The 143,750-nt window shown below is 35.9% G+C and overlaps 8 protein-coding genes, 4 long non-coding RNA genes and 10 other non-coding genes across 68 annotated transcripts; 4 read left to right on the top strand and 18 right to left on the bottom strand.

Moving 5' to 3' along the window:
- Positions 1-11,188: 11,188 nt before the first annotated feature.
- Positions 11,189-16,609, bottom strand: LOC119982584. The gene is made up of 5 exons (XR_005464426.1): positions 16,339-16,609; positions 13,752-13,955; positions 12,040-12,250; positions 11,853-11,931; positions 11,189-11,524 (listed from the first exon to the last, which is right to left on the bottom strand). It is a non-coding gene; the product is annotated as an uncharacterized LOC119982584 (long non-coding RNA).
- Positions 16,610-19,956: 3,347 nt separating this feature from the next.
- LOC119982585 lies at positions 19,957-25,350 on the bottom strand. Its single transcript, XR_005464427.1, has 5 exons — positions 25,070-25,350; positions 22,450-22,696; positions 20,762-20,972; positions 20,575-20,653; positions 19,957-20,244 (listed from the first exon to the last, which is right to left on the bottom strand). It is a non-coding gene; the product is annotated as an uncharacterized LOC119982585 (long non-coding RNA).
- Positions 25,351-29,412: 4,062 nt separating this feature from the next.
- LOC119982582 lies at positions 29,413-32,940 on the top strand. Of its 5 annotated transcripts, none has more exons than XM_038826050.1 (4): positions 29,413-29,987; positions 30,095-30,150; positions 30,435-31,402; positions 31,492-32,940. In XM_038826050.1, exons 3-4 carry the CDS (start codon positions 31,213-31,215, stop codon positions 32,451-32,453), a joined length of 1,152 nt encoding a protein of 383 aa, XP_038681978.1. In that variant the 5' UTR covers positions 29,413-29,987; positions 30,095-30,150; positions 30,435-31,212; the 3' UTR covers positions 32,454-32,940. The 5 variants fall into 5 exon arrangements, with proteins under 5 accessions (XP_038681978.1, XP_038681979.1, XP_038681981.1 ...); XM_038826051.1 differs by having other exon boundaries at positions 30,685-31,402; XM_038826053.1 differs by having other exon boundaries at positions 30,685-30,929.
- A 1,480-nt stretch (positions 32,941-34,420) lies between these two features.
- LOC119981904 lies at positions 34,421-37,003 on the bottom strand. The gene is made up of 3 exons (XM_038825043.1): positions 36,063-37,003; positions 34,763-35,974; positions 34,421-34,657 (listed from the first exon to the last, which is right to left on the bottom strand). Exons 1-3 carry the CDS (start codon positions 36,855-36,857, stop codon positions 34,559-34,561), a joined length of 2,106 nt encoding a protein of 701 aa, XP_038680971.1. The 5' UTR covers positions 36,858-37,003; the 3' UTR covers positions 34,421-34,558.
- A 1,735-nt stretch (positions 37,004-38,738) lies between these two features.
- Positions 38,739-44,152, bottom strand: LOC119982586. The gene is made up of 5 exons (XR_005464428.1): positions 43,878-44,152; positions 41,297-41,500; positions 39,606-39,816; positions 39,418-39,496; positions 38,739-39,097 (listed from the first exon to the last, which is right to left on the bottom strand). It is a non-coding gene; the product is annotated as an uncharacterized LOC119982586 (long non-coding RNA).
- A 9,993-nt stretch (positions 44,153-54,145) lies between these two features.
- On the bottom strand, positions 54,146-54,795 carry LOC119983003. The gene is made up of 2 exons (XR_005464536.1): positions 54,461-54,795; positions 54,146-54,386 (listed from the first exon to the last, which is right to left on the bottom strand). It is a non-coding gene; the product is annotated as an uncharacterized LOC119983003 (long non-coding RNA).
- Positions 54,796-61,302: 6,507 nt separating this feature from the next.
- Positions 61,303-72,380, top strand: LOC119982797. 36 transcript variants are annotated; one of them, XR_005464479.1, is made up of 16 exons: positions 61,309-63,561; positions 65,535-65,633; positions 65,756-65,811; positions 66,672-66,713; positions 67,382-67,424; positions 67,935-67,983; positions 68,473-68,558; positions 69,440-69,498; positions 69,623-69,730; positions 69,847-70,069; positions 70,220-70,630; positions 70,733-70,977; positions 71,092-71,123; positions 71,296-71,413; positions 71,548-71,599; positions 72,017-72,380. XR_005464479.1 is itself a non-coding variant. In XM_038826366.1 (9 exons), the coding sequence occupies exons 5-9, from the start codon at positions 69,954-69,956 to the stop codon at positions 72,078-72,080; spliced, it is 528 nt and encodes a 175-aa protein (XP_038682294.1). In that variant the 5' UTR covers positions 67,382-67,424; positions 67,935-67,983; positions 69,440-69,498; positions 69,623-69,730; positions 69,847-69,953; the 3' UTR covers positions 72,081-72,380. The 36 variants fall into 36 exon arrangements, 1 of the variants encoding a protein (XP_038682294.1); XR_005464481.1 differs by having other exon boundaries at positions 65,552-65,633; XR_005464490.1 differs by having other exon boundaries at positions 61,309-61,950.
- Positions 65,361-65,432, bottom strand: TRNAP-CGG. Its single transcript has one exon. It is a non-coding gene; the product is annotated as a tRNA-Pro (tRNA).
- On the bottom strand, positions 66,936-67,008 carry TRNAP-AGG. The gene has a single exon. It is a non-coding gene; the product is annotated as a tRNA-Pro (tRNA).
- TRNAP-UGG lies at positions 69,637-69,708 on the bottom strand. The gene has a single exon. It is a non-coding gene; the product is annotated as a tRNA-Pro (tRNA).
- TRNAP-UGG lies at positions 69,976-70,047 on the bottom strand. The gene has a single exon. It is a non-coding gene; the product is annotated as a tRNA-Pro (tRNA).
- TRNAP-UGG lies at positions 70,369-70,440 on the bottom strand. The gene has a single exon. It is a non-coding gene; the product is annotated as a tRNA-Pro (tRNA).
- On the bottom strand, positions 70,879-70,950 carry TRNAP-UGG. The gene has a single exon. It is a non-coding gene; the product is annotated as a tRNA-Pro (tRNA).
- TRNAP-UGG lies at positions 71,314-71,385 on the bottom strand. The gene has a single exon. It is a non-coding gene; the product is annotated as a tRNA-Pro (tRNA).
- TRNAP-UGG lies at positions 71,708-71,779 on the bottom strand. Its single transcript has one exon. It is a non-coding gene; the product is annotated as a tRNA-Pro (tRNA).
- A 4,588-nt stretch (positions 72,381-76,968) lies between the features above and the next one.
- Positions 76,969-77,040, bottom strand: TRNAP-UGG. Its single transcript has one exon. It is a non-coding gene; the product is annotated as a tRNA-Pro (tRNA).
- A 48-nt stretch (positions 77,041-77,088) lies between these two features.
- On the bottom strand, positions 77,089-77,161 carry TRNAP-UGG. The gene has a single exon. It is a non-coding gene; the product is annotated as a tRNA-Pro (tRNA).
- Positions 77,162-77,746: 585 nt separating this feature from the next.
- Positions 77,747-95,337, bottom strand: LOC119982500 (myosin-10). Of its 3 annotated transcripts, XM_038825924.1 has the most exons (19): positions 95,212-95,337; positions 94,861-94,923; positions 92,212-92,305; positions 91,810-91,918; positions 91,694-91,732; positions 91,030-91,113; positions 90,880-90,941; positions 89,442-89,544; positions 87,181-87,321; positions 85,667-85,735; positions 85,505-85,561; positions 85,178-85,438; positions 82,359-82,442; positions 82,169-82,279; positions 79,526-79,596; positions 79,001-79,216; positions 78,743-78,836; positions 78,327-78,455; positions 77,747-78,232 (listed from the first exon to the last, which is right to left on the bottom strand). In XM_038825924.1, exons 2-19 carry the CDS (start codon positions 94,919-94,921, stop codon positions 78,188-78,190), a joined length of 1,830 nt encoding a protein of 609 aa, XP_038681852.1. In that variant the 5' UTR covers positions 94,922-94,923; positions 95,212-95,337; the 3' UTR covers positions 77,747-78,187. The 3 variants fall into 3 exon arrangements, with proteins under 3 accessions (XP_038681852.1, XP_038681850.1, XP_038681851.1); XM_038825922.1 differs by having other exon boundaries at positions 77,747-78,455; XM_038825923.1 differs by having other exon boundaries at positions 77,747-78,455; positions 91,810-91,913; positions 95,212-95,296.
- A 1,370-nt stretch (positions 95,338-96,707) lies between these two features.
- LOC119981782 (telomere repeat-binding factor 1-like) lies at positions 96,708-104,258 on the bottom strand. 2 transcript variants are annotated; one of them, XM_038824912.1, is made up of 7 exons: positions 104,088-104,258; positions 103,225-103,447; positions 102,923-103,143; positions 102,152-102,236; positions 99,525-99,608; positions 97,930-98,277; positions 96,708-97,134 (listed from the first exon to the last, which is right to left on the bottom strand). In XM_038824912.1, exons 2-7 carry the CDS (start codon positions 103,429-103,431, stop codon positions 97,120-97,122), a joined length of 960 nt encoding a protein of 319 aa, XP_038680840.1. In that variant the 5' UTR covers positions 103,432-103,447; positions 104,088-104,258; the 3' UTR covers positions 96,708-97,119. The 2 variants fall into 2 exon arrangements, with proteins under 2 accessions (XP_038680840.1, XP_038680841.1); XM_038824913.1 differs by having other exon boundaries at positions 103,225-103,420; positions 104,088-104,257.
- Positions 104,259-112,860: 8,602 nt separating this feature from the next.
- Positions 112,861-115,650, bottom strand: LOC119982847 (cysteine-rich and transmembrane domain-containing protein WIH2-like). Its single transcript, XM_038826429.1, has 3 exons — positions 115,486-115,650; positions 115,148-115,319; positions 112,861-113,182 (listed from the first exon to the last, which is right to left on the bottom strand). The coding sequence occupies exons 1-3, from the start codon at positions 115,535-115,537 to the stop codon at positions 113,137-113,139; spliced, it is 270 nt and encodes an 89-aa protein (XP_038682357.1). The 5' UTR covers positions 115,538-115,650; the 3' UTR covers positions 112,861-113,136.
- A 14,669-nt stretch (positions 115,651-130,319) lies between these two features.
- On the top strand, positions 130,320-136,774 carry LOC119982252 (nucleobase-ascorbate transporter 4). Of its 2 annotated transcripts, XM_038825540.1 has the most exons (14): positions 130,320-130,545; positions 130,974-131,071; positions 131,166-131,342; positions 131,622-131,722; positions 131,808-131,883; positions 132,559-132,618; positions 132,965-133,149; positions 134,188-134,284; positions 134,481-134,567; positions 134,658-134,716; positions 134,957-135,048; positions 135,216-135,293; positions 135,981-136,141; positions 136,260-136,774. In XM_038825540.1, exons 1-14 carry the CDS (start codon positions 130,443-130,445, stop codon positions 136,476-136,478), a joined length of 1,593 nt encoding a protein of 530 aa, XP_038681468.1. In that variant the 5' UTR covers positions 130,320-130,442; the 3' UTR covers positions 136,479-136,774. The 2 variants fall into 2 exon arrangements, with proteins under 2 accessions (XP_038681468.1, XP_038681469.1); XM_038825541.1 differs by lacking the exon at positions 135,981-136,141 and having other exon boundaries at positions 136,260-136,396.
- A 1,183-nt stretch (positions 136,775-137,957) lies between these two features.
- LOC119982021 (cyclin-D4-1-like) lies at positions 137,958-139,896 on the top strand. 4 transcript variants are annotated; one of them, XM_038825174.1, is made up of 5 exons: positions 137,958-138,623; positions 138,707-138,793; positions 138,880-139,189; positions 139,281-139,399; positions 139,497-139,896. In XM_038825174.1, the coding sequence occupies exons 1-5, from the start codon at positions 138,381-138,383 to the stop codon at positions 139,722-139,724; spliced, it is 987 nt and encodes a 328-aa protein (XP_038681102.1). In that variant the 5' UTR covers positions 137,958-138,380; the 3' UTR covers positions 139,725-139,896. The 4 variants fall into 4 exon arrangements, with proteins under 4 accessions (XP_038681102.1, XP_038681100.1, XP_038681103.1 ...); XM_038825172.1 differs by having other exon boundaries at positions 137,971-138,623; positions 138,877-139,189; positions 139,497-139,880; XM_038825175.1 differs by having other exon boundaries at positions 137,971-138,623; positions 139,281-139,396; positions 139,497-139,880.
- Positions 139,897-143,750: the final 3,854 nt, after the last annotated feature.

Genomic DNA, 143,750 nt, shown 5'->3' on the forward strand with positions numbered 1-143,750 from the left:
ATATTGTTGTAGAAGAGAAGCCCAGTTGAAGTAACTGCCCAGGTGCAGTTGTGCTGAGAGTGGTCCATGAAAAGATGAAAAAGTTGTGGCAGTTACCACAAGGTAGTCCAGGTGGCAGTACATGAGAGAAATGAGGAAAATTGTTGTGAGAATATGGCAGTAACTTCCAACGTACAGAACATGGAGTAAATCAGGGATAACTGCAGTAGGATCATGGTTTATGGAAAAGATTTTCATGCAAGACAGGAGGTATAAAAGATGGTAGACAGACAGGCGGAAGACACACACACAACCAGTCAAACAGACAACAAAACTCAAGTCCAAAGGCATCCTAGCATTCTAGCATTTCAATTCCATTTCCAAACTCGTGTCAATTTCAAGCAAATATTATGTCATTCATTCCAAATTCTCTTGTGTTTATTTCTTGTCAAGTTTCAATACCAACCATCGTTGTGTAAATTGTTCTTGGTGTCTATGTATTTTTCTTCATTCTAATCTCAACAAAGCGCACTTCAGTGGAGTTGGGGAACCTAGAGCTATTGAGGTCCCAAGATAGTTCGTTCAATTATCTAGATAGAAGTCTTATTTACATTCGGTGCATTTTATTTCATTAGTGTATGAAACTATAAGCCTTGACACACCTGCAAATCATCATCACCTTGGGCAACATTTTGGTGACAACAACCTTTTTTGGCACACCCGTGGGACCGGAGAAGAAAAATCTCAAAACTACCATGGCACCGCGTACTCGCTTGTCAGGAAAAGAACCAATCACTGGGGAAAATCCGCAGGAGGAAAACCTACTGACTGAGATGGAGGAGGCTGGCAATGATGGTAGCACTGAACAAAGGTAGGAGCTCATTGAACTAAAGCGCACTTCAGTGGAGTTGGGGAACCTAGAGCTATTGAGGTCCCAAGATAGTTCGTTCAATTATCTAGATAGAAGTCTTATTTACATTCGATGCATTTTATTTCATTAGTGTAGGAAACTATAAGCCTTGACACACCTACAAATCATCATCACCTTGGGCAATATTTTGGTGACAACAACCTTTTTTGGCACACCCGTGGGACCGGAGAAGAAAAATCTCAAAACTACCATGGCACCGCGTACTCGCTTGTTAGGAAAAGAACCAATCACTGGGGAAAATCCGCAGGAGGAAAACCTACTGACTGAGATGGAAGAAGCTGCCAATGATGGTAGCACTGAACAAAAGCAGGAGCTCATTGAACGACCAGCGGGCCTATCTGATGAAGCCGCCATTTTGTTTGAACATTTGGTCAAAACCATCAAAAATCTGGAGTTGCGTTCTAACCAAACAATTGAAGATGCCATGAAACAGGTGGAGCGAAAGTTGGAGCAGAAGTTTGAAGATATGACTATGGGGGGCAATTCCCATCACAGAAAGGAGCAAACTACCAGGCGGATGGTGGTTACAGCAAGTACACTCCTCCTCCAATGCGTTCTCCATCTGGTAATGGTCAGAATTTCAGACCTGTTGCATATGGAAATACTAATCCTATGAACAATCCAACTACCTATGCAACCACTAAACCCGATGGACCAGGAGGCAACGTCACTGCAGGAATGGGTGCTATTCGTAGGGTTCAACCTATTATTCCACCACAAACACCACCTATTGATCTGGAGACTCTTAGACAGTTAGTTCAAGATTTATATGGCCATGGCCTTAGACAGGTTGGTCGACCAGAGTATCACAAACCATATCCAGCTGTTGTGGATAGGGAGAATCCTTATCCAAGAGGATTTAGAGTACCTGATTTCACTTTATTCTCTGGAGAAGAAGGACTGTCCACCGTGGAGCATATTGGTCGTTTCACTGTGCAATGTGGTGAATTGGCAAACTATGACAACTTTGACAACCTTCGTCTCAGATTATTTCCAAACTCTTTGACAGGAGCTGCTTTTACTTGGTATTCTACATTACCAAGAAATTCCATCAACACATGGTGGGAGATGGAACGGTCATTTCACACTCAGTTCTTTAGAGCTGAACCAGAGGTGTATGTGGCTGAGCTATCCAGATTGGTGCCGAAGGCAGGAGAAACCATCAATGCTTATATTGCTCGTTTTAAAAGGCTGAGGAATAGATGCCGCATCTATCTGCCTGAGTCAGAATTTATCAAAATGGCCCAGCGAGGATTGGACATTAAATTGCGTCAAAAATTCCAAGGTATGGAATTTTATGACTTTTATGAAATGGCAGCAAAGGTAGCAGAATATGAAGAATTGTTGAAAGAAGAAAGTAGGAGAAAGAAATCTTCTATGGGAACTTATTACCAGGAGATGGAGATGGCTGCTGCGGAGGTGACTTCAGAAAAGAAAGTGTGGGTTTGTCCCACATTATCCAAACCAAAAGCAACTGAGCCAGTAAAGAAGCAGTCCATGGGTGGTAACATCAATTATACTTTTGATGTGACCAAAACGGAGGAGATTTTTTATTTTTTATGGCAGGAAAAGTTTGTTACATTTCCAGCTGGACACAAAATACCATCTCAGGAGGATATGAAAGGGAAAGAGTATTGCAAATACCATGACCTGTGGTCTCATACCACCAACAACTGCTGGACTCTGAAGAACATGATTCAGGAGAAAATAAACAAGGGTGTCTTACGATTCCCTGATAAGGAGTCGATGCTGGTAGATGAAGATCTATTTCCTCCGGTGGCAACCACAATGCATGCAATTGATGTAGATCTTCGTGCCTGGAGCTTAAAAGGAAACTGAAGGAGAAATCTCAGGTATGGGAACCAAAAGCTCATAATTCTCAAAATTCTCGGGTCCACAAGGAGAAGAAGGGATGGAAACCGCGATATGTGCAACCACCAGCTAGCACCATTACCAACTGATGGCAGTTGGTGAAACATAAGAAGTTTCCAGCACCTCTAACCAGAACTCAGTTGAGGAGGAAGCAGAGGCAGTATGCTGCCTATATGAGGAGTCACTACAAACCTCCAGTGATTCAACGTAGGAGCTGGACATGGGTACGCAAAGAGAAGAAGCAAGAGGATAACCATCAAGTGAAAAAGGATCAACCACCTGCAAAGGAATTCATGATGGGAGCAATTCAGGTACCATATGAATGTTCTATTACTACTTTAGTTTTGCCAGCTGCTTGGCAGGCTAAGAAGCACATAAAAGAAAATTAAATGCCAAAGTTTGACCGGCTAGGGAAAGGTGATCAACCTTTCAGCTCAGTGAAGGTGCAGATAGTGGATGAAGAGACCCCCAAAAGGGTTATCTTGGAGAAACCTTCAATCCAAATGTCACAGCACATCAAGCCACTGTATGTTAGAGCACAGACAAATGGCAGGCCAATTGATAGAGTTTTGGTGGACAACGGTTCTGCAGTCGATACCATTCCACGATCAATGCTCAAGCTGCTGGGTAAGAAAGAAGATGATTTAATTCCAACTGACGTGACTATGGCAGGTTTTACAGGTGAAGTTACTAAGACAGTTGGTATACTACCAGTTGAGCTGACTATCGGGCAAAAATCTTCCATGACTGCCTTCTTTGTCATTGACAGTCAGGCCAAATATCAAGCTTTATTGGGAAGAGATTGGATTCATTCCAATTGGTGCATTCCATCTTCACTACATCAGCTCTTGGTGTGCTGGAGAGGAAATGATGTAGAAATCATTTGGGCAGACAACCAACCATTCAAGACTACATCAAACCAGGTGGAAGCTCGCTATTACCATGCCCAATGTGGACCAATCCAGTTCGAAACCAAGAAAGAAGAGATGCAGAAAATTGTAAGACAATTGTTGCAACCAACGGCCATTGTTCCTTATAGGCCGAGGAGGTCAGAACCAATCATTGAAGAAGTTCCATGATGTGGTCGAAGGATGAAGAGAGGATAGTGGCGGCCGCAATAAATAAGATTGTAGTACAAGCTGCCATTGACAGAATTGTAACAGAAGAAATTAGTGAAAAAGAGATGATAGTAGAAGATGATGGCTGTTTAGCCACTAATAATAAAGAGGAGTTGAATTGAAATGATTTGCAAATAGCACCGGCCAAATTAGATGATTTGAAGGCCAAAACCCAAGATCCTTTGGAAGAAGTGAACTTGGGAGGGCAAGAAGAGTCTAGAGTCACTTACATAAGTTCTACCTTGGATCCAGCTATCAAGGTAAAACTAATAGCTTTACTTCACGAGTTCCGTGATTGTTTTGCTTGGGATTACCAGGAAATGCCAAGATTGAATAGAAAGGTGGTAGAACACAGACTGCCTATCAAGCCAGGATACAAACCATACTAGCAACCATCTAGAACAATGTCTTCAGAGGTGGAGCTGGGTGTCAAAGAAGAAATACAAAAGTTGGTTAAGGCCGGCTTTATACGGCCAACCAGGTATGTTGAATGGTTATCCAATATTGTACTGGTAGTTAAGAAAAATGGCAAAATTCGTATTTGTATAGATTTTCGTGATTTAAATACTGCTACACCTAAAGATGTGTATGTTATGCCAATTGCTGACATGCTGATAGATAGTGTGTCTCAACACGAGTTACTATCTATGATGGATGGTTACTCTGGATACAACCAGATATTTATTGCAGAAGAAGATGTTTCAAAAACGGCATTTAGATGTCCAGGAGCATTGGGTACTTATGAATGGGTAATGATGCCCTTTGGCCTAAAAAATGCCGGAGCCACCTATCAACGAGCAATGAATGCTATCTTTCATGACATGATAGGCAGGAAACTGGAAGTTTATATTGATGATATTATTGTCAAGTCAGTCAAGACCAATGACCATGTGGCCGATCTCAGACTTGCATTTGAAAGGATGAGACAGTACCAACTAAAGCTCAATCCTTTGAAATGCACATTTGGAGTTAAAGCTAGAAACTTCCTGGGTCTTTTGGTTCACTAGAGAGGCATGGAGATTGACCAAAACAAAGCTAAAGTCATATGCCAAGCTCAACTACCGAAGAACAAACAACAACTCCAAAGCTTCCTTGGTCAGGTAAATTACCTTAGAAGATTTATTTCTAATCTTGCAGGTAAGACCAAGGTATTCTCAGAATTATTGAAGTTAAAGAAGGAGGAGGCATTCAGATGGGAGTCAAAACATGAAGAGGCCTTTCAAACCATCAAGGCCTACCTAAGCAAACCTCCAGTCCTCATGCCACCTACCAGGCATAAACCATTGAAGTTGTATATATCAGCTACTGACGATTCCATTGGGTGCCTACTAGCCCAGGATGATGATGTTGGAAGAGAAAGAGCAGTCTACTAGCTGAGCAAATTGCTGACAGATACTGAAGGACGATATTCTGTGGTGGAGAAGCTCTGCCTTGCATTATATTTTGCATGTACCAAGTTGAGGCACCACTTGCTTCAAACTAAGGTGTACGTGATCTCAAAGATGGATTTGATCAAGCACATGCTAACCAAGCCATTGCTAACAGGAAGGATAGGTCGATGGTCATTGGCCTTGACAGAATTCAACCTCAAATTGAGACCACACTAGGCAGTCAAAGGGCAAGCACTTGCTGATTTCCTTGTTCACCACCCATGTCTGGAAATTCCTGAGACCTTACAAGGCATGATAAATGCGCACACTACACCAACTTTTGAAGATGAAGGTGAATGGGTGTTAAAATTCGATGGGTCTAGCACTAAGATGGCTGCTGGAGCTGGGGTAGTCATTCAATCCCCAAGAGGTACAAAAACCACCTTAGCTTCTGGTTTAATACTCCCAGAAAGTTTGATACAACAAATCATCACGGTGGAAAGACGATCTCATCCATCCATTAGAGAATGAGGCATGGCAGTTGAATGCCTAGCTCTTGACAATCAGATGGAAGATTGGAGGAGAGATATCATTAACCATTTGACATATCCCAATGATCCAGCATCCAGAAAGGTCAAAGTGATGGCACAAAGCCATGTAATAATCGAGGGGGAACTCTTCAGAAAAGGATCTGATGGTTTGTTATTTCGCTGCCCTAGTTTTGTTGAAAGAATGAAAATAACGCAACAGGTACATGAAGGTATCTGTGGTGCACATCAAGTCGGTCCAACGATGAGATGGTTGATTAGGAGGCACGACTATTATTGGCCTACCATCTTGAAAGATTGTATTAAATATGTAAAAGTCTGTCAACAATGCCAGAAGTTTGGCAACATTCAAAAAGAATCATCGGTGGATATGCAGTCTATCATTAAACCATGGCCATTCAGAGGGTGGGCGCTTGATATCATTGGAAAGATCTTTCCTGCCTCATCTAAAGGCCATCATTTTATCCTCGTGGCTACTAATTATTTTACAAAATGGGTAGAGGCAATACTCCTGAAGAAGGTCGAACAAGCAGAGGTGGTAGATTTCATCAAAGAACACCTTATTTTCAGATTTGGCATTCCAGAAACCATCACAACTGACCAAGGGACAATGTTCACTGGAGGGGAGGTCAAAGCATTTCTAGAATATTATGGAGTCAAGTTGCTCACATCTACCCCATACTATGCTCAGGCTAATGGGCAGGCAGAGACTTCAAATAAGGTAATCATTTTCTCTTGTAGAAAACTATCGAGGATAATCCTAGAGCATGTGGCACAAGATACTACCAGAGACTTTATAGGCCTACCGCATATCCAAGAGAACAAACACTGCAACTAGCCTTTTTGCTCTCACTTATGGGCATGATGCAGTACTACCTATGGAGCTGGTAGTTCCATCTTTGAGGATCATGAAGCAACATGGTCTATCTGCTAAAGAATATTCAGAAACTATGAATATGGAGCTGGAACAGTTGGATGAAAGCAGGATGGAGGCTTTGAACAGGATGATAGTCCAAAAGAAGAAGATAGCAAAGGCATACAACAAGAAAGTGAAGAAGAAAGTGTTCCATGAAGGCCAAATGGTGTGGAAGGTGATCCTACCACCAAGAATCAAGGACAGAGCGCTAGGCAAATGGTCTCCAAATTGGGAAAGACCCTTCAAGGTGCACAGAATACTAAAAGGCAATGCATACTGGTTAGCAGACCTAGATGGTCAGCCACATAAGAGATTCATTAATGGTAAATACTTAAAGCCATATTTCCCAAGCATTTGGGAATCCACATCTGTAATGGTATAAAGAATGTAAAAGCATGCTATTTAGCGCAGCCATGAGTTGGCCTGGTGGCCGCATATTATGAATAAAAATAGTAGATGGCCACAAGCCACATAAAAGAAATTGCAAATAAATAATTACCAATTATAAAAGAAAATATCCGAAATTAAGGCCAAATAATGGCCAAAGTCAAGTACTAGAAGCCAATACAGATGGCAATAAAATAAACCAACCAAGGCCAAACAATGGCCAAAATCCAACAATTAAATTAGCATATGCTTTAAGGCCAACCAGGTATTCTGATGAGCTTGAAGACGAGCTTGAGTTAGCTGCAAATCTGAAGACCAAGCTTGAGCATCAGGTAGTCGTGACTTGATGGAAGAACCTAGAGTATTGAGGCTCTGTTGAGCCTCTTGGAATTTTTCATGCACCTGGCTTCTTGCATCATATTGCTGCAAAATCTTATCTTTCAAACCTTGGATTTTGAGCTCCAAAGCTTCAATTTCTTCTTGAGCAGCAATAATATCCTTCTGAATCCCAAGGTCTTCAGCAGTAGGCTTTTAGAATTGGCAAGTAAAATTTCGTAAGCAGCTCGGTCTTTGGATAAACCTTCCAACTTACTAGATAAAGTCTGTTCCAGAGTAGTCTTGATGAAAAGCAGTGGGTAGATGATGCAAATCATGTTCCAAATGTATGAGCCTGCTTTTACTCTCTGGAGCTATCTGAGGATCTACCTGCAAAGTCTTCACATGCTTCAAAGCTTCCTTACCATCTGCTTCTTGAACATCTGGAAGGTTTGCCTCAAAAAGCTGGACCAATCTATTGGTTGCATGTTGCAATTCTTCCTCAGTTGGCACTTTACTAGCAAGAGGAGGTGGAGTCAGGAAGGAGAAATCCAGACCTGCTAATGGATTTACCACATTGGTTGGAATGATGGAGGTAAGTACTTTGAATGATGTCGCTGCCTGCATAAAGTACTGTCATAAGTATCAAAGAATTATTCGTGGTGGTAAAGTAAAGAAAGTGAAAGTGAAAGACATCAACCTGAGAAGAGAGAGGAGTAACCGAGCCAGAAGGTTGGTTAGAAATTTTGGGGGTGATAATTGGCTCATCTGATGAGGGAACTCCTACATAGCTGGTGGAAATCTTTTCACTCTCATCTCCAGAAGCTTCACTATCATCATCTCCTGAAATAGTAACAGGCTCTGAACTGGATTGTGTGGTCTTCTTGATTCTAGTAGAAGATCGTTGAGATCTTCTCACAGCCACCACCTTCTTATGAGTTTTTGGCTTCTTCTTGAGAGAAATTGGCTCATTCTTAATGTTCAATTTTCTAGAAGAAATTGGAATAGCAGGAATAGCTGCATAGCATATTGCCAGATCAGAATTTCATAGACAGACAAGCAAATGAAAAGGAGGTCAAGAAACATACCAGGTGTAACATCTGCAATGTCTGCCTCAGATTCAGTATTGGGAGGAGGTAGTGGATCAAGTGGAAGCAGACTTGTGTAATATCTTTCCCTCTAGGATAGATAGTCAGAAGTACTACCAGGACTGAATGGTGGTAGTAGTTGGAACACAAATCTCCTCAAAGCGTTATTACTGGCAACCACCTGGTTTTAAATCCTTTCTCTGGACTGAACACTGGTCCTTTCTTCTCCAGGAGGGTTGTAATGGAAAAGGCGGTTAAGAGGCACATTTTGGGTATAACCCAACTGCCTAGCATAGAGTTGAGGATTGTAGGCCTCAAAGCCACAAGTAGGGTTCATAGGGTTGTCAATATTGGCACCTTCATGGAGATACCTGGGTGTAACAAGACTGGCCCAGAAATCACGAAGGAGATGGTCCATTACCATAGATATGGTAACTTTTGAAGACAACAATGACATCAAAGGACCACCAGGCAAAGTATCAGTAAACAAGAAATATTCAGAATCAGGTCGATCTAAAGGCAAGGATAAGAAGAAATTGAAGATTTCTACAAAAAATCTATCACTAGTGCAAGCTAAAACAAACTGCCCATAGGAAGTGAATTTGGTAGGTAGTTGATAGCCATGAGAACGTAGAGCAGGGAAGTAAGTGAACAGCCAAGGCTGAAGAATCTAAAGGCTGCCAGAAAAATGATGGTAAAAGGGTTTCTCAAAAGTGAGCAAAAGACAGTGATAAATACGGCCTAGCCAAATACTACCTAAAGCTACATTCTGACCTTCAGCTAGGGCACATGCAAGGGGAATATAATCTTTGGCAGGTTGATTTGCAAAGGTACCAAAGACATACCTGCATAGTAGACACCACAAGAACAGAGCATGCTCTTTGAAGGTAGGTTCCCCAAGATGTTTTGTGGAACTCAAACCCTAGTAGGAAAAAGTTTTCTTTTCCTCCATTACTCCTACCTCGGCGATCCTGACAGAAGAAAAAAGGCAGGGAGCATCTGGACCTGTGAGGGGCAATCCGGTTAGGGCATACATATCCCTCAGGGTGATGGTCATATGGCCACCGGGAAAGACAAAAGAATTTGTCGAACGAGACCAGAAACAGCAGGCCGCTGAAATAAAAAATTGGTCGAAAGGAATTGGCTCAAGGGTCATGTCAATAAGCCGATCAAGTCCCTGCTTCATCCATTGTACACCGAAGGTAGTTCGAAGTCGATTGATCCAGTCTCTCCATCCCAGAGGAGGTTTGGGCCAGGAACGATGTCGTTCCAGTAGAGGTAACTCTTTTGCATGATTGGCAAGGAGTTCTTCACGAGAAGGTGATGAAAAGCTTGTCAGTTTTTCGGGGGAAAGGTGGGAATTAATAGGAGCAGTATTTGGAAGGAAAGAAGCCATTGTTTAGAGAAGAAGAAAGGAGAAAGCTAGGGATTTCTCAAACAAATCAGGAGGTAAAGAGGCGTGCAGGAGTAAGGGATTAAGAAGCATCAGCTCAAATTAAATGAGGTAAGAAAATAGTTCAAAATTTTAAATAGAGTTTATTTGATAGTAATTGATATTTGAGAGGGATTTGAAGAAAGGCCGAAAAATCAGCTCGAAATCCAACTTTGAACAGTTGAAATTCAAGCTGGGGGGGGGGCAATTGTTAGCACCAAAAAATATCTTGGGCCTAATAAGCCTAGTCCATGTACAAGGCCCAAGGTATAGCCCATACGGTCCATCACCAAGGCACAACCCATAAACCCATATTGTTGTAGAAGAGAAGCCCAGTTGATTTGGGGGCCTTGGAATAAGGGGAAATACCGCTGGCCTATTGGGCTCTCTTGGAGGTGGCCCTACAAGTGGATTTTTGGGGAGAGGGAATGAAAACAAAGAGAGGAGCGGGAATTTTTTTTGACAATAGCTAGAAACAAAATATGTACAATATATTTTCTTTAATGTTTTTGTCCTTGTCCATGTTGGTATGCTGAGTAATCAAGCCAACTCAGCGCCACCTAGATCTGGGATTCTTTGGCACATATTCCTTTGGGATATTTAACATTTTCGGGGATAATTTGGAGACAAATTGCAACAATTTTCCTTTTTTAACCCTCACTTTATATTGGAGTGACAATAATACCCTCATTCTCTCTCCGCCTTTTTACCCCACATTTTTAGTTTGGATTAGTTAATAATTCAATTCTTTAATAATTCTTAAAATAAAAATTATTAAAAATTATTTGAAAAGTAATTGCTGATATTAATATTTTTATTTTAATTAATTTTTTATTTAATAAATTTTTTACTATTTATTGCAACTATTTTAACACAACTTATGTCACTAATAAAATACAATCAAACACCTACCAACATTTCAAAAACCATATCTACTACGATTTATTATCTACCATATATGCTACAATATATGTAACTGTCAAAATTATGCGCCAAACAAACCCTATATATGCTTATATGGAATCCACTCTAGCTGAAGCAGTGAGGGCTCTTCATGCAATTAGAATGCCTAGTGAATTGGGATGACGACATATAATATTAGGAGATTCAACGATTATTGTAAAAGCAATCCAAGGAGGGGACGTGCATCTGTCGTTATGCAGTTCAGTGGTGCTGGAAATTAAAATAATGATCTTGCTAACTATGTACGTATGAAAATAAATTGGGTGGTATATCTGGGAGAATTTACCATGTTAACAGAATGATAATCTATACTGTAAAATTAATAATAAACAAGATAAGCACACACTGTGCACATAACTTGTCTATTAACATATTTTTATTACATACAAATAACTAATATTGTGGAGAAAAAAATGGAGGTTTAAGCTATAATCTCCTAATGGACTCAAAGCAAGACTCAGCAGCTCCGATACTGCAACCATAAAGCTGAAAGAAACATCGAAAGCTGCCTCGACTCGAATAGCAATTCTTGTGGACCCCGAAGAGTTGAAACATGTTGCCATACCCAATGGAGCAGCACACACAAGATAGCCATATGCCTCACGCTGTGACCATATATATTCACATATATGTCAGTACCAGAACATCCGATTATTGGTATAAGTAGAGTTACATATATACATAAAAAAGAGAACTGTTGGAGAAGACACCCACTCAGAGAGTCGCACATCGAAAAACTGGGAGTGTTGTGAAGGGTTTATACTTTATAATGCAATGGGTAGACTTAGCTATGGTTTTTGAGAAAAATGGGCTCCCATCCTTGGGGTATTCCAAGTTTCCAACAGTCGTAAAATTGGGAATTTAAAACACATTGCTAATGAAAAAGCAATTATACTTAAATAATCATATCTTAAAGAGAAGGTAAGTTCATACCAATATTTAGGTATATTAAATTCCTGCTTCACAGTACTGCATTATCTTTGGTGGATTACTAATCTGATGATTATGAGCTCTGCAATAAAACAAAATTTAGAACAAAACAATAAATATTAGAACAAAACAAGGACATCAATACCTAGTTATCGCGAATACAAATACTGGCCACTAAAATTTAGCTTACCCGACACGTTTGTGTTTTAACCCAATTCTCTTCATGGCTTGCTGTTCTGCTTCACTAAGCAAGAATACACGGCCACTCACGTTCGTTGCGACAATCGTAGTAGCATTTATGCGCTGGCCTTGGCCCATAATGGTTGTCAAATAAAGTGTCGCATCTGGTAGTACTGCTGCCTTGGAAGTTCTGTTTCTCCCCCTCGCTTGTTATTGAGTTACTGAAACAACATGCACAAGAAAATTAAAAGTGCCTACTAGACAATGCTAAGCCATTAATATTATTAAATAATGAAGAAAACATAGATCAATATGTTACGAATAAAAAACTAATTAATATAACATAAATATAATTATAAGAGATTATTAATCATCATATTCCCTACATGAAACTCACAGGTGAGTATAGTAAAGCAAACAAGAATTTAAGAGCTTTAATGAAAGGTATAAATCAACAACCAAGATCTCAAAGCTTTAATGAAAGTATAAATCAACAACCAGAGGGACATCATCTTGACTCAGAGAAGGCTTTTGCCTAGAGAAGAAATACTTTCACAATAGGAAGACATCTCAAATTTAACAATTATATAGTAAATTCTAATTAAATCCTGCTTCATTAAATCATTATAGCTCCACCAGTTTTCATTTGATGAATTAGACGAGCCAGACAACACGCAACATGCCTTATAAAGAATAGTAATCATGAACCATGAATTTGTTCTAGTGTTATTAATGGCATGCTAATGTTCAAGAATGGAAATTCAATCAAGGGGAATATTGATAGGCCAGCTGAAAGGGAAATCCCGAGCTGTTAAAAGTGTGATTGTCTTTGCATCGTAACCCCAGGAGCCCCTTGTGGAGCTTTCCTCGAAAAGGTAGCTCTAAATAAGCCCACGAAAAGCAGAACATACCAGAGCAGCCTGTCTTTGGGAATCAGCAACCCCAAGCACTTTTCCAGGGACAGAACTTTGGCCAGAGAAATGGTAATCTCCGATCAAGGAAATAACCTACCAAGCATCCTTCCCAGTAATCTTTCCCTGCTTTCTTCAAGAATTCTTTCCAAAATTTCACTAACTTGTTAAAACTTGGTCCAAAGTCCAAAAGGAAAATAAAAGGAAAAATCCCTTTCAATTCTCTTTTTTTGAAAGAGAAAAATTTATTACTGGCACCAAGGGGTGCAACCCAAACAGTCATTACAAAGAAGAGAAAGACAGACTAGCAAAAAAATTGGAACTAAGCCCACTTGACCATTGCTTAAACGCAATTAGCCATCCATCCAAAAAAGCTAATATTGAACAATCCTTCTCCTGGAAAACCCTAGAGTTTTGTTCCTTCCAGATTAACCAACAAGTAGCCTGGAGGATCAGCACCAAAATTTTTTGCCTAGGTTTGTCACGAATCAGGAAATGCGAAGCCTCCAATTCAGAGTTTAGATTCTTAGAAGACACCCAAATGACACCCATCAAGTTCCAGATTGCGCCTCAAACCCTTCCAATTCTCATCCGCATCGAAGAAGAAGTAAATTAATTGAACGAAACTCCCAGCAAGAGACAATTTCATATGAACAATAACAAATGACATTGACGAAATGAGATAATATAGTAACGTTCACAGATATCAAAATTATTCCTCATCATTATCTTAAATTGGTCTAGACTCGTGAATTTATAATCTATACTAACAATGATATAAAATTCCATTAAAAGGCTACAATGGAAATACCTCAAGTAAAGGAGAAAGGGAGAACGACAGCATGTGCTGATGTACACCATTCAGGGCTCTTTCTGCAAGGAAGACAAGCCAATGCACCACAGCTTCTATTCGTCTACGGCAGATGATCTTATCACTTAATATTGATATGCCATCCACCGCATTCATTGATGCGGGTCATTGAGGCTGCAATAACGCTGCTGAATCGGGCCAATTCTGTACCAAATCATACAAAGAATGTCAACTACTAATATTTGACTCTCTGGATCGCAAATATTTTAAAGGGTTTGAGTTTGCAATGCCATTTCTATATAAGTTAATAATATAAAAATGCTTCCAGAAACATATGAACATAATTTTATCTAACTGAAATTTTTAGAAAAATAGGCATATACTGATTGGTAAATGGTTCTATTATTCAACAAGGTTTTATGTTTCAATAACCACATCTCCTACTTGAAGATGCTTCTTTTTGAATCTAAAAAAAAAAAAAAAACCGATGATGGAAGTATGATAATGCTATCCCAATTGGGAAATCACTCTCTTTTGGATGTTGTTGCAAATTGTAATATATTCCTAAAGTGTTCCCTTGATATCTGAGCATCAATTTGCACTAATAATAGAGATATGCATCAAATCTGCTTCGGACGCACTGTGAACACAATATGGTTTTTTTTTTCCTTAAAATATGAAGAGCATTTTGGATAGCATGAATATCCCAATTTGGCAAGTGAACGAGCAAGTCTATCACTAAACAATGGTTTCCACCTATCTTGGATTTTTACAAATCAAAGGTGGATGGGTATTATTCCAACCCTAGTTTCCTTCGTTTAGATATTGTGCTCTCTCTCTAAGTCCAAGTTCTTTTATTATAGTATTTATTTCTCTTATTCTTCAACAAATTCAGATGGCCTTGAAACATAGCGTCTTTATGCTAGAGACTAGCTTAAAACAGATTCCCAAGTATTGTTACTTCGGCATCATACTTGTCAAATGCAAGGAGGCAGACCTAAGATTCAAAGTACTTCTATCATCCGAGACGCAAGGACTTGAGACTTCTATTTCTCGCGGCACAAGGAGGCAAGCGCCCGAAAGATACAAGGCACAATATTAATAAAATATATGATAAATCAAATAATTGTTAAAATAGTATGCAATAATATACATTATTTAACACACAATAATAAATAAAGAAATAAATATATCACATGAATCACATCACATTATCAAAGTACCAATTATCAAGCGTGACAAAAATGATAAAACTGATCCCACAAGTGCATAAAACAAAATAGCATAACAGCATAAAACTAACAAAATAAGAAAACATAACAGCATGACATATTTAAGTTCAGAAAGTGAAACTTTATGGAAACAGTTGGTCTCTATCACATGATAGATAGGGCTGCGATTCTCAGTAGCGATCCGGATCTTCCTCTTTCAATGTATTTGAGTTTACATTGTTCTTTAGCTCAGGTTCCTTCATCTTGACTTATTTATTTTCAGGGCTTCAAATTCCAAAAGAAACCCAACATTAAAACTCTTTAGCCAAGTTGAAATTGAGACTTAGAATGCTGGCTGGGTGAGGTGAGAGCCCATCGCCTCACCTCAGATGCGCCTTTGACAGGTATGATCGCCATTAAAAAATAGCAAAACCAACTTGTGAGTATGAAGCTCTTCGTCTACTATTCTTTATTTTGGTGACTGTTGAACTTTTATATTTCTCACACATACAGAGAAGATAACATGTTTGTTAATGGTTAGGCAAATTTGTGGATCGTTATACAAGAACTTTCTCATCTCCTATAGCTTTCCTTAGATCCTCCACAGACTTCACATGTTAGACATAAATATGCAACTGTGCGTGGGCGCTCAAAAGTAAACATTACATGACCCTGTAAACAAAGCCTACTACTATGAAATAAACTTAAGAAACTGAGAACAAGACCAACAAGCATCAGCAGAGAATCAGAATGGTAACAGCTAATCAAGGATATAGACATCTTAAGTGGAGCTAATCTAATCTAACGGCTAATAAGATAATCATCAGTAAAATCGAGCAACGCAGCAGCTCTGGGAGCTGATAAAATAGACTTCCCACGACCAGATTTTCAAAACAAAGCATACAGAAATTTATAGTGCCACGCTGTTGCAAACTCATAGTTATCATACCGGGAATCAAACATGGCTAAGCAACACCAGAGCGAAGATGCAAAATACCATAACACAATTGCAACCAAAGAATAGCCAGTATGTTTAGGGAAAAAATGAAAGCGCAAATCTTTTAAAAGAACTGTTTTCATTGCATTGCAATGTGTACAAACACCATTATATGAACATTGTCAAAAACAATACAAGTGACTGTATGGTTAACTAATGCCAGTACAAAGTCCTCTAGCTAGGTTCCTTCTTGAGAGAAGTTTCTATTGCATTCTCAAACACAATATGGAAAAACCCACATGAATTGTATAATAAAACCTTTACATTGAGGTTGATACAGAACAGATTCTAGGCCCTAAGAATAATGTTCTCTGAATTCAATGTGAATCAACGCCCTAATAAACAAACAAGTTCTGAATAAATTCTAACAAAATCAAACCTGAGAGGGGACGGTTTTGGTGGATTACTGATCTGATGTTGTAAGATCTTGAATTTTCCATCTTCTTCGTCGTCTTTGCTCTCGCCCTCGCCCTCGTCCTCGCCCTCGCTCAAACTAGAGTCTTCCATCCCGAAATTGCACGCAGGTAGGAAAGACCGGTGCTTTGGCGAGCGATCCCCTTGGGAAGGTGAACGTTCTTGCGGCGACCACCGACTCTGAAAATCTCCTAATGAAAGCAGATTTAATTTCTAGGTTAAGGTGAACGAACGGGCATCATACAATATTACAATGGAAGGTGGTAGGTGAGGTTAATTTATGGTAAAAAGCCAAAAACGTAAAAGTATTTACTATTTATAGTATTTTATACTGTATTCTTTTTAAGGGTAAAAAAGGTCAAATATCAAGTGAAAATTTTAAGAGTAAAAAGGTAATATATCAAAAAAAAATATACATATATATATATGGTATTATATTAAAACTATATGGTAATATATTAAACACGTAAAATTTTTTGTGAATATATTGATTTATGAAAAAAAATTATATAGACGAGCAATATAAATATAGACATGTATACATAATCAAATTATCAAAGATAAACACTTTATCAACCACGCGAAGAAAAGAAAAAAAAAAAAAAAAACTTGTCTATAATAACATAAAAGATAATGCTTGAGACCCCTAAAAAGTGATTTCAAAATAGTTGTTGTTGCTATTCAAAATCACAATCACGAGTTATGAATTACCTTCCAGGTAATAGACTCGCAGTGAATAGACTTTGCAAAAGTAAGAGCTTCCTTAGCTGTTAGGCACTAAGGAAATACGAGATTCAAAGCGGCGGACAGACAAACAAATGGCCCTAGAAGCAATGTGCATTCTAAACAATGGCGTACTTGAGTCTACGGGGGCTCCGGACAAACTCTAAAAAAAGGGCCCTCTAAAATTTTTTTGTCGCTATTGTCATATAGTTCTTAAAAGTCTAACTCTAAAAAAAATATATATTACTTAAATATAACTCGTTTAGTATGTTGAGAAGCAAAATCACTAATTACGTTAGTATAATCAACCTTTTCCGCAAATCACTCTCAATAGACAACATAACTAACCCATTTAACATTTCTTGCGACATGGTGAACCAAAGATATGATTTTATCAATTTCAACTTTGAAAAGCTTCTCTCGGTGAAGGATACCGTTACCGGAATAGTTAACAATATTCTATATGCAATCCATGTATTTGAAAAACCACCATCAAGCATTTGCAACACCAAAGAGTATTATTCAATTATTGAGTCTATTAAGTGGAACAAAATCACCTGATAAGGCTATAACCAGAGGCTGTTGAACTGCAGAAGGAGCAAAATCTCAAAGAATCCAAAACTCGATGCAGAGCATAACCCAGAAGAGATTGCAAAAAGGACCAAAGAGAATTAGAGATTGCAACACCAGAGAAATCATGAAGATAAAAAAAAAAATAAAAAAAAAATAAAAAAAAAAAACCTCTAGAAAATCAAAACTCAAAGAAAGAATTACCTGCAACTCTCAAGGCCCAACCCGACCCATCCTCCTTCTAGTTCCAAAATCCCAAACAGAAAAGCAAATCAATGTAAGAGAGAACTTAGCAAAATCAAAGATTTAGAAATAATTATTATTATAATTGCACAATTGCAGTAGATAGTAGAAACGAAGCGAAGTTGAAAGTCGAGAACTGAGAAGAATAGGGAATAGTGAATGAGTCAATGAGGCCTTTTGATATATATTTTTTTCCTTAAAATTTATTCTCTTTTTGTAGATTTTAAAGTTGACATTTTAATGGGCACCTATTGGTCTTTTTAGTTTGGCCTTTCCTTCTTAAATTTTCTTTCTTTCTTTGTGGGCTTTATAAACTAATACATATGGCGTTTTAAAATGGGTTGGGAAGATAAATGGACTACTATATATAACTAACATTATTAAAATTTGGAGGCCCTTGGCGGCGGCCCAGCTCGCCCCTGATTCCAAACTCGTCTTTGGCAATCATTCCTAGACCAACCTTAGACTTCTTCAATGCCATGTCGAAAGTTCATCTTTGTGACATTACTCGGGAGCAAACACCAACTAGCTGGGGAATTGTTTGGAACAACTAACCTCCTCAAAAACAGTAGCTTGGTCTTCTTGTACTCAGCATGCAACATCTTACATCTTCAGGTTTGTCTATGATGTTTTGATGAAGGGCTTGATTTCTCATATTCCAAACCTACCATAAACACAAGATTTGTGAAGGTCAGAATAAAATCATTGCACATTCTCCATATGAACGTCTTTACTTTGAGAGGCACTTCAATCAACCAAATGGTAGTCCAAATCTCTGATTCGGAAAATCTACGTCACTATTCATAAACATGATAACCACTCTTGATCGAGTAATGACCTTTAGGATCAAAACACCATTGACGAACATCCGGAGCTCTCACATCTCCCAATGGAATTTCCATAATGGCTTCAACATCAACCGGAAGGAATCAAGGAACAACTCCCTCAAAAGTCTCATTCCAACAACCTTTTACGATCGTCAATTAGATGATGGACCCTTAGGTAGCCCACATTGGAGAGATTTACTAGTTCTCATAGTTTTAGAATCTTTTTGATTTACTTTCCTGATATTGTAAATGTTTGTATCTCCATTATATTCACCATGTAATGAAAAATAAAGAAAGCAAAGGTTGTTACTTTGCAGGGCAAGCTTTTTTTGTTTTTAGGCCAGTAACATTGGCTCTACCTCCATGTGACCCAGAATTTGACTACATATATATATATATATGCTTATTATCTATTTATTTTCAAGAATTTAGATAGACATATGCATAGAGAGAAGATCACCAAAGAGTGCCCAGAAAAGAAAACATACTGTGAACTAACATTGTCCAAAACAAAAAGAAAAAGGAAAAAGAAAATGGGGTTCAAGATAGCCATATGACACACTCTGTGACTGTATATATACACATATATGTCAGAGTACCAGAACATCAGATTATTGGTAGAAGTAGAGTTACACATATACATATAAAAGAGAAAACTGTTAGAGAACCACTCAAAGAGTCCCACATTGAAAAACTGTTAGAGAACCACTCAGATTACCGCATTTAAGCGGGAAAGACCGTTGCTTCGGGTAGCGATCTCCTCGTGAAGGTGAAAGTTCTTGCGGTGACCACCGACTCAGAAAATCTCCTAATGAACCAGAGTTAATTTTGAGGTGAACGGGGATCAACAATGGAAGGTGGTCGGCGAGGTCCATTTATGGCAAAACCGTACTATTTAGTATTTACATTGTATTCTTTTAAGGGTAATATAAAGAGTAAACTTTTTAAGGGTAAAAAAGGTATTATATTAAAAATATATGGTATTATATTAAAGACTTATAATTATTTGTGAATATATTGATTTATGAAAATTTTATAGAGACGAGCAATATAAATATAGACATATATACATAATCAAATTATCATACACTTTCTCTACCAAAAAAAAGGAAAGAACTTGTCTATAGCAAGTAAAAATGACAAGTTAGGTATGTGAAATGTGATTATTAATATATGATTGCAAACTAATTTACCATGTTAACATGAATGACAATCTATACTGTAAAATTAATAATAAACAAGATAAGCACACACTGTGCACATAACTTGTCTATTAACATATTTTTATTACATACAAATAACTAATATTGTGGAGAAAAAAATGGAGGTTTAAGCTATAATCTCCTAATAGACTCAAAGCAAGACTCAGCAGCTCCGATACTAAAACCATAAAGCTTAAAGAAACATCGAAAGCTGCCTCAAATAGCAATTCTTGTGGACCCCGAAGAGTTGAAACATGTTGCCATACCCAATGGAGCAGCACACACAAGATAGCCATATGCCTCGCGCTGTGACCGTATACATTCATATATATGTCAGTACCAGAACATCCGATTATTGGTATAAGTAGAGTTACATATATACATAAAAAAGAGAAAACTGTTGGAGAAGACACCCACTCAGAGAGTCGCACATCGAAAAACTGGGAGTGTTGTGAAGGGTTTATACTTTATAATGCAATGGGTAGACTTAGCTATGGTTTTTGAGAAAAATGGGCTCCCATCCTTGGGGTATTCCAAGTTTCCAACAGTCGTAAAATTGGGAATTTAAAACACATTGCTAATGAAAAAGCAATTATACTTAAATAATCATATCTTAAAGAGAAGGTAAGTTCATACCAATATTTAGGTATATTAAATTCCTGCTTCACAGTACTGCATTATCTTTGGTGGATTACTAATCTGATGATTATGAGCTCTGCAATAAAACAAAATTTAGACCAAAACAATAAATATTTGAACAAAACAAGGACATCAATACCTAGTTATGGCGAACACAAATACTGGCCACTTAAATTTAGCTTACCCGACACGTTTGTGTTTTAACCCAATTCTCTTCATGGCTTGCTGTTCTGATTCACTAAGCAAGAATACACGGCCACTCACGTTCGTTGCGACAATCGTAGTTGCATTTATGCGCTGGCCTTGGCCCATAATAGTTGTCAAATAAAGTGCCGCATCTGGTAGTACTGCTGCCTTGGAAGTTCTGTTTCTCCCCCTCGCTTGTTATGGAGTTACTGAAACAACATGCACAAGAAAATTAAAAGTGCCTACTAAACAATGCTAAGCCATTAATATTATTAAATAATGAAGAAAACATAGATCAATATGTTACGAATAAAAACCTAATTAATATAACATAAATATAATTATAAGAGATTATTAATCATCACATTCCCTACATGAAATTAACAGGTGAGTATAGTAAAGCAAACAAGAATTTAAGAGTTCTAATGAAAGGTATAAATCAACAACCAAGATCTCAAAGCTTTAATGAAAGTATAAATCAACAACCAGAGGGACATCATCTTGACTCGGAGAAGGCTCTTGCCTAGAGAAGAAATACTTTCATAATAGGAAGACATCTCAAATTTAACAATTATATAGTAAATTCTAATTAAATCCTGCTTCATTAAATCATTATGGCTCAACCAGTTCTCATTTGATGAATTAGACGAGCCAGACAACACGCAACATGCCTTATAAAGAATAGTAATCATGAACCATGAATTTGTTCTAGTGTTATTAATGGCATGCTAATCTTCAAGAATGGAAATTCAATCAAGGGGAATATTGATAGGCCAGCGGAAAGGGAAATCCCGAGCTGTTAAAAGTTTGATTGTCTTTGCATCGTAACCCCAGGAGCCCCTTGTGGAGCTTTCCTCGAAAAGGTAGCTCTAAATAAGCCCACGAAAAGCAGAACATACCAGAGCAGCCTGTCTTTGGGAATCAGCAACCCCAAGCACTTTTCCAGGGACAAAACTATGGCCAGAGAAATGCTAATCTCCGATCAAGGAAATAACCGACCAAGCATCCTTCCCTGCTTTCCTCAAGAATTCTTTTCAAAATTTCACTAACTTGTTAAAACTTGGTCCAAAGTCCAAAAGTAAAAATCCCTTCCAACTCTCTTTTTTTTTTGAAGAGAAAAATTTATTACTGGCACCAAGGGGTGCAACCCAAACAGTCATTACAAAGAAGAGAGACAGATTAGCAAAAAAATTGGAACTAAGCCCACTTGACCATTGCTTAAGCGCAATTAGCCAACCATCCAAAAAAGCTGATATTGAACAATCCTTCTCCTGGAAAACCCTAGAGTTTCGTTCCTTCCAGATTAACCAACAAGCAGCCTGGAGGATCAGCACCAAAAAATTTTACCTAGGTTTGTCACGAATCAGGAAATGCCAAACCTCCAATTCAGAGTTTAGATTCTTAGAAGGCACCCAAATGACACCCATCAAGTTCCAGATCGCTCCCCAAACCCTTTCAATTCTCATCCGCATCAAAGAAGTATTAAATTAATTGAACGAAACTCCCATCAAGAGACAATTTCATATGAACAATAACAAATGACATTGACCAAATGAGATAATATAGTAACGTTCATAGATATCAAAATTATTTCTCATCAGTATCTTAAATTGGTCTAGTCTCGTGAATTTATAATCTATACTAACAATGATATAAATTTCCATTAAAAGGCTACAAGGGAAATACCTTAAGTAAAGGAGAAAGGGAGAACGACAGCATGTGCTGATGTACACCATTCAGGGCTCTTTCTGCAAGGAAGACAAGCCAACGCACCGCAGCTTCTATCCAAGTATTCCTCTACGGCAGATGGTCTTATCACTTAATATTGATATGCCATCCACTGCATTCATTGATGCGGATCATTGAGGCTGCAATAACGCTGCTGAATCGGGATAGAAATCCTAGACATATTCGGGCTGACCTTTGTCCAATTCTGCACCAAATCATACAAAGAATGTCAACTACTAATATTTGACTCTCTGGATCGCAAATATTTTAAAGGGTTTGAGTTTGCAATGCCGTTTCTATATAAGTTAATAATATAAAAACGCTTCCAGAAACATATGAATATAATTTTATCTAACTGAAATTTTTACAAAAATAGGCATATACTGATTGGTAAATGGTTCTATTATACAACAAGGTTTTATGTTTCAATAACCACATGTCCAACTCGAAGATGCTTCTTTTTGAATTTTTAAAAAAAAAAAAAAAACCGATGATGGAAGTATGATAATGCTATCCCAATTGGGAAATCACACTCTTTTTGATGTTGTTGCAAATTGTAAAATATTCCTAAAGTGTTCCCGTGATATCTGAGCATCAATTTTCACTAATAATAAAGATATGCATCGAATTTGCTTCAGACGCACTGTGAACACAATATGGTTTTTTACTTCCTTAAAATATGATGAAGAGCATTTTGGATAGCATGAATATCCCAATTTGCCAAGCGAACGAGCAAGTCCATCACTAAACAATGGTTTCCACCTATCTTGGATTTTTAGAAATCAAAGGTGGATGGGTATTATTCCAACCCTAGTTTCCTTCGCTTAGATAATGTGCTCTCTCTCTCCAAGTCCAAGTTCTTTTATTGTAGTATTTATTTCTCTTATTCTTCAACAAATTCATATGGCCTTGAAACATAGCGTCTTTATGCTAGAGACTAGCTTAAAAGTACTTCGGCATCATACTTGTCAAATGCAAGGAGGCAGACCTAAGATTCAAAGTACTTCTATCATCCGAGACGCAAGGACTTCTATTTTCCGCGGCACAAGGCACACATAAGGCAAGCGCCCGAAAGACACAAGGCACAATATTAATAAAATAAATGATAAATCAAATAATTGTTAAAATGGTATGCAATAATATACATTATTTAACACACAATAATAAATTAAGAAATAAATAGATCACATGATCACATCACATTATCAAAGTACCAATTATCAAGCGTGACATAAATGATAAAACTGATCCCACAAGTGCATAAAACAAAATAGCATAACAGCATAAAACTAACAAAATAAGAAAACATAACAGCATGACATATTTAAGTTCAGAAAGTGAAACTTTTCGGAAACAGTTGGTCTATATCACACGATAGATAGGGCTGTGATTCTCAGTAGCGATCCCGATCTTCCTCTTGCAATGTATTTGAGTTTACATTGTTCTTGAGCTCAGGTTCCTTCATCTTGAGTTATTTATTTCCAGGGCTTCAAATTCCAAAAGAAGCCCAACATTAAAACTCTTTAGCCAAGTCAAAATTGAGTCTTAGAATGCTGGCTGGGTAATGTGAGAGCCCATCGCCTCACCTCAGATGCGCCTTTGACAGGTATGATCGCCATTAAAAAATAGCAAAACCAACTTGTGAGTATGAAGCTCTTCGTCTACTATTCTTTATTTTGGTGACTATTGAACTTTTGTATTTCTCACACATATAGAGAAGATAACATGTTTGTCAATGGTTAGGCAAGTTTGTGGATCATTATACAAGAACTTTCACATCTCCTATAGCTTTCCTTAGATTCTCCACAGACTTCACAAGTTAGACATAAATATGCAACTGTGCGTGGGCGCTCAAAAGTAAACATTACATGACCCTGTAAACAAAGCCTACTACTATGAAATAAACTTAAGAAACTGAGAACAAGACCAACAAGCATCGGCAGAGAATCAGAACGGTAACAGCTAATCAAGGATATAGACATCTTAAGTGGAGCTAATCTAATCTAACGGCTAATAAGATAATCATCAGTAAAATCGAGCAACGCAGCAGCTATGGGAGCTGATAAAATAGACTTCCCATGACCAGATTTTCAAAACAAAGCATACAGAAATTTATAGTGCCACGCTGTTGCAAACTCATAGTTATCATACCCGGAATCAAACATAGCTAAGCAACACCAGAGCGAAGATGCAAAATACCATAACACAATTGCAACCAAAGAATAGCCAGTATGTTTAGGGAAAAAATGAAAGCGCAAATCTTTTAAAAGAACTGTTTTCATTGCATTGCAATGTGTACAAACACCATTATATGAACATTGTCAAAAACAATACAAGTGACTGTATGGTTAACTAATGCCAGTACAAAGTCCTCTAGCTAGGTTCCTTCTTGAGAGAAGTTTCTATTGCATTCTCAAACACAATATGGAAAAACCCACATGAATTGTATAATAAAACCTTTACATTGAGGTTGATACAGAACAGATTCTAGGCCCTAAGAATAATTTTCTCTGAATTCAATGTGCATGAACGCCCTAATAAACAAACAAGTTCTCAATAAATTCTAAGAAACTCAAACCTGAGAGGGGACGGTTTTGGTGGATTACTGATCTGATGCTGTAAGATCTTGAATTTTCCATCTTCTTCGTCGTTTTTGCCCTCGCCCTCGCCCTCGCTCAAACTAGTGTCTTCCATCCCGAAATTGCACGCAGGCCGGAAAGACCGGTGCTTTGGCTAGTGATCTCCTCGGGAAGGTGAACGTTCTTGCGGCGACCACCGACTCTGAAAATCTCCTAATGAAAGCAGATTTAATTTCTAGGTTAAGGTGAACGAACGGGGATCATACAATATTACAATGGCAGGTGGTAGGTGAGGTTTATTTATGGTAAAAAGCCAAAAACGTAAGAGTATTTACTATTTATAGTATTTTATACTGTATTCTTTTTAAGGGTAAAAAATGTCAAATATAAAGTGAAAACTTTTTAAGAGTAAAAAGGTAATATATCAAAAAAAAAAATACATATATATATATGGTATTATATTAAAAATATATGGTAATATATTAAAGACGTAAAATTATTTGTGAATATATTTATTTATGAAAAAAAAATTATGTAGACGAGCAATATAAATATAGACATGTATACATAATCAAATTTTCAAACACTATCTACCACGCGAAGAGAAAAAAAAAAATAAAAAAAAACCTTGTCTATAATAACATAAAAGATAATGATTGAGATCCCCAAAAAGTGACTTCAAAAGAGTTGTTGTTGCTATTGAAAATCACAATCACGAGTTATGAATTACTTTCCAGATAATAGACTACCAGAAGAGATTGCAAAAAGAACCAAAGAGAATTAGAGATTGCAACACTAAAGAAATCATGGAGATAAAAAAAAAAACCCTCTAGAAAAGCAAAACTCAGAGAAAGAATTACCTGCAACTCTCAAAGCCCAACCCGACCCATCCTCCTTCTAGTTCCAAAATCCCAAACAGGAAAGCAAATCAATGTAAGAGAGAACTTAGCAAAATCAAAGATTTAGAAATAATTATTATTATAATTGCACAATTGCAGTAGATAGTAGAAACGAAGCGAAGTTGAAAGTCGAGAACTGAGAAGAATAGGGAATAGTGAATGAGTCAATGAGGCCTTTTGATATATATTTTTTTCCTTAAAATTTATTCTCTTTTTGTAGATTTTAACGTTGACATTTTAATGGGCTGCTATTGGTCTTTTTAGTTGGGCCTCTCCTTCTCAAATTTTCTCTCTTTCTTTATGGGCTTTATAAACTAATACATATGGGGTTTTAAAATGGGTTGGGAAGATAAATGGACTACTATATATAACTAACATTATTAAAATTTGGAGGCCCTGGGCGGCGGCCCAGCTCGCCCAGGCCTAGGGTCGCCCCTGATTCCAAACTCGTCTTTGGCAATCATTCCTAGACCAACCTTAGACTTCTTCAATGCCATGTTGAAAGTTTATCTTTGTGACATTACTTGGGAGCAAACACCAACTAGTTGGGGAATTGTTTGGAACAACTAACCTCCTCAAAATCAGTAGCTTGGTCTTCTTGTACTCAGCAAGCAACATCTTACATCTTCAGGTTTGTCTATGATGTTTTGATGAAAGGCTTGATTTCTCATATTCCAAACCTACCATAAACGCAAGATTTGTGAAGGTCAGAATAAAATCATTGCACATTCTGTTGGACCTAGGTTACACAAGAGGGGGGTGAATTGTGTCCCCAAATTCCGAATAGGAATCCCCTTATATCAAATTCACAAATCAAGCACCACACCAAGCACACAAAGTGAGTCTTACTAATACAATTGCCCTAATTTATTTCCAAGCAAATCAAATCTTATCTTTAGACTTGTAACTTAAGTATATAATGCGTCTAGATGCAAAATCCTATCAATTTAATCAATGGCAAAGTATAATTGCACACAAATGGACCTATATGAGCAATATGAATAAATTGCACAATAGGAACCAATTGAAGCAAAGCTTCTAACAAGATAGGCACTAGAAAGTACTTAACTTGCAATTTTACAGGACAATAGCAATATGAACAGAATAAACAATAATATAAAGTAAATAAAATAAAGCAAGTTATGTTAGATTAGAAGAGTCAATGAAAGCTGTAAAAGTAAAGCAAGTAAAGAGCACACAAGTAATTTATAGTAGTTCGGAGACTCTTCTCCTACGTCTACTGCCTAGGTTCACCACCTAGGATTTTCCAACCTCAACTAAGGTGTGGCTTTTCAAGAGCTCCACAAAACTCTTACACAAGGGTTTCAAAATTACCCCAACTCTTCCACAATCTCACAAATATAGTACCCGGTTTGGGTTTTACAAAGATATGCTCAACTGATTCACTCACTCAGTGTTTGCACTCAACAAACTAGGAGGAACTCTCAAGAGATTTTAAAGTGAGGCTCACGGATAGAAAATTGGATTTGAGTTTAGAAGAGCTCACAAGAAGAGAAGATTCTTCACACCTAGAATTGCGGTAGCAATCGGTGAAGATGAACAAAAAAGATTTAGTTCTTCACACCTGTGTTTGCACTAAGCAAACGGTGAAGCAAGATAGAAGAATATTATATGAGCTTGGGTGAGAAATTGAGAGCAAATAGCTTTGATAATTCTAACACTTTCTTGTGTCTTTTCTCTTGTGCCGAGCAACTGCTTATATAGGCCAAGAAAAATCATGTTCTCATGATTTTAGCTCTTGAGAGAATCGTCCATAAAGTCGGCAATAATGTCTTGATTCTTCTCTTTCAATTATGAGATTTTGCCTTGCAAATATCTTTGGAACATGTGACAGAATCAACTTCTCTTGACTTGTATAAAAAGAAAGCTCTGTGATCTTCTCTCAATTAGACACACTAATTTGACACGTCAAAGTGTGAATTCAGCTTTGAATATTGCACTTGTAATTATGGTAACATAATCAACTTCAAATGGGCAAAGTCTTCTCTCCAATTTTGGAAACCTCCTTGAATTTGGCCCTTCTTTATTCATAGAAGAATCAGCTGCAAAATCTTCTCAATAAATTTCTTGTGATTTCGGTAAGTCAATAAGAGAACTCCTTGATTTGATTTCCTTCATTTGCTGGCCTTGAATTGCATTTAATTTCAGAAAATAAACTCTTGATATCAGCTTCATATAAAGAATATTCCTCCATATGGTCTCCGTTGAATGAATGAGAAGTCCTTCTCCATTGATTTCTGATAACAAGTAAGGAAAGTAAACCTTTTGCTTTTAATCTCCAAAATATCACCAAGTCAAAAAATTTCTCACGGAAACTGAATCCTACTCTTTAATATAGATCACACGTCTTGCATATGTAATGAAATATTTTATATTTGAACTCTTGATGAAGTCTCTCTCAACTTTCCTGAAATTTGCTTGTAAACTCATTTGAGTTTCATGCTTGAACCATAGGTTAATTGAGGTTAAATAATTAAAATATAAGCATATAATATCATAACATATATAGACTAATGTGCGTGTAAGTTTCCAGCTCAAATAAACATCATATAGTCATATAATAAGTCACATAAATCAATCGGAGATAATAACATAGCGCAGCAATTTCGGACAGATATTTGGGCAACGATTTTGAGCAAGAAAAAGTCAGAATTTCTTAATCATGTCTTCATGAAAAAATGTTTATTATGATGTAAATAATGTCTCTACCAAATTTCAGCTTAATCCGAATTCATTTGATATAAAAATGATCAGTGAGTTCACAGGTATGTTTAAACCTTATCAATAAAAACCAATTTCAAATTCAATCTTAAATTCATCACATAGTGCATGTAATCAAATAGGACAATAATATTGGATCATCAAAATTAAAATGTAGGACCTTTGGTCCAACACATTCTCCATATGAACGTCTTTACTTTGAGAGGCACTTCAATCAACCAAATGGTAGTCCAAATCTCTGATTCGGAAAATCTATGCCACTGTTCATAAACATGATAACCACTCTTGATCGAGTAATGGCCTTTAGGATCAAAACACCATAGACGAACATCCGGAGCTCTCACATCTCCCAATGGAATTTCCATAATGGCTTCAACATCAACCGGAAGGAATCAAGGAACAACTCCCTCAAAAGTCTCATTCCAACACCCTTTTACGATCGTCAATTAGATGATGGACCCTTAAGTAGCCCACATTGGAGAGATTTACTAGTTCTCATAGTTTTAGAATCTTTTTGATTTACTTTTATGATATTTAGTTCTCATAGAGTTTTAGAATCATTTTGATTTACTTTCCTGATATTGTAAATGTTTGTATCTCCATCTATATATATATCTATATCTATATCTATATATATATAATCCGTGCATTTCACGCATTCTCCCGGCGACTTCCGCATTCTTTCCCTACTCGCGCGTTTCTCTGCATTTTACGCATTCTCCCGACGACTTCCGCATTCTTTCCCTACTCGTGCGTTTCTCCCTGCCAATTAAAGAAAGTGAGACAAAGCAATTGCACTTGCTCATCAGACAAGATCGAAGAACCAGAAGAAACAAAAAAACACCTTTCTCAACAATCACAATGAAATACATGGTTTTGCTAAGACAACCGACAAACCAGCACCCACACCCCAAGCCAATGAGGTCTGATCTCCGAGTAACGAGGGCGGTGCAATAAAATGATCCTCCTCTTGATCCCGTCTTCTCCGATTCGCTTTGCTGAAGTAAACACCCAGAAAATCCTCCTCTTTATCCTGTCTTTTCTGATACGCTTTATCGAGGGAATAAGAGGAATTGAGGCAGGTGTATAAGCCCTTTTTTCCCCCTCATTTACTTGACTCCTATGGTGAAATTCCATTACTTTTCTGTCACTATAACGCAATTTCTTCTTAGGTTCTTCCTTGGCAGCTCAGCGGTATTCTATGTTGAGATTTACACTAGGTGCTGCCATCAAATTTCAGCTGCACAGTGGTATTTAAGGTCATAATTATACAAAGGTATGTAATTGGATTCCTAATTTGGGTTGTTCCCTTCTCTTTGGCTATATGTTGTTTTCTCTCCTTTCATTGTGTATGTTTGTTTCATTGTCTATGTTTTACGCTAGGTTGTGCCTTCAAATTTCAGCTACACAGTGGTATTTGAGGTCATAATTATACAAAGGTATGTAAATGGATTCTTAATTTGGGTTGTTCCCTTCTCTTTGGCTATATGTTGTTTTCTCTCCTTTCATTGTCTATGTTTGTTTCAATGTGACAAACAAATCTTTAATTTATTTTCCGATATTAGTATGTTATTATGCTTCCTCCTACTTGATGTTTGTGAAATTGGTTAGCTTAATTTTTCCTGTTGTACATATCCTTATTGATGTATGTGCTCTAAATGAATTTCTTTTTCTCATGTTGAGTTCTCAATATATATTTTTGTATTGACATTTTGATTATCAGTGTCTTTAAAGAATGGATCATCCTGAGACAAATAGGAAAAATAGGATAGCAAAGCAACGTTTGAAAAGAAATCAAAAGAGCCATCTGAGCCAACTCTATTCTCAGATGAATTACTTGCTCAAAATGTTGCTGATACTTTGAACTTGGGTTCTCCAGAATATAAGTGTCAGTATTGTGGGGCTATTTTTTGGTTTGCTGAACGGCTCAAAAATCATCACTCGAATATTCCCATATACTCGCTTTGTTGCAGACAGGGTCGTATAAAGCTTCCTGGGGATAGAGGAGCTCCTCGTCCATTAAAACAACTGTTAGATTATAATGGGGGTCAGCTTTCAAAACTTTTTCATCAGAATCTAAGGATGTTCAATTGCATGTTTGCATTTACATCTTTCGGTGGCAAAATTGATCGAGACATAAATGATGGACAAGCACCATATACATTCAGAATTAATGGTCAAAACCATCATCTTATAGGCTCCTTGGTTCCATTACCTGGTGAGAAACCCCAATTTGCTCAGCTGTATATTTATGACATGGAGAATGAAGCTACAAATAGATTAGCAGCTTTTTCAAGCTCTAGAGCAAACATTGAAGCTGATGAAGTTGAACGTATTATTTTACAGCTAATAGAAATGTTTGATAAGGTTAATGCATTGGTAAAAATTTTTCGGACGGCAAGAGATCGATTTAGAACTGTGATCTCCATTCTGTGTCTTTAATATTATCTGCGAAGCGTCCAGATGATACTTCTCAATATAATCACCCATCTGTTCCTGAGATGGCGGGATTAATTGTTGGAGATCTTAGGCAGTCTGATGAAGGCCGTGATATTATAGTTGAATACCAAACAGGAAAATTGAAACAGATAAGTGATTTGCATCCTGCTTTTATGGCTATGCAATATCCTATCTTATTTCCATATGGCGAAGATGGATATAAAATTGATATTCCTTATCAATTTGATATAGGTATGTAAAAAAACAAATGCTGGTTAGTTACCAGGAGAACATACTATTGTTATGGATATAAGCTGACCTCCTTTATCAATTTTATGTAGGTACAAGAAAAATGAAACGGGAGTTTGTCACCAGGAGAGAATATTATTGTTATATGCTGCAACAAATGAGCTCTAAAAGTCAATTACTCATTAGAGGAGGCAGATTATTGCAACAATATATCATTGATGCATTCACCTCTATAGAAGATGAAAGGTTGTGTTATATTCGATTTAAGTATCAACAAGAGCATTATAGATCTAAAATCTATAAAGGTGTACAAGATGCATTTCTTCATGGAGATATCAGTGCAAATACAGTTGGGAAACGTAATATTCTACCAGCAAGCTTCACTGGAAGTCCTCGCTATATGATTCAGCATTATCATGATGCAATGGCAATTTGTCGTGCTCTTGGAAATCCTGATCTTTTCATCACTTTTACATGTAATACACAGTGGAAAGAGATCTGTGATGCATTGAACCTCATCCCAGGACAACGAGCAGAAGACAGACCCGATATTATCTTCCGAGTTTTCCATACGAAACTAATTGAGTTCATGAAAGATATAAAACAAGAAAACTACTTTGGTAGAGCTATTGGTGGCATACATACTGTGGAGTTCCAGAAAAGAGGCTTACCTCATGTTCATATAATAGTGTGGCTCCATCCAGATGATAAATATTCAACCACTGATGATATTGATGAGATTATATGTGCAGAAATTCCAGACAAACAGTTGGATCTCATACTCTACAACATCGTTTCAGCTTTTATGATTCATGGACCTTGTGGTATTGCCAATCCTAAAGCACCCTGTATGAGAAATCAGAGGTGTACCAAACATTTCCCAAAAAAATACAGCTCAGAAACAGTTATTGCAGATGATGGTTTTGCTCTTTATAGAAGACGTGATGATGACAGAACAGTTGTTAAAGGACGAGTGAAACTTGACAATCAATCTGTTGTTCCTTACAATAAAGGACTACTATTAAAGTATCAAGCACATGTAAATGTTGAATGATGTAATCGCTCAAGATCAATCAAATACTTATTTAAGTATATCAGTAAGGGACCAGATAGAGCAAGAGCAATGTTACATGAAAACATTGATCAAGTTCAACCCTGTTCATCAGCTCAATCTAAAGTTATTGATGAGATTCAAACTTTTCTTGATTGTAGATATCTTACTGCATATGAATCAATTTGGAGGATTTTCGACTTTGACATCCATTGTAAGTTTCCTGCGGTTCAAAATCTTACAATTCACTTACCTTTGATGAATAATATAATCTTTCGAGGTGATCAAAATGTTGATGGACTGCTGCATCAACCTAGTATAAAAAAGACTATGTTAACAGAGTGGATGTCTACAAATTGCACAGCTGAAGATGCACGTCAACAAACATACGCTAAATTCCCCTCTTTTTGGAGATGGGATGGAAAAAACAAGTTCTAGTTTCGGAGACAACGAGGACAGTGTATTGGTCGAATATCATATGTCCCTCCGACTGCAGCGATCCGGATCTTCCTCTTTCAACATATTTTAGTTTACATTGCTCTTGAGCTCAGGTTCCTTCATATTGAGTTATTTATTTTCAGGGCTTCAAATTCCAAAAGAAACCCAACATTAAAACTCTTTAGCCAAGTTGAAATTGGGACTTAGAATGCTGGCTGGGTGAGGTGAGAGCCCATCGCCTCACCTCAGATGCGCCTTTGACAGCTATGATCGCCATTAAAAAATAGCAAAACCAACTTGTGAGTTGTGAAAGGGCAAAAACTTTTGAAGCACGGTTTCCATTGCATTGTAATGTGTACAAATACCATTATATAAACATTGTCCAAAACAACACAAGTGACTATACGGTTAAATAGTGTGCCAGTACAAAGTCCTCTAGCTAGGTTCCTTCTTGAGAGAAGTTTCGATTGCGTTCTCAGACACAATATGGGAAAACCCACAAGAATTGTATAATAAAACCTTTACATTGAGGTTAATGCAGAACAGATCCTAGGCCCTAAGAATAATGTTCTTTAAATTCATCGTGCATTAACGCCCTAATAAACAATACAAGTCCTCAATGAATTCTAATTGAAAAACAAACCTGAGAGGGGACGGTTTTGGTGGATTACTGATCGGATGTTGTAAGATCTTGAATTTTTCACCTTCGTCGTCGTCTTTGCCCTCGTCGTCGCTCTCGCTCTCGCTCAAACTGGTGTCTTCCATCCCAAAATTGCACTCAGGCGGGAAAGACCGTTGCTTTGGCTAGCGATCTCCTCATGAACGTGAACGTTCTTGCGGCGACCACCGACTCAGAAAATCTCCCAATGAACCAGAGTTAATTTTGAGGTTAAGGTGAACGGGGATCAACAATGCAAGGGGGTAGGTGAGGTCCTTTTATGGTAAAACCGTAGTATTTAGTATTTACATTGTATTCTTTTTAAGGGTAATATAAAGAGTAAACTTTTTAAGGGTAAAAAAGGTATTATATTAAAAATATATGGTATTATATTAAAGACTTATAATTATTTGTGAGGGAGAAGTACAACAGAGGCCCCTGTACTTTGCAAAACGGGTCATTTGAGCCCCTTTACTTTTTTTGGGTCATTGAACACCCTCTACTTGCAAGAATGGGCTAAATTAGCCCCTCAAGGAACTTCTGTTATAACGGTGCTTATGTGGCAGTTATCTATTTGAGCTGGATTTTTCTAATAAGTTATAATATGCTGACTAGGCGATGACGTGTCATTGGCCAATAAAATAATGACACGTGTCCGATTCTTTGTTTTTACTATGAAAGTAGATATGTTACAATTTCGTTGAAATGATTGTAAACTTCATATTTTAGGGTCAAAGAACCCCCTGTACTTTAATTAATGGGTTTTTTAAGCCCTCATATTTTCAACAAATGGGTCAAATTACACCCTCGAATTCCAAAAAATTTGCATCCATAAACATCCATTAATAAAAATGAGTCAAATAGATTTAGTGCATAAACATGATTCCAATAGATCCATTACACAAGCCATCCTCAAATACTACAAAATATGATTAAATAGTTCCAACATCAACAACAGAACATACACATAAATCAAAACAGAGATGGACACAACAAAAACATGCCAGCAACATCATATTTGCCCACCAGATGACCCTCTATCAACTCCATTCTTCTTGTTCTTCATACTATCACTTCCACGGTCAATTACCCTTGACATAGAAGTCCCAGGCTGCAAAAATTGAGGAAAAAAACATAATATTAAACAACAAAATAATGCTTTGACATTAACATACAATACATCTGCAAGCTAGAAAATGCAAATTATCAAACTTACGTTTAGGATTGAACGACCTGTATCAGGATTAATGTAGAGACCCAGGCCAGTCAATAATGTCCTCTTTTTTGGCTTGGTTTTTGGCCTGCATTCCCTGTGAAAAGGACTGACATACCTAGTCCTGCTAGGTTGTCCTTGCATTGGTTCATTAGATCCTCCCTGCATTGAGGCCACGGCTACACTTGTTTGCCTTGTCATCCTTGGTTCATTTGTTTGGGATGCTTGACTTGTTTGCCTTGTCATCCTTGGTTCATTTGTTGAAGTTAAGCCACTAACTTGGCTACTGGAAGTCATCCTACCAAGACATGCCTTATTCCTAGCATTATGCCCCTTGCCCTTACACACTTTGTAAGTCATAATCCTCTCTTCTCGTGTCAATTTGGTTTTGTTGACAGTCTCATGTTGTTCCCTTCTCCTCTTTTTCTTCGGTCTCCCTGGCATCTTCCTCATCTTAGGAGGTAGTAAATGGTCCTGCTCACTCCTCGGCCACATGTTCTCCCCTCTAATTGGTTCAATTGGTACCTGATATGCTCTCAAGTATGTCTCCTTCCTGTACCAAAGTGCAAGATAATCCTCAGGTTTTTCACCATTGGCATGCGCAACACGAATTGCATGGGGACATGGAATTCCAGAAATCTGCCATGCCCCACATGTGCAGGTTCCATCCCTCAATTTCACCACAAATTGACTTCTCCCATTTTTCACTTCATAACTTCCTCCTCCATTCCATTCACACACCCACAAATGGCTATCTATTACATTTTTTATCAACCTTCTATGAATAAGTAGTCCATATTCTTGCTTCCATGAATTTACTCCCAACTTCTTGTCCCTAATTCTCCTCGTCATTGCCCTTCTAATATCCTCAAGCATTGAAATTATACTTTTGCTCCTAGCTTCCACAATAGTGCCATTGAATGCCTCACAGAGATTGTTGTCACATGAATCACATTGACACCATGGACTGAAGTATGCCTTACTCCAATACTTAGGATGCACAAGCATCAAATCCTTTGCAGCAGCTGGATGCACCTTCTCAATCTCCTTGAAGTTAAGCTCAAAATCAGACATATTGGTTGATTTGGCCAGCTGCCAGAAGAGATGCTTAAGATGTCTGCCTGGATAATTCTTACACCAATTTGCATACAAATGCCTACAACAAAACCTGTGATAAGCTTTTGGCCATGTATCAGCTACAGCAGCAACCAAGCCCTACAACAAAGAATACAAAATATGAGTAATGGACATGAAATACAATTAAGATAGGGATATCATTAACTGAAAATACACAAACACATACCTTTTGTCTATCACTTATCAGAGTCCAAAGTTCACCTTCAGCAGTACCTAAATCATGCTTTAACAAATTCAGAAACCAAGTCCATGTTTCAGTGTTCTCAACCAGTACTACAGCCCAAGCTAATGGGAACATTTGATTATTCCCATCACGGCCTATTGCTGTCAATAATTCCCTTTTAACTAATCCCTTTAAAAAACATCCATCAATTCCTAATATTGGTCTGCAACCCTTCATAAATCCCTCCTTACATGCCTTAAAACAACAATAGAATGCTTTGAATGGAACAGGTCCATTCTCATCTTGCCTATCAGTAAGCAATGAGACAGTACTTCCAGGGTTAGACAACATCAACTCCTCAGCATAATTCCTTAATTGTGCATATTCCTTTACACAGCTACCCGTTAAATCAGCTAATACAGTCTTCCTCACCCTTTTACATTGGCCTAAGCTCACATCTAATTCCAAAGCTTGTTCCATAAAGGGTTTCAGATATCTAATTTTTATGTCTGGGTGGGCAGCAATAAAACCATAGAACCTCTTCACCATGTACTTTGTAGTTAACCACTTTAAACCCCTTTTTGGTTGACATGTATGTTCACTAACATAGGTCTTTACTTGAAAACTATCCACTTGTCTACTATATGATGCAAATATCAACCATGGACAATCAGTAGCTCCCTTACATTTGGCTCTACATCTACTAGGTTCATTTTTACTGAATCGAATGTCAGTCCTAGTCATTATAGCATAATTGCTAACAGCATCCTTAAACTCATTATTACTAGTGAACAACATGCTAAGCTCAAATTTCGGAATACCTTTCACCTTTTTGTATGATGGAAATCTGCTTCTCTTTCTAATTGCATCATCCCGCACCTCTGGATCCTCATCTGTACTATCCCTGTAACGTCCTGGATCAGAAGAGTCTAAATAATCACTATCAACACCTTTCTCGCTCTCCCCAGGCTCCTCATCGTACTCCTCATAACCTAAACCCTCATCATTCTGCTCATTATCCTGCTCATCATCAACCTGCTCATCATCATCTTCACCTTCTTTGTCACTCTCTTGCAGTAGAGATACATCCTTCCATCCCCTTTTGTAGTTTCTAACCTTCTCCCTCGCAACAATCACCTCCTCATCGTCCTCTGAGGAGTTATCTTCAGGAACAACTTCATTGTCTGAGCTACTAGAAGAGTACTGAAAAACAAAATCGTAACCATGTGAGAAAATAAACCCTAAAAACCCCAAATCGAACCCATATCAGAAAAACCTAATCTCAAACTCACCTCCTCTTGTATTTTCTTTCGCCGAACAGCCCTGACCTTCGTTGGAGACATTTCGTCGATGATTGTATCTGAAATCAAACCCAGTTGTGACAAAACCTAGATCGATGATCGACGATCAACGATCGACGACACTCCTTCCTCTCAAATGTCTCTCTACAAGGGTTTCACAAATTTAGGGTTTCTGTGTGTGAGATTGTAACTTAACCCCATCAATTGCCATGTCATTTTCAATTTTCTTTAAATAAAATCCATGTCATTTTCTTTTGCCAACTCAGCTTTTTTTTTAACGGAAATGTTATACAAGGGCCAACGTAGCCCATTCTTGCAAGTAAGGGTGTTCAATGACCCAAAAAAAGTAAAGGGGCTCAAATGACCCGTTTTGCAAAGTACAAGGGCCTCTGTGGTACTTCTCCCTTATTTGTGAATATATTGATTTATGAAAATTTTATATAGACGAGCAATATAAATATAGACATATATACATAATCAAATTATCATACATTTTCTCTACCAAAAAAAAAGGAAAGAACTTATCTATAGCAAGTAAAAATGACAAGTTAGGTATGTGAAATGTGATTATTAATATATGATTGCAAACTAATTTGATCAATTTGCTTTAGAAAAACATGTGTATGGGTATGTTTGGTGCACCATATATTGTCTTCTAACAATAAATTGTAAATCACAAAATAACAACAAGTTTACCTCCCAAAAACCGAGACAATTTTTGGACAATATATTGTTCTTTTTCAAAACGGTCTTATATGGGATAATTTGGAGACAATTTACAACAATTTTCCTTTTTTAACCCTCACTTTATATTGGAATGATTATAATACCCTCATTCTCTCTCCACCTTTTTACCCCACATTTTTAGTTTAGATTAGTTAATAATTCAATTCTTTAATAATTCTTAAAATAAAAATTATTAAAAAATATTTGAAAAGTAATTGCTGATATTAATATATTTATTTTAATTAATTTTTATTTTATAAATTTTTTATTATTTATTTTACCATTTATTGCAACTATTTTAACACAATTTATGTTACCAGTAAAAGTATAACCAAACACCTACCAACATTTCAAGAACCATAACTAGTACCATTTATTATCTACCATATATGCTACAATATATACTACTATCAAAATTATGCGCCAAACAAACCCTATATATGCTTATGTGGAATCCACTCTAGCTGAAGCAGTGAGGGCTCTTCATGCGATTAGAATGGCTAGTGAATTGGGATTACGACATATAACATTAGAAAGAGACTCAACGATTATTGTAATTATTGTAAAAGCAATCCAGGTAGGGGACGTGCAGTTGTCGTTATGGAGTTCAGTGGTGCTGGAAATTAAAATAATGATCTTGCTAACTATGTATGTATGAAAATAAATTGGGTGGTATATCTGGGAGAATTTACCATGTTAACAGAATGATAATCTATACTGTAAAATTAATAATAAACAAGATAAGCACACACTGTGCACATAACTTGTCTATTAACATATTTTTATTACATACAAATAACTAATATTGTGGAGAAAAAAATGGAGGTTTAAGCTATAATCTCCTAATGGACTCAAAGCAAGACTCAGCAGCTCCGATACTGCAACCATAAAGCTGAAAGAAACATCGAAAGCTGCCTCGACTCGAATAGCAATTCTTGTGGACCCCGAAGAGTTCAAACATGTTGCCATACCCAATGGAGCAGCACACACAAGACAGCCATATGCCTCACGCTGTGACCATATATATTCACATATATGTCAGTACCAGAACATCCGATTATTGGTATAAGTAGAGTTACATATATACATAAAAAAGAGAACTGTTGGAGAAGACACCCACTCAGAGAGTCACACATCGAAAAACTGGGAGTGTTGTGAAGGGTTTATACTTTATAATGCAATGGGTAGACTTAGCTATGGTTTTTGAGAAAAATGGGCTCCATCCATTCCAAGTTTCCAACAGTCGTAAAATTGGGAATTTAAAACACATTGCTACTGAAAAAGCAATTATACTTAAATAATCATATCTTAAAGAGAAGGTAAGTTCATACCAATATTTAGGTATATTAAATTCCTGCTTCACAGTACTGCATTATCTTTGGTGGATTACTAATCTGATGATTATGAGCTCTGCAATAAAACAAAATTTAGACCAAAACAATAAAATATTAGAACGAAACAAGGACATCAATACCTAGCTATGGCGAATACAAATACTGGCGACTTAAATTTAGCTTACCCGACACGTTTGTGTTTTAACCCAATCCTCTTCATGGCTTGCTGTTCTGCTTCACTAAGCAAGAATACACGGCCACTCACGTTCGTTGCGACAATCGTAGTCCCATTTATGCGCTGGCCTTGACCCATAATGGTTGTCAAATAAAGTGCCGCATCTGGTAGTACTGCTGCCTTGGAAGTTCTGTTTCTCCCCATCGCTTGTTATTGAGTTACTGAAACAACATGCACAAGAAAATTAAAAGTGCCTACTAGACAATGCTAAGCCATTAATATTATTAAATAATGAAGAAAACATAGATCAATATGTTACGAATAAAAAACTAATTAATATAACATAAATATAATTATAAGAGATTATTAATCATCACATTCCCTACATGAAATTAACAGGTGAGTATAGTAAAGCAAACAAGAATTTAAGAGTTTTAATGAAAGGTATAAATCAACAACCAAGATCTCAAAGTTTTAATGAAAGTATAAATCAACAACCAGAGGGACATCATCTTGACTCGGAGAAGGCTTTCGCCTAGAGAAGAAATACTTTCATAATAGGAAGACATCTCAAATTTAACAATTATATAGTAAATTCTAATTAAATCCTGCTTCATTAAATCATTATAGCTCCACCAGTTCTCATTTGATGAATTAGACGAGCCAGACAACACGCAACATGCCCTATAACGAATAGTAATCATGAACCATGAATTTGTTCTAGTGTTATTAATGGCATGCTAATCTTCAAGAATGGAAATTCAATCAAGGGCAATATTGATAGGCCAGCTGAAAGGGAAATCCCGAGCTGTTAAAAGTTTGATTGTCTTTGCATCGTAACCCCAGGAGCCCCTTGTGGAGCTTTCCTCGAAAAAGTAGCTCTAAATAAGCCCACGAAAAGCAGAACATACCAGAGCAGCCAGTCTTTGGGAATCAGCAACCCCAAGCACTTTTCCAGGGACAGAACTTTGGCCAGAGAAATGCTAATCTCCGATCAAGGAAATAACCGACCAAGCATCCTTCCCTGCTTTCTTCAAGAATTCTTTTCAAAATTTCACTAACTTGTTAAAACTTGGTCCAAAGTCCAAAAGGAAAAATCCCTTTCAACTCTCTTTCTTTTTTTGAAGAGAAAAATTTATTACTGGCACCAAGGGGTGCAACCCAAACAGTCATTACAAAGAAGAGAAAGACAGACTAGCAAAAAAATTGGAACTATGCCCACTTGACCATTGCTTAAACACAATTAGCCATCCATCCAAAAAAGCTAATATTGAACAATCCTTCTCCTGGAAAACCCTAGAGTTTCGTTCCTTCCAGATTAACCAACAAGTAGCCTGGAGGATCAGCACCAAAAATTTTTGCCTAGGTTTGTCACGAATCAGGAAATGCGAAGCCTCCAATTCAGAGTTTAGATTCTTAGAAGGCACCCAAATGACACCCATCAAGTTCCAGATTGCGCCCCAAACCTTTTCAATTCTCATCCGCATCGAAGAAGAAGTAAATTAATTGAACGAAACTCCCAGCAAGAGACAATTTCATATGAACAATAACAAATGACATTGACGAAATGAGATAATATAGTAACGTTCACAGATATCAAAATTATTCATCATCATTATCTTAAATTGGTCTAGACTCGTGAATTTATAATCTATACTAACAATGATATAAATTTCCATTAAAAGGCTACAAGGGAAATACCTTAAGTAAAGGAGAAAGGGAGAACGACAGCATGTGCTGATGTACACCATTCAGGGCTCTTTCTGCAAGGAAGACAAGCCAATGCACCACAGCTTCTATTCGTCTACGGCAGATGATCTTATCACTTAATATTGATATGCCATCCACTGCATTCATTGATGCGGGTCATTGAGGCTGCAATAACGCTGCTGAATCGGGCCAATTCTGTACCAAATCATACAAAGAATGTCAACTACTAATATTTGACTCTCTGGATCACAAATATTTTAAAGGGTTTGAGTTTGCAATGCCATTTCTATATAAGTTAATAATATAAAAAAGCTTCCAGAAACATATGAACATAATTTTATCTAACTGAAATTTTTAGAAAAATAGGCATATACGGATTGGTAAATGGTTCTATTATTCAACAAGGTTTTATGTTTCAATAACCACATCTCCTACTTGAAGATGCTTCTTTTTGAATTTAAAAAATAAAAAAAAATAAAAAAACCGATGATGGAAGTATGATAATGCTATCCCAATTGGGAAATCACTCTCTTTTGGATGTTGCAAATTGTAATATATTCCTAAAGTGTTCCCTTGATATCTGAGCATCAATTTTCACTAATAATAGAGATATGCATCGAATCTGCTTCGGACGCACTATGAACACAATATGGTTTTTTTTTATCCTTAAAATATGAAGAGCATTTTGGATAGCATGAATATCCCAATTTGGCAAGTGAACGAGCAAGTCTATCACTAAACAATGGTTTCCACCTATCTTGGATTTTTACAAATCAAAGGTGGATGGGTATTATTCCAACCCTAGTTTCCTTCGTTTAGATAATGTGCTCTCTCTCCAAGTCCAAGTTCTTTTATTATAGTATTTATTACTCTTATTCTTCAACAAATTCATATGGCCTTGAAACATAGCGTCTTTATGCTAGAGACAAGCTTAAAACAGATTCCCAAGTATTGTTACTTCGGCATCATACTTGTCAAATGCAAGGAGGCAGACCTAAGATTCAAAGTACTTCTATCATCCGAGACGCAAGGACTTGAGACTTCTATTTCCCGCGGCACAAGGCAAACATAAGGCAAGCGCCCGAAAGACACAAGGCACAATATTAATAAAATAAATGATAAATCAAATAATTGTTAAAATAGTATGCAATAATTAACACGCAATAATAAATTAAGAAATAAATAGATCACACGAATCACGTCACATTATCAAAGTACCAATTATCAAGCGTGACAAAAATGATAAAACTGATCCCACAAGTGCATAAAACAAAATAGCATAACAGCATAAAACTAACAAAATAAGAAAACATAACAGCATGACATATTTAAGTTCAGAAAGTGAAACTTTTCGGAAACAGTTGGTCTCTATCACATGATAGATAGGGCTGCGATTCTCAGTAGCGATCCGGATCTTCCTCTTTCACTGTATTTGAGTTTACATTGTTCTTGAGCTCAGGTTCCTTCATCTTGAGTTATTTATTTTCAGGGCTTCAAATTCCAAAAGAAACCCAACATTAAAACTCTTTAGCCAAGTTGAAATTGAGACTTAGAATGCTGGCTGGGTGAGGTGAGAGCCCATCGCCTCACCTCAGATGCGCCTTTGACGGTATGATCGCCATTAAAAAAATAGCAAAACCAACTTGTGAGTATGAAGCTCTTCACCTACTATTCTTTATTTTGGTGACTGTTGAACTTTTATAGTTCTCACACATACAGAGAAGATAACATGTTTGTTAATGGTTAGGCAAATTTGTGGATCATTATACAAGAACTTTCTCATCTCCTATATCTTTCCTTAGATCCTCCACAGACTTCACAAGTTAGACATAACTATGCAACTGTGCGTGGGCGCTCAAAAGTAAACATTACATGACCCTGTAAACGAAGCCTAATACTATGAAATAAACTTAAGAAACTGAGAACAAGACCAACAAGCATCGGCAGAGAATCAGAACAGTAACAGCTAATCAAGGATATAGACATCTTAAGTGGAGCTAATCTAATCTAACGGCTAATAAGATAATCATCAGTAAAATCGAGCAACGCAGCAGCTCTGGGAGCTGATAAAATAGACTTCCCACGACCAGATTTTCAAAACAAAGCATACAGAAATTTGTCGTACCACGCTGTTGCAAACTCATAGTTATCATAGACATAGCTAAGCAACACCAGAGCGAAGATGCAAAATACCATAACACAATTGCAACCAAAGAATAGCCAGTATGTTTAGGGAAAAAATGAAAGTGCAAATCTTTTAAAATAACTGTTTTCAATGCATTGCAATGTGTACAAACACCATTATATGAAAATTGTCAAAAACAATACAAGTGACTGTACGGTTAACTAATGCCAGTACAAAGTCCTCTAGCTAGGTTCCTTCTTGAGAGAAGTTTCTATTGCATTCTCAAACACAATATGGAAAAACCCACATAAATTGTATAATAAAACCTTTACATTGAGGTTGATACAGAACAGATTCTAGGCCCTAAGAATAATTTTCTCTGAATTCAATGTGCATCAACGCCCTAATAAACAAACAAGTTCTCAATAAATTCTAACAAAATCAAACCTGAGAGGGGACGGTTTTGGTGGATTACTGATCTGATGTTGTAAGATCTTGAATTTTCCATCTTCTTCGTCGTCTTTGCTCTCGCTCTCGCCCTCGCTCAAACTAGTGTCTTCCATCCCGAAATTGCACGCAGGCAGGAAAGACCGGTGCTTGGCAAGCGATCTCCTCGGGAAGGTGAACGTTCTTGCGGCGACCACCGACTCTGAAAATCTCCTAATGAAAGCAGATTTAATTTCTAGGTTAAGGTGAACGAACGGGGATCATACAATATTACAATGGAATGTGGTAGGTGAGGTTTATTTATGGTAAAAAGCCAAAAACGTAAAAGTATTAAAAATATATGGTAATATATATTAAAAATATATGGTAATATATTAAAGACGTAAAATTATTTGTGAATATCTTGATTTATGAAAAAAAAATTATATAGACGAGCAATATAAATATAGACATGTATACATAATCAAATTATCAAATACTTTATCTAGCACGCGAAAAAAAAAAGAGTCTTGTCTATAATAACATAAAATATAATGTTTGAGACCCAAAAAAGTGATTTCAAAAGAGTTGTTGTTGTTGCTATTCAAAATCGCAATCACGAGTTATGAATTAGCTTTCAGATAATAGACTCGCAGTGAAGTAAGAGCTTCCTTAGTTGTTAGGCACTAAGGAAATACGAGATTCAAAGCGGTGGGCAGACAAACAAATGGCCCTAGAAGCAATGTGCATTCTAAACAGTGGCGTACTTGAGTCTACGGGGGCTCTGGGCACACTCTAAGAAAATGACCCTCTAAAATTTTTTTTGTCGCGATTGTTATATAGTTCTTAAAAGTCTAACTCTATGAAAAATATATATTACTTAAATATGACTCGTTTAGCATGTTGAGATGCAAAATCACTAATTACGTTAGTATAATCAACATTTTCCGCAAATCACTTTCAATAGACAACATAACTAACCCATTTAACATTTCTTGCGACTTGGTGAACCAAAAATATGATTTTATCAATTTCAACTTTGAAAAGCTTCTCTTGGTGAAGGATACCATTATCAGAATAGTTAACAATATTCTATATGTAATCCATGTATTTGAAAAACCACCATCAAGCATTTGCAACACCAAAGAGTATTATTCAATTATTGAGTCTATTAAGTGGAACAAAATCACCTGATAAGGCTATAACCAGAGGCTGTTGAGCTGCAGAAGGAGGAAAATCTCAAAGAATCCAAAACTGGATGCAGAGCATAACCCAGAAGAGATTGCAAAAAGAACCAAAGAGAATTAGAGATTGCAACACCAAAGAAATCATGAAGATAAAAAAAAAACCTCTAGAAAATCAAAACTCAAAGAAAGAATTACTTGCAACTCTCAAGGCCCGACCCGACCCATCCTCCTTCTAGTTCCAAAATCCCAAACGGAAAAGCAAATCAATGTAAGAGAGAACTTAGCAAAATCAAAGATTTAGAAATAATTATTATTATAATTGCACAATTGCAGTAGATAGTAGAAACAAAGCGAAGTTGAAAGTCGAGAACTGAGAAGAATAGGGAATAGTGAATGAGTCAATGAGGCCTTTTGATATATATTTTTTTCCTTAAAATTTATTTTCTTTTTGTAGATTTTAAAGTTGACATTTTAATGGGCTGCTATTGGTCTTTTTAGTTGGGTCTCTCCTTCTCAAATTTTCTTTCTTTCTTTATGGGCTTTATAAACTAATACATATGGGGTTTTAAAATGGGTTGGGAGGATAAATGGACTACTATATATATAACTAACATTATTAAAATTTGGAGGCCCTGGGCAACGGCCCAGCTCGCCCAAGCCCAGGGTCGCACCTGATTCCAAACTCGTCTTTGGCAATCATTCCTAGACCAACCTTAGACTTCTTCAATGCCATGTCGAAAGTTTATCTTTGTGACATTACTTGGGAGCAAACACCAACTAGTTGGGGAATTGTTTGGAACAACTAACCTCCTCAAAATCAGTAGCTTGGTCTTCTTGTGCTCAGCATGCAGCATCTTACATCTTCAGGTTTGTCCATGCTGTTTTGATGAAGATCTTGATTTCTCATATTCCAAACCTACCATAAACACAAGATTTGTGAAGGTCAATAAAATCATTGCACATTCTCCATATGAACGTCTTTACTTTGAGAGGCATTGCAACCCACCAAATGGTAGTCCAAATCTTTGATTCGGAAAAAGAGCTCAACTCAGGATCACCCTTAGAAAATCTACGCCACTGTTCATAAACATGATAACCACTCTTGACCGAGTAATGGCCTTTAGGATCAAAACACCATCGACGAACATCCGGAGCTCTCACATCTCCCAATGGAATTTCCATAATAGCTTCAACATCAAACGGAAGGAATCAAGGAACAACTCCCTCAAAAGTCTCATTCCAACAGCCTTTTACGATCGTCAATTAGATGATGGACCCTTAAGTAGCCCACATTGGAGAGATTTACTAGTTCTCATAGTTTTAGAATCTTTTTGGTTTACTTTTCTGATATTTAGTTCTCATAGAGTTTTAGAATCCTTTTGATTCACTTTCCTGATATTGTAAAGGTTTGTATCTCCATTATATACCTCCTCTAGTCGAATCACTGACCAACCCATTGTTAACATGAACAAATTGTATGATTCACCATGAAATGAAAAATAAAGAAAGCAAAGGTTGTTACCTTGCAGGGCAATCTTTTTTTGTTTTAGGCCAGTAACATTGGCTCTACCTCCCCAGAATTTGACTATACCTATATATATATATATATATATATATATATATATATCTATGCTTATTATCTATTTATTTTCAAGAATTTAGATAGACATATACATAGAGAGAAGATCACCCAAAGAGTGCCTAAAAAAGAAACATATTGTTATAGAATATTGTCCAAAACAAAAGGAAAAGGGCAAAGAAAAAGGGGTTCAAGGCTTTAAGCTAGAATCTCCTAATGGCTTCAAAGCAAGACTGAGCAGCCCTGATCACGGCCACTGTAAAGCAGAAAGCACCGTCGAAAACGGCTTCGAATCGCACTTCTTGCAGAGCCCAAATAGTTGAAACGCATTGCCATATCCCATGAAGCAGCGCACACAAGATTGCCATATGTATGTATGCTTCTCTCTGTGAATGTATACATTCATATGTAAATATATGTCAAAGTATCAGAACATATATAACTCGTCATTATATCGATCCAAGCAAAGTTCAAAAGAATCTATCCTAAACAAATTAACAGAGAAAACAAAATCATAATAAATTAAGGAGAGCTCAAAATTGAATGAGCTCACTGTTACTGATCTTGAAATAATATGAAAATAGATGCCGAATGAGTGTGGTTTTGGAATTTTGTTTATCCTTGCTGCTTCGCGGAAGCTTCCTCCATAATGAAAACCTTCACTAATACCCAATAACTCAATATATAAGGTTTTTCTTTATATATATATATATATTATATATATATATGCAGGGACCTGCACAAAAGTACAGTGCCGCAAAACAATAATGTTTATACGAGCCCAGCTTGGTAAAACAATAATAAAAAATTTCAACTCCTGGATAACGGACCTTTCTCAGCCCAACTACAAGTATTGTGCCACATGGATCCTTATTGAATACTAAAATTGTGACACGTGTTATTTTTGAAATTGTTTCAAAAGATTAATATAATTTTCAAAAATTACAAATAATTTAATTATATTATGACTCTCCTATCCTAATTTGGTTTTATAATTAGATAATAAATTAAAATTCTTATATTAATAAAATTAATTTAATTGAAATACTTATAATATGTAGCTACGATAACTCTATAGACTATATAAAAGTATTAGTAACTTCAAGAGATGTCTATTTTTAATCCTTTGAAACTCATCTGTTTTCAGGTCATTTGAGCTAATTCTAAATTCTTAAAAATTAGTTTTATTTTTTTATTTCTTTGTACTACTTTAATTTACTTTAATAGATAATTTCATTTGATTTCTATTTCTTATGTATTTCAGGTATTTTTGTTTTTCTTTGATTGATGGAAGGTGCTTTTATAGTTTATTTTTCTAAAGTTGAATTTTTATGGGTTAAATTTTATTGTTTTGTATGCTAATTTTTTTTAACTATTAGTTTTTATGCTATGAACATATAAAGGCAAAGTTCTTATACTACAATTGCGCCATGTGTCCCTTTTTTAAAGGAAGATCTACCAGGAGGTCCACCCCTAAAATATTTTATACCATCAGGTTAACTTGCATTTTGAAAATTCCGGGAAGTCCTTGAAATTTATTTGAATAAAAAATCCTTACATAAAACATAACCCTAAAACATTTTTATATCATCTTCTACCTCAAGCCTCTCTCGTCCCTCTCTCTAAATATAACGTTTCTCTCTTCCTCTCCAAGATTCGACTGTTCTCTTCAATATTGCTTTTAGTTTGAATCACGATTATATCTCTCTTCGTTTCTTCTATTTTCTTTGAGTTTTTTGGTTCATTTTTAGATATGCAGTTTTGGATGAATCTCGAGATATTTTAGAAGGAATTGATGTGTTATTGTCTTACAGATATGTTGCAGCTGTTGTGGATGAAAAATAGAAGAAGAAATTTGAAATCACAGGTTTTGCGTGATTTGAAGGGAAAAAGTCTTTTTTTTTGGTTAAGAACAATTAAGCTCGCGCCAAAAGATAATGTGATTATTATAGAGAATAAAAAAAATTATATGAAATTGATGTATTATGGGCGAAAATTAGAGATTCATACAGAAAACTTTGATAATCACTTCAAAAACAGTGAAATTTCTATTGAAAATGAAATTCTGAAAAAATAAAACAATGGTATTCAATTGAATTAGTGATATTCAATGAAATTAAATAAAAATGGTGAAAATTTCATTGTTTTCGAAACAGTCGAGTTTCACTGTTTTGAAAGTTTAAAAAAATTTCATTACTTTCAAAATGGTCAGATTTGACATAAAACAGTCAAATTTTACTATTTTTAAAATTTTGGGCAATTCCAATATTTTAAAGCCATAATTTATAGCTCAAATAATGAAGAAGATGTTGCAATACCAAGATTAATTTACATTATGAAATGTTACAACTGTAAAAAAGAACACACGCCAAAGAGTAAAAGTAACAATGCAACCAAGCATTCAATGGAATCATACCTCCACAAACACAATAACCATGCCAAATCTGACATCATCTCTAAATCAAGATAATGCACAAAAGACTTCATAAATTCCTAACAAATGTTTCAACCACAAAGCTAATCTATTGCAATGGTTTTAAGAATCAGACCTCTACAAACAATATCGACGATTTAAAGTTAAACGCGACTAAAAAAATGTCTTTGTTGATTCATTTTGTTGTAGTGCCTTTTTAGATAGAGTTTTATCTTAATCCCAACTTGATTGTATTCACCAAAGAGACTAACCAATTGCGCTTGTATTTGGCTCAAACCCATCTTTGCAGATCCAACCCAAAATTCCAACACTCATCCATACGACCCTCTCTTGCTGGTCTATTTGAATAAGACATCACAAGTATGTTTCTTTTCAATATACTACACAAAGAGTTATATTTTATTGTGCATGGACTTAATTCCATTACTAATCGAAAGTTTATTAGTTCATGGCCAATATTTATGCAACCATTGATTGGTTGAAAAACATTCCAAATCAAAGAACTGAGTTTTCGAACAAAATTGTACATTTTAGCTGTCACCATCACAATTTTTCATGATGTGCACTCTTTATCTAACTTGTACTTGGGTCTTAACATGTATCTAAGTATTTCTCTTCAATCATATATCAATTTATCATACATGGAGGAGTTGGTATTTTGGATTTTAGTGAGAGTTTTTATGTATAAGGGTGTTGATTGCTTGTGATTCATGTTAGAAAAACAATGGTTAGTAATAGAGAGATTAGAATATTGTAGACTATGAGGTGCGAATGATTCATTATCTTGAAGACAATATTTGCATCCACATGAAATGTTGCTATTTAATTGAAGCAAACGAGTCTTCAAGATATAACAAAGTCTAGTCTTCTGCATAAAGCAAAACTAGAGAAGACTACTAGGAATTTGTATGGAATTGTACTAAAAAATTAAGTGTGTATTTTGAAGGATGAATGTTTGTATATATACTTGTAAAACACCTTTTCCAAATAAGTGTATAATAGACTGCCTTGATAGTTTTTGGACAAAGGTTGCAATGCTTGGCTTTTGAAACCAATGTATGTAACTTCTTTTTGCAAAAGACTAACTCAAGGGAAAATGATTCCATGTGGTTAAGTCATTTGTACCACCAAGCATATACCCCTTAAACTTTTCTTTTATTGTATATTATAACCAATCATATATTTGTCTGAATATATATATCAATTCACATACAATCTTGGTTTGTATAAATTGTCAACTTTTTTTTTTATAAGTACACAAGGTTTTCTATGAAATATATTGGAATTTTCCTCTTTATTTTTATGATTAAAACAATGATTTGGTAAACTTAGAAACTTCTTATATCAATTCATATGTTGGTGAATTGGTCGTAAATTTGATTGATTGATCAAAATAATGAGAAACAAAAATCTAATAATTATAAATAGCAAAAATTAACAAATTGAATAAATACAATAAAATAGGACAAATTAATACTTTGTAATTTTGCAAAGATTCTAGCAGACACATTTCTTTGTTAAAAGAAATATTCATGTTACCTAGGTTTTTGGAATACGATAATGATCAAGATCTCAATAGTTATTCCAATTATCCTGCCAGTTGTTGAGTTGGTAGACTACATGTCACACATGATGCACATGAAATTATGTGCGTACAACTTAACAACTGGGATAACTGAGACATACCAGCTGTTGGGATTCCTAATGAATTCAATGTTAAGTGTTGATTTGAGATTGTGAAGAAACATTTTATGTGAGTTTTGTTTGTTCTTCAATGTTGTTTCGATGCCGATTTAGACTTTGAGTACCTACTGCATAGTTTATTTTCGAAGTTTATTTTCAGACCTATGTTTTATACTCACAGCTTATTCAAAAATTATTTAATAGTTGATAATGAAGAATGACGATAAAATCTTGGTTTTTTGTGTAAATTCTCCATGAAATTTGTTTCTTGCATTGTCCTTTATCACACACGTAGCACAAAGGGAAAAAAGAAAACTAGTGTATTGAGTCTCAACTATGACAATATCCTTGTGCCATGCACTTGGTTTTGGCCCAACTTATACTGTCGTTTGTAGGAAAATTTCTATGCTTGCAGGCTTGACGACGCTAGTTTAAATCTGTTGGGACTATAGACCCCACATATCTCCATATTGGTATCATATTGTATGCTTTAGGCCTATGTCAGCATGAATTTGCTTATGGGTTTCTACCCAAAAGACCTTATACCAATAGAGATATTGTTCACACTTATAAACACACCAACTTACCATGTTTAGCCGATGTGGGATTTTGGTTGTCTAACAATCCTCCACTGGAATCAAGGACCACACCATGCCCCATGGTTCGAGCCCCCCTTAAGCGACCTACATTTGATTGTTAAGAACAACTACTCATCTTCACTACGTTCTACATCCTTATCAACATTCAATAGTTCTGAACTTAATTTATTGAATTTGTTAAGGTGATCATTCATATATGTACTTTTAACCATCTGCAACTTGTAAAGTTTCTTCTTGAGATATAGGCGACTCGTCAGAGATTTCGTCATGTATAGACCCTCTAGTTTCGCCCATAGTGATGTCGTTGAGTTCTCCCACATCACGTTGTAAGTTATCTCTTTTGTCAGACACAAGCGAATCATGCTACATGTCCAGAGATCATACTCCTCCTGATCATCATTGGACATGTTCGTCGATTTACCTTTAAGCCATTTTAATGTTGTGTAACCGTTGTTAGATCATAATATTTCAATTCTGAACCTATCATAAACCAAAATTGATCTTTCCGTCAAACTTCTCAACATCGAATCGAGCATTTGAAACCTTTGCAGACTTAAATGGAATCTCCAATCGTAAACACAAACCTTCGGCTATGGTACTAATTTTTTGTATGAGAACAGCTCGAAGTGTTCACGATCAATGCAAAAAATAGATAAATCAAAAACAAGATCAATCACACACAAGAGACAACGATTTTACATGGTTTGACCAATCTTACCTAAGTGTACGGAAAGCGATGATAAATTTTATTGATGAACTCTCTCACACGAATTCTCTCTAAGTCTCTCTATTTTTTTATAGGTTTTCACAATACCATTGTCTCCACTAACAGCTTGAAGATGCTCACATATGTAGAGTATTGATCAAGTGTCGGTTTCGTCTTTGTCATCATATCAGCTGGATTGTCCTTCGTATCCACTTTCTTCAAAAAATCTCACTCTCGTCAACTATATCGCGTACAAAATGAAACATGATGTCAATGTGCTTTGTGCGAGCATGATGAACATTGTTCTTCGCCAAGTGAATCACACTCTCACTATCACTATAACTGTAGACTAGTGGCAGACCCAGGATTCGATTTCACTAGGGGCACAATCATACAACGAGGGTCCGAGGGTAGCACTCCCGGAAATTTTTTTTCAAGGTTATTTATATTGCATGAAGATAATCACTAGTAATAGTTTCAAACAATAAAACTTTACATTTTTATTTATCAAAGTTGTTATTTACGAGTTATCATATTTTGAAAATGTCATGTTACAAAATCATTAGTAATAGTTCCAAACAACTCTTTTTTTCTATGAAACATATAAGACAATCATATAAAAATTAGTCACTTATCCGATTGCGTAAATCTGTCTTGACAATGTTCATTACAGAAAAACATCTTTCAACACTTGTCGTTGTTATGGGTAAAACCAATATTAATTTCAATAGTCGATACACCAATGGAAAAGAAAGATATTTTTTTGTTTGTACTAAAAATCTAGAAAGATCATCAAGCCTCTTCACCAGTATTAAATTTTTTTAATATATTTTTAAAAAAATCCAAACTGCTTAATAGGTGTTTCATCCTTGAATATAAACTTACTTTATTGTAGGGCTATGCAAATGAGACCACAATCTGGATCAAAACCGCTAATCAGACCGATCGATCCTGTTTTGTTCAGTCAGTTGACCATATTTTGGTCAAACGGTTTGAATAATCGAACCAAACCAAACTGTGGTATCCGAATCATGGTTTTTATTTTTGAAAACCATGGTTAATCGGACTTAATGACATACATATAAATAATAATTAAATATATATAAATAGATTTAATATTTCATAATTCATATTGTTATTATTTATTATTTATTATTATCAGTTATCTACTTATCTATTATTCTATATTTCTATTCTATTAAATTATTTACCTATGCAGTTATGGAAGGATTCCTTTTGCATCCCTGATCTCTGTTGCCCAAGTCAAAGTTAACTAAAAATATCCAGCCCAAAAGCCCATGAAAAAATAAATCCCAAAATAAAAGAAGAAAGAACATATCTTATTCAAAATTGCTATCTCTGTCACTCACGCACACATTTTCACGATTTGAGTTATCGACAAGGAACCGTGGAAGAATGGGTTGCCACCTCGCCAATGCGGCACTCCTCAAATCAGGTTGTCGAGAGGCCGGAGACAACCATTTGAGCTTATACATCTAATGGAATCTTGTATTTAGTTGGGTTTTTGTTCTTAGCCAACCAAAGGGCACATAACCATTAACCAGACCAAACCGAACTGACTATTAACCGGAGTCACCGATTTTGGTGGTTATGGATTGGTTTTGGTTTCATTATATGCAAAACCATTACTATCGGTCTGGTTAATGATTTGACCTTAAAGGTCTAGTTAACCAGACCGTGCTCACCCTTACTTTATTGATTAATTTTTTTAAAAAAAGATAAGGGTTGCTTAATGGACGAGCCATTCTTAAATTTGGGCTTACTTTATTGACACGAGACTAGGCCTCACCATTTGGCCGGCGAGCCTAGGCCCGGCCAGAGCCCGCGGGCCAAAGCACGGCCCAAGCCCAAAATTGCATCGGGCTTGGGCAGCTGGCCCTAACCCCGGGTGGGCCTAGGCTCCATTTCTTGGGCCAGGCCCTACCCAAAACCAGAAGGTCTGACCCAAATTCAGGCTAGCCCAAGTCTGGCCCGAAAAATCACTGCTCTCTTTTTCAAAACTTTGAACTGGACAGAGGACAATCTACCTATGCTTCTTTCTGCACCTCTACATGCTACAGTCTACCTAATGCACTACCTATTTCATGTTTTTGCCCGCTGCAACTGAACATTTGCAAATCGACTACAGTCTACAGACAGAGACAATCTACAAATTACAATTTACAAATCATTCATATTCAAAATGAAAATTCAAATTTACAGTAGAGTACGAGTCAGTCTTGATTCTCCTAATTTGCAGAATTGCAGGTTGCTGTTGAACTATTTTAAGTCTTTAAGAAATTCAACTGTTGCCCTTGCCCGTTGGTTCATCAACTTTCAACCTACAAATACCCCTTACTCATTCAGTCATTCTTCACAAAGACACAAATCAATCTAACAAATCACAAGTACTTACACTAGTATTTTTGCATCTTGCATTCTTGATAGATTTGATATTCTGATATACTGGTTCTGGTATTGTTGCTCACTTGCTCGAACTGGTTCTAGTATTGTTGCTCACTTCCTCTCAAATCGAACTAGATCCAAAAGGACCATATTGCACGGCGCACGGGTTCTAAGTCTTTTGATTTCTACAGCTCTGCCTGACTAAGTGACTGCCTTTCGTGGTCTCGCCCCTAGGAGCTCTCTCCACGACTCCTCCGGCACCGTTCCACGAGTCCACTGGTTTACACACCCGTGCGTGATTTTGAGTATCTGTCTTCGCCTCTTCGGTTCATAAGTTCAGCAATTAACAATTCAACTCTTATCTAAGAGTCATAAGTCATAACATCCTCAAATCCTATTGGTTGGGTATATTTCATTATTATCTATTTATCTCTACGTTTCCTAATTTGTAGTGTTGTGCACTTTTGACTATTTATAATTTAGGCCCTATACATTATAAATTACATATTTATAAAGAATATAGACATACAGATACAGACATTAAGACATGCAGACATACAGTTATACTTATATAGGCAATTATGATTTATAATTGTATTTATATATTTATATGTCTAACATAACCTATTTGTTTTGTTAGGTTAAAGTGAATTGCAATTTGTACAAACACTATTGGCAATTTGGCAACTCATATTCAACTTATTGTCAAGAATTGAATTCTTTGAGTAATTTCTTATTTATAATTTATTGCACATTTAATTTGCATTAGTATGGACCATATTATAATGTTGATAACCCTTCGATTCCTACCATTATTGATGAGGAGGATGTTATTGTGAGGGAATCCATAGGATCTCCTGGTACTCAAACTCCAAATGAGTCTACTTCCGCTGGTACAACTAGAAGTGTTAAAACCCAAAAGCCGCCTAGTGGTGCGTGGAGATTTTTTGATAGAATTATAATTAAAAATCCTAATAATGTGAAAGTAGTGAAAGCAAAATATTTAACGTGTGATAAGTTAGTAAGTGGTGCATCTAGTGGAAGTACTAGTCATTTGATACGTCATTCTGGTAAATGTAGACAAAATAGTAATGTAGATATCAGAACACAAATACAATTAAATATAAATCCAACTGGAAAGTAGTTAATTTTCAATATGATGAATCACGTGCACGTGAAGAGGTAATAGATTATATGGTTAGGGTCGAGCAACAATTTACTTTTGTTGAAAAGCATGATTTTACTGGTATGATTCAAAGGGGCATTAATCCTCAATATCATGGTTTTTCTGCTACAACTGCGAAAAGGGATACTATAAATAAATTTCAAAATAGATTACTTGAATTGAAGAATTTTTTTATTAATTTTGATGAAAAAATATGTCTTACATCTGATATATGGACTTCTATCCAAAAAATGAGTTATTTATCATTGACAGCACATTATATTGATAATGAATGTAATTTGCATAAAAAATTATTAGTTTTAAATTGTTAGAATCCCCTCATACTGGATTCTCGATATCGAGTTTAATTCTACAAGAACTTGAAGACATTAGTCAAAAAATATTTTCTATTACACTAGATAATGCTAGTAATAATGAAGTCGCTCAAAGAACAATGAGAAATTATCTTATGCTACCTGTAGGTGGAAACTTATTTCATGTTCGTTGTTGTGCTCATATTTCTAATTTGATAGTTCAAGATGGTTTACACATTTTACATAGCTTCATTGAAGTAATTAGAGATATTGTACTATGCATTAATTCATCTGTATCTAGATACGAAATGTTTAAAAATTGTTGTGTAAAATTACACATGAAGAGGAGAAACATTTCACTAGATGTACCTCATCGATAGAACTCAACATATTTACTATTAAAAGTTGGAATAAAATATAGGAGAGACGTAGATTTATTTTGTCAGAAATGAAAGAAAAATATAGTAATTCAAATTTACAAGTACTTAGTGATTATGATTGGGCAATTACTGAAGTTCTTAGAGATTTTTTAGATGCCTTTCATACTACTACTAAGATATTTTGTTCAATTTATTATCCTATATCTAGTCGAGTGCTTATGCAATTAACAAATATTTGTATGACATTTGATCGATATTCACAACTTGATGATTTTAAAAATGCTTTGGCGGCAATGAGAGAAAATTTTTCAAAATATTTTGATTATTTACCAATTTTATTTAGTATTGCTGTGGTTATGGATCCTAAGTGCAAGATTGAAGTATTAAAAGTATGGTTAGAAATATTCTATGCTAATGATCAAGAAAAAGTCAAAACACAAATGAACTAAATAAATAATTGTTTGACTCAATTGTATGATGAATACAAAAATCTACTAGAAGAGCATAGGACACCACAAAATGTTTCTGGTTCGAGTTCTTCTTCCTTGTCTTCGTCTTCGTCTAGATTCTTAGGAGGATTTCAATTGCTAAAGAGTAGATGAACTCAATCATCTACATCATCTGGTGGATCCACTTCCGAATTAAAAATGTATCTCGATCAATCTGTGATTGATTTTGACGATAATCCTAATTTTGATATATTAGCCTGGTGGAGGGTACAACAAGGCAATTACCCTTTACTCTTCAAAATGGCCCGTGATATACTAATCATTCCAGTTTCGACCGTAGCGTCAGAAGCAGCTTTTAGTGCAGGTAGGAGAGTTGTGTCTACAACTTGGAGCAGCCTTGGTCTAGCAACTGTAGAAGCATTAGTCTGCCTTAAAGATTGGAGTTTGACAAATCAAAGATTGCAAGAACATATACGCAAAGCTGACGTTACTGAAGAAATGAACAACTTAAAGTTGTCAAGACCGGAATGGATTGAAGATAGTTCTACCGATGCTTCTGAAGATTGAAGAATATCATAAATAATAAATTGTAGGTGTAGCTAAATAATTATGTATTTATAGTCAAAGAGATGAGAGTGATGCAAATGATTGATAGTATATTGTATATAGGTGTCAACCTAGTTGGGATGTATATATAGTATATATGATGCAATTTTCACCCTTTATAAAATATTGTTCAATTGTATAAAAATTTTAATATAATTATGACATTAATCAATTGTAATATGTATTTTTTTAGAAAAGTTAAAAAAGTCAAGGCTCGAGGCCTGGCCTAAGCCCAAGCCTGGCCCAAAGCTCGAAGATCAAAACGGGCTTGGGCCTAAAAAAGTCAGGTTTGGTTGTGCCGGCCCGGCCTGATCTCGAGCCCTACGTATGTCCTTTAAAAGTTTTAATGTGGGCCTCGAAAAATTTTATTGGGGCTTTTTAAAATATTTCAGTAGAGCTCCCCTAAATTAACACTAGTGTAGCATAATTTCACCAGAGGCCCAGGCCCTCATTGAAATATTCATACGTCTATCTCTATTGTAGGCATCGACGCTCTATACCATTTGTTGGGACTATGGACCCCACATATTTTCACATTGATATGATATTGTCCGCTTTTGGCCTAAGCGCACATAGATTTGCTTCTATTCATAGGTCTCATACCAATGGAGATGTTGTTCACACTTATAAACCCACAATCTTCCCCATGTCTAGCCAATGTGGAGCTTTTTTTGCACCTAACAATCCTCCCCTCGAACCAAGAACCACACTATTCCTCATGGTTCGAGCATCCCCTCAAGCGACATCCATCCGTCCATCAAATTCAACAACTCATCTTCACTGCGTTGGAGGCATACACCTTATCATGTGAAGTACCAGAACGTCGCCTTCCTTGATAGTTTGTTATATCCAGGTAAACTCTATTTTGCTGCGTTGGGAAACATGCCTTAAACGAATCACCATAGCACTACCACCTGTCTCGAGCTCAAACACGGATCCATCGCGAGCTATCTAGGGTCCACCACCTTTGTTCGGCATTCGAGAAGTTCATCCACATGGCTAAGTCTGAGACTGGGCTCCGATACCATTTGTTAGGGCTATGGACCCCACATATCTTCATATTGGTATGATATTGTCCGCTTTCAGCTTAGGCCCGCACGGATTTGCTCATAAGGTTATACCCAAAAAGCCTTATACCAATAGAGATATTGTTCACACTTATAAACCTGCCATCTTTATCATGTTTACTCGATGTGAGGCTTTGGTTTGTACCTAACAAGATCCATATCGAATATCCAAATATTAAAATTATATGGTATCATTCTCGTTTTTAAAAAATCTGAACCATTATGAAATAATACGCGATGACGTGTACATTTAGAGTATGTTTGGTGCACAATTTTGCACCACAATATATATGCTATATTGTGGTGCAAAATTGTGGAGCCACCAAACAACAATATATTGGCCCAAACTCCCAAGCAATATTAAGGCAATAATATGATCTTTTGAATATTATGTTTTATTAGACCATTCTCAAACTTTTTACAATAATTTTTCATTTCTGTCCATCCTATTTTTTGAACTGTCGCGATTGTTGAATATATATGTTTGAGTGATTACAAAAGCATGATTGATTGAACTTTGATCCATAATGTACATGAGAAATCTTAGACCTATATGTCCTACCCAAAATGCATGGGAATTTGATTTATTGAACTAACATGGACTAACATTGCAAGAAGCCCTAACAAGGCTTACATAGCATGTCTTGAGTTTAATTGTGTGTAGGATGATCAAGTTGACCAAGTATCAACATGGTGACCTTAACCGAACTGTAATGAAGACTTAATCATGGTTAAACATGATTAAGAAAGTCATTTTCGTGCTTAACCATGGTCAGAATATGTAAAGAATATATTGGAGCTTAAATGGAGCCAATTGAAGAAAAGTTGATTTTCTGGTCAGAGTCAAAGCCAACAGACTGACGTGGCAGATGACATGGACGTGATGACATGGCATATGAGTTGGATACAAGAAATGGATTAGTGGAGCCAATAAGAGCTACAAGTCAACAATAGAGATTTAAAGTCAAAAAAGCAAGAGGAGACATGCAATAAATGCCTCACATGCTCAAGATCTCTTTTGCTACAAAAGAGACATAATTTGGTGGAAAAACACTTTGGAAAGAGACAAAAGGAAGGTGATTTATTTCAAAGGTTTTCCTCATCCAATGGTACACATTCCTTCCCTCCAAAATATCCTTTTGATCCATTGGTGTAAGATTAAACCTTTCCACTACACCTTTTTACCCAATGGCTATCTTTGAATCTTCCTCATCTAATGACCATTATTTCTTCCTACAAAAAGAGACTTGTTGTAATCATTTTCACACTTCTCTAAGCCTTCTAACGTCTATAATGATCCAAGGGTCCATATCTTTCATATCAATCCAATGGCCCTCATTTCATGAGCTTACACTCCATAATTTCTATAAAAACTAACTCTTTGTCTATGGTGCATAGACTTGGCCGAAAATTACTCTTTCTCTCTCAAGTGTTCTTCATCTTCTAAGCTTTCATTCTCTCACTCATTCATTCCTTGATTACATACTTGATTTTGAAGAGAGATCATATACACTAGCCAAGCAAAGCCTTATTGTTACTCTTGAGCCTTTCAAATCTGATTTTCATCATGTTCTCAAGAGTCATTTCCTTTGTGATATAATCTGGTTTCCAGCACTTCTAAGGCTACATTCATCATCTCCATTTCATCATTCAAGCCTTGTGATAACTGATTTTCATTGGTTGTTACACTACTCAAAGTTTCACAAACCCTAACAACCAAAAATCTCAAATCTCAGTTTTGTGCTTACCATTCCCATTCCAGCTTTTCAAGAGCTTCATTTGAGCCTAAACACTTCCATATCTAGCTACTCAAAGAGCCATACCTTGAGCTTAAACTACTTCTCTACCAGACTGCCATAAAGAGCCTATTTGAGAATTCAACTTGTTGATTTGTGTTCTCGGTGAGACCAAGGTGTATTGTTGATAAGAGTTTGTGTGGTGAGCTATAAATCACACGGTGTGTAAAGTTTGGTGTTTGAGCTACAAAAACACTGGTTGTATGAGTTCCGCTTGACTCGGTTGAACAAGCTATAGTGGAGTGTTTGAAATTCCCAAGTGGGACTTGGGGAGTGGAGTAGGCTTGGGTTAAGCCGAACCACTATAAATCTCTTTGCCCTCTTTACTTTACAGCAATTTCATTTTAGCATATCATACTTGCATTGCATACTTGAAATTGGACATCTAGGGTAATAGAATCAAGCTTGTGCATACATTTGTTGAATCTGATTTTGTGCTTCATTATAACTTGTTTTGGTGTGCGATATTCATTTTGATCATTTGACTTGATTCTTGTTGTTAAGTTTGATTTATGTGATTATCTTTGTATACATTTATATTCAACTTATTTAAATTGCTTCCGCTTAGGGTGAAACTCAATTGAGAGACAAAAAGAGGTGACTTAGTCTAAATTTGATTAAGATCACAATTCACCCTCCCTCTTGTGGTGCTATCCGATCCAACAGCGATTACCCCTCTTCTATGCACTCTTACTGTGCAATTGGTGTTCTTGTATTTTGATTCCATTTTAGTCTAGTACAAGATGTGCAATCTTGATTTGTTAATCATTTAATTGTTTTTTATTTATTAAAATGTTTTTATTAATATTATAAATTTTTTCTAATTTAATAAATATCATTATTTTAATCATCACAACTTAAATACATAATACCCTACACGTAATTTACACAATAATTTTAATAATATATATTCTATCAATAAAAATATAACCAAATAACTAATAACATTTTAAAAACCATTTATGCTATCATTTTTCATCACCATATACTATCACAATATATATTAGTATATAGGTTACTATCAATATTGTCTACGAAACGAACCTTGGATGGATGAGAAAGGGAACAAGTCCAAACAGGGAAAAATGTGGGACCAAAAGGAATATTGACATCTTGACTGGCGTCCACCGCGTTGTTCCCGGGGGAAAAGATGAGGAGTCAGAGGAGAAAAACCTGAAATCTTTTTAAGCCACAACACGACATCCCCGCTGCTTTTCTCGCCAGCCAAACAACACAGGAGTGGAACTCGCAGGAGATCAATGACTCCCTTGGGTTTACATGGCCTTTCTTGTCTTGATTTCTACTGGTTAGTGCTTCTGGGTAGTAATTATGGGATACTAGGTTTCAATTTCATCTATAAATATGCGTTGATGATGGCTGTTTGGTTGTTTGGATGGACTGCAGTTGCTTTTAGCCACCTGTGTCTGGTGCTTTCTTTTACTCTTTTTTTCCCCCCTCTGATTTCCCCGTTTGATTACGTTTCTCGCCTGCTTTTTTTTGTTTTAATCCTGTTTTGGTTTCTACAATACGTAAGTTTCTTTGAATTTCGTGCTTGTTTCGAAAAATTGTTGACTATTTGTTAAATTTCTTTAGGGTTACTTGGGTGTCTATTGGTACGGATTATTTTGCTTAATTGTTAATATGACGATGATGGTCTTTCTCTATATGTCGGGTGGCGGAATTTCATAATTTGTTCCTCCATAGCTATTTTAACTATAAATCGGTGAGAATACTCTCTCATGATGACTGTTCAGTGCGCCATGGCTATTTTTAGTGTTAAATAGGTTTTCTTTTGTGGTGGCTGACTTTAATTCCTGAGTACTTTAACATGTGGTAGTTTTGGACACATCACTTGTGAAATGTAAACCCCAAAGGCTGCTCCTCTTTTCCCCAGCGAATAATTTTGCTGATGTTTTAGGATATTGTGATGTTTGTGGTTTGACTTAAATGTTTTGGGCTTGGTTCTGCATGCATCCCTTTATTTAGTCAATGATTTCTGTTTTTTTTTTTACATGAATCCAATTGATGATGAAAACTGCTAAAGAAAATTTAAAATTGTGTGTTCTCCATTTTCTTTGGACTCATTTGACTTTTCTAATTTTCCAATTTAAGAAACCCAGAGCCTGATGCTCCTTGAAACTTTCAGTACGAGGGGATGTTCCTTGAAAAGAGTAAGAGTAAGGAAAAATCATGGACTAAAACCATATTTATATAGGGCAAACGTTGAATTGGACTTGGAATAATACAAAGCAATGGTCATTCCCTTGACCAAGTTTCTAGTTACTAAGCCTTTTGGATTGTGATCAGCTCGTTCAAATTAGTTTAGTGTTAGCTACTTGTTATGTTTTCTGCATTCTGTACATTTAACCTACCGTTGATTCGTTGAATCATCCTTGCTCTTGTATATATTAGGCTTGAATTAGCCATTGTAAAAAATACTTGCCATGTTCTTGTAGGCATGGGATGTTGTATATATATATAATAGGTGTGGAATGTGGAGCTCTTGGACTAGTGGGTAGCCTATTCCTTAAGACTTCAATTAGGACAAATTCTCAGGTTGAAGTTCCCTTTCATGGTAATGATAGTAACGAATAAAAACATGACTTACCAAAAAAAAGTTATAAAATGTGGAACTCATTTTGGACTTATTTAAATCCTTGTTTCTTATACTTTTTGCTCCCTGTGCTTTAGTGACACAAGTAGCCTTGTTCAGAGACAGATGGATTTTATGTTGAGTGATGCTGTAGGTTGAAAGAGTATTGGCTGATTCCTAATTTGTATCATTTTTAGCAGAATTTGGATTGGGTTACAAACAGTGAATATGTTATTTCTACGTTTATGTATCTGTCCGTTTAAGTAAATCTTGACGCCATGGTCGTGGTACGATGGATTTTTGGCGGTGTTTATCATACTCAGTCTTTTAATGATACCCTTTTATGGTATGCTCTTTCGAAGCATATCTTGTTTCCATGCTCATACTATGAGGGTTCTGCAAGAAACATTGCATTTGGTCGTTCAATCAACTCAAGCTCTTTTTTAGATACCTTATTTGTGCTCCTTTGTCTATTGGTGACAGTAAAATATGAGAAGAAAAATTACTTTTCTTATTATGATACTCCACAATTTATAGTACAAAGCAAGTCCTAAATCAAGGAAACTAAATCAATCAAGGGAAGCTAATTCAAGGAAACCTAATCAAAGGAAATAAAGTGGTCAACAAGAGCTAATAATTCAAGGATAAAATATCTCCTAATTCCAACAGTGACATGGTCGTTTCATGGTTTGTGTGGCTGGGCATGGCAGATGGGGTTGTCAATGATTAATGAGATTACGGGTAGATTCCTCATTTCCTTAGAATGATGTAGACATAGTTGTCAAAAGCGCACGAGGCGCAGTGCCTGTGCCTGGACCAGTAGCAAGGCGCTGGCCTTGCAAAGGCAACGCCTAGGTGAGCGCCTCTGCTCAGGCGAGGAGCGCAAGGCGCAGCGCCTCGTGCGCTTTCTCAGTTTTTTTTTTTAAAGGAAACAATCAAAACAATGTTTCCTTAAAAAAAAAAAAAACTCTTTTGTGTGCCGACTCCCGAAGAAGTGAATCTCTCTAAGGTTGCCGAACACGGAAGGTTGCCGAAGGTAAGTCATCGATTCTTTCTTTCTCCTCTTCTTCCCGATTCATGGTGGGTTGCTCTTTCCTTTTTCTTTTTCTTTTTCTTTTTCATATTTTTATACTATTTGTATTATCTTCAAAGAACCATTTTAGCTGTAATTTAGACTGAAAAAGTGAGTTAAACTTTTCAGAATTTTCACTTATAAATGGGCTTGAGTTCATGGGATTCATAGATGCAAGGCAAATTACAAAGTTATACAGTTGTCTCGACCACATAGTCAAATTATGGAATTTCTAGTTGCTTCAATCCAATTCTTGTGCAGTTTCTATCATCATCATGATAGCCTCTTGCATTCTTCCTTGGAAGCTTGATGCAATTTGTTTGTCTGAAAAGGTTGATGCACAATACAACTATAGAAGGGGAAAAAACCGACTCTGTATGTAGCAAGTTACTAAGTTATCTGTTCAACAATGTGAATACAGAGAGAAAAATCATGAAAGTTGAGTTTATTTTTGAACTTTTGCAGTGCTTTATGAGTTTTGACTTTAAATTTTATTTTGTTAGAACTTAAGATATGTTATGAGTTGTGAATTATGATAATGACTTATGAGTTGAGTTTATTTTTGAATGTTTTTACTGTGGTTGATGTTATGACTTATCACTTATGTGTTTGTTATGTTGAATTTCTCTATTATTAGAATTCATTTTAATTTTACGCCTTTCTTCGTTCGGGCGTGCGCTTTAAGTGCACCTTGTGCCTAGGCGATATAAGACTCTTTGCGCCTTGAGTGCGCCTTGCGCCATTGACAACTATGGATGCAAACATTGACTGCAGATTTTTTTTTCACATGATATAGGTTGATTTTTTTCAATTGATATAGGTTGACTTTTTTCACTTCATATAGGTTGAGATATTGGAATTACACAATTCGTCTGCATTGCTTGTTAATTTTGGACCAGAATGCAATGCTATATTTAATTCTAATGCAGGCCGTTAAAAATTTCCTGGGATTGCAAACTCCTGATTGTAGCATTCCAAGAATTGAACTTGGGATTTTTTGTTTGTAAGTGAGATTCATACCACTAGACGAAATGCTCAGTTGAAGATGCTAATCAATTTTTTTTTTTTTAAATTATTATTTTGTAGAGAATATGCCTTTGATTCTAAGTTTTTGTCTCTATATCGAGGAAAATTATCGTGCCATGTTCTTGGTAGTATCTGAAGGGATGTTCGAGAAAAATTAGCATATAATCTTCAAGTCAATTAAATTCTTTGTATAATTTGTGACATGAGTAGTATGCTTGATGGGTTTTACGAGATGAATGGGCTACAGGTTGTAGATGCCTAGATGATTTGAATATTGACATCTTACAGTTTTTTCAATGCTAAGTTGAAGTTTAGAGTCGGAAAAATAGAACATAGATGATTCTATATTTAGGTTTGTATTGACTTCTAAGAAGATTCCTACATTATCTAGTTGACATTGGGAGTTAAAACAATATATTTAATAATAAATTCTAAATATAATGGGGCATTCCGAGAATCGAACTCGGGACCTCCCGCACCCGAAGCGAGAATCATACCACTAGACCAAATGCCCAGGTTATGATATTTATATATATTTGGATGTGTATAATATGCTGTGATACTGTATGTGAATAATACCTTTTAACTGAATCTGTCTTTGGAGCGGATCTTGAAGATGTGTTCCTGATGCAGTGGGATATGGAAGAAGAAACTGCTTCTGTTCTTTCACCTCTCTTTTAATGATCATGATGGGAAAAAGCTCTTTGCCCCCCATGTATGGCATATTCAATTTCATGCTTGCGAAATTTAGTTATGTTGCTTGTGTTGGCAGCTGGGTTTTTCATGGTGAGTGAGGCTGCAGGTGTATTCTTACATCTGTGCTCCCTTGTGTTTTAGTGGAACCAGATCAATTCAGATGCGTTGTCAATGATGATGAGTGTACAGCTGTCGAGGTAGATTCTTCATTTCTCAAATTAAAGTCAACATTAGCTGCATATTTAACTTTTATTTCGTAGTTGACCATATTATCAGATTAATCTAATGCATCTGGATCCATAAAGTTATATCTTATGTTTTACCTGTTGACTTTGGACCAGCTTGCCATGGTATATGTAATTCTGAAAAAGGGGATCAAAAAAACTTCATGGGATGGTAAATTTCTGATAGATATGGGGCGTCCAGAGAATTGAACTTGGGAGCTCTAGCAACAGAGCGAGAATGATGAAACTAGACCAAATGCCCAAGTGATGATGCTAGTATATTTATTTTCCATACCCAAAGTGATTCTCATATTCATATCTATCTATCTGTTGATGCAAAACCTGATACTGTCTCAGTACAATTAGATTTTGGATGAAACACTTACATTTTGGACTTCAAGTTGATTAGCATTTAATCAAGGACCTATTCTATATTTTAAATGTAAGATTGTGAACTAAAAAGTATATATGGGATGGCTGAATTCAAGATAGAAGTGGGGCATTCCAAGAATCGAACTCGGGACCTCTTGCACCCAAAGCAAGAATCATACCTCTAGACCAAATGTCCAATTGTTGATGTTAATAGTTCTTATGGAATTTTTGTATTGAAGCAAATCTTAATGGCATGTTCATGGTACAATGGGATTCAGCAATATCCATTGTATTTAGCAAGTAATGTTGCCCTTTTATGGCATCTTCTCTTGAAGCAAATATTGTTACCATGTTCTTGGTACAATGGGATGTGGTAGAAATTTTTTATATGGTCTTTGGATAAATTCATGCTCGTTTATATATGTTTTGTGTTTTAGTAACACAACTAGTTTCTCTGGCAGGGTCAAGGCAGATAGTTTGTCAGTATTGAAATCAGCCTACAGGTAGATTCCTCGTTGCCCCAGAATGATGTGATGTCGATATTGACTGCAATAAATGGCTGGTTGATCATATTGCCAGAAATAAAATAATGCAACTGGATCCATTGAGTTTATCATACATTATAGTTTTTTGCTTGTTGACTTTGGACCAGATTGCCATGCTATATTTAATACTAAATAGGGGATTCAAAAAATTATATGATGGAAAATTCCTGATGGAAGGAGTGAGGCATTCCGAGAATTGAACTCGGGACCTCTCGCACCCTAAGCGAGAATCATACCACTAGACCAAATGCCCAGTTGATGATGCTGATACATTGGGTATTATTTCTGCTACTGAATACTATTACAGTATCTATCTGTAGACTGTAGAAAACTATGATGCCATGCTCTCGGTAGCAGGCATAATGAAATATGGTGTATAACTCTGCCTTTGGACTTTGAGTCAATTTAATTCACTGTTTAATTCTCAAAATGGTAGTATCAGTATAGTTGCTCAAAATAATGTCAAGATTGGCAGTGTATTCGCTCTTCCATACATAGTTGAAGCTTTGTCCAGAAAAAAAAAACTTTTGATATAATTTTTATTGAAGTTCTGTATTTGACATGTTTTATCAGATTCCTGAATTAAATTCATGTTCACGTAACGTTTTTTGTGGCTGGTGTCACAGGTTTATGGCTGATGGGGCTTTGGAAATGATAAGCCTACACTGGGTAGATTCCTATACCATGGCTTGCAAGTTTACCATTAAAAATTAGATATTCTTATAATATAGCTTACTAGTAGACTATACTATAGTTTTAATTATAATGAAGAAAATGAAAAAAAGGGGCATTCCAGGAATCAAACTCGAGATCTCTCTTACCCAAAGGAGAATCATACCACTAGACCAAATGCCCAATTGTTGCTCAATATGTTAGAAATACCTTTTTGTGGCATCTGTCTTTTCTCATTCTGAAGAAGTTGTTGCTAATTCATATGGAATGAGGAATATGTACATGAAAGCAAGTCTTAATGTCATGTTCTTGGTACAATGGGATTCAAGAATGTTTATTGTATTTAGCAAGTAATGCTTTTTGTATGACTTCTCTTGAAACAAATCTTATTACCAAGTTCTCGGTACAATGGGATGTCATAGAAAATTTGTATATGGTTTTTGGAAATATCATACTCTTGTTTATATATGCTTTGTGTTTTATTGACACAATTAGTTTCTCTGGCAGGGTCAAGGCAGATAGGTTGTCACCTGTCAGTATTGAAATGAGCCTAAAGGTAGATTCCTCATTTCCTCAGAATGATGTGATGTAGACATTGGCTGCAAATTTATTTTTTATTGTGGATCTTATTGCCAGAAATAAAATAATGCAACTGGATCCATTAAGGTTATTATATATATAGTTTTTCTCATTGAATTTGCGCCAGATTTCCATGCTTTATTAATTTCAAATATTGGGTATTCAAAATTTTATGTGATGGAAAATTCCTGATGGAAGTGGGACATGAACTTAGGACCTCTTGCAGCCTAGGCAAGATTCATACCACTACTAAATGTCCAATTGATGAAGCTGGTATATTGGTATTATTTTTGGTAGTGAATATTATTAGGGAACCTATCTGTGCAAAACTTTGAAGCCATGCTCTTGGTGGCTGACACAATGGGATGTAGATGAAAACTATGCATTTGATCTTTGAGTAAATTTTATTCCTTGTTTAGTTATTGAATGGTAGTATGCTTGATGGGTTGAGGTTTATGAATTGTAGACAATGAACGAGTTTACCGGTTGTAGATTCCTACCTTGCCCAGAATGATGTCAAGACTGGCAGCTTATTCATTTTTCAAACCATAGGTAAAGATTTGTCAGAAAATTTTTAAGGAAGGCTCAATATGTTTGTATATTGTAGTTTAATATTCGACTTTTACTAGATTTTTAAACTATATTTTAGTTCATATTGGGAATTAAAAAAGCTACATGTGTTTGCAAGTTGCAACTACTAGCGAATTCCAAGAATTGAATGCGGGAATTCTCGCAGCCATAGTGAGAGTCATACTACTATACCGAATGTTTCCAATTACTCTGCAATTATGTCTTCTGATGTGTATCATACTCAATGTATGGCTAATATCTTTTCATGGTATATATCTTTAGAAGCAAATGTTCAAGACATGTTCCTGATGAGTTGCATGTGAAAGAAAAACTGCATCTGTTCTTCGGAATTTTTTGGACTTAGTGTTTGCATGATTTATTCTGTGGCTTGTGTTTAAGTGAAGCGGTGGTGTTTTGGCAGCATTAGGCCAATGGTTTTAATAATAAATGAGGCTGCATGTAGAAGATCAAGACAACTTAGAAAGGACAAATACTAATGGGGAGATTGGAAAATAAATCAAATGGTAAACTCCTAACAGAAGGGGGACATTCTGATAATTTTTCTCGGGACGTCTCGCAACCTGGGTGAGAATCTTAGCACCATACTTCTTAGCACTATACTGAATGCCCAACTGATGATGCTAGTATGTTTTGCATTTATAAAATTCAATTCGCTATTATTGCCTTTCTTTTTATGATGTATTGTCTCCTCATTGGTACAAAAATTGTGCATGTGGTCTTTGCACTCCCATGTGCTTTTTTTTTATATTGTATTATTGTCTACTCATTGGTATTAAAAAAATTGTGCATGTGGTCTCTGCACTCCCATGTGCTTTCTTTGACTTCGGTGGTTTGTGTTACAGACTTACAGCCTTACAGGAATATGGAAGATGGGGCTTTGGAATGAGCAAGCCTACAACAGGTAGATTCATACTATTTAGTATAGTTTGGTAGTTGACCATATAAAATCAAAGAGAGGGCATTCCAGGTAGATTCGTATACTATAGCTTGTGAATTGACTATGCTATCTTTAAAATGTATTGCAGAAAATTCTAAAAGAGGGGCATTCCGAGAATCGAACTCGGGACCTCTCGCACCCAAAGCGAGAATCATACCACTAGACCAAATGCCCATATGTTGAATGTCTTGTGATTGTATCACTCTAATCCTCTTCTAGTGGTTTTGTACTTTGACTTTTTTTCCAGGTTCATGAATTGTATTCATGTTTGCATAACTTATTTTTGTGGCTTGTGTAACATGTTTATTGCAGATGGGCTTTGGGATTGAGCAAGCCTACACCGGGTAGATTCCTATACCCTAGCTTGCAAGTTGACCATAGAAAATTAAAGGTTAGCAGGCAATACTATATTTTGAAATATGATGAAGAACACAAAAAAAGGGGGCATTCCGAGAATCGAACTCGGGACCTCTCGCACCCAAAGCGAGAATCATACCACTAGACCAAATGCCCATCTATTGAAAGGAGATGTTTTGTGATTATATCACTCTAATCCTCTTCTAGTAGTTTTGTACTTTTGACTTTTTTACCAGATTCATGAATTATATCATGTTTGCAGTAACTTTTTACCAGATTCGTGAATTATATGCATGTTTGCATAACTTATTTTTGTGGCTTGTTACAGGTTTATGGCGATGGGCTTTGGAATTGAGGCTATTGAGCAAGCCTACAGCGGGTAGATTCCTATGCCATAGCTTGCAAGTTGACCATTAAAAAATGAAGTTGCTAGTTGGCTATATTATATTCTGAATTGTGATGAAGAATATGAAAAAAGGGGCATTCCGAGAATCGAACTCGGGACCTCTCGCACCCAAAGCGAGAATCATACCACTAGACCAAATGCCCAACCGTTGTCAGTTGCATGCTTTGACTTAATGTAACACTTAATATTGTTTTATTAATTTAATATATTTTGAAAGAGTTGTGTTATCCCTCTAATCCTCTTCTAGTAGTTTTGTACTTTTGAGTTTTTTACCAGATTCATGAATTATATTCACTAGACCAAATGTCCACCTGTTGAAAGGAGATGTTTTGTGTATCACTCTAATCCTCTTCTAGTAGTTTTGTACTTTGACTTTTACCAGTTCATGAATTATATTCCTGTTTGCATAACTTATTTTTGTGGCTTGTGTGACAGGTTTATGGCAGATGGGCTTTGGTATTGTGCAAGCCTACACCAGGTAGATTCCTATACCCTAGCTTGCAAGTTGACAATTAAAAAGTTAAAGGTTACTAGTTGGCTACACCATATTTTGAATTATGATGAAGAGCAGAAACAAAAAGGGGGCATTCCGAGAATTGAACTCGGGACCTCTCGCACCCAAAGCGAGAATCATACCACTAGACCAAATGCCCATCTGTTGAAAGGAGATGTTTGTGATTGTATGACTCTAATCCTCTTTTAGTAGTTTTGTACCTTGACTTTTACCAGATTTATGAATTATATTCATGTTTGCATGACTTATTTTTGTGGCTTGGGTGGCACGTTTATGGCAGATGGGCTTTGGAATTGAGCAAGCCTACACCGGGTAGATTCATATACCATAGCTTGCAAGTTAGACCATAGGGTAGATTCATATACCATAGCTTGCAAGTTAGACCATAAAAATTAGAGTTTACTAGTGTTTTTGTTTTTGTTTTTGTATTTTTGTTTTGTATTAAAGTTTACTAGTTGGCTATACTATAGTTTCAATTATGAAGAAGAGCAGAAACAAAAATGGGGCATTCTGAGAATCGAACTCGGGACCTCTCGCACCCAAAGCGAGAATCATACCACTAGACCAAATGCCCTTCTGCTGAAAGGAGATGTTTTGTGATTGTATCCCTCTAATCCTCTTCTAGTAGTTTTGTACTTTTGACTTTTTACCAGATTCATGATGTTTGCGGTAACTTTTTACCAGATTCGTGAATTATATTCATGTTTGCGTAACTTATTTTTGTGGCTTGTGACAGGTTTATGGCAGATGGGCTTTGGAATTGAGGCTATTGAGCAAGTCTACGGCAGGTAGATTCCTATACCATAGCTTGCAAGTTGACCATAAAAAAAAAATCAAAGGTTACTAGTCGGCTATACTATATTCTGAATAGTGATGAAGAATATGAAAAAAAAGGGGGGGCATTCCGAGAATCGAACTCGGGACCTCTCGCACCCAAAGCGAGAATCATACCACTAGACCAAATGCCCAACTTTTGTCAGTTAAATGCTTTGTCTTAATGTAGCACTTAATATTGTTTTATTAATTTAATATATTTTGACAGAGGTGTGTTATCAATCTTTATCTTTTTTTTATGGACATGGACCACATGGTACAAGTTATAACCGCAATGTGTGTTATAATTACTTGAATTTAATTTTGATTTAGAGATTTTTCAAATCTTTACCACTGAGTAGTTGAAATTGATCTGCATGAAATTCTTGCAGGAGATTATATGGCTGGTGGGGCCAAACAATCAGGCGAATCGGGCCAAATCTGGCCCGTGTTTGATCAAACTAAATTTTGAAGGGGTCGATAACACAACAGTTTGAGCTTTTTATGAATTATGTGAATTAAATTGTTGGGTACTTGATGGATACTTGGTTTATGTTTATGATGCGTAAAACTTTTGTTTTGATGTGTTTATAATGGTTGTTTTTTGTTTTTTTTTTTGTGTTTGAATGGTGAGTTGGTAAGAGTGAAACATTTTGATTTGGAGATTTATGAAATAAGTGTTAAAAGATGCATTCTTGATATAAACAAGTACTACGCCTAAGCCACTAGTTGAAGTGGTGTTGATGTTGTGTATCAGTTTGGTGATCAGGGTTCGAATCCCCCTCTCCCGTTTCAAAAAAATGGACTCTCTATTATTTCTTATCGCTATTTCTTTCCACTCGCAAATTCTCATAAAAACGATTAAAAAAAAAAAAGGGTAAAAGCAAACCAAAAAAACGTAAAAACGAGATTAGATCCAACGTTTTCTCTTCTGCTTATCGTTGGCTCACTCTTTTGGTTCTCACAATTATTTTTTGTACGATGCATGTATCTCCAAGATTTAGGTTACGTCTTCTCTTCCTGTAATTCTCCAACCCTTCTCTTCTATGTCTTTGCTTTGTGGTTTTGGTCATTAGTCGGTAGAGGATCTGAGTTGTTGGAGGACGAGTGTAGTACTCTGTATTGAAGAATTTTGGTGGCAATCCCTTTATTAAATTGGATAATTTTAGGGCTTCCGGTAGCTTGGTTTTGAATAAGCTCATGCGATTTCGTTCACTTCAATCATTTTCCGTTCTATGGCATCAATCTTTGGAGCAGTAGCAGTATACGTATTCTCATTCGTCTTTCACCGCCAAGAAAACCCAGCTCCCTTGACTGGATGGAAACAATTCCACAAGCTGATAAGAGTCTTCCTACTTTATTTGGATCTTTTTTTTTGTGCTAATCATCTCAAAATTCTTTTACCAAACGAAGAGAATTTGGGGTTTAGGGATTTTTAAAAAACGATGAATTAGTGTTTACTTCTCTATTTGAGATGAATTATTTGCATATTTCTTCTAAATATGCTTTTGAAAAATTCTCTGCTTATAAGCTATTAAGTCCTGCCAGGTTGGGGATCTTCCATGATTAGCACATGGAATCAATTTTTAGCTCCAACATACCTCAAGATGACATAGTTGATCTAATATTCATATTTGCAACTTTGTTACAGGCACAAAAAACCAGGATAATGGATCAAATAGAGGTAAGCTATCGGTTGATGATTTTCTTTATCTAATCCTCAAGGTACTTTTAATGGAAAGTTTTTTAATGCATTTGATTGACAGATATTCACTATTTCTTGCTGGGAGTTGTAGAATTTTAAAACACTCCAGTGAAAGGAGAATCAAACCTGTAAGTACTTAATGGAAGGTATAAATAACTTCTTCAAGTATTTGTAAATATATATATATATTTCACGATCAATAATGAAGCAGACTAGTACTCTTTATCAATTTAACACCTTCCAACGGATACCCTAAATGATACCTTATTTTAGGTTTTTTAATTTGTATATCCCAAATTTGGGGTATGTCCGTCATCCTCTAAAATCTATTAAATCAACATTTTATTTTGTCTCCTCTCTCTCTTCTGTCTCCTTTCTCTTCTCTTAAAAAATATTAAAATATTGATATGATGTTGAAATAAAATATGTGAGTTGGAATGGTGTTAGAATATTGATCACCTCAGATAGATTTTTGGATTAAAATAGAGAAAATCATGTACCCCATTTTGGGATAAGGATTGGACTTGCTCTAAATCATGAGCACCATATATAGTTGGAGCAATTTGCTACTTCACAAAATAAAAATTACTCTCATTGCCATTAAAGCAACTGAAAATTGAGAACATAAACATATACTCTACTTTTGTTGTTTTTCAATCATAGAAGCAGTGGATTTTGAACGTATTTAATTGATCACATCCTAATTGGTTTAAATTTGACAACTAAATCGGACAAAATTTATGTGTTTGCACCAGGGCTCAATTTTAAATCAAACATAATTTTTACGTTTGGATCCAAATTTTGAACATATAACTTACGTCCAAATTTAGTTTAATTTGGGTCGGATAAATTCAATCATCCGAACCGGCCAAAGTTTTGCCATCCCGAATTGCCAATTCTCAGAATACTAATCCTCATGCATACAGTTGCCCAACTACTTTCTTCCTCCGACTTCTTTAGCCACTTCCGCATCTGTCGTATTCGGGAAAGCTTGCTTCGTGGCTCCGCATTTAGCAATGCCAGCAATTGGCCAACCAACCGGGCTTTTGGACACACGGAATAGGGGAAGGGGTGTGCAATGCCAGTAGCCGACCAACCAACTGAGCTTTTGGGCACACGGAAAAGGGGAAGGGGTGTGATGCCAGTAGCCGGCCAACCAATTGGGCTTTTGGGCACACAGGTAACTACAAGCTTGCTTCGTGGCTCCGCATTTATCAATGCTAGCAGTCGGCCAACCAATCGGGCGTTTGAGCATGTTACGAACCCTATGGTATTTGTATGGGCTTGGGCCTAGGCTAGTAGAATGGACTGGTTTCTGGAGTCATGTCTAATTGGGCCCATCAGTGTGGAAGTATTAGATTCGTCTGAGCACTACAGCAGAGGATTGAAGAAGAATTTAGACTCTGTGTTGCTTCGTTATATCTTGGAGACCGTCGATCTCGAATCCGGCAACTATCGTTGAGTGTTGATTGCTTGAGAGTTATACTTGGGTGTGTAACAAATTGGTATCAGAGGCAGCCCAAATTCCTAACTCTATGGCATATTTAGCTGCTTGTTCGATGTTCCCTGATTGTTATGCCTGTCTAGGTTTGAATTTCTCCAATCGATTTCAGGCGACAATTGGCGAGGAAGCTGTGTTTTAGGGGTGTAGGATGGAAACTTCTGCTGATGAAAAAGATTGGGTGGCTCGAGGCTCCTATTTAGAGTTCCCTAGATTCAATGGAGAAGATCCCTCAGCCTGGGTTCATGACGCAAATCGGTATTTCACGGTGTACAAGACACCAGCGCACCAGAAAGTTCATATAGCATCCTTCTACATGGTTGGTAAAGCTTATAATTCGTTTCATGGGTTTTATAAAACTGAGTTTTCAAATCAAGTAAATAGTTGGCAGACATTTGTAGATGCAATTCAACTTAGGTTTGGGTTTGCTGGAATACGTGAAGGGTTGGCCCAATTGATGGAGGACAATGCTGTAACCATGAAGATGATGCAAGACATCTTGCTTCAACTTCAGATTTTGAAAGAGAAGTCCGTTAAAAAAAGAGATGTGTTCCATGATTTTGCAATTGAGGTGTCAGATGAGATTGAGGGGGAAGCTAAGGATATGGAGGGTGGTGGATTGAGAAAGGACATTGAGGTCTCTGATGTCGGTATGTGCTACCAAACAACTGGGAATGAGGTTCAACAACATCAAAGTTCGCAAGAACTTTTGGTTAGTAGCCAATGCCTGGTAGGTGTTCGACGAAAGGTACTTGAAGACTGCAAGAATGGGGGTGAGAGTTAGACGGGATGTATTTTACTTGAAAATGAAAGTCAAGGTTGCAAATGTGCTTTACAACAAGAAACTGAGGAAAGCTTGGAGGCATCTAAAGATCACAGTGCACAAAAAAAAAGATGAAGAGAAGTGCAATTAGTGAGCACGAGGAGCCACGAAATCAATATTTGATTTCTAATATGAGACACTTAAAGGAGGTGTTATTTGATCATATTCATGTGTCATTATATGTAGACCAAGCAAGCTGTGTTTTTGGGGAGTTGAATGGAAGAATTGGTTTAGGATTGCTTGATCCATCAACTGCGGAGATATTAGGCTTGGCAAAAATGCAAGGGAGGGATTTTTATTTTGAGTCTTACAATGGTGAAATGGTGGGTTGGGTAGCGAATATGGAGTGGTTAGTTGCATGGTTGGGGCGAGGAAATCAAGGTTGTGGACGAATGACTGGTTTGAGACGGAACTTTATGAGTTTGATGCTCAGTATGGCAAAAACAAATGTGCAGTTTTTATCTTCGCGGATAGTTTCTTACGATAACTTACAAGAATTTGGTGACAGTATCTTGTTTATGACTGCTTGGTTAAAGTGTGTTCGCCACCTGAATATACTTCTACACTGGAGTTGCGTAGTCAAAACCTATTGCACATTGAATATATCTATACTTGGTGATACAACTACATACTTGAAGATTGTTGCTCACAAGCATTTCTACCAAGTTGATTTTATGAAGATGCAGGTTCAAACTAATTATAATGGTCAAGTTAAAATGACCATTGTATTTCCATTTGATTCAGGAGGTTACAAATGTTATATTGGTAATGGTGGATTCCGACACCTTGTGGACAAGGTGTTTTTGAGGGGGAGGCATTGTTACGAACCCTATGGTATTTGTATGGGTTTGGGCCTAGTCTAGTAGAAAGGATTGGTTTCTTGAGTCATGTCTAATTGGGCCCATCAGTGGGGAAGTATTAGATTCGTCTGAGCACTACAGCAGAGGATTGAAGAAGAATTTAGACTCTGTGTTGCTTCGTTACATCTTGGAGACCGTCGATCTCGAATCCGGCAACTATCGTTGAGTGTTGATTGCTTGAGTTATACTTGGGTGTAACAGGGCACATGGCAAAGGGGAAGGGGTGTGCGATGCCAGTAGCCGGCCAACCAATTGGGCTTTTGGACACATGGAAAACGGAAAGGGGTGTGGATGTGAGAATATATATATATTATTTTTTTTGGGTAGACTCGTGAATTTTTATGCATTGAATGTTGTATACCTGTATATAACTGATTGCCATAACGACAAGCCATTCATAGTCATAGTCTGATACTATGAAAAGAAATCAAAATTGAAGAAAAAGCACACTTTGTGGGGCATTCCGAGAATCGAACTCGGGACCTCTCGCACCCAAAGCGAGAATCATACCACTAGACCAAATGCCCGGTTTTGACTATGAAAAGAAATCAAAATTGAAGAAAAAGCACACTTTGTGAGGCATTCCGAGAATCGAACTCGGGACCTCTTGCACCCAAAGCGAGAATCATACCACTAGACCAAATGCCCGGTTTTGACTAGGTTTTCCGTTTTGAAATATTGACGCTTGGAACTGCATGCAAATATACTTTCTGTCATAGGAACTCCAAAGATCATGAAGCCAGTTCAATGAGGGACTAAGCCAGACCAATCCATCATTAGCAAAACAGTTCCAAACGTTTCGTGCTGCTGATATATGAGAACTTATTCATTCAAGAGAATGCAAAGCAAGGTTTCAAACTTCTTTGCAGGCACGAGAGAGACGTGCTTTGGATGCAACAAGAATATCTAGCCAATTGAAAAGGCAACCTTGACATAGTATGGTGAACAAATTCTATACTTTTGTATTCAGCAATTCAAATTTTGTGGCACCACCACATCTAATGGTTGCTTTGCTAGCAAAACAGTGGGAGGTATATTTGCTTATTTAATGCATTTCTTTTTCTTGTTTTGAGGCCTGATCTATCATCAAAACCTCAATGTCCTTGCCAAATGCTCTATATACCTTGAACTACCAATGACTGTCAATTGCACTACAACTTTTTAAGTCTAAAATGCGATGTAAGCATGCCAAGAAATTTGTCCCCAAGAAACAAGAAAAGAAGATAACACGAATACACACCTGGAGCCAGCTCCAAAAACAAATTCTAAAAACCAACTTCACAATGCTATGTTGCATTACAATGTATAAATAAAATATACATCATAGAGCTTGCGTCCCGGGAATTATACAAGAAAAGAAGATATTTATCCTTGAATATACACACTCGGGGCCAGCTCCAACAGCATATTCTAAACACCTGATCACAAACTATCGCATGGATTGATATGTTCACACAACTACTCGAGTACTCTCATAAAGAATATGTTTTTCATTTCCTCCACACATCGCCCACCAGAATGCATAATTATCCCCTCATAACCCACTCATCATGCCAACTATCTACACAAAGCTCCAACTCCGCTTGTCAACAGAGGTATTCTCAGAAATGATATTAAACATACAAGAAATAGATCAGATTCATTGTCAAGAACCCTTCGACGTTGTTTTGTCCCTTAGTATCTGAGCTGCAAGAACGACGAGCTCCACCATCTCGAATCCTGCAGCAGAAACAAAATCTATTTTCTCCCTACTGGGGTTCTCACAATCATCACCTAGTTCATTGCTTTTACTTTCACTAGTTGATATACCAACCTCCGCAGACCAACTAATCGGTAAGGAGCTGCCCAAGGCAGTTTTCAGAAGTTTTGCCTCGGTAATTATATCGTCTATTACTTCTGGCACGTTAGTAAATGTTCCTTCAGAAGTAACTGACTCTTTAACCTACAAATCATCACCAAACAAACAAACACCTTTCATAATCTCTACAACAAAACAGGCATGAAAGATCTAATTCTAGCAGGTGGAATAAAGAAACTAAAATAATACTACCCTTTCCCCCCACAGAAACCAAAACCAGCCAAGCACTTGAACCAGGGGTGCTCCTCAATAATGAGAGAGTATTAGAGCAGATATAACTGCTACTGCATAACATTGTCCTACTTGCCTGAGGAAAAAGAAAATGTGCATCCCGAAACATTATCAAAACTTGGATAAGTCTGAAGAGTTACCTTTAAGATTGAGAGACGCAGTCTATGAATTGAATTAGTCAGATGCTCCATACTTTCCATGCTTTCCTTTAGTGTAGCATTTTCAATCTTCATTCTGGCACGAAGAAAGGCCAAGTTAGAAAAACTGCAATGACTGAAGAAAAATGCATTCCAGATATAACTTTGTTAGATAGGTTATGAATTTGGGGTATGATTTCTCATCACAAGAAACATCAAAGCTACTGACTGACACATATCATCGTAAGTATTTTTACAAACCTGGCATAATCCATACTATTCGACCTTCTGCTGGAAAAATTCCCATCATTATTCAGCTGCTGCTCTGCTTCACTTCCACTAAAATCTTGAGTACCAACCCAGCGTCTCAAATATGTCTTCTTAAAAAGGTTTCTCAACCTTCCATCACTTTCATTATTAACTGGTCTCTTTTCCACAATATTGATCAACTTTCCTTGCATCTGACTGTTGTTGCTCCTACACAAGATAGATAAATTGTAGTTGGTGCTATGCCCAATCGGTCAGAAAATTTTTCCTTAAATTGAGTCATCATAATTTTATGCCACTAAGCCAAACATTGCAGCCCAATTAAATTATAGTTTCCCAGCCCAAGATTCTGAAAGTTCTGAATATATTTGAAGATCCAACATTGAAATCACCAATATACATATGCATGGTAAAGCTCTTCTTTGACTAGGGGAACAGGGGAGCAGTTGAGGAAATGCTTGAATTTAGTTATCAAATTAATGTACACAATATCAATATTATAAATGAAGGAAATCATACTCGTGTAGTCGTTGGTACTCTTGCTTCAACCATGCCAACTCCATGAGAGCTTTCACCTTTTCATTAGTAACCTAAACCATCAATATCATACAGAATAATCAACGACTGAAACCAACAAAATGATCCGATGAAAGGAGAAGCAAAATGACCTTTAGAAAACGATCAAAATAGGTTCACATCAATATCAATATATTCAACAACCAAGGTGCTAGACACTTGGACAGAAAAAAGAAGCAATTGAGAATTTCTACTTTACAACCTCTTAGAAAATGGTTCCAATACTTTATTAAGTTTGTTACAATAGGTCCTTTAGTAGGCGTCGGTTCCATAAAAGCAACTTGCTTGGTACCCCATGAAATATCTACTATCTTCATTCTTCCACAATGGATTATTCAACTATTTGTCAGCTTGCATTAAATATGCAGAACCTCACAGATGAGATCATACAACAAACAGCCACTTACTTTAACTCATTACAATGAACTCCAAGCTATAAAGTTTCTGTAAGGGACTAGTCTATAACTTTTACATAGAAAGACATTAAAGTTTCTTGCCAAGACAAATTACCATTAAAAGAAAAAAAAATATAAGCAATACCATCAACTAGTACAGTTGGTAAGGGCTCACAAAATATTCGGTCCAAGATGAACCAGATTGGCAAACAGCTGAAGAACTCAAATTCGAAGATGACGAAAGAAAACATTATACACAAAACGTACCTATCCCATGCACTAAAATCCTCAATTATGCAAACTTTATTCCTCTAGACAGCGTCAAAATTTGAACACAGAAAAAGTTCATTCACACACATGCCTTTCCCTCCACCTTTTCCCCGTCTTAAATGATTGATCATGATAAGGTCATTTTCTTTAATGGTTGATGATTATAAAAGGGTATTATTTGATTCTTTTCTTAAACTTCTTCATCTATTTTGAGATCTTGAAGGCAAAATACAGAAAAATAAGGCCAAAATTGAAGCCCAAGAACAATAAAATGGGTCATCCCGGATTTCAAGTGAATATAGGTCATGGGATTTGCTTTTCAGGGCTGAACGGAAAGCTGAGAGAGACAGATAGTCAACTTTGTGGGAGTTACATGGAGACTTTAGCAATGTCTTGGGCCACCTTCTTGGCACAGAGGCTGTTTCAACTATAACAGCCCAAGAGTTTAGAGACTTTTTTTTCACTAATAATCTTGTGAATTTTCCTTTTGAGTGCAGGCACGTATAAATGGTCTAATTTCAAGGACTCTCCTTCTCTACCACGAATACTTCCTCATCTACCTAAGCGGGTTTCCCATTTCCCTAGCCTTATCCACAAGCTTTTGCAGATTATCTTACTTTATTTGAAGCTGGGAGTTTTACTTGGGGTCCTGCTCCTATCAGGTTTAAGAATATGAAGTTAAAGCAGTCTATTCATAGAGTAGAATATGTGGTTAAAGCATGAGGCATCGAGGAGATGATATAGCCCTCCAGCTGGGAGAGATTCATACTTCTGGTTATATGCTAATCATGAGGTGATGCCAGGCAAAAATAGCTCAAGGAAATCTTTGAAAATTTGGAAGAATTAAATTTTTGGTCACTTATGGTGCAAAATTGATTCTTTGACAAGGAAGTTGATTTTGCTTGATAGAAAGGAGGAACAAGGCCTGCTTCTAGACAACGAAAGGGTTTGGCTAAAGAAAAAAATTTTGAGCTCCCGTTGATTAGGACATCTTGGAGGCGAATATCGAGAATCCTCTGGTCAAAGGAACAAAATATTTATTTCACTTTTCCGGAAAAGAGGCTATTAAATAAGCTTCTTTAAAGCCAACCTTATGCATTTAAACGAGCCTGGAATTCAAGCTTTCGCCAGAGCTTGAGCCTCAGATATTCTTTCATGAGATAAGGCTCCAACCTGGGATTTAGAGCTCAAACGAGCTCAAGCTTGACCTCACATAAGGTTGGGCATGAACCTGAGCATGGCAACGCCCATCTATGAAACCCATTCACACCTTGAAACACTGCAATGATAGAAACAGCAATCTCACTTCTATTCATCATTAACCTCGAAGCCTTATTCCCAAATTCCAGGATTGACTACATGAATTCTTAATAAATCTAGTTCGTTACCTATAGTGTTCCTTTAAGAAAGGATTATTGCATAGAAGTTAAAACCCCATAATTGGCAACCACTAATATAAATAATAATTGTCAACAAAGATCATTACAAACATCTTAACTCTTTAAAAAAAAAAAGTAAGGTTCTATGTTCACAATATTCAAGGTTAAACTTGCAAACATGGACAATAATACAAATGCCAGAAATAAATCGCATGAGCACCATTAGTCCTTTTTTCTATCTTTTCATTCATAACACTCCAATCATTAAGCAACTAAGATAAAAGGTAACATATGATATCTGCAGAAATTACCATGCACAAATGTCAAATGAAGCTTATGACGGCTAGAAAAAATTTCATCACAGAGCAGAATTATTGATTGCTTTCCAACAATTGTGCCTGATGCAAATATATGCTTTCATGTATATGCCCTCCTTACTTACACTGCAATGTTTCATGTAGGACATATATAACATATTAAGTATATGAAAAGAAGCATCATTAATTAAGCAATTGACAAGAACATGTGAAAGTAGAAATTACTTGCAGCAAGTTCCTCTGAAGCTCGTCTACTTTTTCCTGCAGAGCTGTATATACATTTCTCTCCAGTAAATGTCTTTCTTCCTGCTGGGATAGAAGTAAAAGTGCTGCAACCTGACAAAGACTACAGATCGTGAGTAACAGAACTGCAGAGTGCCTTAAAAGATGGAATGAAAAGAAGAGAAGTCAGAACCTTCTCCTGCAATGCCTGAGTAAGGACATCAGCTGCAATACCTTTCTTGTCAGAAACGGTATCTGATAATCCAGGATCATTTATCTGCCAAAGGCCATAACCCTAAATAGTAAATAAAAACAAAGTACAAGACCCAGCCAAAGAAGAGCAGCGACAAGTTTTTTTTTTAGTCCCAAGTTCCCAACTCCATCTTCCCCACTACAATCACGTCACAATACAAGCACAATCTTGAGAAAACAAAATAACTAGGGAGATTAACAACATGATACTATGAACACGGTGAACACATACATCTAATCATGTCCTATCCATGTTCCGTATTGCATTCACCAAAGCTAAATGACGCTCACAAATGGAAATGGTTATGACAAATGGATTGGGATTGGTGAAATAAGGGCTGATCTGTTAAGTATCTAAAGCAAGCCATCTAAAAGACAGTGATCTATAATTATGCATATGTAGTTTGGTGCCTAGTAGCATAGCTCGAGCTGCAATCTCCAAGGATATTCCTCCTGAACAATCATTCTTTAATTCTAAATGAAAATTTCTGAAGAGTATTTTTCTGCCCAATTGATCAAAGTTACGAGCAACATTCTGTATGCAACATTGAGTTTTATTGAATCTCAAAAATTCTGCATGATACAACTGTAAAAACAGCAGGGACTAAAATCATACCACAATGAAATCCAAGTCCTAGAACCCCACCATTCCTTGATGAACAGGATCTACAAACATGACTACAAGTGTCATAGCTCACCCATCCCTCTAACAAAACAAACGGCAGTTTCATAAGAAACAAGTTAAGCATCTCAGGGCTAGAAATACCATCTTCTAGAGTTAAAGCTCTCTTCTAAGAAACTGTTTCAGAAATATTTCATACTTGGTATCGCATTTTCTAGTCACTAACTCGCTATCATATGTGGAGATACACAAGAAGGAAAATTCAAGTGAACGTGTGACATCACTAGTTCAAATTTGTTTTTCTTATAGATCCATCGAACAGGCCCCCCAAAAAGACTATAGTGATAATGATGACGATATCACCAATCAGCACATAAGGAACAGGATCATTATCCCAAGCTTTCTCAGCCACCTTTACTCTAAAAGCAGCATATAGACACCCAGGTGCATAGATGAGCTTACATGATCTGATTACCACAATGCCACCTTCCTTAGGAGTTGAAGCAGGGCAAGGTGCACATACTCAAACCTTGCCTCAGGTTAGCAATCAATGCTACAACAAACTTCATTGATTAGCTAAATTTAAGGACCAAATGTGATGATTGGTAACAATGACAAGTGTACGAGAAAACAAATGGTGACAAATGAACCAAATTGTGAAGAATTTTAGATATAATCATTGTGATGCTGGCAGTGGGATGATAACACTGCAATAAATGGTGGCAAATGCAGTAGCAGTAAACATACAACCAAAAAGAAGATGATGGGGTGGCATTTATTGATGCTATGATGTTGATCATGATGGGTTGATGTTAGAAGTACTAAAAGTGTCGGAGAGAGTAGGGTAGTGATACATCACCATGCAGCCAAGGGTGACAAAACAGTATGAGGTAATTAGCTCTAAATAAAATAATTTTTTACTCCTTGGAGTAACTGCAATCTATTATACTATTCACCAAAATATTTTTACTGAATTAAATGCAATATCAAGAATGCTTAAGATGATCAAGCATAGAATTTTTAGTTTCCAGCACTTAATTATGTCATGAATGAGTCCGACATTTGTCACAATGAGAGAAATTAATGAATCACTGAAAAGAAAAGGACATAAAGTTTGTTGGACAAAAGGTAGTTAAGGGACAAGAGTCGTTGCCAAAAAAGAGAGGGTAAGAGTGCTTCAAAGTGCTGGGTCCCAGTCTTACTAGAGGTGAGAAGCCTAAGAAAGTACATAAAGTTAAGAGATGCTATTTCTTGAGAAATTAAAAAAAAAAGCATCTATTAAATTATGGGTGTATCCCATTGACGAGAGAGAGAGAGAGAGAGAAGGCATGGTTTTAAAGTTTTTTCACTGAGGCTAGTGCCTTAAGCGCCTTCACCTATTATGAGGTGCTTGAGCAGGATTGAAAGAGAAGTGCAGAAAAGAAGTGCCAAACCATAGGATATTTAACATGCTTTTATGGTGCCTCACCTTGCCAGGCACTTAAGCAAAGGCGTTTGACTACACTGGCTGGTCATACCTTATGGTCAAGTATCTACTAATGCCAAGTAACAGTAAATAAACAATATGACATTGTTCAATAGTTAAAAAAGACATTTCTTCAAGCTCAATGCTTGTTCTCTCTTATAAAGAAGTCTTGTTCAGATTTCCTGTGTTTGTGTCACTCATTCACAAATCAAGTTTCATGTATGTTTGACTTCTAAAATTCACATCCCATGGATCATGGCAAGTGCAACATAAAAAGAAAAGCATAAATAAACTACTTAATGTGAAGGCCAGCCACTAACTCAAACCACTACACCAAAAAACTGACAGTAGAGTGTGACAGCCCATTTGTCCCCCTTCAGAGAATTGAGGCACCAAATAAAAGCACAAAACCACTTCAGAATTCAGATCATGTGGAAGTAAAGTACCAACTTTACTTCATATGATGAGTTCACAACTGCAGAATCTTTTATTCCATCGAACAAATAATTGATTCAATATGATAATGCCATCAAGAGCGATGATAGAAAATAGAAAGTCACCATAATAAAATTAAATTATATTTACGAAATTATTTTTAAAAAAAAGAATGGAAGAAGAAGAGAGAGCAGAGTCACAAACAAAATACTTGCAGGAAAGCCTAATGTCAACAAACCTCAGGTACCAAGTCACAGTCAATATTAGTGCTAGTGTGAATGTCTCGACAATCGTACTCATCAGGTTCCCTGACTCTCTGAGGTTCCAAACTTTGTCCTCCCCTCACATCTAATTGCTGAATCTTTTCCTCCATCAAACAAATAATTGACTCAATATGAGATTTGCCCTCGCTGAGTAAATTCATAACATGAGCTCTATGCTGAGAATGGAAAAGGCGTAACCCAGCTATGCCATTGATAATCAGTTCGTATGAAAGCATCTGCATGTAAGAAAATATGATCAAAATATTCAGACAAAAGTGAAATTTTATATTGTATGTACTCACTTTCTTCTTTTTCATGTCACGAACTGTCTTCTTCAGGTGATTTTCAATTTCTAGACCCTATCGAGGAGACAAAGAAAAGGATTCACTCCTTAAGAGCAACATGGGAAGAATACTTGGCTTACAGGGAGAATAAAGCTCATAAAACCCAAACTGTATGCATACCACGCGTAGTTTATTTTGAAGATTATCCACAGAGTTCCTCAGTCTCTCCAGCTCTTCTTCTAATGAACTCTGTCTGAGGAGAAGTTATTATGTTGCATATAGAGGACTTTTTAAAAAAAATAATAATAAAAAAAACTTGCTAAAGAAGTAAAGAGTTTCCATAGGACATTAGATGAGTACAAATAAACTATTTTGGACACATAAAAAGCTTCCTTGGGTTCTATTTGTTGAATTTAAAAATTCAGGCGTGGAAGTTTTTGTCACACTCGGCACCATCTGATTAATTCTTATAAATGCTCTCTGTTCTTATACACCACTCTCACACTATTTTCAAAATCATTAATCATCATCATCATCATTGCCTTTATCCCAAAAGTTTGGGGTCAGCTACATGAGTTTATGAGAATATCAACGGGTTCAGAATCATTAATCATTTTATTATATTACGCCGTTTCTTGAGAGATTCAAAAATTTTAAAAATTAAAGTTCTATTTTACCTAATACCAAACATAGTTAATACATTAACTGCACACTTAACTGCAATCTTTCACCTCCATTTTATCCACCTCAGGAAAAATGCACACTACTTGGCGGCTTGTAAGGTAGACAACTAGATTTCAATTCGTCAACTTTGTTCTAGGCTCATTTCCAAAGTAAGCCTTGAATCATGTTACAGGGTTGATTGAAATGTTTACTTTGAATCATATTCCAAAGGAAGCTTTAAGAAATGCTACTAAAATATACATTTCAGCCCAAATCAAGAACATTCTGAAAACCAAAATTCAGCACCCAAAAGGAAAGGGATAAGTTGGACATCTACTATCCCCATAAAATCATTTCAAATGGAGCAAAAACAAAAAAAAATATTAACTACCAAAAACTGAAAGGAAATGACAACAATATAAAATTAACATTTGAAACATACAGAAAGTACATAAAACTGAGCTAACAAGACAAGAAGCGTCAAGTCCAATCATATCGTCCATCTCAAAAGGATGGATTTCCTGATTATAAAGCATATGTGTTCATTGCTAGGCAATCAAGCACCCAATTCAATGTAGAAATATGAGCACTTGAACTGAGTCAACCAACATGTTCGAAAAAGGAAACATTGTTTCACCATATTTTAATAATAACTAACTACGACAACAACATAAGCAGGAAATTTTGAAGAGACAGAAGAAAAGATGCTCCAATGCAGAAAAGACTAATCTGAAAATAGTAAAGAATACAAAGAGAATGCACAAAAAAAAGTTCAAGTTATTATAAATAATTAAATAGTGAACAATTTCATATTTCATGTCATAGTGTATGCAGTGTAGTATCTTGTACACCAAATCAAGTCAAATCAAACATTCAAACGGTAAGATGGAAAATATATAGCGTATACCACAAAATGCTAGTCAGTCATCAATCTCTTTGAAAAAATGGAGTAAAATCATCCTGTCATTCAACAATGGAGAATGATGAATGCAGAGGAAGAAAAACAAAGCCCAAGGGTTGGGATTGCTTACAATGTACATAGAGGACGAAGAATCATTAAAACTCCACATATCGACTGGGTCACTCAACAGACGTGCACACTTGTCATCCCAACCGATATCTTCCAATCCCTCAACAGAATGATGTCTGATGTTGAAGAAATTATCAATAACCTGCAAACAATTTTAATGCCAATCAGAACCGTAGAGGAGTTAAGTCCATACTTAACATGTAATATCAAATGTTAGTTCGACTATATCCAAACCAAAAGAAACAACAAAAGCTTCTGCAAAACAATGGACACTCTCATGTCTTATAGCAATAGCCATGCCAATTGATGCCGACTTCCAGGTTTGGCGAATCGGGCCTATAAAAAGTCTCGGTTTTTAGGCATTGCGAGCCTGGCTCACACTTATCCTTTCATTAGATGGGTTTTATTATTTCTGCTAACACAACTCATTTTCAAAACAGGCTTAAACATACATTTAAATATTGAATATCTGCGTGTCTGTGGTTGGCAACTTACAGAGTTTGCAACAAACAATATCTCTAGTTTAAAAGATTATGGTGTTTACGGAGAGAGCTGAAACACAACGCATCAATTAGTACCTTTTTGAATATGCAAAGTTGTGCAATGTTTTTTTATACTTTTCTTTCTTGAATGCAAGAGAGATTTTCTTGCAGGGATGCACCAAGTAGGTGCCACGCGCTCGTGAAAATTAGTGAAAATATTAGACATCCAAAATTTAAGACAGCTAAGACAATTATCCATGAATCCATTGAGAGACAACTCACAATTCTTGGTCATTAAAGGTTCTGCAATTCCTTTCCTTCCAAACTAGCCAACAAGTAGCCAAGGGCACAAACTGCAGGATCTTCCTAGTTCCTACTTGATTTATTCCTGCCAGCAAACTCCAAGCTCTAATCTCCAAGCACAACTCAACAGTGATAACCAAATTTATGCCAAATAGACTCCAAACAACTTCCCAAACTTTCCTCGTCCAATCACAGTGCAAAAGTATGTGGTCGAGAGATTCTTCAGCCTATTCTGCACAGACGACGTATTGGCCATATGAGGAACTCTTTTTTTAAGATTTTGAGAGGTCAAAATTTTCCCCTATCTAGCTTCCCAGCAGAAAAATAACTACTTTAGGAGGAGCCTTTTACTTTCAAAATGCACTTTTGCCAAGGTAAGAGAGGACTGCCCAGATGGTGTTTTACTTTCATAAGCTCACTGTAATAGTAATTAACAGTGTATTGACCTCTTGTTCAAAGGGACCAAATGATTTGTCCTCATATGGACATTGATTGCCTGATCATATAATACCCTCCAAAATTTTAGAAAAGAGTCCACCTCCCAATCTTCTGCATGCCTATTGAAGCAAATATTCCAGGTTGAACCAGCATTTAAAGGCACGAGGGACTCACTTATGGTTGCATCTTTGTTGCTAGTAATGCTAAACAAAGATGGGAATTGCACCTTAAGAGGACCAGCTCCTAACCATTTATCATTCCAGAAGCTAATGCGATCACCTCTTCCCACCTTCAAAGAAGTAAGTTGATTCCAGTTGGTCCAGCCCTTTCTTATGTGCCCCAAGAGGCCAAACGATGAGGTTCCCTTCTCTGACTAGAAAGCCAGCCCCTGTTGGCTACAATCAGTCTTTGCCAAAGATCTTCATTATTATTAACAAATTTGCACAACCATTTCCCCAAAAGAGCTTTGCTGAAGTTGGAAAGAGAAATGATACCAAGACCACCCATATCTTTGGGAAGTTTCACTATATCTCATTCAAGCAAATGGAAATTTCTGCTTTCATATGTGTCTCCCAATAAAAATTCCTCTGAATAGCTTCAATCCTTGTTGTCACTGTACTAGGAATGGGGAAAAGAGACATGTAACAATTGGCAAGTTGGAGAAAGTACTTTTCAGCAATGTAAGTCTTTCAGCTTTAGACAAGAAGCCTCTTTTCCAGCCGACAAGCGTCTTCTCAAATCTTTCCAAAATAGGATTCCAAATGAACAATTTTTTATATTTTGCTCCTAAGACCCAAGTATTGAGTAGGAAGAGAGCATGTACCACAACCCAAAGCTTCTGTGAGAGTAGTCAAATTGGTGGGGGAACCAATAGGAATGATATCGCTTTTGCTTAAATTAATCTTAAGGCCGGAAACAATTTCGGTTCAGCACTTGATTGATCTCAGTTCATATACTTACATATCAACAACAGAAAACAGTGCACACTACACTACTAGAGTAAGTTAATAAAGAAAACACAAAGAACCAAGTCAATTACCTTCTTGAAAGCTTCATTCTGCTCTTCAAGTTTCGCCAGATCACTACTCAATGTATCATTAATTCTTTTCTGTTGAAAACAATCGGAGGTCAGATCTTCCAACCTGTGTCACCAATTCAATGCATGTAAGGACATATTCAATCAAGACACCTCCGCTACACCTAAAAATATTCATGCACGAATTTCTCCAGAGTGCAATGTAACATAAGTAGCATGAGTTGTACTTTGAAGCGCAAGAACACTTATAATCAAGTAATGATGAAACACTAACCATAAACTTAATTATGTTTGGCCAGATGTTTATGAAACCACTACACACTTAGAACTTTAGGCCTTGGAAGTAGTTCAAAGTAAAGACTTCAGACTGTGCTCCTTAAACAAAGGTCATTCCAAAAACTATCATAAGTTCATAACTTGGCAGAATTTGGATGCTAATGTCTGCAACCCACATGGCATCATAGCATCAAATTTCATCAGCGACATCTTAGCATCGAATTAGGGCCCAAGGCATAGGACCAGCAAAGCAGACAAAAACCCATTCTATTACCAGGGCCCAAACGTACTAAAATACACAAATGCTATTAGTTTCTTTTTCTTAACATTTTTTCAACTAGCAATAAAATTTGAAGGGTAAAATGGCATATACCCAAAAGAAAAAGGAAACATTTGTTTTATTAAATAGATAATTACGATTGTTTATCCACTTCCAGCCCAGGCATTCTTTTCTAGGCTCAGGCTGAAACCTGATCAGCCTTAAAATTAAGGACCATCCTGCAGTACAACCCTAAATTACTGCCCAAGCCTTTTTTTAGCAGACCTATCAGTTCTCATCATCAAGCTCCTCACTACCAAGGGCAGAAGTTTGAATCCCCATCCCTCTTGAACAATAAAAAAAGAAAAATGTTTCAACAAAATATGATAACAACACTTCATCTTTAGCTACCTACTATTAAAAATTAATATTTTGTTAGCTACTTCTAATAGAAGAATATGATTTTTTTTACTCAATAACGGGCCAGACCTTTTGAAGCCCAGGCCCAGGCAGAAAGTTGATCAGCCTTTAAGGACTTGCACAGCCATAAAGGCCTAGATCCGAGTCCAAATCCCACCAAGTAACGAATGACCCTACCAGGCCATCTAGTAAGGTGGAATAAAAAGGTAATAGCCTCCACAGGGTGAGGATGAAGAAAATTCTTCTCTCCTCAAAACATATTGGCAACTGTCACAGGGCTTTCAAAAGATTTTGAAAATTCAGACACCATTTCCAAACATTATTATCTGCTTCATAGGGACATGTTTTAAGCACCAGAATATGGTAGTACAAAGAAATATAATTTTTTTCAATGGAATAGAATTCATGGTGGCAGCAGGATCATTGTTTTTTCCTCTATTGTTCCATTCTGTTGGTGCCTATAGATATACATCGAACAGAAATTACCTTTTTTGGATTTCATTATGTCTCTGTGACATGAACTCTTCTTTTTCCTTGGCCTTCTCAGCCTGTCAATAAATTTGCAAAAGAACTAATGAAGTTCTGTGCAAGCAGCAAGGTCAATCATTAAATGAAAAGAATGATAACTATCATAACCTCCATTATCGAATGATCCCGCTCTGCAAAAGCAGTGGCTACACAGCCTTGGAAAAATTTAACCTGCTTCTCAGATTCCATGTTCTGTGAAAAGAAAGAAACTTAACCTTAATACCAAAGCTCCAATCATTCTTATCAAGCACCCAAGAAGTTCCATCTTGGAATAGCAACACAAACAACAATAACAAATTGTCCAAACAGATTATTCTTCGTCGCTTCCTAAAGCCTCAATTTTCAGCCATAGCCTTCAATTAATCATGAACTTTCTTAAATTTAATCCCACCATCAGCATAGGTACTATGGCTATTCTCAACTAGCTGTCGCACAAGGCTTGTCACTTGTCAGGAAGTCACTCAAAGAAAAAAGTCATTACTCATTACTTCTTTTGGCCACCAGCTCCTCTAAGGAGAACTTCAAAATAAATCAAGAAGTCTGCAATTTTCTTGAATGTAACTTCACATGTCAATAGATCCTGCTTATACATTTGCAATCACTCTCCTCTTGGTTCACGTTGGCATAGTTTTATTAATTCCATTTGGAGCACATTAACTTGCGGCTATTATAGATTCATTACATACATGCATGTGCTTTTGTGTATATATATATCTAGAGAGAGAGAGCGAGAGAGAGAGAGAGCGAGAGAGAGAGAGAGAGTGAGAGAGACCTTTGCAACCTCAGCACTGTGTAGATCTGCCAGCTGACCCTACAGACAGGAAGTAAAATGTGAGCCCGGGAATATTGGATTCAAAGGTGGGTAAATGAATGAGTTAAGATTCTTACTTTAATGCGGTATGCCTCTGAAAGCTCCTCTTGAAGATTTAAATTCTCTCTTGTACATGTGGCTAACTTTTTTTTCAAATCCTCAATCTCCTGCTCCAAACCAGCTGTCCTAATAGGGCGTCATTCTCAATACAATACAATACATCCTTATTTTCTCAAACACATATAACACCTGTCACAGGCCTTGCCATTCCCACTTATGGAACCCATTCTCCTTCTTTTCCACCCATACTCAAACATTTTAAAAAGGATAAAAAATAAATACATTCACAGGCCATAATTCTCCCAATTATAGAACAACCCCCCCCCCCCCACATTTTCTTTTCCTTCTCCCTTGAAAGCAATTAGAAGAGTAAGATAATTAGGAGGAAATTTCTGAGAGAGTAAAAGAAATAGTTATACCTTTGAAAATGCATTCGAGTAGCCACAGCAAGGTAGCCAGGTCCAGCTTGCTGCATACATAATTGCTCAATATCTTTGTGTAATTCTCCACGCTCTACAAAAAATAAAAATCAATATAAAGCCTGCCTATTTAAATGAGAAATCAAGACAACCAAAAGTCATAGATCAAAGAAACTTAGAGTCATGTTTCAATTGGAACTTTATAGAGCCTTTTGCTGCTACAATTATGTCCTAGATTATGTTCTTTAAGTTAAGATAAAAGTTGGTTTTCTATCAAAAAGAAAAGCTAACAGTTGGCTCAGTAGTCTTCAGTTTGATTGAGTTATTTTTAAAATTTTACAAGGAGGGGTTGTCATGATTTCCAGGTTAGCTGGAAATTCAAGATTAATCATTATAGGTACTCTTGTTAGTCTTTTCTTATGGAATTATACTACCAGTCAATGTCAAAAATACAAATTTTTTAGTACCATAGAGACTCCCCAGAGTCTAATTATCTCGTCCCTTCTTCCATTTCACACACTCTATTATCCAATTTTCCACTTTTGTTGCTGTCTTTCTATTTTCCCTGCATTAAAATGTAATCCTAGACCATGTAAAACTACAAGAGAGAGCCATAAAAAATAAACTGATAGAAAATGTTCGGCTAAAGCCTAAAGCATCAAGACACTTGACAGAGGTGCTGCAAACTAGGATGATGTCACATGATTATGAAGGTTAGATACCTAAAAAATGCCTTTTTGAAATAGTCATGCTCTTTTCCTTTTTGTTAAGCTGAGTTTTACTGATCCATTTTATGTTCTGATTTGTACAAGAACATGAATAACTTAATTTTTTCTATCATAATCGAGCAAGCTAAGGCTTTCTTCTATTGAATCTTACTTTTGTCAGATCTGATTGTTAAGCCTGAGCCTTTATATTATGGTCAATTTTGGTCAAAGTTGTAACCCTCGACATACAAAGTTACATAATGTGTTTCCAACCAGTTCCTCACCATTCATAACAAGTTGCCTAATAAGTTCTTTAGATTATTCTAGTGCCTCATAATAAAGCAACCCCTAAGCTTTTAAATCCTATATCATGACATACTTTCTTCATCCATCGAATTCAATTAACTATCAAGACCTCCTCTAGGATATTGTTGTTGGAAAGGCTTAACAGCGAGATGAGCCAACTCTGCTCTATCAATTAACTTTTCACATCGTGACATTTGCACAAGGAATGTTTTAGATATTGCAGAAGAAGTGTCGAAAACTCAAAACATGAATGTTGAAACCACTATTAATTCCCCTTCATCTTTTGCCTTTTGTATTTTCATTTTCCTTTAATTCATTTTTATTCCTGTTTACATATTCCATCGGTGCGTGAATAAAAAATTGCGAGTAAGGTGCACCTTATCTCAGAAAAAAACTAAATAATTATCAACAAGCCTGTAACTGATCCATAAATCCGTAGAGTATACAAAATATCAAGATAAATTATCATAGGACAACCACCTTTTGCTAGAAGACAACGCAAAAAATGGACAATTACATCACCAACATTCATGCATACATAATAACAGTTAATAATAGACCAGTACATCAGCAACATTCATCCACACATAATAACAGTTATTAATGAACCACATTTCCTCCTATTAAAATTATGATGATAACATGACTTTTGTGATACTGCAGCAAAACGAACTAAAAAAGAAGCCTTAGAAGGCAATCTATGCCATAAATAATAACCCTTGAAGTCCCACTGCCAAAAAAATTCCCCCTCATATCATCTTCACCTCAACATTAACCTAGTCTATAGGCATTGGAATGGTGATCCCACAGAGTTTCCAACTGCTCAACCAGAAACAAAACAATTTACTTCCTGCCACAAAATTCCGAGATGTGCACTAATTGAATTCCTCTCGAGATTACAACTACAATTAAATATATGCCTCAATTCCACTCCTTTCCCAACAATTTTCAACCATAGAGACCAAAACTCTAAACAACCACAAGAACCAATGGATGAGAAATTCAAGTTCAACCACAATTGTTGGACTCGCTACAATATGAAAGCAGGCAAAACAAGAAACCTTAAAGACCAACTGTAAATGAAAATCCGATTAAACTTTAACAGGACTGCTAGATCTTTCAACCCGCACATGTACCCCTTACTGATTTTGGCACACTAGTAAGTTTCCCATAGTTCGAATAAGTAAATCCTATCTCAAACCATGTGTTAATTTAGTGTTTCGTGACGTAACTAAAATGAAATTGGTTTCTATATTGCTGCATAGTAGTCACAAATCTGCTTAGATTCAGCCAACCAATCTATGAGTAACTATATCAATTCTCATATAGATAAATAAGGACTAAAATCATAGAAAATATGAAAATTATAACAACAAACAAATAGGGGGCTGCAAATCACACTCTTTACTACTCTAACACTATTGTGGAACAGAAGAAAGAAAAAATGGGTCACAAAAATATCATTCTTAGACTGTATCATGCAACCAAACTAGATGGAATTCTCATATTAAATAAGCTCTGCTTAGTGCTTAACCAGAACCTTTTTCCCAATTACAAAAACTTTAAAGAGTGATAAACTTCTTATCACAGTTTTTATTTTGGATCCATCGATAGAAGAAAAATAAGGAATACATACCATGCTCCAACTGTTGGATGCGAGCAATTAACGACTCATTCTCGTTCGAATTTCCATCCATGTCTGAGGTCAAAATCACTCTCAAGTGTTCAGATAATTGTTTCAAGCAAAATAAACAACACAAAACCTCAATAATTTGAACGTAGCGGATTAAAGAGAATTAACTCTTTCCAGATATGCAAGGATATCATCGAATTTCACCGCTAGAAATACAAAGTATTCAATAGTTCGAAGAGGGAATTGGATCACAATAAAAAGCAAAATTATGTAAAGACATGGTTTTATCACTGTGTAATATAATTACGCGTTCATATTAGCGACGAAGAGAGATAAAAAGAAGAAAAAGCTTACCCAGGGGATCGCGGTAGTAAGCGACTGGAGACTGTTACAGAAGTGGATTTGCGGGCCTGCCTCTCCCTCTCCCTCTCCCTCTCCCTCTCCCTCTCCCTCTCCCCCTCCCCCTATCCCTCTCTCTCTATCTCTCTGTTTCTCGCTCTCTTAATCATTAATCACCAACGCAGGACGCATAACTCAGGTGATCACACGTCACTTTTTATTATTTTCTTAATTGGGGTGTCTGTTTATGGGCCGGCCCAAGTTATTGTTTGAAGGGTGGATCTATCCATGGAGGCCCAATGAATGGGCCGATTCATATTTTAACCCAGGCTATATAATTTAGGTTGACAGAAACTATTGGTTTTGCTTCTATAATGCATGTATTTTTTATACATATTTTAAGATATTTATGCCATTGTTCTTAGCTGCAAAAATCTGGACAACTCTATTTGATCAGGAATTAGAGCTTCAAGGTAGTACCGACTATACATATCATAACTGTTATTTAGTTGAAGTACATATAGCAGAATTAACCACATCCTAACTTATTCCTCAATCTGAAAGTGAAACTCAAAGTTCAAAATACAATGAATTTAAGGATTCACGAGTCGTGCCAACTCGTACAATTTTTTTCACTATCCGTGCACAAGGCTTCCATTGTGGGAGAGACTTGTTAAAAATGAGTGTATCTTACGTCAGTTCTTTTAAATTAATTGCATTTCTTTCTTTGTTTACCAAGTCAAATAATTAGTTCCTATGTTTATGGGCGGATCAAGTCTAGTCCCTATGTTTATAGGTAGAGTAAGTCATATTGTGCAAGTGTCACTAATAGAGTCAATAATAGAGTTCATAGTAGGACTTACGTGGCATGTGGTTGGTGTTTTGAGAGGGGAATGAGTGTGAGGTAAGTATATTCTCTTGTTTTGTTAAGTTTTGAAGGGTGTAATCTCAAACTCATTCCACCATTTATTCTTCATTGGTGAGTTTGGTTTTTCTCCACAAGAGAGAATGAGTTTCTTACACTTGTTTTAACATATTGTTTTATTTTTTAAGAAGAAAAAAAATGGTAATATGAAAATTTTAATATTAATATTCTCGTACTCATGCTCACTCTCTATTTTATACCAAACATGACCGTACTCACCCCCATACTCATCTTACACTCACCTCGTACTCATCTGATCATCTCATGCTCATCTAACATAATTATGAACCAAATGTCCCGTTAGTGGTTCACAAAATTCTAGGAGGTTGAGATTAGTGGACCATATCTCTATATATGACTTGTATTTGATGTAATCACTACGGATTCATTGAAGCTTCAATAACAGAAAATATTTTCACCAGCATTTTCTTATTTTACTTCTACTAGTTATATAGCATACTGCACATTCCTTTCTATTTTTTCATACAAATAATAAGTATAAATGTTTTCAGAAATTGAACCTCTAAACCTATACAACTCTACCACTCTACCATGGGTTCACATTTTCGTTTGTCCCGCTACAAGATAATGCAATGGAAAAATTATCCCCGTTGCGTAACATTAACTACAAACAAAAGTTCGAAAGGTGGCCAAAAACAACAATACAAACAGAACCAATCCAGATGAAAAGAAAGCAAACTAATTGGATCGGTAAGCAAATACAACTCCTAAAGCTGCTGCTAAATTATTGACAGTGTGTGTGGGGGGGGGGGGGCCGGGGGCGGGGGTACTCCTAAAAGACTGCTTTTTTAAGACGAAAAGAACACTACTTCTACCAAACTGTGGGGAGTCCATGTACCCTCTAGCAAAGGGTCAAATTAAATATGTCCATGCTGGAAGGGCCTTACTTTATTTACACTAAAAATCTGGGTGTGAAGACAGACAGAAGATACAATCCATTGTAGCCCAGTAGCCCATAAACCATTCCGAGCATTCCATCAAGCTGGGATCATCTGCACAAATACAGAAACATAATTTTAAATTTTTGAACAGCGCAGAAGGGAATGATCAAAATATGCACAAGCATTAAAACATATCACCACAGATCTTTCATGTCGATCAATTCGACCATAAATTGAAGGCTTTCAATAATCCACATCCAAATTATCACCGGGTTAGTATTTAGATGATGACAATAAACCCAAAATAAGATGAAACAAAACAAAATAAAAAGACATTAATAGAAGGTATAGTCAGAAAACAAAACCATGTGTGTACCATGAGAAACAATCTGACTTCTATTCCCCTATCCCTTAATCCCTCATTAACTACTTCAAGTAGATTAATCTTACTTGGAAAAATATCTAAAGAAAATAATTTAGGATAGCTGATATTTTACTCTGAACAGTTTTCCAAAACTAATCATTGTACGGACAGTCCAGCTCTCTGGTTTAATAGTAAGTTCGTTTCACCAAGTAAATCAACACCTTTCAGCGAAAAAACTAAGTTTTGATACTCGGGATTGAAAAGCAGGTCAAAGGAGTTGAGGATATATATCGAATGAAGGAATTTCATTGTCAAATAGGAGTGTTTGGCTATTCAAAAGAATATTTATTTTGGGATTCAGAAGTGAAAGAAATCATTTTATCTACAAGGTTACTTTACCCCTTTTTACACCATTTTTTTCTAATCTTGAAGCGTTTTGTTTTGTTGCTGAATTTGCATCAGGAGTATCTTTTTTTACATTTTGAAAAGATAAATGGATGGGTATCTTAAGCAAATGAATAAAATCATCTTGTGAAATTTACCATCTTAGAATTGTTTCTTTCTCTCTGTGTCTTTAAAGCTGCTTCTGCAAAAGCTTGTGCAGCATCTGCTTCAGCTTCTGCTGCCTCTGCCTCCCTTGCAGCCTCTTCCGCTTCTGCAATCGCAACTTCCGCTTCTGCTACTGCTCGCGCAGCTGCAGCAGCAGCCTTTGCTGGAGTCATTGTCCTCATCTTGGCCAACTCCATATCCATTTGGGATTTCATAAGCACATCAATGTCATCCTGTTCAACTTTTAAGGAGACCCTCTGTTTTCCCTCCGAGGATAAGATGGAAGAATTTCTTTTTTTATCAAAATAAGATGCAGGAGCAATCCTATACCTGCGTTTAACCTGCAGGAGCAGTAAAAACCCAGCATTCACACCCAGGGCTAGAGAAACCATGTTTGGTCAGTTTACAAATCAAGTCTCTCAAGGAAGGTTCCACATTAATACACAAAAGAAAACAATTATAAACAAAAAAACTAAGATCCATTTGAAGGGGCTTGTAATGGATATGTGATAGCAAGCAAATTTTAGAATATTGCAAAATATTGTTAAGTTACTTATTGTCCACCAAGGTAACCATATCACAAATGAAAATCAAGCTACGCCTGTTTGGCCACTTCAACAAAAAGGGGCACTTCACAGTTAAATAACCTCGGTTCTATGCTCTTAAGTGGCTAAACTACTAATTAGCACTACAAATATGCCAACTGTGACATGACAAGCACAAGAATGAGGAAAGATACTGTTGTGATTTGTGAAAGAGTCTTGTAGTAGGAATGTAAAGTATTATTAAAAGAAAAGAAAGAGTGAGAAGAGTAACACTCTCACAACTATTACGTCTCTCTTTCGTCTCTCTCGGTGCATTCCTCTATCTCAATTACTCTCTTCCATTCAACCTATATCTCTACCGACAGATACATTTACACCTGTAAATTTGACAAATCATGCCCTCCAAAATACTTAACCTGAAGATCTTCTATTACAACTTATATGGGTCTAAATCATTGGATGCATGAGCTATGAGAATGGTCAAGTCTCTTCCAGAAGAAGAGATGAGAATGTCATTCATCATGATCATCATCTATGATTTATGAAGGATGTCAGTTGCATTAACAATGTCTACCTAGTAAAGGACCTAAAGGTAACTGGTTATCTGACAAACTCCAAATCAAGAAACAAATTTGTAATAACGGGTAACTCATCTACAAAAAGGGAGAAAAGATCAGAGATAACAACATTGGAAATGCAGTATCACCCGCAACTTAGCAAGAGGTATCACCCTGGACAGAGTGCAAAAGTAAAGGGATCATCCAGCTACACTGATTCACTAGCTACTACAGCAACCGTTAGCAACTCACAATGATTGTATGGCAGATCCATTTTATTAAAGTCTAACTACAACTCCTCAAGAGAATGCAACCACTAGGAGTCCCAATATAACACATCTTATTATTGAATGATGGCATCCCCCCCCCCCCAAAGCCCCAAAAAAATAGACGAAAAGAGAAAGGAAAACAAAACAAAAAAACAACACCACTTATTGTAAATAAATAGAGCAAAAACACTAAATGTCCAACATTCGACAAAATTACCTTAATCAGTTCGCCACTTGTTATCAAAGACCTTAACTTTGACGACAATATCCTCCTGAAATTTGGGGGCGCCCAATATTGTTCCTACATGATCAGTAAATCCAACTTATTGATAAAGGACTTAATATCTTAGAGAGAACATATGCTAGATTAATATATAATGTGAGACATGAGGAAAGCATAGTCCCCTAACAATCATATTTCTAATCACTGCTAAGCACTGCAAACATTCCTATCTCAAGTCCAAAGTCACATCTACACCATGCAACATAGAATCATGCAGCACAATTTTATGTACGGTAGATATGGAATGCCATGCAACAAGTTGCCCCAATCCCTAATTTTGGTAAACCATCCAACAAATTATCAAAGAAGAGAAACACAGCAATAAGAAAGAAGCTGAGAAAAAGCAATCAGCTCCACAACATGGAAAAAATTCCACAACTCAAATAGGGATTAAGTCTTAGCCTAGATGTCTAATCCCCATACCATAAGAGGCCCATGACTTCTTGGCCATGGGCTCTATTCCCCCAACCCAAAAGGAAAATTCCACAACTCAACTAACCATATATCCCCACAGTAAACACATTGACAAGGTACTTAAAAGTCAGAGAACAGGATTACAGGAATGAATGGTGAATGAAGGAAAACTACATTAGCATATCCACATGTTTTCAACCAAATTTTTCTGGGATTACAAATAATGAGTAAAAGGTTTAAAAAAGTTGCTTCTATACAATCAACACAACCAGCCTCGCATTAAATGCAAGATCATCAAACATCAAAAGTAGGAAGCCTTTACTAAATTTCCTAACGAACCTTAAATAATGAAGCATTTAAGCCCCTTTTGGTTCACTGTTATTGAAGATGGTAAAAGAAATCTCATTGCAAGACATGGTCAGTGTGAACTCAAAAGTAACGTAATGATAATGCAATTATCTAGTAATTGAACTTCCCAGAAAACAGGGAATCTGAATACCACTTACAAGCCAGAACTATTATTACAAATACAAGAAACAAGAAAATAACTAACCCTACAAATAAAAACCTGCAGTCACTGCATTTTCCACTGATACTTGTTCTCTCCAACTTAGGACTACGTCAGCATCAAAAGAACTCTCTTGCACTCATTCACCTCCTTTCCCACTTTTTGCCTCTAGAAATGACACAGGGAGAGGAGAATGGAGATCTAAGATAGGCTAGGTTGTGGATTTCACCTATTTATTGCTGCGTTGCAGATGAGAGAGGGAGAGAGAGAGTGTGTGTGTGTGTGCGAGGGTGAGGGGAAGAGGGAGAGTGTATTTATCAGTTATCACAGCGGCTAGGGTTTTTGAACAAAAGGGCGACTATTATAACCACATCACGGCTTAATGACACCGTTCGATAACAAAACAATGGTCGAGATTAATTCGGTTGGAAATTGGTTGAATGGCTCCTATTACCAAAAAGAAACAATCGGATTTTGTAATGGTAGTTAGATGAGGACAATTGTTGAAAAAAATTAACAGCTAAAGGCTATAGTTTCCAGAAGTAAACATTTCATCACAATTAAAAAAGCCCCATTTGTATGCAAGGGTCATAAATAACTTCAGTAAACCAAAAACATCATTAAAACTTAAAGAACTAAACTACTCTAATTCTATTAAGACCAATGATAACTTGGTGAAATCAACGACTCATACGGTACAATCAGTTAATACATATTTATTTACTTTTGATAGGTTAGGGAGATTCCAAAATCAACCCACATTAGATTGAACTTCAACTGTATTAACAAAACTTGCATAGGATTACCTTTTATCCTATTACAACTATTTGATTACTTGCAATGTGAGAGTCCCACATCGGTTAGGAGAGGGGAGGAAGTGCTGTATATAGGTGAGAGGTATTCCCTCTCCTTAGTAACCAAGCTTTTCCCATAAAAGGGCTTGGCCACAACCCCCCTTGGGCCTTGGACTGTATGGTATGGGTCAGGCCCAATGGCCTGTGGATGGGTTGGGGCTTGGTTATTGAGTGATGGTCCTCTTGTTCTATCATTGGTATCGGAGCCCTCGTTCCTGCCCTGTGGGGAGCTCTGGTATTCATGAAAGGATAGGGATAGGGAAGGGTCCCGAGTCCTGAGTCTGAGTACCCTGCCATGGCAGGCCAAGGTGCTCGACCAACGTGGACGTTGGTCTTGAAGGTGGGTATTGATAGAGTCCCACATCGGTTAGGAGAGGGGAGGAAGTGTTGTATATAGGTGAGAGGTATTCCCTTTCCTTAGTAACCAAGCTTTTCCCATAAAAGGGCTTGGCCACAACCCCCCTTGGGCCTTGGACTGCATGGTATGGGCCAGGCCCAATGGCCTGTGGATGGGTTGGGGATTGGTTATTGAGTGATGGTCCTCTTGTTCTATCACAATGGAATTCTCATTCCCATGGCCATATCTACGAACTAAACGTGGCCTGGTACTACTGACTGACACATTAAAAACTATGGGGCCCGGTCAACCTCATACTATTAGTCCTTAAATCTGTGAGATGAGATGTCCAGGTTGCTAGCTCTACAATCAAAGGTTATGATAGTAGCTATGCACAACAAAGATTTTCAAAAAATAAGACCAAAAGTGTTTTCTTGCATATAATTACCTCTATGTATGAACCGATAGTTGTCTTATTAGAACCACCAGGCTCTTTCAAGCTTGTTATAGCTTCAATTATGAGGTTATCCAACCTGTAAAATGAAAGGAATTGATGATCATACAAAAGTCAATGGGTCATATTTAAAATTAACCAAGGCACAGCAATCGTAGCTTTCTTCTTTTTTCCTTTTCAGTGTTAAACCATACACAAATTATTCAAGCTTGATACCTAGCGCAACAGTAAAACCATTACTAAACGGCCAATTTAATTAGTACATGAAACAAAAGTGTGAAAGTTTATTGGATACTAACAGTTAACTACTAAACAAGAGAGACGATATATTTTTCTCAAAACAGCAAGAAAAGAAAGTATATTAACCGATAAAATAAGTTATGTTCTTTCCTTGCACACCCTCGTTAATGACTGCAGGATAAACAACGTGTGTAAAACATTAAATCTTCTAAAATTTTGAAACAGAAGATATCCATGTTTAAAATCCTAGCACACCTGAAAAAAGTAAATAAATAAACAACCTTTCAACATATGCATAACATACAAACTTCTCTTTCCATTTCCATTTCAGTTTAACAGGTAAGCAAGGCTCATGCACGAACTTGCTCACAGAACTGCAGCAGTGCAGGCCTATCTGCAGTTCTCCTATCTGCACCTCCTTAATGCTTAATAAATTCTCTTTTGCGTTAAAAAATAAATTCCTTTCCAGAATTGAGAAAAATATTAAAATCTGACAAAGGATTATAAGGAAAATCTCTAACCAACCTCACAATGGATTTCTTGGGAGCAGAAACCTGCAATCCACCATTATAGACAACAAGAGGCTTAGCATCGGCCACCATTTCTTCATCACTCTGAACATCAGTGGTTGGTGCCATAGAGTTTTCATCATGTTTAGGGATATGTGGCAGCCTCTTAATAGATAACCGAGCTTTTTCTCGAGAACCCCATCCATTTGCCATCACACTCATATTCCTCCACTTATCCTACCAACCATCAAAAGAAAAGCCAGTAATGATTATGCATCCCTAAACAGGTTATTGTAGACAAGAACAGTAGTAGCTAACCTTCAGATCAACATTTGAGCGCAGATAAAGGACGCCACTAAATTCAGGATCCTTGAGTATTGTGCGCCATTTACCAGCACCATGCTTGTCAACTCCAGCCCTCAGAGCTGCTTCTTCTTCCGCTGTCCATTTTTGTTTAGGAGCACCCATCAAAGCATAACGCAAAGAAATTGCTGAAATGGGTCTGATCTGCCAACTGCAACTCATGATATCAGCATTTTTACTGAAGATGTACAACAAGAATTAATTTTTTTAAGAAAAAATAACCGAAACTCATAAAAATTTGGTAAGGAGACTGCCACCGACAGATCAAAGTTAGACAAAAAGTTTTTAGTTTAAAGCTTAAAAGCAACAAAAATGATGAAATCAATGTCATGTAAAGATCAAGACAGAATCACATTCCCAGACTCTTTCACGGTAACCACTGAAAAAATAAAAACCACAACAAAAAGGAAACGCAGAGACACAAAAAGAAAAACCACATCACGACCACTAATATCAATGATATAACTAAAAAAGTAGAAAACCACAGTTAAATCAACAAGCCCTTGCTTACAAAAAATTTGAAGCGAGTACAGGTAGTGAAATTTTTTAAAAAAATTGAAATTGATGAAATGCAGTTTTTGTTGCTACTATCGTCGGATACCCGATGCGAATCGAATGAACGATACCAATATGAAATTCTAGATTTCGGGCTTATCGGACGGGTATATCGTGAAAGATGTAAAAATCCTACGAATCCATTCTAGTATCGCCTATTTCAATATCGTAGAAATAACCGAATCGTGAGGTACTTACGAAGCTCTGGGATGTAGACAGATATGCAAACAAATTACACGAAATTGAAGACGAAGATTTCATACCTGTCTTGTATTTATGAGTGGACTGAAACTGTTCTTCTGGAGATGAGAGGGAAGCCAATAAACGCCCAGAGAGGGTGTGGATTGGCGTCAAAATTGCTGTTGCAGAGAAGGAGAGAGGGCGAGGGAAAGAGCCAAGAGGCAGAACTACGTTGCCACGTTAACTCTCCACACTCGGACAACAAAAGAAGTCCCCCAAAAACGACATATATAATATGCGTTTTGTAAGACTAAAAAAGCTTTTTAAAAATTATTAATTTCTATTCAAAATATTGTTAAAAATACAAAATAAATAAAGTATTAACTAAAATTCACTAATTTGCTTAGGGACTCGGGTAGGCCGCTCCTGAAAAAAAAGAAGGGGAAATTAGGGAAAAAGACGATATGGTAGTTATATATTTAAGGAAGGACAAGGTGGAAAAAAAATTAGTAAAAAGTATATTTATATTGTGTTGACAAAAATACCCTAAAGATATCTCTAAAATCCATCTATAGTCACACTCGAGATGTCATTTTTCTTCCTCCTTTTTTTTCTCTCTCTTCTTCTCTCTTCTTCTTCCTTCATGTCAACCACCAGAAATTGACCATCCGGTCACCATTTTCGACGAACAAACTATCGAAATAAAGCTCTAGGTCAGCTCGATCAAAATCCAATTATCACTGGGCATCGATTATCACTTGATTCGCCAAAAAAGCTTCTTAAAATCAAGGTCACCATTTGAAAAAGGGATAGATCCGGCCCATACTTCCAACTCCGATGACCATCAACACCACCAATCAACTCCACAGACCAAGACGCATTACCTACGAGGTTTTATTGTTTTTTTGAACTCTTTTTTTTTTCTTCTGAAATTGGATCTGAATCTATAGATAATATATCTGTTCTTATATGTTATCTGTTTTGGAACTTCAAACAGATAACATTTCTTTAAAAACAGATAACATTTCATTAAAGACAGATAACATTTCAATAAGACAGATAACATTATGACAGATATCAAATTAATCGAAACAGATAACATTTCACCTGCAGTTTGCAACATGAATCAGAACCAAAAAAAATACGAAAAATCACCATAGAAACTTTCGAAAATAATGATTGATGATAGATCGAAGGAAAACTACAAGTCCCATGGTGAGTATGATCAGATCTAGAAATTCAAACACCGAAAATATCCAAAATCAACAAGATCGCACGGTGAATCATTATAGAAATTCAAAATTGATGCAAGATTCATATTAGAAAATCAATTTCACGAAGAAAATTGGAAAGAAAAATATTCCTTGTAGCTATAGTGGTGAAAGAGAAGCTTTCGTAAGTGAGAGAGAAATTTCTGTAAACTTTATGATTAATTTTTAAATTTTAAATAATTAAACTGAGGTTATTTTAGTCATTTAAAAAATTAGGATAAGAGTTTGTCCTTTTTGGAATATTAGTTTAAAGTACATGGACTTTATGGAATAAGACTTTTAAGAATGTCCTTATTGGAACAAAGCTCTCCCATGAAGGATTTATATTTAATTTTCCGAAAAAAAAATTAGCGACCACACCCTTTCCCCATTTTTAAGGTATAAAATATTTTTTAAAAATTCTTTAAAATAATAAATAGAAATTATAAAGATTTTGATTGTTAAATCATGTATTCAACTATTAGATCTTTTTTTAAAAAATAAGATCTTATTTGTATCAAACAACATAAAACCACTCAGCTTTCTCATGTATTTTCTTTAATTAATTTGATTTTTTTATTCAACAGAAAATACATTATTAGATACAGAATCATAATTATTTATATATTATTATTTTTTAAAAATTTCTAAAAATATTATTGATATTAAAAAGTAAGGAAGATGAGGGATGCTATTTTTTCACAATAACAGCCTATCCGCATCCTTTGTTTAGATATATTTAGTGGATAAAAATGCAAGTCTAAAAAATATGCAAGTTCAATTTTTATATTTACACCTTGGAACTTGTCAACGTACTTGAGGAGAGTGGAATATAAAGTAGTCACTTATAGAGCTGTTATGATAATGGTTATTGTTATCGAACATGAAAAACTGTTATCAAACCGATCATTTCGATAACTCAAATTATGAAATCGTTATCATTACTGGTAAAGTCGGTAAACCGATGGTCAGTATAATTAGTAACGGTAAACTAGTAATTGATAAATTTATCAATTCTTATAAATTTATCAATTCTTAGAAATTGGACAACACACAATCTTTCATACAAATTCAAACTTCCAACCCTTGCCGAAAGACCTAGGACAGCACTACTCCAACATCTTAACAGCTTAACTAATGGAAGCATTCAACTACAATCAGTCAATCAGGAACCACAGCACAGTACATGGAATTGGAATAGTTGATCCACTCTGCAAGAAACAAAATTCACATTGGTAAATGTAAGCATATATGCCCAAGGAAATTTTTGGGCCTGGGCTCAAATCACAAGGAATGGGTCTAATTCATTATCACAAAATTGGCTTGTCAAATGTGAGGATTGCCCACCCTTATAAGTTAGACTTTTAGAACCCATGACTTTTTCGATGTGGGATAACAAACTCTGCTAGAGGTCTTGAACGAGGAATCGACTCCAATAGCACTGCCATCAGATATTTTTCAAGACTCGCAAGATCCTACTATGGCTCTAGATGACTAGATGGAGACACAACTACATGCAAGACTTCAACAGTCATTTTGAGGATCGACAATAGAACATCGTCATCATATCTTATTAGCATACAAACTTATTGTTAGAGAAGCGGTGCGTTTTGACTTATGTTAAGTTCTACATAACATAGTGCGTTTTGGAGCTGAACATATACGACATCTTCTTCTCTGCTTCCTCACTCTATTGATTCAGACCGTTAGCTATGTCTTGTCATTCTTTGTACTTGCTTTGTAATTCAAACTCAGATGATCGTTGGTCATCTGTGTGTGTAGCTTCTTTTGTATTTAGCTTGGTATCTCAACCATGCTTGACTTTAGCTTTCAATAATATTTCTCTGAACCTTTTCTCAAGCTCTCTTCTTCTTCTTCTACCCTAGCATTCTACTTTATTTCATGGTATCGGAGCAGTAATGGAAGCTCACATTGGTTCAATGCTTGATACTCCCTCAATTTTTGGATCTCGCAACAGAGTTACAGGTTCGGGAGTCAAAAATTTAAATCCTTCTTCATCAAACCTTTAGTTTGTTCCAGAGACTCAAAACCCCCGAAATTTCAATGTTCAAATAGGGAATCAGCCTCAGAGTAATCCTTTTAGGAATCCCTATTTTCTGACACACTCTGATTTCAATTCAAACCTGATTTCCTTACCTCTTAAGAGGATCAACTATCATCTCTGGAGCAACCAGATGACTACAGCATTAAAAGCGAGAAACAAAATGGTTTTCGCTGATGGTACACTCTTACCACCGGAGGAAAGTGATCCAGTTCATCAGGACTGGATTCAATGTGACAGCCTTGTGAAGACTTGGATTATGAACTGCCTTTCTCCGGACATCCTCATGAGTGTTTCAACATCAATTTCTTCTTCTGAGCTGTGGAATGATCTAAAAAATCATTATTCTTCTGCTAATCCCACAAGGGATTTTGAGTTAGCACGAGTCATTGCCACTATCAAGTAAGGTGACTCCATTGTCACTGAATATTATGAAAAAATAAAAACCTTGTGGGATGAGTTAGATCAATATAAGATTTTGCCTACTTGCAAATGTGGAAGGTGCAACTACAATCTGGGGAGAACATCTTTTGAACAGAGAAATAAAGAAAAACTGTTACAATTTCTGATGGGTTTTAACGACTCGTTTGAACATGTAACAAACCAGATTTTATTGATGGATCCTTTGCCAGAGGTAGGAAAATTGAGATTAACTACATTGGTAATGTTAAACTGAAAAATGGCATTATGCTGACAAGAGTACTATGTGTCAAAGGTTTTCATTTCAACCTAATATCTGCAAATAAACTTCTTAAAGGCAAACATTATGCATTGATTTTTACTCAGGATTCATGTCAAATGCAGGATACTCTCACTTTGAAGAAGACTGAGATAGGAATAATGTATAATGGATTGTATTTTTTGCTAGAAGACCTAAAACCAGAAAAGAAATATGTTGTGATGATCAACTCTGTGCAGAAGGAGACAATTTGGCATAAAAGATTAGGACACCCTTCTTCTAGGATCTCAGAAATGCTATGATCTGATTTTGCTGAAGAATGTAAAGACTGTTCTATTTGTATTCTAGCCAAAATGAAAAGGAAATCCTTCTGTATTAGTCAAACTAAGAGTTCATCCATTTTTGATCTAATACATATTGACATTTGGGGTCCAAATGGTGTTGTTTCTATTGAAGAATTCAAATATTTCTTAACTATTGTGGATGATTTCTCCAGAGCTGTTTGGGTGATTTTGATGAAAACAAAATCTGAAGTAAGAACACACATTGAATACTTCACTAGTTATGTCAAAACTCAGTTCAACAAAAGGATTAAGATAATCAGGAGTGACAATGGTTTAGAGTTCAAAATGAATGACTTCTATAATATGGAAGACATCTTACACCAAACTACTTGTCCTTACACACCCCAACAAAATGGGGTGGTAGAAAGAAAACATCAACATATTTTAAATGTTAGTAGAGCTGTAAGAATTCAATTTGGAATCCTTGAACAATTTTGGAGTTCTTGTGTGGTTACAGCAACTTATCTTATAAACAGATTGCCCTCTAGAATCTTGGATAAAAAGAGTCCTTATCAGATTCTTTATGATAAGAAACCAAATTACAACAGCTTTTAAGTATTTGGTTGTTTATGTTATGCTATGATTCTAAGACATCAGGAATCAAATTTGAAGATAGAGCTAGAAAATGTGTCTTTATAGGTTATCCTTCAAACACTAAAGGATACAAACTGATGGATCTAGAATCAAATGAGGTGTTTGTGTCTAGAGATGTGAAATTTTATGAAAATGTCTTTCCTTTTAAAGACATAAATACTAACACAGATGCATTAACAAATAATGATAGCATAAATGACAAAGAAAATACTGGAATCACAGAAAATCAAAATACATTGTGTTCAGAGATAGGAACTCAACCAGCTAAAAGAACTAAAAGAATTCCTGCATATATGAATGATTACGAATGCCATGTAGCTATCAATCATAATGCTAATTCTGTATGTGATAGTCTTGATACTGTTACTAATGAAAACTGTGTTCATATACCTTATTCTGATGAGCATGTTCATTTCTTGGCTGCTATAATGTCTGATCATGAACCTAAGAACTACTTGGAAGCCTCAAAATCACCTCATTGGTGTGAGGCAATGGATAAAGAGATTAAAGCCTTGAATGAAAATAATACATGGACTATTGTTCAACTACCAAATGATAGAAAAACAATAGGATCAAAGTGGATCTTCAAAACTAAATATAATCCTGATGGCTCTATTGAGAGACACAAAGCCTGACTTGTGGCTCAGGGTTACAGTCAAACTCTTGGTTTTGATTACCAAGAAACTTTCTCTCCAGTGGTTAAAATGGTCACTGTGAGGATATTCTTGGCTTTAGCTGCTGCAAATAAATGGTATGTACACCATTTGGATGTGCACAATGCTTTTCTTAATGGAGATCTTCATGGACATGTTTACATGAAGATGCCTCTTGGTTATGAGACTCATAAAAAAGGGTATGTGTGTAAGCTAAACAAATCTCTCTATGGCTTGAAACAAGCTTCCAGACAATGGAATATAAAATGCAAAGATGCCTTGCTGAAGTCTTGTTGTTGCTTTATGTGGATGACATGGCTATAGGTGGAAATAATCTCACTTTGATTGAAGAAGTGAAAACATATATAGGAACATGTTTTAAGATTAAAGATTTAGGTAACTTGAAATACTTCTTAGGCTTGGAAGTTGATTTTTCTAACAATGGTATGATTTTCTGTCAGAAAAAGTATATTTTGGATTTGCTTTCTGATGCTAATTTCAGGGATTGTACGCCTATAAAATCTCCAATGGACATCAACACTAGGATTTCCAGTTTTCAAGGAGAAGTTCTTGAAGATCCTATGACTTATAGAAGATTGGTTGGTAAACTCATGTACCTGACTCTTACAAGGCCTGACATAAACTACACTGTCAACACTCTCAGTCAGTTCATGAGGAGTCCCACTGATCATCATTTACAGGTAGAACATCGAGTCCTGAGATACATTAAAGGGACCATGGATCAAGCATTATATTTTCCTTCTAAACCAGCCAGCATTATTCAAGCTTTTTGTGATGCAGACTGGGAAGCTTATGCTGATTCTAGAAGATCTGTTACAGGATACAACATCATGCTTGGAAAATCCTTGGTAGCTTGGAAGTCAAAGAAGCAGCAAACAGTCTCCAGATCTTCTGCAAAAGATGAGTATAGGGCCATGGCTTCTGTGACTTCTGAGTTAGTTTGGATTAAAGCTTTAGATGAAAATCAAAGTTGATAAACCTGTTGATCTCTTCTGTGATAGCAGGGCAGCCATTCACATTGCTACCAATCCTATCTTCCATGAGAGGACTAAACACATAGAAATAGATTGCCATTTCGTTCGAGAGAAGGTGGAAAAGAAGCTGATCAAGCTTCATCACATCAGAACTTTTCATCAAACAACATATATTTTTACCAAGGCAATGACAGTAGCTTAGTTAAGGTTCTTTATGGGCAAGCTTAACATGATTTCAACTGATGTTAAGCTTGAAGGGGAGTGTTAGAGAAGCGGTGCGTTTTGACTTATGTTAAGTTCTACATAACACAGTGCGTTTTGGAGCTGAACATATACGACATCTTCTTCTCTACTTCCTCACTCTACTGATTCAGACCGTTAGCTATGTCTTGTCATTCTTTGTACTTGCTTTGTAATTCAAACTTAGATGATCGTCGTGTGTGTAGCTTCTTTTGTATTTAGCTTGGTATCTCAACCATGCTTGACTTTAGCTTTCAATAATATTTCTCTGAACCTTTTCTTAAGCTCTCTTCTTCTTCTTCTACCCTAGCATTCTACTTTATTTGTTGGACAAAGTCCCACATCGGTTAAATGATGCAAGGATAACTTGCATATAAATTGGGTTCTCTCCTCCCTTCAATAAGGCCTTTTGGGGGGAGAACATGGGAGGCTCAAATTATTTCATGGTATAGGAGCAGGCCGATGTGCACTCGTCCTCGGTAAGAAGTCCACTCGTTGGGCCTTAGGCAGAAATACCCAACCCACGAGTGCGGGGGGGTGTTGGACAAAGTCCCACATCGGTTAAATGATGTAAGGATAACTTGCATATAAGTTGGGTTCTCTCCTCCCTTCAATAAGGCCTTTTGGGGAGAGAACATGGGAGGCCCAAATTATTTCATTATCTCACTTATTAAAGTGTTTTTGTTGTTTGCAAACTTATTAAAGTATTTTGTCGGTTTGTAATTTTGAAATATACTTATAGAAAAGTGGCGATGCCAACCCATGTGAAAGGCGCATTTGCTAAAGTGGCTTTCAAAATTTTAATAGTTACTCTGAGTATGCATTATTATAGTTACTGTTTCTTGGGTCTTTTTTTTTTCTTTATAAGGAGTCTCATCTCGAGAAAAATCATTCGAAAAAATTGAGAGAAGTTTAACAAGTTTGTATCACTTGTAACAAAATCTTCAAAGTCTTCTACTTTCTCACTTAGAAATTTCCATGTAAGTTTTTCTTTGGTTTTTTTTATAAAAAAAAAAGAAAAGAAAAAGTTTCTCTTTGGTTTGAATTTATCAACGTGTTTTAACAAGTTTGTACCAAGTCTTTCACTTGTAATAAAGTCTTCTACTTTCTCACTTGGAAATTTCCATGTCAGTCTCTCTTTGGTTTGAATTTATCAACGTTTACTTTGTGTTCCATTTGCCTTGTATTCTACTTCAATCAATTTGGTTGTACGCTTCTAATTATTCCTTGTTTGTGTTCCCCTTTCCTTTGTTTTCACTTTGCTTTATTCCACTTTATCTTGTGTTCTTCTTGTTGTTGCTCTGGAATCTAATTGGTATATTTTCAATTGATGGTGTAACTTGTTGATAGAGAATGAGAAATTAATAATTAGCAAATCGATTTTAACCACCCCTTAATCCTTTCATCAATCTATATGATCCAGCCACCCTACATGCACAGAGTTGAGCTCATCTCCTTACCCTTCAAGAGACGAGCCAAAAAAAAAAAGGTACTCAAATGGGGAAGAGGTAAGCAGTTCTTCTTCCTATTTTTCTTATGTACGTGCCATTTGTGAGTGACTTCAAGTTTCTGGAATTTTTTAAAATTTGATTTTGCTGGTATGCCGGCAATCTAGTGAAAAGAGGATGACAGTAAAAAAAAATCACATTCTGCACCTTAAAGCATCCCCATTTAACGGAATCTTAACACAGAAATACAATAACATGAGTCATTTTATAATTTTACAGAATTACAATTCAACAACACTTCATATCCGCTCCTTTAAATCATCCTCTATAACTTAAAAGTTTTCATTTCACCAATAACCTTTTTCTCCGTTTAATTTTTACCGATTATATTATAGACGAGCAAATATAATTTTACAACACCATGTCGTTTTAAGAAAATAATAATATAAAATAAATATCAGAAATATTAAAAACATATATTTTTGTCCCTTTAAATGATCTTCCATATTCCTTTCCAATCTGGTCTGATTATTTGAGCCTTTTTTTCACAAAAAGTAGGTAGTCATATCCAATCCACCAAAAACTAAACACAAAAAAAGAGCGGAATCACAATTTATAAAAGTTCCCAAAAGTGTACTCTTGTACTCAAGAATCATGGCCAGGAAATTCAAATCCAACACACAAGCATTGTATGAAGTATTTACTAGAGGTCACTTCCAAACAGAGGTCTAAAATTATTTGTGCAGATGTTGAGAATGAAAACTACACAGGAAATATCAATGCAACAGTAATCATATCATTTTGATAATCCAATAAAGGATTCAAATTCAATGCCACCAAGGTCGACACGTCCTTCCCAAGCCCTTCTCAGAAGCATGCATCCAGGAGACAGCAACAGCACAGCGCAGCCAAACTGCATATATCAAGCAAAACAAGTTCATTAAGGCATGATATTGTGGCACATATCCTCTTCCTTAAAAAATAAAAATGTTATAAATATATCGGCAAGACTACTTGATGTAAGGGTGCATGAATTCCACATACAAATCAAATAAAAGAAAGAAGAGAACCAGCTTTCAACCATTCAGAAAAGAAATGTTGGTAACATGAATTCCACATACAGATCAAATAAAAGAAACACAAACAAATTGACAGCCTTGTTGGATATTGTCAAAAAATAGTTCAAATTTCCAAAAGGAAGAATCGAACATTCTGCAAGTACTATTCTTTCTAAAATAAATATCTCAAAAGCTAATTAGAACTGAGAATTGCCAATGTATAGCTTCATATCCGTCAAAGTATAACTTCATACCCACCAACACAAGGCGAAAAATGTTAGAAATTGAACTATTGCTATGAAACAATTCAAACCAAACTCTACCCTATTCTTGAAGCTTTTAAATTCAACTAAGAAACAAAAACTGATAACAAAATCAAATTGGCAGATACTTTCCATATTTCCACTTTTCAGCTCCTGCTCGGGACAGATTACTACATACAGGGGCGGAGGGAGGGGTGAGCTGCACTGGGCTGTGCCCAGTGCAGATTTTTGTTAAAAAAATCAATATACTTAAGCATAAATAAAATAATACATTACAAAGTCATATATATTGTTGATATATGTTGTGCACTTGTGCTTCATCTTTTGGGCCATCTATTCTAATGTTTGTATTGGACCCTTCTTCCTCTTATGAGACATTGGACCTGTATCTTAAGTTAGGTTGGGCTTGTCTATTATTTTGCTCACACTTAAGCCCATTATATTTCATAATCCTTTATTTATAAACACAACCATTGCGTATGAGTAGCAAATATAATTTTGTATATAGATGTAATGGCTCCAATGCCAACATAACTTCTTAATGAACACTTCATCTCCTTCTTCTTCTCTTTCTCAGTCTCCCATTCTCTACTTCATTTGAAAGCTTGAATCTTCAGCTTATATCAGGATATACAACCTTAAGCCCCTAACTCTGCATAATCTCCAGTTTTACATCAGTTTATTTGTATGCGCAGTCTGTGCCCATTCGTTGCTAATATGCTTTCTAGATTAAAATAAGAAGTGTAATGTTGTAAATAACCCTTAAAAAAAAAAATCGGGGCAGCGGCCCTGGCCAAATTTTCTAGCCCGGATCAAAAGAGGTATATGTGTTTAGTATCAGTCCCCCCCAACATCCAATCCTGGCTCCGCCCCTGACTACATAATAACTATTATCTCTTCTATATATTGTGTGTATTGAATGAAAAGACATCTTCTATATAAACACCACATTAACCATTAGAGGTGGAATATAGAGACAAACTGTTTTCCATGTCATAAAAGATGATGAGTTCATAGTTTCCTATCATTTCTCTCAAGGCACTACAAGTCACAACATTTAAAAGTAACATCTCCTACGTAAAATTTGCAAGAAATTCACACTAGTCATGGCAAATTGCCAAATTGCAATGGTGCTTGAGCTTAATTTATTTATCGTATACTTAATTAAGAGCATAGAAAATCGTCCAAGTACTATTTTTTTATAACGAGAAAACGTCATAGCTCCACCAACTACAGTTCAAACTTCAAAAACCATCAGGATTGAGTGCATTTCCGCAAATGACCAAAATACCCAGTGGTCAATTGCTTTATCCCAATTCCCAAGAATCCAAACAAGGGTATTTTCGGGAATTCATATATAAATCGACAGCAAAATAGCGGTGATGCCAATCTTTTCGGTAACTGTGCTGACTGCGCACGTTAACGCCGTACGCCGGCGAAAGACTCAACCCCCCTTTAGACTCACGATTACAACCAAAAACCCCAGATCTGAAACGACAAGCCTAACAAAATCACACACGCATTATACAGAGACAAAGAGAGATGGGAGTGACGTACCAGCCTTCCAAGCACCCGGTAGAGCTGCTCTGTTGTTGAGGGGGAGGCTGAGCGTACTGCGGAGCATACGGAGGAGGATAACCCTGAGCAGGATAAGGCTGTGGTGGATATCCCTGTGGTGGGTAACCCGGTGGAGGATACGCGTCCTTCGGATATCCTTCCGGTGGATAACCTATTCTCCCAAATCAAAATCAAAAATCGCTATTTCATCAATCAGATCTAAGATATTCACTCAATTGAATACAATTAACAAATAAGAAATCCAAAAATTCTCCATCGATAACAAAAAAAAAGATGTGAATTGAATCAAATAGAATAAATTGGTGAAGGATCGTGACCTTGAGGTGGTGGAACACCAACAGGAGGCTGTTGCTGATTGTAGTAACTCATTCTTCGACGATCTGATCTGCTTCTCGTCTATGACGAGATCTTCAAGCTTTCTTTGGTTTCTTAGAACACAAAAAGCGAAGAGAGAGTTGGCTCAAGCTGTCAAATTCCTGAAGAGAGATGATGGTAGTGGGATATATTTTATAGTATTTTAGAATTAATTAATTAATTTTTGTTTACAACAACTTTTTCGTCGGTTATCACTTATCAGGGGATTGGTTTAACTGGTGATTTATGACACGTCAGCCTTACTAGATGACGTGGCGTTATTAGAGAGAGTTTGATAGCGAAAAATTTGGGAGCCCAACGCTGGTGATGCTCTGTTAAAACTTAAGAAAGTGTGTTGTAAAAAGTTCAAAAATAAAAAAAATAAAACACTTAAAAAGTGTGTTGGTAAAAGACCGCGTCCAATACGCGTGAAAAAATTAATTATTTTTTATAAGGTATTTTGTTCATTATGAATTTTTAGTAATTAAAAATTAATAATTAGTTAAACCTAACACGCCTGTAAATTTATTACTTAATTCTATAATTTATTTTCCCTTTTATAGAGAGAACTTCATCTTCTTTTTTTTTTATATATCGTTGAGAAATTTGTTTCCCATTGGATTCGAATCTTGAGCACATATATCTAATCCAATCGATTGTCTATTGAACCATCTCTTGTTGGTTTTTTTAAATATCGTTGAGAAATTTGGTTCTAATTGGAATCGAACCTTGAACACATATGCTTAATTTAAATCGATTGTCAATCGAACCACCTCTTATTGATCCCTTATTTTAATCTTAGCTATTAAGAAAGAACATTCCTTTGCATAGATATTATCTATAAATAATTTAATATTGCAATATTGAATATTGGTTTTGACGTATAAATCTGTCTTTTTGTGTTATTTTCTTTTTAGGTTGCATCTACCGCACGGTTTGGTTCATAGAAACAATTAGACAAACATAAAACCAATTTTAAGAAAAATTACGTTTTGATAGGAACTTAAGATCTGTGTTATGGATTTATTAACAAAGACAAGCATGTCATTGTATAAATTATTATATGACAAAAAATTGGAATGAATTTAAAATTGGAATGAAAATTCACGTGAAAGTGGAGAAAATGCGTTGACTCATCTAGAATGGAGGCTGAGTGTGATTGCAAAAACATTTGGATTTTGTACACGCGTTAATCTTTCACTCGTAAAATTATTTGTGTCTATCACATCTGATAAGAATCTAAATTTGGGTTATCAGGTCCGTACGCATAAAAGTTTTCCCCATTTGATGATAGGATAAGTTGGGTTAAAATCCAACGCGTGGTCAGAAGGGTATAGCTATTAGTGGGAATCGAACTTAGAACCTTCCAAGTGTGTGTTGGGGAATTAGACCCACGATCCTTCTTAACAAAGAGAAATTAAAATAGAAAAGTGCAATAATCAACGCAATAATTTACGTGTTGGGGAATTAGACCCACGGTGTTGTCCAAAGACAGTAAAGAGAAAATTCATTATGTAGAAAATTTATACAATCACATACTCAATTTTCTCTCATCCAAGAACCTAATTACACCCAAGAGATTTCCCTCAAAGTTTTCTCTACCTTCCCCTCTCTTTTATAATATATGCTCTTAAGCTAACTCTCGGCACACCCATACCACACACGGCTCACCTTCATAAAGAAACTAATAAGAAAAGTGTTTGTGTTAATCTTGTCGTTTAACACTACACGAGACTTATGTTAGTTGTCAACATATATACATATACTTGTGTATATATATATATCAAACACATGTGGCGTGTATTCAGGGACGTAGCTAGGATTTGGGGTGAGGAGGGGCATCACGGGGGTTCGGGGGCAATGCCCCCAAAATTTTTTTTAGGTTATTTATATGTCTTTTGTTAAAATTTAGTCAAGTAAATATAATTTGATATGCAATAGTAAAATCTATACATATTTTATATTCTAAAATGACCCATCCATAAACTTACATAATCTAAGTGGTAAGCCAGATAGGCATGTCACATAGATTAAAAAAACGAACAAACTTTATTAAAGAAACCACATAAGCATGTCATGTGTTTATATAAGTTTATGGATGTTTATTTTATGGATCTGTAGTGCTTCCATTTTATATTATTGAAAGGAATCGAACAACGATCAAGCAGCGGAAGAATAAAAATTTTCGATTCCTAATCCGAGGATCTGTTTAAAAAAACAACATTCGATTATGGGTTTAGAATAGTTACCCTTGTAGCGCGCCTTTCGTACAGTCGAAGCATACAACGAACACGAACTTTCTGATCGTGCCTCTACGGTATCCGCATGAACGATGCAATCTTCGTGTACGTCTCACGTCCACGAACGAAACTCATGAGCCCTCCGGTTGCTAGACCGAAACGAACCCGCCGTCTTCAAATCCGATTCAACACCTTGAATCAGTATATTGAGCAAAATAGGAGAACACCTTTCAGAAGACTCTCAACCTGTTCTTGGAAGAACTCACGTATAACTTATATGTTTTCAAAAAACATATAATCACCCTTTTTTTTTTTTGTCGAATATATATATATATATATATATATATATATAATTGAAAACGGAATCTACACTTCAATTATATCTCTTTGTTAACATATATATATATATATATATATATATATATATATATATATATATGCACGTTCAAAACAAATGTGGTTTATCTATATATCTATATATAAAACGTATATATATACACATATATATATATATATATCTTTATATATATAAAGAAAATGAGATAAAATAGAATTCCAAAAATGTTTGAGTCCTACTCAAATACTTCTCTTGGTTTCTAGAAATTTACCAAAGTCAAAATATCCTAGTCCAACTAGGACCGAAAAATGCTCACATTAAATATGAAATTCATCTCATGAATTTTACGTTCCGTATTGCTTATCATTCTTAGTGTGCGACCCTGTAGGTTCCCGTAATGTTGGTAGTAATTATAAAATCCTATTCTAGAGTTACAAGCAGTGAGTGATGTCTAGCAACATATCACTGCTACCCAAATTACGAGAAAGTCAATGTTTTGACTCAACCTTTACCGTGACTAATGTTACCGTGTTGTAAAATCCTTTTATCCTCGATATCTTGATTGAACACGAGACATGGATATGTCACCCTCGTATAGCTCAATCAATGTTTCCTGATTCCCGAATAAGCTAATCAAAACAAATGACATTGATATCATTATATCAACTCATTTGAGCATGGCCATGCATTTATCAGCTCTATTCAATCAATAGGCCTTAGATATCAATCTCGTGTTATGAGAAGGATAAATTCCATCTTGATCACTCATATCCCTCTACATAATTTATTATACACCTGATCACCACCTTTATAGCCACATTTATAAGGGCAACATTTGATAGTGTCAAAATGAACAATTTCTTATGTCAGGAACAATGGTGATCTCAGGTCGAAGGACTACAAAACACCATCATCACTATGAAATTATTTATGACATCCATAACACGATCCATGTAATGATTTCATGGTGGGTCGATCCAGTACATAAATTCTCCAATTTATGTACCTACGTGTTGACTTAATATCATATATCAAGCACATATTAGCCTCTACATATTATTGTCGTCCCTGTTAACAATAATATTTGGCTAAGGACATTTAAGAATATACATTATATTCTAGGGACAGTATTACAATAATTCATACTACACAGATATAAATAATTACAATAACTAAAAATAACTTTATTAATAAAATATCATGATAATATAATGTGCTAAAGAATCATCATATGATTGACTGTAGTGCACACTCTCCAACAATTATTACGAGAACAAGCAAAATAAAAAAATATATATTTTATAATCACTAGTTTTAATGATCTTGAGTTACCATAGTTCACTCAACATAGAACAATTAATTTAGTCGTCCTTTCAAGAGAATATATTATAAACATAAAACTATTAGAAATATGACTCTCAAACTTCAAATATATAAACATCCCAAAATCCAAACCTATATACTCCATTTTTTTTATTCTATTCAATTCAAACCAGTTTGGAACTCATGTATAATAAAGAGAGAATTAGTTTAAAATAAAAAAAAAATAAAGACTCTCAAACTTCAAATATATAAACATCCCAAAATCCAAACCTATATACTCCGTTTTTTTTTATTCTATTCTATTCAATTCAAACCAATTTGGAACTCATGTATAATAAAGAGAGAATTATTTAAAATAAAAAAAAATAAAGACTAAGGAGGTTGCAGCTCATGAGTTTCGAACTAGGGCACTGTGGTGAAAGCTTATACACCATTTTCACAAGACTAACAGGAATTTAATACTATACTTACACAAATATATATACATAGTAAAATATTTTTGAAAATCCAGGGGGGCACATGCCCCCATGGGGACCTTGGTAGCTCCGTCCCTGCGGTGTATTTCACTAAAGATAAATCCAACAATGACTTTGCTTCCTCATTTTCTTCAACAAGTCCCATGCCATAATCATTTTTTTAAAAATATTTTTTGAAAATATTTTTTGATCAAATTTCAACACCAAATTCGTACGACTTGAGAAATTGACCACTAGACTATCACCCAAATAGTTAACATATACTTCTATATTAAACTCATGTAACATATAACTAAGCTCCCCAAGCAGTTAACCTTAATGATTAAGATTGATAATTTGATTCGTGACGTACAGGTACAGTTTATATATAATACAGCTCTTATATAGACAATCTTGACTATATAATGTTATATTGTCAATGACAATGAATGTTGCATTAGGGATCTTTGCAAACCCTGCTTATTTGTAAAGGAATAATGCGATGCTTCTGCATTATTCTTTTCTCAATCTTTATGGTTAATATTATTTTTTTTGACAGAGCAAATTCGTTTGGAGCCCCTTTATTTTGTCCTTTTGCAATTGTTGTTAAATTATGGAGGAATCAAAGACCATTAGCTTTAGGTTGTGCACTAGAGAAAGCCGGCCATGTGTGAATAACATTATCAATTCAACAGAAAAAGCAAGCACTTTGTTGAATTTTGTGTTGCCAATTGTCATTGTTGGGTTTTTTTTTTTATTGATTTTTCTCAATATCAAGATGACCAAGATTGGAGACTAATACACTTTAATTTAATTAAAATAGATGACATTAATCCACTAATATATATATATATATATATATATATAATGACCAAGATTGGAGCCTGATACACTTTAATTTAATTAAAATAAATGACATTAATCCACTAATATATATATATATATATATATATAAAATGACCAAGATTGGAGCCTGATACACTTTAATTTAATTAAAATAAATGACATTAATCCACTAATATAAATATATATGAAAAGAATTCTCCTATGATATCTTAAATTGCGGTCTTAAAATGAGGTCCTAACTTTTAGGATTCAAAATATTAAATTTGCATTTTGATCGGTCTTACGAATCCAACTATATATATTTTGTTTGAAACAAAAATCAAATATAACTTGAAATGTATATGAAATGAATTTTTTTTTATATCAAATGATCTAAAATTATCATGCACTTTTTATATTGAATTTGATTTTTGTTTCGAACAAAAATATACCGTTGGGTTCGTAAGACCGATCAAAATACAAATATATTTTTTCTAAATTTTTTTAAAAATATTTTAAACCCTAAAAATCAGGACCTCATTTTAGATCCTCATAGGAGAATTCCTATATATATGTATATATAATTCTATAGGATGGAAGCTTAGAGAAATATACCTAGTCAAGCCACGTAGGCGGTATGGTTGTGTCGATATCTGCCACTTGGAAAATCCTTACAAAAAGCATATCATGAATTGACTCAAGTTAATGTGTAGTCTCAAAGCCATACACTGCATTGATTGTTGATATTGCATGTGATGAATAACTAATTTCGTTGGTATTTAAGATGCGGCCTAATCCATTGAATGTATCAGAATAACCAAGAATTGGATGTGATAAATGACTAATTTGATTGGTATTTAAGATGTGGTATAATCCTTTTAATATAATTGAATAACCATTCTTTATGGATGTATTAGACATGCATGTTCGTTAATTGGGTCGGAAAAAAAAAAAACAAAAATTCAATCCACCAGATAAAATAAGTTGCGTGTACATTGAATGATTCTAGCCCCCTATCCCATATTTTATGAGATGGGAGTTGTTGGAATCATTCCAACTGATTCCATAGACACAAATCATAAGATGCATTGGATATATAGTTGTCACTTCCAATGTATTGGGGACTCCAACGGTGTAGATCTATGAAATCAAATGGTTATTCTAGCCCCATATCCCATATTTTACATGCATATTCATTCATCGGGAATGAAACAAAAAAAATCATCAAGATTCAATCCACCAAATTAAATAAAAATATGTACACATTTAATGGCCTTGCATGCTCTTCCACTACAAAAGAAAAAAGGTTATTTGCATTACCTTTAGTCGCGTATCACTTGCACAATGCATAACAATGTGAGGCATGCCAATGCAAGCAGTATAGGAATCAAAACTCCTTTGCCTAACCATTTGAGGTATGCAGTGTAAGGCTTTTTCCCATCTTTTGTTTCCCCTCTTGGAATACATATGATTTAACATTTAAATTATTTCTTTGTTATATTTACTTCTTTATAGCAAATATATATGCCTGTGATGTTCTTATGAAATTTGACCAAGTTGTTGCAGACAATATGTATGCCATATTCATATTCTTTCTTCAGCATGTTGACAAAAAAAATCAAGTACAAACAAGCCAGGCTGAGCAAAAAAATAAAATTATTGAGAAAACGTAAAGGACAACAAATAAATCAATTCTTACCACCAGTCCTTTTGACGTATCATATTCTTTATGGTGAAGGTCTTGCAAAAAAAAGCTTCCTATTGATTTAAAAAATTATCAGACCCTATATTGAATGCCTAATGGTTGTGATATATCTGAGATTTGGTTGTGTCAGAAATGATTGTCAATGGGCAACATTTTTCAAAGAGGATTGGATTTAAGCAAGCACGTATGCATAGGAAAACAATGTTAACAATTTCAAGGCAATGTCGTGCAAGAGATTCTTCCTGTTTATATTCATCGCGACATTAAATCTGTAAATATATTAATAGACCAGAATTTTCATGGGATGGTTGCAATAACATCTTCACTGTCTTAGCACTTATTTGAAGCATTTTTGAACTGTTGTGGACTGAATTATTTGTGCTGCAGGTTGTAACTTTTGGATTAATTAAACTTACAGAGGTTGACGCATCACTACCAACAGGATTCATGGGCACATTTGGATACATGCCACTAGAGTAAGATAACTTTGAGCTTAAAAACTCCATAGACGAGATGATAGGAGCAATGGTTTCATGTTAAAGCTTTTCAAATACTTGACTGACATTATCAACTCATAATCATAGCAAATTCTGATGAGAAATCAATGTCAATGAAATAGGTGAAAACCTCGCTATGGAAACAGCCTTTTGAGATGTGAATTGTTGAAGTTTCTCTTAACTTAGAACACGTTATTAGAGGGTTTTTTTTCTTTGAGTCAACGCATAGGAATAGACATGCTTGGAAAGCTTTGCCTGAGTTCTCACTAAATAATGTTGTCTTTGGTCCTTAATTTACTTCCACGAATTGTTCCTTTGACCTATCATTACTAAAAGCATTGTCAAAATTCTTTCGGGAGAAACATAGGAAGAGGCATACATGGTTACTCTGAGTGAATTATGATTGAAGAATGACATCTTTGATCTATGATTTATGACGCGGAAGCTAGAACATTTGAATTCGTTGACAACGAAATCAAGATCTTGGAATTCCCCAAGAACAATTGAGAAAACCTCAAGGAATTTTTATTAATAGTCTAAATGAATGAATTACAAACGTTTATGAGATTATTTATAGACTGAAAAAAACAATCAAACCCTAATTGGACTCCTAATTAAACTAGAATTGGAAAATTGGAAACATAAAACGTGTAGGAAATTTAATTAACTCCGTTGGACTACAAAATCACGCCTTTTTTATCTCCTTCCTAATCTCAACTGAGGTCAAACCTTAGTTAACCTTTAGTTCTTCAAAATCAGTCTTTGGAAACATATTATAATAAGGAAACACATGAGAGAATCAAAAGTTATGGACGGTCAAAGTTGAAAACTGAAACTTTAATTCCCAAAAACAGCAACTTCAATTCCGATTTCGATTTGACTTCCTCCGAACACGTTCCAACTTGTCAAGGAACTCTTCTGCGGACCGTTCTACGTCAATTTACTTCTATGAAGGTCATGGTTTGGGACATATTTGTTGTACAAAGCTGAACCTTTAAAGCCAGGTTTGATCGTAACATCTAAGGCTTACGTGTAAGATTGGATTTTTCCCTCATATATATGTTTTTCTATCTTATTGAGAAGCATACATGTTCTATAAGTTGAATTTGATTCATTTTCATGCCACGATGGAGACCCTCAATTCTCTAGCTTTGACATTTTTAAAATATAGTCGAGATGGAGAAAGTTACAACACAAATTTGGCTTACACTTCCCTAGAATTTTTACGAATAGGTATATCTTTATTTCCACCTATTCTTTTCTATATGTCAGGCGTAGAAGAGTAGAGTAGGTTGTTCTTATTAAATAATTTATTTTAGGCATTCGTCTATCGCGTTGTTAGAGATATATATAAATTATGCTATGTGCATTTAAATTGCCCACTTAAAATATGCACTACTTTTTAAGGATATGAATGAGTAAAATGATAAGTGAATCTCAATGATTTTGGTCCCATATGTTTACAATCAACGGTGAAAACATATGTGCGTATTTTAAGTACACAATTTAAATACGCACACATCGAAAAATTCTTTTATATATATATATATATATGCAGAGCCGCACTTAGTTAAGGGTGGAGCTCACCACCCTGAACTTTTAAAAAAATTACTTATTATACATATATAATACATATAAGTATATAAATGATTACATATATAATATATTAATATTTATACGTCCTTCTAAAAATACATGCATTCCTCTTCACTAACCCCTTAAATTTCCAAAAAAAATTTCTTTACATATTATATATGTAATTTATACATTACCAAAAATACTTTTATTTTCTAATAAGTATGTTTAACATACAAATTATAATTATTAATCGACACACACTTCTACATGATGATGATAGATGATTTATACTTAATGAAAAATAATCTAGAACAACTTAAATGATTGTTTTTTTTGTTATCTTGAACATTTTATGTTTTAATATTTATGATGTGTAATTTAATTACTATATAGACTTACTTATTTCTGGTCACTTTTCCTAAATAGCCCTAAAAAAAATTTCAGAGGCGTTGTCCCCAAAATCTCATCAATCTTTTCTATCTTTGTCACCAACCAAGTCCCCCAAGTATATTTCCTAGATCTGCCACCGTATATATATATATATATATTAACGAGAACCTATCTCTTAGAGATGGTTCATTCGTAAGGAAGGAATATTATATATAAACTTGTGAAATAAGTTACTATTTGTTTACTGATTGAAAGAGAATAATAAATATCTTTTTAGTTGAATGGTTTGCTTGTACATAGAAAGACGGAGTTTTGGAACAAACCAAATTGCTTGTACCTTCGTGAAGCAACGACGCCAAAAAGGTCAATTATTCTCAGGGGCTGCTGCCAAACTCAAAATTCCATTATCCATACCTTCCTTCCCACTTTAATTATAAACAATTACTAATATATATATATATAAGCCCAAAAAAATAAAAAAGCAATAAACCATGAAATTAGTGAGCACTTTGATGAGAGAGCTGCATGCACAACCCAAAGTTTTTTTTTTTTGAAATACCTCTAAAAAATATGTTTATGCACAATTCAAACTTAATTTCAACAAGTGGGTAGAATATTTTTAGAATTCAACTGGGAAAGAGTTGGACTTGGACTACGACTGTATATATGTACCTCCAATAATATATATATATATGTATGTATGCATGTATGTATGTATGGACTATATAGTTTTCTATGACCACTTCAGCCATACACATTGAATTCTTAGGTAGGTCTTGCCTAATTAAACTTGAGAATTAAGCAATTGTTTCTTAACTTGAAAGTCAATGAACAAATTCTCTCTTTTCCTCTTATAATATAATTTTAAACAATTTGACATTACCAACATGAGCTAATCAGATTGGCCCAGTTTAGTTTTCTGTTGAGCTAAAGTCCATCAATGAGTTTCTTCGTAAGTGTAGAAAAGGCCCAGAGCTAGACCTCATTTCGTTTGGGTTCTGAAAAGATTCGCCCAACAAAAGAATTACCGGGGCATTTGATTGATAATTGTGTGAAGCGAGCATGAGATGAGGAGGAGATGAGTGTGATGAGATGAGTATGGGGTGAGAGCATGAGTGTGAAAATATTAATAGTACAATTTCTATATTACCCTTTTTCATTTTAGAAAATAAAATAATATTTATAACAAGGGTAACAAAATCTTTTATACATCAAAACTCATTCTCCCTTGTGGTGAGCTTGACTATTCTCCACAAGGGAGAATAGAGGGTGGAATGAATTTGAGATTCTGTTGTGCCTGGAATATACATATTTTAAGTCCCCATTTACATGCATTTTCTTGCCATTTTGAGTGAGTTGAGGATTGATATTGCCTAAGTATTCCATTTGTACACATTTCAGGTATTCAATGCATGCATCGAAAAAAAGGAGCGAAATTGAGTCGGAATTAGCCATTTTTGAAGACAGATGCAAATTCCGATTGATCAACAATATTCCCGATCGATCGGACCTCTTGAAGCAACTTTGGAGTTTTGGATACAGTGACAATTCCCGATCGATCGGAGTTACTATTCATAACACAGCAAATTTCATGAAAAAACTCCAAATTCAAGTGGGTCCAAACCAAAACGACCCCAACTTGTATGAGAAATAACATAGGAGTTTAAGAAGGTATAAAATGATAGATTTTAGGGTTTTAGAGATATTCTCTCCCATATGAAAAGAATCCTGGGAGGCTAGGGCATAGGAGAACAAGAGGAGGCAACTTTAGAGCTTGGAGAAGAAGAGGATTTCAAGGGGCTTCTTGATTTCTTTCTCTAATCTTTGTAACAATGACTGCTATTCTTGATTATATAAAGTATGTGCACTCTTTGAGGAACTAATCCTCTTGCTAGGGCTCTACTGGAGCCCCACCTTGAATATTGAATGAACTTGTTTTATGATTCTAGATTCCTCTTTCTTGTTGATTGTTTATGGGTGTGCTTAATGCTTTTGGATGTTTGGCCATCATTAAATTAATTCGTTGCCTAGATTGAGACCGAAAGGAGATATCTAGGATTAGCCTCTTACCATAGACATCAATTGTTGCATGAATCATAAGAATATAGGGGCATGACCTATGCAATCGCTACACGGTTAATCCACAAATCTTAATGAATCTTTGTCTCTTGAACCCGATTGTTAGGAATAACAGGGGTTAGGGATAGGCACTTTTGGTGTAACCAGGAATGGAGCATCGGATAGGATAGGAAAACCGATTGTCAATGATTGAATAGGGAATTAGGGATTAATGAATCAAGAAAAGTCTATTGGATACGTGGTGGTGACATTAGGTGCCCTAGTACCTTGTCTCCTTGATGTATTTGTTAATTGCTTTTAATTACGTATCTTAGTGTTAGGTTACAATCAAATCCAATTTTTGATTCTCCATCTAGCATAACTTAGCTTTAATTGATATTAATTTGGATTACCAATACATCCTCGTGGGAACTATACTCTACTCATACACTTTATTACTTGTGCGATTTGGGCACCTGCAAATATTTCGCATCAGATTTCACCCTCCAAAAGTCAACCAAACAAGAGATTATCTAATTTCACCCTCATTCTCACCTCAAAACATCAACCAAATGCCCCATATGAGTCCATTTAGGTGTGAGGTGTGATTTCTTGTGCGAGGTGAGTTCAGTTTGTTAAGGTGGGTTGAGTTTGAATGTAAAAAAGTGTTTGGAAACTGATAATTTGACTCTAAGTTTTGTTGAATAAATTATGGTGTCCGAAATATCAAGACATCAAAACCATGTATGCTCTTGGTTTTAGTTGTAATATATTTTAATTTACTCAAAACTCTTATGACATGAATAGATATGTGTAATGTTTGTTTCAAGCAATTTAAACTAAGGGATTGAAACAGAATGTATGAAATATAAGTTTAATTAGTAACAGTAGACAAGAGAACGAACAAGCAATTGAATTAAATGGGAGAGAAATAACAAACGTAAGAATTTTAAATATTTGGATCGATTTTTTAAGAAGACGAAAACATAAGTGATGATGTAGTTAATAAGATTAAAAATGGGTGTAGTAAGTGGAAGAGTCCGGAGTTTTATGCAACCGAAGCATTCCCTTGAGGTTGAAGGAAAAATTTTATAGGTCAGCTATATGACCCGCAATGATGTATGGTTCCAAGTGTCGGGTTATGAAGAAACAACATATCTAAAAAATGCATGTCATAGAAAATGCAAATGTCATATAGGAGTAGCACCTTGAAGATAAGATACGAGAAAATTGTTTAAGATGGAATAGACATACTCAATGTAGAGATAGCGGTGTGGCGGTGAGAATGAACAAGAGAATTTGTATAGGAGAGAGTATGAGCCGACGAGAATGACCTAAAAAGACATGGCTGAAAGTAATAAGAAATGATATGAAGTTAATAGGAGTGGATGAATATATGATAGAAATGAATGGAGAATACACACGATGAATTCCCATTGATGTTCTCATAAACTCATGTAGCCGACTCCAAATTTTTAGTATAAAGACTTTGATGATGATGATGTTTGTCTCAAACATCATCAAATTCAATTAAGTTTCATAAAAGTTCATCACAATTCAATGTATAATCAAATAGCATACCATGATTATATTATCAAAATCAACATGTAAGACCTATGGTCCAACAGAAGATTGTTACACAAATATATTCTTTAATTTGTTAATGTATTTAATTGGGTAAACTAGAATAATTCAAATACTCATAAATTAACATAGTAAAAAAAAAACACACAATTATCTCATTAGTTAGAAAAATTAATGATTGTAGGAGTGAATTGAATGGTGATAATTTTCATGAAGGAATGACTAATGAAAAAGAGGTGGCATTGTTTCTTACACCTAAATCTAATTACCCTCTTTTAGGAAATGGTTCACCAACTAATATCCAACCACAACAATAATTTGCAGTTGGTGAACCTTTCTTTGACCATTTCTTTCCCTACACCTAACAGCCTGCAATTGTAGTTAGGAAAAAAAAAAACCCATAAAACTGTGATTTTTTTGGTCTTTTGTCTAGATCATGCCACTTTTAGCCTTACACATAAATTCATTAATTTAGGCAGTATTAATTGAGATTAAAAAAAAGACATAAAATGAATATCCACAATGCCATCATTCATATCCATTATAGGCAGTATAAATTGAGATGGAAAAGATTATTTTTTTTAAAGAATTATTGGTAACCTAACGATTAAGAGAGTGTTTATGTCTTTTTTGAGGTTATAGAAACGATTTCTATTTGGAGTCCATACATAAAATTTTTGATGAATTGCCTGACTTGTGTGGTACGTGGACGGGACACCAGCAAAATGTCAATAATAAGATTTAAAAAAAAATAAATAGGAAGAACATATCAATATACAAAGAAAAAAAACACGAATAGCTCAAATGACCCTCATGTGTGAAGATATCTCATATTCCCTTTTCCTGTATTCAAAACATACCGAGCAAAAAACTGTCATTATCCTTGACACGTAGGAAGAATATTATTGTACTGCTGACCTGTATAATAATATTCCCTTCTGAAGGTGACTTGTTTAACTCTCCATATCTCCTGATGTGGAACCCATTTTGAAATATGTCATTTTAATTATGAAATGTATTTAGATAATGACAAAACTACCCAATGCCCCTCTCTATTGTTTCATTTTATTACTATTAAACGTTCAAGTGTCCAAATCTTGTTTTCCCCCTTTTTTTTAATGAATGTTCAAATCTTCTTGTTCACTAGTCGCTGTTTTTCTTGTTTTGTTTACCAACCCTTAATAACCAACTCTTTCTTTCTTTATTTCACTGGGATAAACCTAATGCTCACATAGTTTAACACAAATTGTCAAAATTTAAGACTAACTTGAAAGGAGGGTTCAAGAAATGACCAATCCTACCAAACTTAGCCTTTATATGGCAACCCTAAGCATCATAGTCCCATGACCAAGGTCACGAGTTCAAATCTCATCTTCATTCTTCACTAGACAAAACGGGGATCACTGTTTTAAAATTTACCTCAATACCTTACACGACTTTGTTCTTCTGAACTGTTATTGATACTTAAATTCAGAAAAGACTTCGATGTATGAGAGAGATTGAAACTTTGCTTATAAATTCACTTGGTTGAGTTATGTCAGACCGAGATAAAAGTTTTAATCTTGATTTTAATCTTGATAAAATCGGACGTGAGCATGAACCTAGATTTTTCTTTAGAAAAACCTTAATATATGTAATGTAACTTGAAAAGAAAAACGAATTAGTAACAGAGAGGTCAATTTCTGGATGCAGAAAGTCAGAGCAGAATTTTCTGCTGTTGGTCGCTTTCCGAAGAAGAATGTAAATTTGTAGGAAATAAATGTGACAGTGGAGTGAGGTGTTGCATTTCTGGTGTTCATCTCAGTCAATACCTTGGCCGCCTAACGCCTTCACTACTAGTACATAGTCCAGAGTTGTTGTGCTTATTCATTATTATTAAGATCACACAGAACGAAGAATTTGTCTAGACATTTGTTTCTGACAGAGATATGGCGGTGGGTGAGGGAGCGAAGGTGGATGCGCTCCAGCCATTCCCGGTTAAGGAACAACTTCCCGGCGTTCACTTCTGCGTTTCCAGCTCTCCTCCATGGCGTAAGTCCCGTCCACACCTTCTCCGCTCCTTACATGAACACCATTGCCGCACTCACTCTATTTCTCTGTTTTCCGCTCGCTCGCTCTTTGGTTTTCCATTTTGTTCCGCCCTCCAAGAGTAATGGAGAGTTACGTGATTAATTTTGGCGCTCCCGCGTTCATCGTCTGTTTTTATTTCTATTTGTGTAACTTATTCAATGCGTGATAATGATTTCTTCGGGATTTTCAGGTTTTCACTTCTCATTTGATGAGTTTTCTATTTAATTTTTTTCTTCCGAATATTAACAAATTGCAGATTTTACGGATTTCTTGACAATCACTCTGGTTGCTTGCCGAGAAAGAAAAGGGACAAATTTAAGATTTAAATTTATAGCATCTAATGTTAATCCTACATGATAGCTACTAAAATTTGGTTCCACTGAATGCAGCCGAGGCTATACTTTTGGGGTTTCAGCACTACCTCGTGATGCTTGGGACTACTGTGATGATTTCCACTATAATTGTGCCTCTGATGGGTGGTGGCAATGTAAGGGAACTGGATGATGAAACTTTAATCTGTAATTTCATTTTCTTTAGTACTTATGATGAAACTTTATGTGGTTTGTTTTCTTTTACAACAGGTGGAAAAGGCTGAGGTGGTTAACACTTTGCTTTTTGTTGCTGGGATAAACACACTCCTGCAAACATGGTTTGGTACTCGGCTCCCTGTCGTTATTGGGGGATCTTATGCCTTCATTATCCCTGCCATTTCGGTTGCTTTGTCAAGCAAATACAGTCAATACATTAAACCTCATCAGGTGGGTTTTGACAAGAAACCTATATGGGGGTGTGTTCGGTTTTTTTTGAAAAAACATAAAAAAGGGGTGTATTCAGATCAGGTTAAATTTTAATGGGGTTTCTTAGTTTTGGGGGTGTGAATGGGAAAACGTGGGGTGCAACTAAGCCCCACCTAAGTTTTAGGTTTTTGCTATAATCCATCTATGGCTAAGAATGGCCATTTTATTAAATTATTAAGCAAATTTTAGTCCATTATTCAAGGCTCATTAAGTATGCTATATTTTCCATGAATCTTCCAGAGATTTAAGGAATCCATGAGAGCTCTACAAGGAGCATTGATTATTGGGTCATTCTTACCAATGGTGATCGGATTCTTTGGTTTCTGGAGAATTTTTGCGAGGTTGGATATTTCTAAATGCCTTAGAAGAATCTAGGTTGTCTCTTTCTTTTTTCTTGTAATTTGTTTCTGATGTCTTGTGATGCAGGTTTCTTAGCCCTCTTGCTGCCATTCCCCTTGTGACTCTCACTGGACTTGGCCTATATGCACATGGCTTCCCACAAGTAAGATTGCCTGCCCTTCTTTCTGTTATCACCCCATTTAGATAAAGTTATCATATCGCTGCTTCATTTTCCCGTTACTTTCAGTTTATAAGCTAGTATGACTGTGTGAAAATCCCAGAGTATTTTTTAATATATTAGATGGATAATTACTTTGCTTCATGGCTTAATTCAAAAACAGAAATAAGAAGCTTTGATCTTCATCTAGTTTCCAGTCTGTTTGCTCTTGGAGTATTGGGTGTGATTTAGGATCAATCACCCATAAGATCGACAGTACTAGGTACTAGTCAAACACTGTGATCTTGACACATCAGCTAAATCGCTGGTGATATTCTTAGAAAAGCAAGCTTGTTATGCTTGTCTTGACAGTCATTCTCACTTGTCAAACTTGTCTTCTATTGGCTAAACTCTCACTCTTCCTTGTACACTTCTTTGCTGACTTTCTTATCACATTTTTTAATACTTCTTTGGTGATTTTATTTTTCTTTTATCTTTGTTTTTGTACAACCAGACATGGGCAAGTAAATCAAAGAAGGATAAATTATTGACTTGATCCCTTTAATTATTTAGCCATGTAAATCTGGAACCATGTTTAGTGGAGCATTTCTTTTCTCCATGGAATTATATTATGTTTAGTTAATTTATTTACAGTCACATTTTTCTTGTTGATGCTTGTAGCTAGCGAATTGTATTGAAGTTGGACTCCCAGCACTAATTTTGGTTGTTTTATTATCTCAGGTCAGTGTTATTTTTAATTGCTCATATCCGTCAAAGTTTATTACAGTTTCTAATGTTAATTAACCTAAGATACAATATTCAATGCTAAATGGCTATATCATTTTGTATTCGATGCTTTTGTGTGCCTCTTTCTGGTGTTTGAGGTGCTCTCCAGATGGTTCTGTTCTTTTTTATATGTTGCCCTGCACACTAATTCAATAGGCACAAGACAGGTGCCCTCTCAGCCTTCAACATCCAACATGTGGAAGGAAAGAGTGATTGCTTGCATGAGAAAAGAAACTAATGAGCTTTTCCTCTGTTCTTGTTTTGATGTTGTACCTGACAATTGGAAAAAATACCCTTGCAGTATGTTCCCTTTCTGATGAAATCCAAAGTATCCATATTTGATCGATTTGCAGTCCTCTTTGCGGTTGCTATTGTGTGGGCATATGCGGAGATTTTGACAGCGGCTGGTGCTTATGATAATAGACCTGCAAAAACTCAAATTAGTTGCCGTACTGATCGTTCTGGACTCATTAGTGGTGCTTCTTGGTGAGCTCATTATTTGCAAGTAAAACTCAATTATTTAGAAGCATTTCTTGTTGATCTCTTGCTTTATTGTGCCAAACTATTTATCTTGTTTATGCTTCATATATCCCTGCTAGAGATTCTAGTTCTGTTATACACTATGCTCATTTGTGGTGCTCCTTGGTGAGGTCGTTAGTCGCAACTAAAACTCAAATATTTAGCAGCATTTCTTGTGGATCACAGTGTTTTAATGTATGAAACTATTTATCTTGTTTATTCTCCATTTATAGAACTGCAAGAATTTCCAAATTTTCAACATACTGTGTTCTTTGAAGTCTGTAGTATGGTCTTGGGAAAGTTTACATCTCAAAGCACTAGATGGGGTGGACTCCTGAATCCAAACTATTAAAACTTGTATGGTAAGAGATGTGCAATAAGTATAGCATGACTTCAATAACTATTATGTCCAAGCATGATGTTTGTCATAAGCATCAAACAATACTTCCTTGGATGAGAAAAAATGGTGCTTTGGGTACATGAACATCAATGACTGGTTCTTCAAATACGATTTGATGGCATGGGCAGTCTATTAATTTGATATCCTTTATTGATGACCTAAAGTCGAGTAACCATGGTTGAATAACATTTTTGCATTGTACTCCATGAAACTTAACTACTTAAGCATCCAGTAGCTGTATTATGAGCATGCTACACTTTCTCATCACCTCATATTTTAGTTTCTTCAAACCATTGGAAACTACTATCCCTTTGGTTAATTTGTATTATACTTCAAAAGAGCATTGTTGACTTAACTTAGACATTTCTGATGTTCTAAGGTATTTCGTAGTTTATCTAGCGCTTGGTGTGGTACATCTTAAGATTATCTTACATTGGTAGTGAATACTTGCTGGAAGATACGGTTTTCAAGTTTAACCATAAGTATGTAGGCTTTAAATTGCTACTGGAGGTTTTATACGGTTGTTATATAGATTTAAAAACTTTGTCATCAACTCTAGTGGGGACTTATAGACCTTCAAGCACATCTTACTTTCTTCTGTGCAGGATAAAGGTTCCATACCCATTCCAATGGGGACGTCCCACTTTCAATGCTGGCAATGCATTTGCAATGATGGCTGCTTCTTTTGTTGCTGTTGTTGAGGTTCGGTTACTAAGACCTTTCGTGATATACTAAATTTGTAGGTGGATTAAGTCCTGTAATAGAAATGTCACATTAACCTTCCTTTGCCGCTTGATTTTATCATTTTTCCTTTCTGAAAGGTTTTTTTCCAAAGAAACTACATGGTTTCTATCTGCATTTCAGATCATCATTTGGCTTTTGTTTGTAATTTGGACAGTCTACAGGTGTATATATTGCAGCATCAAGATATGGGAGTGCCACTCCTGTTCCACCTTCTGTACTGAGCCGTGGTATTGGTTGGCAGGTCAGAACTGATCTCATGATGTGTGAATGTTCATCATAGATTCTCGTCATGATTGTTGAACCTTTGATTTTTGTTCTCTATAATTTCCAGGGAGTAGGCATATTGCTGGATGGGATATTTGGCACAGGAAATGGCTCCACGGCTTCAGTGTAATGAATTCAAGCTTTTGATATTAGTTAGATGCTTTTGCTTTAGAGAGAAATGAGAATTTCCACCATTTTGATTAAGCTTCTCCAAGACATTGTCAACCTGCCTTTTACAGATATCTGTATATTGTTTTTGGACATTTTAACTATATAATTTATTTGTTCATAACTTTGCTGTTTTTTCCTGGTTTTCTAATGATAGTCAAATACTGTTATCTGATACCCTTCTTCTTGTATTTCTAGTGAAAATGCAGGCCTTCTGGGATTAACGCAAGTTGGAAGTCGGAGAGTCATTCAAATATCGGCTGGCTTCATGCTTTTCTTTTCTGTGCTAGGTGTGGCATTACAGTAATGAATCGAAAATAATTCCATCTTGTTATTATCAATAAGGGTTTGTGCTTACTTTATTTGAGCTGTAATGCTGATAGGACCTTTGAATTATGGCTGATATTTGTTTGCTTACTTTTCGCTCTGATGGTGTCATAATTGTTGTTGGTGACAGGGAAATTTGGGGCTGTTGTTGCTTCTATTCCACTACCAATTGTTGCAGCTCTTTACTGTGTCCTATTTGCATATGTCTGTGAGTATCCTCTTTAACCTTTTCTCTGTCCTCTTTAACCTGCTATGTGTCCTATTTGGCAAACCAATTTCATAACAGCGAAGTATACCTGCCAAGAATTAAGGCATTTGAAACTTGGTCTTTCTATTTCACTTACAAGATGAATATCTGGGTTCATCTGCAGTACAAACCCTGTCCCACGGGAATACTAATTTGTGGTTTGAGTCTGTAACACCTAAATTACAATAGAACTATATTCATCTTTCCTAGGCTTGCCATCTTGTAGTGAACTCTATCTTTATTACATAGTAGATAAATATGATGGAACTTGAATATTGCATCTGACCTGTGTATCTGGTAGTAACAAACAATCTTTAAGCAATGCCTTAGGTTTAAATTAATGGCTGGTTACTGGCTTGCAGCATGATGGAACTTGAATATTGCATCTGACATGTGCATTTTTAATCGACTAAGAACACTTAGCTGGCAGAGGTATGAAATATGGTCTGCCAAATTACACTTAGAACAACTATATATTTGATTGCAATGTTAGCAAATATCTATGAGAAAATTTTTAGGAAATAAAGATTAAAAATAGTAGATGTAACATATGAAATAGTTTTGAGCGTCTTGTGGTACTACTGTTTCATCTCTTTTACAGATAGATCTGAATGGACTGTATTTGAGATGTTCTTTTGGGGTGAGCAGGTTCAGCTGGACTTGGTTTTCTCCAATTCTGTAACCTGAATAGTTTCAGGTCAAAGTTCATTCTTGGGTTTTCCCTCTTCATGGGCCTTTCCGTGCCACAATACTTCAACGAATATCTTTTGATTTCTGGTCATGGCCCTGTTCACACTGGTTCCACATGGGTACACACATCGAGCTTGAAGAATTTATCCCTCTAGCAGTGTCATTGTTAAGTTCCATTTATTCAGGAATTCATGTCGCAGTGATTTATTTTTTCCTTATTTTCTGTTTCTTTTGCAGTTCAATGATGTAATGCAAGTGATTTTCTCATCACCAGCAACTGTGGCTATTATTGTTGCTTTCTTCTTGGACTGCACTCATAGTATTGGACACAGTTCAACTCGACGAGACAGTGGCCGGCATTGGTGGGAAAAGTTCAGGTTTTTCGACTCGGATACCCGCAGTGCTGAGTTCTATTCATTGCCTTGGGACCTTAACAGGTTCTTCCCCTCCTTTTGACTTGAAAACTTACAGAATACAGAAGATGAAAACTTTTATATGTATAGGAATGCTTAAGACTATGATGCCAACTAGGTTATACCAATCTTATAGATAACACATATTTGAATTTACTGGACCAAATCTGAGAAGGCCGATTAACTGTTAGAGATCATAATCAACAAAGTGTACTGTTGAATTCTATAAAAATGCACCAATTGATTATGATTTACCGTGTTGTTAATATGGATATCATCCTGGCAATGGACCTAACATTGGTTGCCTGTAAAAAAAGTGAGTTGCTGGCTGTTGTGGAATTCTGATGGTTGATTGACTGTAGGTTTTATGTGTTTCTTACTACAATTGGAATTCCAAATACAACTAGTTATTCTTTTATAAGAGAGAACTGAAAAAACCAACGAGAGGTGGCTCGGTTGGCAATCAACTGGGTTAGACATATATGTGTCCAATGTTCGATTTCAATGAGAATCATATTTCTCAACGGTATTTTTTTTAAAAAAAAAAACAGAGAGAATTCAAAACCTCTTCTACCTTTATATGAAGCCAATAGTCTCTATTATATGTTCATCACATGTGCATTCTAACTTGTCATCCATTCGATTCTTGAAGTCAAAATCACACAGTAACGTTGAATTCAGCTCAGAAAGGGAACATTGAGATTTATTGTGTTTATTGCTGTGTCCATCTCATTTTATTTGACAGCCATTCCTTTTTAGCTGTCCACCCTTTCCTATTTTATTTTCTTATCATACTAATTTAATCAATATATAAGCATATAAACAATAAAAAGAGAACCTATTTAACATCTGAATGCTGATAACTGATAAGCACTGATTTGCTAAAAAAAAAATATGCTTGAGGACAGAGGACTGATCAATCACAGATAAGAAGCATATGAGCTTTGATTAAGTAAAGTCATTGCATTTATGTCTTGCCTTTACATGGAAATATTCACAATGTGTGCTTGTGTATGGGATTGGTTAAGTGGTAGGTTGTTAGTATGAACTCTCATAAAGGCAAGGGGTCCTGGGTTCAATTTCCTTGTACAATGAATTCATTGGAGCCACTCCCATAGGCTAAAAGGAAAAAATAAGGGTGAATCTATTTTAGTTGATTCAAGTTTTGAACTATCCACTTTCTCATTGTATGTACGAATGTTTACACTTTGAACAGAGTAAAGAGAGAGAAACTATTGAAATGTGGTTATATCTCTAAAAGGGTGAAAGAGTATTTGTAAGTAAAAGCAAAGGGCAAAAGCAAAAATATGTTGTTATGCATGAATTGTGGTGATTATCATCAGTACCGAAGCAATATTATATTCCTCTTTTTATTGGTTTTCACTCGTCCAAATAACATAATTGTGGCCATTTATGTTACATACTATATATCTATCTTGTTGATATAATTACATTACCACCAACATAATTCTTACATTACCACCTAAGTAAAAAATCACGAATAACTCATACGACACTTATGGACATGATCTTTTTTAGAGTTCTTCATTTCGAGCTTCTCCGTCCATTCCCTAAATAAGAGTGATTGCTCACATAATTGGGTGAGAGATTTGTTTTTGGTCAAAAATAGAAAAACAAAAACCTCAACGGAGATACAATCCAGTGCTTTGCAAGAGCCAATAAGCCTCCTCGATTCCATGCAACCTCTTCTCTCTTTCATTCTCTGTGTTGTGAACTTGTGATTATCTACGCTCCCCATCTCTGAAGTCTGAACACACGCATACATCCCCCACTCTACAATTCACAACACCAACAGAACACAGAGAGAAAACATGATATACCCCGTCGACACCTAACCCAGCCATGATCCAACCCCGATTAGACTTCCGATTCCGTCGCTCCTCCAATGCCGTAAACCTAAGCGATCGCACCTATTTACACCAACATGTCACACTCGCCGGACCAATCCGTCTCCTGCGCTAACAGCCTCCACTGCGGCGAGGACGCTGTCGACCTTGCCGACACGTCATTCTCCGACCACCTTCCCTTATCGGCCGATGATACTGCCATTTCTAGATTCGTTGATATTGAATCTCAGTTCATGCCTCGCCTTGACTATCTTCAACGCTGCCGCGATCGGACTGTTGATGTCACCGCCCGCCAGGACTCCATCAAATGGATCTTAAAGGTATATATTATACATTGATTGATTTTGTCTGTATCTGTATTTTAAATGGATTGGGATTATGATTTTGGGGCAATCCAATGCAGGTGCATACATATTACCATTTCAGGCCAGTTACAGCTTTACTCTCCGTCAATTATCTCGACCGTTTCCTCTCCTCTCATTCTCTCCCGGTAATTAGAATCAATACCCCATAAAATTTTCGGGGGAAAATGGAAGTTAATTTGGGTGTTTTTTTTTCTCTTCCATTGAGCAGCAGGCAAATGGGTGGCCGTTTCAGCTGCTATCAGTGGCGTGCTTGTCTTTAGCGGCCAAAATGGAGGAGCCTCACGTGCCCCTTTTATCAGACCTGCAATTATTCGAACCCAGATTCGTATTCGAACCCGTAACCATTCAAAGAATGGAGTTGTGTGTCATGGCCAATCTTAGTTGGAGACTACGCTCCATCACACCCTTCGATTATCTCCATCATTTCATCTCAAAGCTTCCATCTTGTTCTTCTTCAGGACCCGGCGACCTCACTCGGCTCTTAAAAGCATCAACGGATCTCATTCTCAGTACCACCCGAGGTAACCCGAATCCATTCCCAATTGAACCCGCTTTGTTGCTTCAACTCTGTATCATTGAATTAATAATTATGTTTTGCCTAACTGTCTACAGTAATTGATTTCTTGGATTTCGCACCATCCACAATCGCAGCGGCCGCCGTGCTATCCATTGCCTTCGGCGAGATTCTGGATTTACCTGAGTTTCAATTTCACGAGAGAGTAAACAAAGTCGTATGCATAATCATTACATTCTTTGTTATTTTGTTCAAAGATTTGAGAAGCATGGGAAGTTGTGTAAATTTTCGTTATCTTTTCTTTTCCGGGACAGGAAATGGTGACAAGCTGTCATCAACTCATGGAAGAACATCTGATCGACGCGTGTCCTTCCTCTGGCTGTAAATATTCAACAGCCGACACGCCAACTGAGCCGCTTAGCCCAGTCGGCGTGCTGGACGCGGCTGGCTGTGGAAGCTGCGACACCCATTCCGATACTCCTGGCCCGGGGAGCCAAGCGGAGCCGGAACCGAAGCGTGTTCGGTCGAGGGATCATGTATAGTAAACGGTGGATAAGAGCAGTGTCGCCTAATGAACGGACAGGATTGGATAAACTTAAAGGGGAGGAAGAGGGAATTTTGAGTATTATATAAATTGATTATATCCAATTATGTTCGGGTATAATCTTTTTTTTAATAGATGGGCATTTTGGTCAATCGAAATACATACATATATATATATATATATATATATATATATGTCATGATTTTTCAATTATTACCAAGGTGTATCAACTGTGAATCAGAAATTTCACACATGAAAAAAATGATGAATCATATGCTTAGTGAACTTATGTGTGCTACACCCAAGTCACTCGTTAGAGTAATATTGGACAAAAATGCCTTAAATGATGAATCATATGCTTAGTGAATTTATGGGTGCTACACCTAAGTCACTTTGTGTGTTAGTTTTACGAGGTTTAGTGATAAATTTCTATAGGGCAAAATCATATGGACTTAGAAGGTGTTAAGTTTTATTTTTATTGAGATAAATATTCTTGTCGTCACATGTAGGATTTTGATTGAACTTTATGTCGTCAAATGAAAATTTATGTGTTTTTGAACGTTCAAATAACAATTTTACATGATATCGTTGAGTTTATCAAAAAAATATGTGTACTATCAATGTATTATTATTTTTTTCGAAGCCCCTATATTATTTGTTTCATATCATCTCTGGCCACGATAGACCTCATAATAAAATTTCAATCCAATTGAATAGATGTCTCCCTCTTTTCTCACTCACTTGTGTCTGTGTGTTGGATCCATATTCAAGTCAATCTCATTTACCCATTAGAGTGTTCGCTTTTCTTCTGTTTTTTTGAAATACCATAGATAATTACTCTTGTGATTTGAATCGAACTTTGAGTACACATATGCTTAACATAGTTGATTGTCAACCAAACCAACTCTTGTTGGTAGAGTGTTGTCTCTTATTAATTGGTGTTTACTTCCATATTTTTCAATGTGGGATTTAATGTTTTCTATTCCATTAGATTGGGTACGTAGATTACATCAGATAAGTTTAAATATAATAATGAATAATATAATTAATTACATTTCTAATTTTATTTATAAAAAAATACGCCTTTAACATTACATTTTAGTTTACCACCTCTATGCATTTGAACCCTATTTGATTTGCTAGACGTGACGTGAGAATGGCGTCGAGATGACACGTCAGGGGAATTGCTGAAAGGAGGAGAGAGAAGATTTGGAGGGAAATGATCTAAGCGGTGGATGTGGGAGACAGGTATATGAAATGAATCGCGACCGTCCAGGTGTCTATAGGACAACGTAAACAGCGAGGCAACGATTTTGATTTGACGGGTGGTCCATTACATGTCACTTCACCTCGGAGCTTTGTATGGGAACAACACGACCATAAAAGATCTCTACATTAGAGAAAAATCTCATGTGCGCCTTTGCCTTTGCTTTCCTCTCTTTCCATTCATAGTTCTTTTTTTTTTCCTCACATGGAAAGGTGATTCGGGAGGTTGGAACTCAACATCTCTATAAAAGATTACACATGAATGTCATTTGAGTTATTAATGATTCTATTTTCGTTCATGGTTAATTATCAATTTTTTTATTTACTTTTTTTCTAATAAGAAATAAAAATTATTCTACAACTAATGTTATAAAAATCAATCACAATTAATCCCAAATTATTTATCAATTAATCAAGTGTTAGCATAGAAATATAGCTCAAAATATTTGAGAAATATCTTCCATCACCTCTTCATCTTATTATCATGCCAATCTCACACTCAAGTTGGTAACTTTGTGTATAAAATTTGTAGCATTTTTAAAATTCCGACTTTAATAGTTTAATTAGATTTCTAAAGTATTTAATTATGGGAAATGTTATCCAGTGTTTCAAGGACACTGGATAAATGATATAAAAAGTGTTTTGCTCTATTGGAATTTATATTTTAAGTTAAAAAATTAGATTAAACTATTATCCTTAGAACATTTGTTAACAAGACCCTTTAATTATGGACATGATGATAGTAGTGATGATTTTACCACTAAAACAAATCTTAGGGTCCGTTTGATAAATATTTTTCACAAACATTTATGTTTGTATTTAGTATAAATGCTATGTGGTTACCAAACAACCATTTTGGGCTGACAGTTTTGAGGCATTGTTTGTAGCATTTTAGAGTCTTTTGAAAATGCTTCTATTTTGCACAATTTTTTACAACATTTTGGTTTTTATTCTCATTTTGTCATCACACTATTAATTAATTGCCCAGATTACCCCACTGTTCTTAGCTCTATCATCGTCAACCTCACTTACGCAACACGACTTCTCCTTCGTCCCAACAGCTCCTCCTCTCGAATTTCATGTCAATCTTACAGGAATAATAGGTAATAAAGTAACTATGAAATGTGAATTTGTAGGAATTAAATAGGTAATAATTTTTTAAACAAATTTTCTATAATACTCATGCACGTAATTTATCACAATATATGATACAATATAAATGTTATCAACAAAAGTTTAACCAAACACTATCAAGTATTCATGCAACATATCTGCTACTAAAATTGTCCAATATTTCTGTTACCACCATTTTTATTAACATCTTTGCTACTTTTAAAAATCTTTTACCAAACTAGGCTTTAATTCATGTTTATTCATACACACATCCTGCTTGTGCAACTCTTTTCAAAATTGCCGATAAATTATTTAAAAAATTATTTTAATTATGGACTCCAAGGTCCACAATGTGGCTAGAGTGGGGGCCCACTATTTGTGGCTGGGATTTCCTAAAGGAATTGGTCAAGGGCAGGTCCCAGGTCCAGGCTGTATGACAAAAAGGGTTGAAGATGGGACCCACCTTCTTCCCAAATTTCCTGCAGGGCAGGAGGGACAGCATGTTGTAGTAGTCCAGTCCACTAGTGTAGTATAGCCGTGTAGGAAGAGGCGGCAAGATCTTTGTACATGTGAATGTGAAGCCTGGCTTTTGGGCCCAGTTTAGGCCCACAAAAGGGGTATATGATGGGCCCACATAGATCAAAAGACCCTACAAGTACAGGGCTACAGACCTTATGGTAAAAAGGGTCTGACCCTTAAAAGACAAAGGACTCACTCACTCCACCAATAACATTGAAAGAAAGAACCAATAAGCAGCAGTGCATGAGACAAACACACCACCCACTCCACTCCTCAGTCAATGTGAGTTTGGTGTCAGTTTTGGTTACATTTTTTCAGATTTTTGTATTCTCTGTTTTCCAAATCCAAATGGACTTTTACTTTTCATTTGTCCACTAAAATTGGCTGGCACCACTTTATTCACATGGATGACAACTTACAAAACTCGCCATAAATTATGGGTCTGCCTCTCCTTACGCTGAACCTGGTCTATTGATCATAAGTTTAAATGCAAAAAAAATTTTCAATTTTTCATTGCTATATATATGGCTAAAAACTTTCAGCTGTTTGCCTCAAATCAATTACAGTTTTTACCTTAAACTATGCTTTGTTAAGAACAATGTTAGAGACCCCAAAATTTGACCCTCAAAAGTCCCCTAAATCTATGTGGTATTAAAATATCATTGATTAAAAACACACATGTAGGACTCACTTCACATCCAACACTCCACATTAAATAGAGGTCTTTTGAGGGTCACTTTTTAGGGTCTTAAACATTATCCTAAAAGAGAGTATGACGTCTTCGAAAAGTGGGTTTGATTCCTATCTCAAGCTCGTTTATGGAGTTTTCATGTGTTGGTCTACTATTTGGTGAGCTTTATTTATACCTCACTTTTTTACCATGCTTTAGTATATCAATTGAAAAATAACTAGCCACACCCCAAATAACCAAAAACTAACACATTTATGGAATACACCCCAATGATACCAAGTTGAACAAAACCAAAAAAAAATGGTAGTTAGACCTAGTAAATTGTAAAGAAAACAAAGTTGGTTGGTTTGAAGTAAAGAAGCAATAACCAAACAACTCCAAAAAATTGTATCAAAACAGATCCAAAATCTACATAAATCAACTCCAAAATCTGCA

This window comes from Tripterygium wilfordii, chromosome 17 (genome assembly GCF_013401445.1).
Source record: "Tripterygium wilfordii isolate XIE 37 chromosome 17, ASM1340144v1, whole genome shotgun sequence".
Classification (NCBI taxonomy): Eukaryota; Viridiplantae; Streptophyta; class Magnoliopsida; order Celastrales; family Celastraceae; genus Tripterygium; species Tripterygium wilfordii.

Excerpts from the sequence above, each read along its gene's own strand:
- LOC119982582 (XM_038826050.1), top strand. The coding sequence starts at position 31,213 with ATGGCGGGATTAATTGTTGGAGATCTTAGGCAGTCTGATGAAGGCCGT. Across the intron at positions 31,403-31,491 it reads TCCTTATCAATTTGATATAG|GTACAAGAAAAATGAAACGG; the intron begins GTATGTAAAAAA and ends AATTTTATGTAG.
- LOC119981904 (XM_038825043.1), bottom strand. The coding sequence starts at position 36,857 with ATGTTGTTCACTAGTAATAATGAGTTTAAGGATGCTGTTAGCAATTAT. Across the intron at positions 35,975-36,062 it reads TGATAAGTGATAGACAAAAG|GGCTTGGTTGCTGCTGTAGC; the intron begins GTATGTGTTTGT and ends TCTTTGTTGTAG. Across the intron at positions 34,658-34,762 it reads CAGGTCGTTCAATCCTAAAC|CCTGGGACTTCTATGTCAAG; the intron begins GTAAGTTTGATA and ends CAATTTTTGCAG.
- LOC119982797 (XM_038826366.1), top strand. The coding sequence starts at position 69,954 with ATGATGAAGAACACAAAAAAAGGGGGCATTCCGAGAATCGAACTCGGG. Across the intron at positions 70,978-71,547 it reads GAAAGGAGATGTTTGTGATT|GTTTATGGCAGATGGGCTTT; the intron begins GTATGACTCTAA and ends GGCTTGTGACAG. Across the intron at positions 71,600-72,016 it reads ATTGAGCAAGTCTACGGCAG|GAGATTATATGGCTGGTGGG; the intron begins GTAGATTCCTAT and ends AAATTCTTGCAG.
- LOC119982500 (XM_038825922.1), bottom strand. The coding sequence starts at position 94,921 with ATGGATGGAAATTCGAACGAGAATGAGTCGTTAATTGCTCGCATCCAA. Across the intron at positions 91,114-91,693 it reads ACAGTGCTGAGGTTGCAAAG|AACATGGAATCTGAGAAGCA; the intron begins GTCTCTCTCACT and ends TTCTTTTCACAG. Across the intron at positions 89,545-90,879 it reads CATAATGAAATCCAAAAAAG|GTTGGAAGATCTGACCTCCG; the intron begins GTAATTTCTGTT and ends TTGGTGACACAG.
- LOC119981782 (XM_038824912.1), bottom strand. The coding sequence starts at position 103,431 with ATGAGTTGCAGTTGGCAGATCAGACCCATTTCAGCAATTTCTTTGCGT. Across the intron at positions 103,144-103,224 it reads GCTCAAATGTTGATCTGAAG|GATAAGTGGAGGAATATGAG; the intron begins GTTAGCTACTAC and ends GATGGTTGGTAG. Across the intron at positions 98,278-99,524 it reads CAAGTGGCGAACTGATTAAG|GTTAAACGCAGGTATAGGAT; the intron begins GTAATTTTGTCG and ends CTGCTCCTGCAG.
- LOC119982847 (XM_038826429.1), bottom strand. The coding sequence starts at position 115,537 with ATGAGTTACTACAATCAGCAACAGCCTCCTGTTGGTGTTCCACCACCT. Across the intron at positions 115,320-115,485 it reads TGGTGTTCCACCACCTCAAG|GTTATCCACCGGAAGGATAT; the intron begins GTCACGATCCTT and ends TTGGGAGAATAG. Across the intron at positions 113,183-115,147 it reads ACCGGGTGCTTGGAAGGCTG|TTTGGCTGCGCTGTGCTGTT; the intron begins GTACGTCACTCC and ends TGATATATGCAG.
- LOC119982252 (XM_038825540.1), top strand. The coding sequence starts at position 130,443 with ATGGCGGTGGGTGAGGGAGCGAAGGTGGATGCGCTCCAGCCATTCCCG. Across the intron at positions 133,150-134,187 it reads CTCATTAGTGGTGCTTCTTG|GATAAAGGTTCCATACCCAT; the intron begins GTGAGCTCATTA and ends TCTTCTGTGCAG. Across the intron at positions 135,294-135,980 it reads TGTCCTATTTGCATATGTCT|GTTCAGCTGGACTTGGTTTT; the intron begins GTGAGTATCCTC and ends TGGGGTGAGCAG.
- LOC119982021 (XM_038825172.1), top strand. The coding sequence starts at position 138,381 with ATGTCACACTCGCCGGACCAATCCGTCTCCTGCGCTAACAGCCTCCAC. Across the intron at positions 138,624-138,706 it reads CCATCAAATGGATCTTAAAG|GTGCATACATATTACCATTT; the intron begins GTATATATTATA and ends AATCCAATGCAG. Across the intron at positions 139,400-139,496 it reads ACGAGAGAGTAAACAAAGTC|GAAATGGTGACAAGCTGTCA; the intron begins GTATGCATAATC and ends TTTCCGGGACAG.